The 134,171-nt window shown below is 49.8% G+C and overlaps 2 protein-coding genes across 4 annotated transcripts; both read right to left on the bottom strand.

Moving 5' to 3' along the window:
• Nucleotides 1–1,850: 1,850 nt before the first annotated feature.
• Nucleotides 1,851–8,811, bottom strand: PSMD6 (proteasome 26S subunit, non-ATPase 6). The gene is made up of 8 exons (XM_082768511.1): nucleotides 8,579–8,811; nucleotides 7,162–7,367; nucleotides 6,544–6,689; nucleotides 5,262–5,481; nucleotides 5,059–5,167; nucleotides 3,765–3,933; nucleotides 2,298–2,375; nucleotides 1,851–2,153 (listed from the first exon to the last, which is right to left on the bottom strand). Exons 1-8 carry the CDS (start codon nucleotides 8,721–8,723, stop codon nucleotides 2,057–2,059), a joined length of 1,170 nt encoding a protein of 389 aa, XP_082624637.1. The 5' UTR covers nucleotides 8,724–8,811; the 3' UTR covers nucleotides 1,851–2,056.
• A 19,133-nt stretch (nucleotides 8,812–27,944) lies between these two features.
• PRICKLE2 (prickle planar cell polarity protein 2) lies at nucleotides 27,945–126,030 on the bottom strand. Of its 3 annotated transcripts, XM_082768602.1 has the most exons (9): nucleotides 125,926–126,030; nucleotides 125,572–125,657; nucleotides 57,325–57,508; nucleotides 46,665–46,778; nucleotides 44,954–45,091; nucleotides 44,428–44,631; nucleotides 42,664–42,850; nucleotides 39,564–40,418; nucleotides 27,945–30,412 (listed from the first exon to the last, which is right to left on the bottom strand). In XM_082768602.1, exons 1-9 carry the CDS (start codon nucleotides 125,959–125,961, stop codon nucleotides 29,544–29,546), a joined length of 2,673 nt encoding a protein of 890 aa, XP_082624728.1. In that variant the 5' UTR covers nucleotides 125,962–126,030; the 3' UTR covers nucleotides 27,945–29,543. The 3 variants fall into 3 exon arrangements, with proteins under 3 accessions (XP_082624728.1, XP_082624729.1, XP_082624730.1); XM_082768603.1 differs by lacking the exons at nucleotides 125,572–125,657; nucleotides 125,926–126,030 and adding an exon at nucleotides 80,901–81,033; XM_082768604.1 differs by lacking the exons at nucleotides 125,572–125,657; nucleotides 125,926–126,030 and adding an exon at nucleotides 66,060–66,350.
• Nucleotides 126,031–134,171: the final 8,141 nt, after the last annotated feature.

The following is a 134,171-nucleotide window of genomic DNA, read 5'->3' as shown; positions in this document are numbered from 1 at the left end:
GCTGTGTCCGAGCCAGAGAGAAATGGCTGTGGTTGACATCTGTCACCAAATCCATGCAGAGTCTTTCCTGAGCATCAGCAAGGCCAGCAGCACACCGATGCTTTGGTTTAGCTGCTCTCCAACTGCTGGAAGCGTCCATCCATCTGCAGCCCTTCCTGAGCACAACAGGTAATTTATTTATTTTTCAAAAGCAACTGACTTGTCTGAGAGCCCAAACTTTGGAGCCCAAACTCCAGCAAAAGAACAAGTGGAGTCTTTGATAGTCCAGCAGACCGGTGAGCCAAAGGATGTTTGCACACAAACTAGATTTCAGCTGTTTTGTAGAAGAGCTTTACCCACACAACCTGTAACACCCCCACCTCCTTTCCCTCCCTCCCGTGTTCCTGTGGTTTAACAGCGAGTGTCTTGCAGAGCGAGGCAGAAAGCATCGCTGGGGGGGGCTGCAGCTTGGCATCAATCTCTGGGTCTGGCTACTGCAGTGCTAGCGTCAAGTCAGCCTTCCAGAGGGAAATTGGAGAATGGCGTTAGTTCAGGGAGCTGCGCGGGATGAAATTACAAGACAGAATGTACAACTTTTGCATGTGGACTATAAATCCCCAGCAAAGCGTCAGGGCTGAGGCATGACTGGGTGTGTCAGAGATACAATCTGAATTAAATAAATTGAAATAAATCAAGAGATTAAATAAGTCAGAGGAAAAAGTAGCATGATCATTGGACAATGAAAAAAAAAGAAGTCACTTCAGGTTTTAAAGCAAGCAGAAATTCTCTCACTTCTGAGTGATATGGAAATTGAAGTAAGCAGTTAAAAATGATAGAGAACGTTATGCCCTTGATCATGGCTCTCACTTGATAATTTCAGGACCAGACCACCCTGGACCTCCCAGAACTCCTCCTATTTGAAAAAAGGCTGACTATGTAGCAGATGATCACTTTTTCGTCTTTCAGGAGAGCAATGTAAGTAGCTGCTCTTGCTGTGTATCCAGCTGTGGACTCTAGCAGGTGTTGCCTTTCTCTATGACCGTCCATTATTTGACATGGCTGAGAGGCCAAACTGCTGCCAAGAGCCTTAAAATTCTTCAGGTAAAATTGCTGTGACTATTTCTTGCCAGCTCTTGCCTAAAAAAATTTGTTAAGAAGCCCTGCAGGTTCCTCCTAGTTCCTCCTTCACAGGACTAGGCTCAGATCATAAAATGACTGAGACAAGTCAAAATCTTTCTGAAAGGGGGTCTTTAAAAATTCTCTAGTGCAATTAGCATTTTCCTAGATAACACTAAGATCCTTGCTAGAATTAATTTATTGGAGGCAGACAAAAAAGACAAAACTATATTTATTCCTTAGCACCTGTCAAGAATGAAACCGTAACCCTCTACAGTATTTGATCAATTGCCTTAACCTGCAGTAGTATCTTGTGACAGCTGCAGATCTCTGAGGAAGTAATTTCAAATGTAATGCTTTGCTAATGGGCTAGCTTTCTTTTCAACAGCTAAAATGCCACGGTAAGGGAGAGGCTGTTTTAGTTCAAGGTGTTCCCAAAATTATAGCCTTTATGGTTTTCATGGTTGTATTAGTGCTCTACCAGTCATTTGCATCCTTATTCCTTTTCCCTTACACTGTAATCTTCTCATAGCAAGAATTCACACTGTCTGGATAGCATTCAAGCTCAACTACAATTTTTGGCTATTATTATGCAACTGTTTTTCATTTTTGATTCGAATACAGAAGTCTTAAAAACACAACCGTAGGATTGCCATTAGTTCTTTCTGTTCACATCTTGACCTTGCTTTGCTATTAAATATTGAACACTGACTCTATAGGCAGGAAAGTAAAGGAACAAAATATATTCCAAGAGATCAATTGTATCATACATTTAATAAATGAACTGGGCCCGTACACCCAAACAGAACATCGCTTACATAATGAAGTGGAAAGTAAAAACACTACCTCTCCTGCTAGTTTTTTTTTTAACCTACAGTATAGCAAGTTATACAATATATTTATAGGATACCACCAAAATGTTTTAAACATCTACATTTTGCATTCCCTCGCATTACAAAAATTACATATTAATTACTCTGGAAAGTTTCTGAACTCTGTTTAGCAGCAAATCTCCTTTCTTGATGGTTTCTTGGTACTGCCAATTCTTGCTATCAGGCCTAAAAATTGTGAGAAAAAAAAAGTGTTTAGATTCGAGATCATGTTTTACACGAAGAAACTTCCATTTATGTAGTTAAGTGTGATCAAAACATACAGAATTCAAATGGGGTGTGAAATATGATTTCTAGGAATTGATAACATACCTGTTAGTTTCTACAATCTCATTTACTTTGTCTATTTTGCAGTGTAATCGCCCAGCTGCAATAAATCTTGAAAGCTCCCTAAGAAAAGAGAAAAATAGTTGGTTAAATGATACTTCACCAAGGAACTGCAGCCTAGCAGCACAGAACCTGCTCACATTGATAGCCTGCTGACAAAACAACACTGGCATCACACTATTTCTGAAGCAACAACCTATGTATTTTCATAAGGTAGCTTACACACCCTAATCTTATTAGTGCTTGGACATGAAACAAGAACGGTCACTACAGCAAGCTGAATACAAAACGTCTTAATATTTTATTCTCAGGCCAAAATCTCACTCGAGTTAAAGTGAGACTCATTTAGCTTAGCATCAATTACTGCTCAAATTCAAAGGCAACAGTCACATAACACACATATTCAGAATTTATCCTGTAAATATCTTCACACCAGTCAATTCATTTTAAAGGTCCCTTAGTAGTTTCTTATTTTCTAGTAGTTCTAAATAGACTTGTATAAATATGCTATACTTTTTAATACTTTTAAATACCTTTAAAATATACTATAATCAACTGGTGGCTCACAGCACATTGATGTAAACAGACAAAATTTCTGGGATATATAGTAAGACAAGTTACAACTAATACTAAATTAACAAGAAGCTAGTGTGACTTAAACATTTACCTCTGAATTGAATGGTATTTGGTTTCTCTTGAAAAACCTATTAATTCATTTCTGAATATTTCAAGTAGTACTCATATTTCTGTAACGCTTTTCTATGTTAGAAAATCTGAAATGTCTTTATGAAAGAAGAATGATTCCTGTGAAAGCACTTGAAACAAAGCGTTTCACATACATAATCAAGGTAAAAGACAATCTCTCACTTCACAATAGTTCTCATCTAAACTAACTCACTTCACATTAGTTCTCATCTGATCTAAATCTGACTTTCCCTTTTTTACCCTAGAAAAGGAATTGGAAACTGAGACTGCAATGTATGTCTGATTTAAGTGAAAAACATCACATCCTGCTCACGTACCAGAAAGCAAGCAAAGCTAAATGAAAGAGACGTGTACGGTAGATAAAATACATCATTCCCTAAAGTTGAAATATTTACTTTGGCATATCTGTGAACCAAGCTGTCTTCTAAAATATTAAGTTTCATGGCTTATGAAGGTCCACAGAAATATCAGTATAAAGAACAAAGCTACTAGTTAAAGACTAGTTTCTCAAATGGTCCTCAGAATGAAAGAAGTACTGGAAGAGTTGTCAGGAGAGACTGCTCTCAAACTATTTTCTTTACTGAAACAAGATTCACTTATGTTTCTATGGAAGGAAGAGCTTGGCAAAACTTAACTTGGCAGGTTTACAGTCAAAGTAAAACAAAGATTTTTATTCATGAGATCATTATAAATAATTAAAATGTGTAAAGTGAGATCTTTATAAACGTACAAAACTAAACAACTTACTGATCTATGAATTCTACGCTGACTCCAAATGCTTCTGCCATGTATCCTAATGTCAACGACCGGTAAGACTCAAGGAGCTGGCTGTATGCATGGATTCTCATTTCCCGTACATAGTATCGATAATGAGGTGCAAACAGCCAATCTTTTTTCATCTCTTGCTCTACAATAGCTGGAAGGAGGAAAAAGAAGAAAAAAATCAATTTCTAATCTGTAAGAAATGTAAAATATCGTTTAGGTAAATTAAATATATATAACACCAGTTAATAAATAATCCATGTGATCAAAACAACATTGCATTCTTGCATACTTCTGAGTATGAAAAGTATTCTACACTATGCATAAATAACTGTGTAAAACTGTATTAGTTCTAGAACCAGAAGCAGCAGTAAGATGCAAACAATATTGTGGCACAGCTAATTTGTCAGCACAGAATACTTCTAGGATGTCAGCAGCTCTCTCATGTGTACTGCAGGGGAATCACCTCGCTAGAAGTGAGGGCTGAAGCCTGCAGCCACGTTGGTGTAACGTGGTGCTGAGATGCAAGCAGTCGTTGGTGTGTATCTACCTGAAGAAACGTTCTTACCCAAAGCTAGGTAATCAAGTAAGATTAACTGTCTGGTTACAGGTAAATTACTTACAGGGATTTCTAGGAACTATGACTTTTTCTCCTGCTGACACTTAGTTCTCAGCTTGGGGCAAGACCAGCAATAGAAAAACACTGGCCTTCATTTTAATCTCATCAGGCCTCGTCTTCCACAAAATGAAGGGTTGTTTTTTGCTCTTTCTAAATACCTGATTTTCTTCTATTCTAAATAAAAGAATTGCCAAGAACGGAGAAAGTTTTCTGAAAAGACTTTCTTAAGTGTCACCCTTTTACACACAAGCCAGACCAGAAAGCCTGGTAGTAGCACTGGTAACAATAGCAATGAAAACTTCACATGTAATTTCTTTTACAGTCTGAGATTTTGGTGTCTTTATAAGGCCTGTAATTTATTTCAAAGATCAAACTTTCAAAACTTTCCCACTTGGCCTGGTTTTTCACATAAGATGGTGCTCCATAGCTAGGTGGAAAAGAATTTGAAAATAATCAGATGTGACCTTTCGTACGGCTCACTGTATGTGAAGATTTATTTTTAAATTAGCAACAAATTTCAGGTCACTTTTTAAAAGAAAGATTTTTTGTTTTCTGCATAAAGTAGCTCTAGATCTAGACTGTAGCTACTCCACAGAAGTTGTGAATGATCTGAAACGAGCAAGTGTAGCACCTGAAATACTGTTGTAAGAAACAACTTACCTAGTGACTGGAAAAAGGCTGCATAACTGCATTCGTAAAGGGAGAAGAGATACTGTCGTACAGCAGGCAAACTATGTAACACTTCCAGAATCTCTGCTCCTTTAATAACCTGAAAGCAGAAAAAAGAAAAACCACATTTAAATACTATTACTTTCAGCATGGAGATAGGAAGAAAGGCTGGGTTTGCTTGAACCCATGCTTACCTTTTCCCTAAGGTCAGGCCTGTCTAATGCAATCATGCTGACGTAGACAGTGTATGTTACAAACGTTTTGTAATCCATAAGTTCATAGGACGTAAACGTTGAAACTGTGTCGAGGAAGAGCTCCGCTGCCTGTTTGAAATCTCGAATAGCTACACAGTACAGACCCTGGTACACTTTTAGACGATTTCTCCTATCCCAGTCCCCGCCTTCTTCTATTAGACTTAAAAGAGAGAGAAAAAAAAGAAAAATTACTTATGTAAATATATTATGGAATAAGTTATATGAAACAAGGACAGTGAGTCAACTGACACTGTGATTTGAGCAAGAATAATCTACTTTATGGCACAACTTGCTGAAACAGACGAGGCCTCATACATCTGTCAGGGGCAGCAACGACACTTCCTGGGGGCAGGAGAAGCCAGCTGCTTTTGCACAGTGCACGTCTCAACTTTAAAAAGTTTACAGCTTCTAAAGTTCAGACAACAGCCTTCTGAGATGCACGCACAAATATTACTGCCAACCTCAACCATGGCAACATACTTCCACTGCTAAAATCAAAGCTGCCCAACTTGCAGCACAGAAAGAAATTGTAACAGCCAAACTTTCAGGCATCTCATTAACATGAAATCAATGTGGCCAGAAGCAAGAGCACAGGCCAAGACAAAATCTGTTCAGAAGGCAGTGCATGAGAAAATCAATGCCCAAGGAGCAGTGTAACGGGGAAGAACCTCTAACATCACCTCCCGAGGCACCAGCACACAATGGAAGCTGCAGCTTGCTACAAGAACCAGTGAAACGTGAAACGTTGAGAACAGAGAGGGAGCAGCTAGCAGTGGAAATGGGGGAAGGACAGCTGCACCAAGGCACGCCGTGCTGACGCTGGGCTCTCGCTCCTAGAGGAGACCCTGGCATTTTATCAGCCCAGCTGGATGGCGCTGGCATCAGCTGAGTTCAGCTGGAGTTCCTGCACTGCGCTCTGTTTTGCGGGGGAATCACACCCCAAGCTGTTTTCTAACAGCTACAGAACAGAGCAGTGGGGGGTACAGCTTCAAACCAAGGCAGCTGCTAGAAAATAACTGAAATAGAAATATTAACTTTTTTTTTTCCTCTTCCCCTTCATAAAAATCTATGGTCTAGGAAGCTCTGTAGTACAAGGTAACACTGCCCGTTACTCTGTGACTCTGTCTGTCAACCAGCTGTTGTCACTGTGTGATGGGGAGGTGTTCACCTTCCATTTCTTCTGCCACAGTTCCTCTGAGCAGTCCCCCAGCCCAAACCATACCTTTTGGCCTTTTCGATGTTCCGCGTGATGAGGTCGTTGTCCATGTAGAACAAGCCAATTCTGAGGAGATAGAACACGATATCCAGGCGATGTCCCAGCGCCACGGTTTTGTCGTAAGTCTTGCGGAACGCAGTCAGAGCTCCCTCCTAGCAAAGCATTTCACAGGATAAGAACTTGAAACGCAGCTGGATTCATTGCAAAACATCTGTCAAATGTACATGCATTGTCTTCCAGGGACAGGCCTGGCAGTTTCACACAGAACTTTAAGGCTGCGTATTCTAAATAATCTTAAAGAATCAAAGTTCAAATAGGAAGTTAAAAAATGTATGAGGAACGGCTTTTTTTAACTCTGAGGACTACGGCAATCAAGACTGTAACTTGAAATTAAGTTGCATTGTGTAACTAACTTAGGAAAGCCTAAAGACACAAGGTAAATGAAAACTAAAATCTACAAATGGAAAATAAATGTATCCCTTTTCAAGAAAAAATGTTTTAATAGCCTGCTTGTTTGTTACTTAGTAATTTACATTTCAATACCCCCTCTTCCATCTCCCACTCACAGAGAAACCACACTGCCAAACCAAATGTGAAGCCATAAAGCCTATGCCAGGAACCAACCTTGTCCCCGATCCTGCACAGGTACTCAGCTTTGGCCATCATGGCATCTCGGATTTCACTCTCCCCCAGGATCTTTTCAGCATCCTCTAATTCGTTATCGAGACGTTTCAACTCCTCCTCGTTAGCTTTCTTCATCTTGTTCAGCAGCTCCGTGTCTACCTGCCACTCAAGAGACTTGCAGAGCGCTTCGTAATACGGAGCCATGTCTGAAAGAAAAGCCAGGAGGTTTGTTACTGCCTGCTGCGACGGGTGCGTTTGTGCAGCAGGGCACTGACGGACACCACAGCAGCTCACCAGTGCCAGCTGGGCTCTTTCTGCAGCCAGGTACCTGTTAACTCCACACAGCCAGCTGCACGTTACCGAGACGCTTCAGCGGGCCTTGCCTCTACTGGTTGTTTGTTCTGATCCTTCCTACCAGGGCTGCTTTTACACCTCTCCCACTCAGCACTTCCCTTACCATTTATTGAACCCTCAGCACACTCCAGGCACAGCTCCTGCCTCTTACACCACCAGCACCCCACTGAGAGCACTGAAAACCAGGGATGGGCGCCCCACTGATGCCTCCAAACCCCCTGGACCCTTCTCCTGACAGCACCCCAATCCTCCCTGCTGCTGTTGGGCTGCCCATGTTGGGGGCTGGTGGTGCCCTCCAGGCAGGCTGTGGGCACACAGACAGACACACAGAGCACCCAGGCCACCCCAAGGATCTCCCCACCCACCTCCTGCTACTACATACCCACCCCCTGGCTGGCTGGCAAATGGGCAGACAGACTGACAGACCCACAGACTGTCAGACAGACAGACAGGCTGTCAGCCCATCAAACAGACTGACAGACCCACAGACAGAGTGACAGGGTGTCAGTGCGTCAGACAGACCAAAAGGCTATTGGACAGGCTGGGAGGCCGTCAGATAGACCGGGAGGTCATTGGACAGACCGACACATTGTCAGATGGACCATCAGACAGAGGGACAGGCTGTCAGGCTGATCCTCAGGCCATCACACAGACCAGGAGGCCGTTGGACAGACCAACACGCTGTCAGATAGACAATCAAGTAGACCGGCAGGCCATCAGACAGACCCTCAGGTCATCAGATAGACCAGGAGGCCATCAGACAGGCTGACAGACCATCAGATAGACCATCAGACCGTCCATTAGGCCATCAGACAGACATACAGACCAACAGACAGACCGTCAGACAGACCCACGGGCCGTCAGAGACACCGACAGGCTGCCAGACGGACAGAGAGGCCATCAGACAGACCGACAGACCGTCAGACTGCCCCTCAGACTGTCCGTTAGGCTGTCAGACAGACGTACAGACCAGAAGACCGACGTCAGCCCGCCCCTCAGGCCATCACACAGCCCCTCAGCCCGCCCCGCAGGCCGCTCCCCGCCGGCCCAGGCCCTTACGCACCGTGCAGCCTCACGGCCGCCATCAGCTCGTCCCTCGCGGCGGGGTCGGGCGCCCGGGGCCGGAGGCTGAGCAGGAAGCGGAGCTGCGCGATGCGCAGGTCGGGGTTTTTGGGCAGCCCCTCCTCCTCCAGGTTCTCCAGCGGCATGGCGGCGGCGGCGGGGCCCTGCTGAGGCGGCGGCGGCGGCGGCGGCGCGGCCCCAGTGACTCAGCCGCGACTGCCGGAAGCGGCGCCCCGCTTCCGCTTCTACTTCCGCTTCCGGCCCCTCCGCGCGGGCCCGCAGCGCCCCCTGCCGGCGCGGAGGGAAAGGAGGGGGGAACGGGGTGCGCTTTGCGCATGCGCAGTGTGGAGGGAGGGGGGGAGAAAGGGGAGGGGGGAGCGGTGCGCGCGCACGGAGCGGGCTGCAGGGGGCGCGCGCGCACGCGGCCTGAGGGGGCTGCACTGTGGTGGGGGGGGGAGGGGACATGGGGACGGTGCCCACAGCCCCTGCAGCCGCCTCAGCGGCCTCCTGCACCCCATCCCTCAGCCCCTGCGCTGCCCCTTCCTCATGGGGCAAGTGGAGTGTGGAAATAATAAAAATAAATCGAAAAACAAAGTCTGTTTTGGCGAGGTGGTGTTCTTGTGGCGCGCCATAAGGGGAGCCTGGGTGCCGCTCTTTGGGGTTCTGATCCCCAAAGTGTGCCCCCATCGCCTCGCCTTGGGACGGGGTTGGGAATTTGGGGATGTTTTTTGTCGGAAATAGCGGGTGGGTGTTGGGATGGGTCGCCTAGGGAGGTGGTGGGGTCACGGGGCCTGTGGGGCTGAAGGAAAAGGTTGGACGTGGTGGGAAAAAATAAAATTCCTTGACTGGTGGTGGGAAAAAATACAAAATAAATCAGCTTGTAGCCTTCGTGGTGGCGGAAATAAACTTGACTATGTTACCCAAGAGCATATTTGTGGCTCAAAAAGCCAGAAGGCAGACAAAAAGGGCTTTAAAAGCCCCGTGTTTTGATGCCATCACATGCTGTGCGGGACTGTGACTCCTGGCTTCTCCACCACACTCCCACGTACTTCTCATTTAGCTTTTTTTAGCATTTCTCCATCTCTGTGTTAAACATTTTGGTTTTTATCTTTCCTGGCCTCGTGCTCCTTCCCCACACCACGGTCCTGCAGGGCTGCTGCCCACCGCTCCTGCTGGATTTCCCCATCAATCCCTCTTTGTGGGGATGGTGCGGTTCAGCACCGCTTGCCGCCCTAAATCAAGGCCCTTTCTCATCCTATAAAGCAAGGCGAGCGTCAGCCCTCATTTTCCCTTGCCAGTTTGTCTCTGTCATCCCTAACAGGATAACGATGTGGCTGGAGCCGGGCTGCTGCTCCTGCTTAACCAAGGATGCTCCTCCCGACACACTTGGCTCTTAAATGATGCCTTTTGCTGGATCTGAGCTTTAAAAACAGTGCCTCGAATATTTTGGAGTTGGGTTTCCCTTCTAGGTCATGGAGAAATTGGTTCCTCCACTGTTTTAGCACCGCTTATTCCCAAGATTGGTTCCTTTGCATTGGTCATGAATTATTTAGAGGTTTGCCAGCAGACACTGTTGTCTGCCGCATTTTTGATAAGTGCTAATATTTGTTATGTTGATTCAGATCTTTTTGTTTGTTTGTTTGTTTCTCATTTAAATTGCTGGCTTGCACTTCTACAGCATTTTACAATGAAAAAAGGAGAACAAGTGTTTGGAGTTGGGCAGTTCCTTTGTTCTTGAGGAGCAGCTTTTTTTTTTTTTTTTTTCCTGTTTCTTTTTTGACTTGCAATCTCTTTTGTATTGATTGTGGCATCAGGAATTGCTTTGATGCTTTGCAAAGAGCTGTACACTGCAGTAATGCTGATGATATTTGCCTGGTGGCCTTTGTGTTTGCTCAGAAACCTATTAATTACTTGGTTGGGTTTTGTTTGTTTGATTAGGACAGACACCTTTAGACCCCCTGCAAATTATTCTGTTGGAATCTTGTCCCCAGATATGTCTCAGGATGACGTGCTCTGGAGCTGTGGCCTGCTGCATATTGCTAGTGTGCCACGGTTAGGAAGAAAAGTCTGGCTGGATCTCTGATGAGTCCTGTGCTCCAGGCACTCTGCTCACCCCGTGGGTATTGCTCATGAGAGACATCAAGCTGGGGTTTGGTCACAAAGATTTAGTTCCTAATAAAGATCAGTCTTTTTTTAAAGACCATGCAGAACTACTGTGGCTCTGGTCACTCGTACTGTCTGCCCAAATCCCTTGCCCTTCTAATTCTGCTGCATTTTGGCATCCACAATGCGTTGTGGAGGGAAGAGCCAAGGTTTCATTACTGTGCCGCATGAAGAAGCTTTTCATTTTCCCATTTCTGGATTTGCCACCTTTTACTTGGCCCCAGTGTCAGTTGTTAGGAGCGAGAAGAAAGTAAGGGAGTCGATTTTTAATTTTCTTGGGCTTAGTTACTGCTGAAATGTCATGTTTTGTTTTGTAACTGTATGAAACACTAGTTAATTAAAAAAGCCAACACTTCTCGTCTGTAAATATTTGCCTATACTTTGCATATTTATGTATATTTAAGCAATAACTGGGAGTAAGGGAGCCAGCTGCACGCATGTGACATTCACTGCTAAACACGGAAGGAAATTCAGAGAGAATATTTGGGTCTCAAATACCTATATGAGGAAATAAGGCCCTGTGGTGACTGTAATTCTCGTGTGGCCTTACAGCATTTAAAAGGATCTAAATGAATAAATACAGGAGTTGTTTTTTTTTTTTACCAAATGGACCTCAGCTGACTGCTTCCCTCCCAGCAAGGCGTGGTGGTGCTGTGGGCAGCCTCGTGACGGCCAGCAGACAGCAGGGCTTGGCTGCGGGCTGGGAAGTGCACGTTTCCACATCTGTGCCATGCATTGGGCATGAGCATCAGGCAGCACTTCTGTGCTGTCAGGTCAGACACCGCTGCCTGCAGGTCAGGATCACGGCCCCGAGCTCCCTGGGAGCAGTACGAATCCCACTGTACTATGCATAAGACTGCTTTTTGGATACCCAGCCCCTTTGGTGGGATGCACGAGTGATCTCTCTGTGGTATCCAAAACGTGGGCGCAGTCCACCCAAGGTTTCTACATGCCGAGGGAGCTTTGGGAGCAGAGAGCACTTCCACAAACACCAAGCTGCCCACCCCAGCTCACTTGCCCCCTAGTCAGCTCCCCTACCACTCTCTCCTCTTTCAGCAGCCATGGCTGAGCCCAAATATCACCAAATGTCCTTGCTTTCCAACTACAAAAGGAGTGAAGGGTCCTGTGAGCGGGCTGCAGTGTTTGTGCTGCAGCGAGGAGCTCTGCACACACCATCCCACCGTAAGCTGCAGGCTCACCTCCGTAGTGCCAATTACACCTTCTTACCTCACTTGAAGCCGTGCTGTGATCCTCAGGCTTTTTCATCTCGTCAGCTGGGTACCCGTTTCACTTTAATTGCTGCCCTTTATTTATTTATCTGGGTATTCTCAAATCAGTAGATCCTTCCCTGTTAGCGCACCAGGGGTGCTTTGAAGGGCAACATTTCTCTTAATCCACTCATGAAGTCTTTTTGCAGAATTAAATCAGGGAGTTCCAGCAAACAGCCAGCTTAGAGGGAAGTTAGTACCCCGGGAGGACAAAACTAAACCACATCATTAGTCAGAGATGTGGGAAGCTGTTAGCATCTAATGGCTGTGAGGCATCGCAGGGCAGGTGGGTGGCTGGGGCTCTTCCTTCGCTCCACCACCTGCAGCAGCCCTGGGCACAGGGGCTGGCAGGGCGCTGAAGCTGTTGGATGCAGGTACTCAAGAAATCTCCTGGGCAACTCCTGTTTAATAGGTGAGAAAGCACTTTTATTTGTTGCTGGGAAAGCATTCAGGAGGAGAAAGTTCCTGGGTGAAAAGGGTGGCGGGAGGCAGGGCATCCTCCTGCCCAGAGCCTGGCCCTGATTTGCCGTGCAGAATTTTGGACTCTTGTCATGCTCCAGGCTCCTGCCCTGAATTTATGCCGTCATCAAACACAGCACCACTGCACTGACATTTGTAACAACTGCACACACAAGTAGTTTACACTTGAACCCTAAAGGCTGCCTTTTATTTCAGGTATTGTGGCTTTTAATGCAGTCAGGTGGAGGCTGGTGTTGTGTGGCTGCTTGCTAACTGTACGAAACGGCAGACCGTGCGCCTGAATTCCAAAATGAGGTCCACTGACTGCATCTTTTCTCCTAAATGCAGATTTACTTTCAGAAAATTGGTGTTTTGGAGCGACCTACCGGTGCACTTGTTTCATATACAGCAGCAGCACCTGGGGTGTAACCAGCGCTGCTAAGGAGAAACGATGGGAATATTCACAGCCTGCTGGTGGACCTGGCCCTCGCCTGCCCACGTGAAGCACCGAGATCGATACCTCCCACAGCCTGATGTCAGAGTTTTGTGGGGTGCGGGATAAGGTCTGCTGCCTTTTAAGACATCCCATTGTTTGCAGAAATCCACAAATCTTCATTAAGGTTTGTGGTCTCCAGCTGTGTGCCTGTGTCTGCCTTTGTTTTTTAGGTAATTTGTGCTGTACACTTTCACCAAGTGATTGCTTTTATTGTATGCAGTTCCTTCTGCTGGGCACTTCTCTGTTGACTATGATTACTACCACGTCAACTGCAAATGCTCCTTTACTGTATAATTAACTTTATCTGCTTGGCTACAATGCCTCTCCCTGGTAATTACACACACTTCAGCTCTTTCATTGCATTTCTACAACTTTACGAAGTGCTGTGATTACTCTTGCCCAGTCTCTATCCAAACTGGAGGGTTTTCACGTCTACAATTACATCTTTTTCCTTGCAGCAGCCCTGCTGTAGTCTGGATATTGATGACGATACGTACCCGATCTTTAAATAAACCATCTGTTTGGACATTGGGGTTTGCATGTGCTGGTAGCAAAAAGCTCCCTCAAGTCCTTGGGTTGTTGAATGGTTGGCGTTGTAGTTAGACCTGGGGAAATTTGAAGTGGAGAGAAAGAATTTCAAAATCTTTCAGTGTTTCTGCTCCTTGGGATTTACTCTGTTTTCCTCCTTAGCTCAGTCTTGTCAGCCTTATTTTTTTGTATGGTGCATTAGTGACTTTTGTCCTCCGTAGATTTTTTTAACCTCCTTTTTCTCAAGGTAATAGTCGGGTGCAATCATACTGTCTGCCCGTCAGCCTGCGCTTCTGCTCTCTAATGGATTTTAAACCTGGGTCAACTTGAACCAGATTTGTCAGCTGCCAGGAGGCCTCAGCAATGCATGATTGCTTGGATTTAGGTGCCAGCCAGGTGGGACTGACCCAGGCCAGGAAAGGCGCAGGGGTTCTGGCTAACCCGTGCCACCCTGCCCTGCAGCACCCGCATCTCCGCCCCAGCACCAATGATTTCTGTGCAGCCCAGGCTAATTTTGTGGCCGTGGCAGGGAAGGGAAACGTGGGCAGCCATCAGGCACGTAGAAGGGAAATTAGGGAGCGTTGCAGTGGTGGGGATGGGGCAAACTGGGCAGAGGGGGGTCTGCGGGAAACCAGCCGTCGTGGGCGAGTGCGCACAGAGCGGCAGCTGACACCGTAATTACAAATATTGACGTGCTTTGCCAGGTCTTTTGCACAGCTTCTTTTCAAACACGCAGCCTCGTTTTCTTTTTCACTCTTTATAATGACAGGTCATTTTCACATCATGCGAAGAAAAGCGCTCGGCTGAGGAGTGTCATGTAACTTCTATTTAGATCTCGTAGCAAGTCAGTCAAACACACATTAATCAAGGGAAGCAGCCTTTGATGCAGACATGACTGCAGCGTTTTATCACGGTGCTGTCTTTTAAAATAAACACCGCGGTGGAGTGGATGCAGCCTGAGCATCCTGCTGGATTCACAGGGCACGATACCTCTCTGACCCACGTGGGAATTTGGCTCTGACCATCGCTGAGGACGGCTGCTGTACGTGGCAGCACCTGCTGGATGCCCACTGATGTGAAAGTCAAATCAGCTGAGGAAGCTGCTCCTGCCCCTTGCCCTGAGTGCTCTGAGAGCCTGGGTGTAGCGAGCTACACCTGCACAGTAGTGCTATGAGGGAAAATTTGGGTTTAATGAAAATAGACGGGTTATTGCTGCGGTGCTGCAGCCACATCAGTACCTTTTGGTTTCGGGTTTAATCTTCTTCAGCAGCAAGTTGACATTTTAGTCCCTTGTGCCATCTCTTTGTACTGTAACCACCCTGAAGCAAAGAAACAGTGGTGGTACATCATGAACGAGCTCTTAGTGCCCTGCAAGCCCCTGGCTGGCTGGGTTCAGCCCGTCCCCCTGCTTAACTCACACTTTGCAGCTGACCTACAGCATTGCCTGCTAGGTGTTGTTATTTTTCTCTCTGTTTCCATTTCCCTTTCATCCCTGACTTTCCCCTCCCCATCCCTTGCTCTCTGTACCTTTCCTTTTCCCACATGCTTTTTGTGCTTGGGGATGGCAATTCACCTCGCCTGGTAAAGGAGATGGTTCTCCTGCTGTCGCCTCCTTTCAGCGTGCAGTTTGGGTTTATCATCTAGTGTATCAGATGCTATATTTTACACGGTGTGATTTACAACTCCTAAATCCTCCCGGTAACTCACATGAGCGGGGTGTGATGCCCAAGCCCTTCTCAGTTGCTCACCCTCTGAACCAACCTCTTTTCACCTTACCCTCCGAAACGTGTGGTGTGGCAGCTACCAGTGCATGGACACCCATCTCTGTCTCAGCATTATTCTCATTTATTCGCTGTTTATTGCAATTTGGCACAAAAAATGGAACGGGATTGTCCTGGCCCGCAGCCAGCAGTGCGTGCTGAGGGGTGGTGCAGCACAGCCTGCTGCTTCTAACATTTTCCAGGTTAACGTTTTTCCCTGGTACAATTTAATCCCTTCCTCTCTAAAAGCATAAATCTCCTTTAATGTTTTCCTACTGTGACCTGCATGACAGCACCTCCCCATCTTGCCCATTTTCTTCCAAATTCACACCAAATCCTGCACTGCCGCTGCTTCCAGCACCATCCCCACTGCGCTGGGGCTCCCTCCGGGGCTGTACCTGCTGCTCTGCTTTTGGGGCTGGCACCCAGAGGTGTCCCCTTATTACGTTCCCCGATTCATGCCTTCCCCTGGATATTTCAGAGCTCTGGCACCAAGCCGCTCTGAATTTGGTGGCTTGGCTGCAATCTGTGCATGCTTCTGGTGACGGCCATCCCTGCTCAGATGCCATTTAGCCAGGGGTCTGACCATCAAACAGCTGGCCCGCTTGTCCAGGGCTTGGGCTGCAGTCGGGCTGAGCTCCCAGAAACTCTACCTGCCTCAGCCTGGGGCAGCAAGCACTTGTTCTCTGCTGGCATCCTTCTAACCACATGTATAGTAGCACTTATATACATACACACACAGCACACAGAGCTATACATACAACTATATACACTGTGCTGTATAAACGTAAACACAAGTATGAATATATCTATCTACATGTGTATATATATGTATAGATATATCTGTGTACGTAATAAGCCTGGCAGGAGTCTTACTTGCATTTTTTCTTACTCACATTTTTCTTTTCCCTTTCAGAGCATTTCCCTCCTGGAATTTTCTTTATGGCTGAGCCATGATTTTCTGTTTTGCTTCCCTTTTTCCCTCTAGACTCTACTTTTGAAGAACATCTAAAATTACTAAACTATTTATTCAGTTGACTTTTAATGTCTAGAACCTTTGCAAGGAGACTTTCCTGTCTTTCTTTTTTTTAATTTTTTATTTTTTTCCCCAGCTATTTTCAGCTATCTTTTTCCCACCTACCTTCTCTGGTGTTTTGTGCCACTTTACTTGTAGTTTCCATGACAATTCTCCTTAGAGTTGGAGGCAGCCTTGTCCTTCGTTGCTGTTTTGCGAAGCTGCCCTTGCTTGTGCCCATCCAGAGCCCTGCCTGCAGCAGTGCCCGCCTGAATTCCTTACTTCCACATCCCCTGTGTGTCCCACAGTGCTGTACGGGTGCAGCAGGCTGGTGTAACATGTATTGCATTCAGCACATTGCCTTGGAAGTGATTTGGAAGGCAGGGGCATCTCTTAGTTGAAGGAATCTGCATGTTCTGGCCTTTGGAAAGGACGCTTGACTCACAGAAGGGCTGTTAGGATGGGTTCTCTTCTCCTGGCACAAGGAAACTCGCTGCCCCTACTCAAATTCCCAGCAGCATGATATTACAGGTGTGCTCAGCCTGGTACAAACAGCTCCTGCCTTATTGCACAGCCTACTCAACCTTCCCATATGCAATCCCCCCAGCCGTTTCTGCTCTTGAGGCTGTTTTTTCTTCAGCTGGCCGTTTCCTTCAATTTTTCTGTGCACTGCCTCCCCTCGTGCTTACCTCCTCCGGCCTCTCCCGCTGCCCCCAGCTTCCTCCCGTGAATCCACTTCAGCGTAACCTAAAACACACCACGTGGAAGTGGGAGCCCAGAGAAATATTTGCTCTGGCTCTCGGTCGCACCCAGAGATGCCAGAGAGCTCGGAAATGGGTTCTCAGCCCGGCAGTAAACCGAGCCTTTCCCGTAAGCTGAAAATTTGAGTCTTTCGCACACGCTGCAGTCAAAATGATTGTCAGCTCAAACAGCGCCTTTTAACCAGATTCAAAGGAACGCATTCAGAGCAGATTTGGAATTTGCCCCACGATCAAACTAATTACAATTACCAGCCCGTTAGTGAAACAGAAAACACCCAGACTGCCACAATATTTGAAGCAGTGTTTTAAGGCATCACTTCAGAAAAAAATGCTTTAAAGGCCAAAGCGATCATCTTTTAAACAGTCTTAATTGCCTGGAAGATAAATGGAAATGATGTGCTGGGGGAAGGGGAGAGTTCAGATAATCCACGTGGCTATGATGAAGGAGGAGGAAGGGGAGGTGGCTGCGATAGATGTGTGAGCCACCCGGGGGAGATGTCTGTCCCCAGCCAGCTAGAAAAGTCTGTGTCTCCCCCTGCAAAGCTGTGTCCTCCTCCAGCTTCTTTTTGGGAAATTAGTTTTCAATATCGGGTTGACTGGGGCCTTGGCTTGCTCCTCCATCCCCAGCAGGTGAGCTCTGCTGGCACTGCGCAGAAGCAGCAGTGCTGGGCTCAGGGGAAACTGCCCACACTGAGCCGTGTCCCTTGTGTCCCTCATGGCCCACTTGGGGCTCAGTTTTGTATTCATTTCTAGTAGAGAGGATGCCCTTTCTGCCCCTGAGTTCACGGCTGGATGCGCTCTATCAGGGATGCATGGTGCATTTTCCCAGGGAGCTGCTGCTTGCTGCATGCCCCCTGCCTCCGTGCTCCCGCTGCCTGTGGCAGGACCCCCAAAAACAGAGCAGCGGGGAATGAGACATGGGATGAGCCTGGAAATCGCGGCTGCAGCTCCCAGTCTGCATTTTTCCTCTGTATTTGGACTCTGCCCCATGCCCTGTGGATGCGGATCCAGGCGGCGTGGTCGCGGCTCGCTTCTCCTGCTGAGCAGTGGTGTTTATGGCTGGTTTTGGCACACGGGGCTCGTCTTGGCTTCACCCCATGAGGTTTGGGGATGACAGTAACCTGCAGCACGGGGCTTTGTCCAAAGGTCTGGGAGCTGAGAAGGCTTTATCAGCAGTGGGTTCACCTCCCTGGTGGTGGGGTCCAGGTGTGGCTGCTCTGCAGTCCCCTCCTGGCATCTCATTTTATCCCAATCTAGGCTAACAATGGGAATGTTCTGGACACTGCAAAGAGATGTCTTGGGTACACAAAGCCACTCACAAGCCTGAGAAGAGAAGAGGGAATTTTTCATTTGGCAGAGAGATAGGCATGGTGAGCGCTCTTGTTTTTAATAAGCTTACAAAGCTCTCTTTAAAGCCAGGGTTTTTTTTTCCATCCTGAACACATGAGGTATTTTCATTTCATAATGAACGCGTGTTATGTCCAACTTCCAGAAAGCCTTTCACATGGAAAAAAAAAAAAAAAAAAAAGCAAAGGCTTTTTTAGATGCCGAAGCGAACGGAGTGGAAGTAATCATGAAACCAAATGCTGGGATATTTGCTGTGTGCTCAGAGATTGTGTGGCATCTCACATTGTCTGAACCAGAGCACCGGGTAATAATCATACGTGCAGATCTCTCAGGCTGGGGCAACAGGGAGAGAAGCCAATCTCTGTGTCTCCACAGAGCTGGAAGAAATCTCGGATATTTCTGTTTGTCTGCAGAACAGCTGGGGACTTCTCAGACATGAATCTAATTAAGCATATTCCTCGCCACAAACACTTCATGTCCTATTTCTGAGATCCGAATGTCTGTCCAAAATGAATCCTTAGGAATATTGCTTTCATGCAGTGTGTGTTTGTTGTTTGTTTTTTTTTTTTTTTTTTTTTTTTCTTTGGTCTGGGTGAAATTAAATTATATTTATAAGCTTGGCACAAAATTTACTGAAGTCAATAATATTGATTGATATCTGGCCATCAGCAGAATGCCCTGCATTAATAACAGCGGAGTTTAACACTGAGGGCTGGGGAGGCTGCTCTGAAGCCAGCCAGGCGGGGATGACATATCCATGTACATACATTTTACACACCCAAAATGCTCAACCCTCTCCCCACAAGCACATTGACTGCCCCTGCTTGCAGGCAGTCAGGGGAGGACCAACCCAAAGGCAGCATTTTCTGTGCTCACCACAAAAAGATCTTTAAAATACAGCATTTACTTCCTGAGATGCAGGCGCTGCTGGGGTCTCCCTTGCATTTCTGCCTCCCTGGTCCCTCACAGCTCACCTGTGAGCCGAAGAGGAGGCAATTAGCGTAATTAGGGCTCGTTCGAAGTTTCGCCTTGCCTGCATTTTGCTTGTGGCTCATTTTCTTGTGCAGTGTTTAGCAACTGGAAAAAAAAAAAAAAAGAGATAGAGCCCTGCATGGGTTGAGGCTCTAAAATGGGGATCCCTCCCTTAATAATAATAAAAAAACACCCATTTTTAGATAGAATTAATTCCTCTTCCTCCCTCTCTTCCTTATGGCACCTCCAAACTGCCCAGGAGCAGCAGCCAGGCCTGGGGTGGCCATGGGCTGTGAAGCTGCTGCCTGAGTTTGCCCAAATCCTCCCTCAGAGGAGGCGAGGCTCGGGCAGAGCGGGGAGCCCAGGACATCCTCCTCACCTGTGATTTCACCACTCTCACCCTCAGGTGGGCTTTCCAGGGCTGGTTCCTTCACAGATCATTCCCCTCTGTATTTTTGAGGATTTGGAGGAATTGTTTCCTCCTAATATTCCAGGGAATAAATTTGCCTGAGGAAAAACTCCGGTATTGATTCATTGAGGTTTTTATCCGTCCGCCTATTTCCTGCTACCTCTAATTTCATTCTTAATCCATCTGTCACCAGGCACAAGGCTTGCAGGAATCCAGCCCTGGGCTCCAAGTCCTGCTTCATGATGCAGCTAAACTGCAGCTGTGGCGAGGCTGGTTGGTGCAGCCACGTATCCTAAGACCATCAAGGGGAAAAAAAAAACAATAAGCTTTCATCTCATAAGCTCCTCCTTGGGTTTCTTACATCCGAAGTTATTTGTCTGTGCTCCTCAGTGTGGTTTATGTTCATTTGCATACACGATGTATAGCTGCAGCCGGTGAATTCTCCTGGTACGCTTCCACTCTCGTAAGAAATGTGATGGGAAGTGGAAGATGTGATCATCTCTCTCCCTAGTGGCACCAGTAAATATCACACATATCAGATTAAACCCTTGACATTTTTCCAACAGTGTGAAATTTGCTTGAAGACGTTGGAAAATGAGTTATAGATGTGAAAGCAAGGCTCGGGATATGAATGCAAACACGTTAACCCTAAAAACAAGGTGAGTTGCTCTCCCCAGTGTCCTGGAGCATGGGGAGAGGAGCTGGGGGTGCGTGGGGTGAGCCGTGAAACAGAAATGCCCCCGGCTCTGGAGCAGCAGTGGGTGGTGAAGTCCTGCCCTGGGATGCTGAGGGATGGACGCCAGCAGCGGCAGGGCCAGCGCCTGCCCCAGCAGCACAGCATTGAGTGAGCAGCGTTAACAGAGCAAAACCTGGGAGAGCAGAGAAATATTGAGCATTTCAAGGAAGAGGCTGATCTTACTGCAGAGGAATCGTGGCAGCAATTACAGCACTCAAAGTAGCTTGATGCCTCTCCTTAATTTCCTAAGCACTACCCTGTTGCCCCTTTGGAGACGACCGAGAAGGACCTGATCCCAGCTGCTACTTGTGAGTGTGCTCACGAAAACTGCGGCTACTTACAGTGCCTGTGAGCATCGCTGGAGTTTCCATGGCGATGCCCAGGCTGGCTGCAAGATGCCTTCCTCAACCACCTCACCGTGCATCCCTCCCCAGGGACACAACAGGAGGAAGCAGGGGTCTCAGGGGAGGCAGTGCTGCTGCTGGAGGGCTGACAGTGAAATCAGAGCGTGTACCGGGTGCTGGGTGGGTTGGGAGGGCACCCGAGTGCTTCAGGTTTGGGAGGGAGGTGAGCCCAGACCTATGCCTGCAGATGGGGATGGGGGAGGAATTCACCACGCCAAAATTCAGGCCCAAATAGCCCTGCGGGGTGCTCTCATGTTGGCCCTGCTGACCTGGCCCAGAGCTGCTCCTGGGTTTTTGTGTCCTCCTCCAAGGGGCTGGCTGCGTGGCAGGAGTGGAGTTGACAGAAATCAGCTGAGAGCACACTGATGGGTGGCACCGTAAAGGTCACCTGGCAGCAGGTAGCCGGCTTCCACGCAGCAGATACTCCAATTTTCTCAACAAACAGCCCCCAGACAAGAAGGTGAGGGGGTTACACACGGCTAAGCTACTTGTAGATCTGGCGTTTGGGGACACCGGCCCACTGCTGGTACCTGACGGGAAGCCTGTGCCATCTCAGGGGCTGGGAGGTTTCACTGGTAATAAATCCTGGCCCTCACCTGAACGCAGAATGACTGTGTCTGCCTGCACACCCAACCCCTTCGGCTTTGTGTGTTCACAGCCTGTGTTTGGCAGGTTTAGGTGTGCCAAAGAGAGCCGATAAAGATAACACCTGGGGCACTGCACAGCTCCTGCTCTGCCAGGTCCTGCTCCAAGGCCATGACCATCCCCTGACACACAAAGTTAGTGCAGCTCCTACCGATTCCAGTCTCGGAGTGAAGGTCAACAGTACCTTTTTTTTTTTTTTCTTTTGAGAGCAGTAATGGAAAAAAATCTTACCAGATATGGAAACAGGGTCAGAAAGCCATGGATAAGTGGAGCAGAGCATCAAAAGAAATGACAGGAGACCTAATTATGGGACTGAAGGTATGGCGTGAAGGAGGTAAAAATCTCACAGGAACTTGTGTCTCCTTGTAATTTTTCGAGAACATGAAAAGCTCTTTCCTCTTCTTGCCTCAGCCTTTTAGAGATCAGTACATTTTTAGCTGAAAGTTGGAGACGGGGACCAAATGGCCCAGGAATTAAACAGCAGATTTCAGTTGTCTAGGAACAGCTGGAGAAGTGTTAGCATTTTCTTCTCCATACACAGGACGCGATGACTGACCTTGAAAATGTAGACGAAGTCAAGGGAAACAGTTGGGCTTTTTTTCCCACTTTTCCAAACTGGAGTTTGCAGGCACCACCACCACATGTCCAACAGAGCTTTCTACCAGCTACCCACTCCGTGTGCTTAATTTAGGACAAAGTTATGTAGCACCGAGCTATTATATCTTTAATGCCTCAGTAAATTCATCCTCGTGCTTGCCCTGCTGGGCTGGCGTGGACCACGTTTGCACGTTTGTATTTGCACAGTGACAAGCAAGCATTCATGTTCCTGCCTAAGAGCTTGCCCGTCCCAGGGTTCAAATTTGCTCGTGCAAATGGGGCAGCACAGCGGGGGCAGTCAGCCATAAACCTGCCAGAAATTCAGCCTTCTGAAAACCTCAAATTCAGGGACCCAGCGTCTGAGGGAGTGAATGGAGAGTGAGGTTGTGTTGAGAAAACATCCCGCTGACCATGCTCTGGGGGAAAGCATGAGGAGTGTGAGCAGCATGGGTGGTGCAGAAGGGTCCAGGCACCTTTCCCTGCTGCATGATTTAACCTCCCTTCCCTCTATGCTCCGTGCAGCCACCTCTCCTCTGTTCTGCATGCAGGCAGGGGCCTGGGATGCTGCTGCTGGCTGCAAATCAGCTCTCTCAGGCCCTTGCTGAAGAAGTAACCGTGGAGCACCAGCGAGAGGAAGGCATTACGCTGCGGTATGTGGTCCGCTCCCACTGCTCGTGAGGCTCTTCCTTCCCCGAGGCACCGTGAATTAATAACGCAGGATGAAAATGAAGCCAATGTGGTTATCAGGGCTATTAGATGAAAGCACGTCGGGAGCTGATGTGGCTTTAGATATCCCAGCTGCAGTCTGATGCAGTGGGTAATGGGGAAATCACTTCTCTGGAAGAGCACACGCGTGCCGGTGGGAAGAGGGTGCCCCGCCGTCCCCAGGCCTGCCTTATCTTCGGGAACGAGTGCTGTGGAATCCGGCTCCGTGTTGGTGAAACTTGATTACTGCCTTATCAGCCAGTCCTCGAGGGATACAGGCATGCTGTTATTAAAATATGTTATTTCCTCGCAGCTCCTCATGTAAATGATAGGGGCCGCGATGCAGAACCGCCTGTGTGGCTGCGAGCGCATTGTGCTCACCTCTGCCAATGCAACCCCATCTGTTTCGGAGCTGGAGGTGGGTGCTCACTGCAGGGCACTGCCTGCCTTCTTTGTCTTTTGCAGCAAGACGTGGTCTGTGATGAGGTAAAACAACCAGCCTGGTGCTGGGGTGTCCCCACGCCCTGCCTGCCCCATCCCAGCAGCCTGTGAGCCTCAGGCTGGTCCCCAAAACCATCCTGCAAACCCCAGGCACTGCCTGAACATCCCCAGACATTAATTTCCTCAAAAAGGAAAATGGTTTAAAACATTTTCATTTTGCCCGTCATGTCTGTAAACCGCCTGCAGATTCCATCAGGAATTTGGGGTTGTTTTGACCTGGAAGAATCAAAGCATCTCGGTTCTGACAAGCCGCTGTACTTTGACTGACACCAGCTAAAATCAGCTCTTTCAGACTAAGAGATTTTACAGCGTCATTTGCATACAAACGGGGACCCAGACAAGCACCTGAAAATTTCTTGCACATCCTGACACTTGAGATGAATACAAGGCGTTTTACACCGAGAGCCCAGCGGATGCTCAGCAGCATTGATGTCCTCATCAACATTAGTTTGAAACTCGGAATTATGAAAGCGATTCTGGGAGACTTTCACCTTTCTTTCCTCCCCCCAAGCCAGGGGCTGTTACGAAGCGAGCAGCATTAAAGCTGGAGGTCTCGGGGGCTGCCATAAAGCCTCCACGGGGAGCGGCGCTTGTTTGCTCCAGGTCTCCGTGCATCCCAAATCAACTTCCTCGCTTTGCATCTTTCACCACCAGCGATCACCTTCATAAATATGCAAAGAGCTGCTTCCTCTGAGCACAGCCCTCAGCCAGCACCACCGGGCCAGGTGGTGGAGGCAGGCGGGGAAGCTCACTCCCTCCGTTACAGAACCTGAAGCAAACTGTTGGAAACGTCCCTTCCCTTCCCTTCCCTTCCCTTCCCTTCCCTTCCCTTCCCTTCCCTTCCCTTCCCTTCCCTTCCCTTCCCATTTGGCCCCAAATAAAGGCAATTTTATACCAGCACTCACTTGGCTCCCCTGTCCTGCCCCTGTAGCTGCGCAGCTGGTGCGAAACGCGACATGCAAATATTTCGCTCGACATTTTTAAACCGTTTTTACAAGGTTCTATGAATTTAGTAAAACTCCTTAAATATTCATAGACCGCTCACCAGCCACACCATCTGATGAAGGATGGAGCAGGCTCGAGGGGAGGGGAGAGGGGGAGGGAGGATTTACTATTTTGAAGAGTCATCCCATAAATTATTCAAGAGCTCTAATGTGACCAGCTGTATTTACTATCAGGGGCCAAGAGCTCCCAAGGCTGCTGCCTCCCCGCTCCGACCAGAAACCTCCCTGCATCGCCTCTTGGCTCAGCATCAAGGGGTGATCGAACTCATCCGGCTGGGGCTGGAGGAGGCTGGGGGCTTCTTCTGATTCCTCCCAGCCTGGTGGCGAAGCCTTTCGCTCAGCATCTCCCCCCACGTGCCTCTCAGATGCCAAAAACAAATGTACGAAAAATAAATAAATGATTAATTAAACTCCACTTATCCATTAGAAATGATGTCATTATATTTAATTATTTTTTTCCAAATGATGAGGATCATTTATGAGCAAGAGAGGGGCACTTCCAGCCCCATGGGGTACCATGGATGGGGTCCTCACCCTGGCAAACCCCCTCCGTTTGGCTCAGCAGGCACACGGGCCCAGTCCATCGCCGTGCCCTCATGCCTTGCGAGCGATCAGGAGCAACGGCAGCACCTCCAGATGTTTTGTGTACGCTTCAGCTTTTGTTTATTTGTTTTCTGGGCCGAGTTACTTGGGATACGGGCAATGTAAATAATGAATATGTGATGAGCAGCAAGAATGGATGCTGCCCCTGCCCTGCTGTTCCAAAAAACCTCATTAAACCGAGTACCAAAATAAAAGCTGCTTCAGCCTGCTCCAGCACCAGCCATAAGAGTGCTCGTGAGCAAATAATTGACAATTAGAGGCCAACTTACAGAAAAGAATTGCGGATTTAAATAATCTAGGATTTTTAATCTCCTTGTGGTTAAAAACATAATTGTATTGGAGCTTTGGAGTTGGGGAAACTGAGGCACCGAGCCCTGGCAGAGCCAGCAGCTGGGCAGGGGTGGCCAGGGCCGGCTGGCTGTAGGGCTGGAGCTGTTATCAGTCCCTGCACGTGCTAATTTATATAAATATAAATTTATTTATATGTAGCCTAATGTACACACAGCATGGCCGTGGGGGTGAAGCTGATGTGGGATCATGGCCCAGGGGACGGGGCGCCGGGCTGTGTGAGCATCTGGGTGTGTATGGGCACGTGTGTGTGTGTGTGTGATGGGCGCTCTTCAGAGCTTAATGCTTTATTTAGGCTGAATTAGCTCGCTTCACAGGGCTTTGTTTATTCATTTTAATAAATCAGGTCTTTCAGCTAAATCTCACTTTAAGAACTGATCGTAGCCAGAGCCTCCAAGAGCGCAGCAGATATAAATATTTGCTTTTACAATGGGAAAACTCTCCTGGGAGTGCTTTAGCAAACGGCTGCGGTTTTTGCCTAAAACAGGGATGTCGGTGACTCGCTGTGCTATTAATAAGGAGGGGAGCAGCAGCAAGGTGGAGCAGCAGGCAGGAGCTCTCGGGTCACCGCTCGCCCCAGGTGGAGCAGCACAGGGGGTGCACCCAGCCTAGTGGGTCCGTGCCAAGAGGCAGAGGTGTGAATGATTGAAACTTCATCCTTTATTCCTTTTTTTTTTTCCTGCTGGGAGTTGCAGATGGGCATTCTTGGCACCAGCTGTGGCTCTAGTGGCGTCTGGATGTTTAGCAAGTGAGTGTCAGCATCCAGCAGTACCTGCCTGGGAATAAAAGGCTTTTATTTATTTTTAATTTTTATTTTTAGTATTGTAGAATAGAAATAGCTGTGGAAAATAGCTGGTATTTCAGCGTGATGGCTCGCAGATACTTTTGGAAACAGGTGCCAGCTCTCTTGTGGCTTTTTCATGGCCCTTAGCATCCCTGGCCACCAATTCCCCCTTTCCCCTTGTACTCAAACAGGACCTGAATTCCTAAATAGATTTAAGGATCTAGGCTGAAAGTAGGCTGCATAAAGTCTACTCTTTAACATCACGTCAGGTGGTGTGAGCAAATGGGATATCCCCACCCCCAAAAAAAGAAAAAGTCAGGGCATTTAGACTTTAAAATAGCGCCCTGGAATTGCTCTTAGCTAATGAGCTTCTCCTGGCTGTGGAGGATGGTAACCTAGTAGGAGGCAGCAATCTGCAGAATGAGGACAGCCCAGTCCTCAAAAAAAAAAAAAAAAAAAAAAAAAAAAGAAAACTGTGGCAGCAATAGGCCTAAACAGATTTTTTATTTATTATTTTCTTGTAGCAGGGCTGATTTTGTGCCAGCCCGACCACAGCTGGAGAGGGCTTCCTTGGCAAAACCCCTACACCAGCAGCATCCCCGCCTCCCCCACCACCTGGCACTCATCTGCATCAGCTGGGGCCACGTTAACCCAATTTTGGGAGCTGGGGAAGACAGAAATGACCATGAAGGTGCCCCAAGGTGCCCCCTGCTCCCCAGGCTGCCGGCAACCTGCAGGCAGCAGGTGCACGAGGGTAACCCAGCGGGGCCAGATGGCGAGGGAGCAGAATTTCACGGGCTTGTAGCTCCAGCCCTCAGGCTCAGTGGGTTTGTCAGAAATGGTTAATCATAGCCTGAACAAGGGGAAAGAAAAAAAAAAAAAAAAGACGAAATTTTCTTTTTCCCCATGTGCAGAATTGTATGGGACTTCTGGAGCCCATATGAAGAGTAAAAATGATTCTGAAGTTGGGTTTAGCTGGTTTACGCTTTTATTGCTGAAATTCAAACCGACTTGGGGCTTTCTGCCTTCCAAAATGCGGTGTGAGGTCTTTACGTTGGGCTGGCAAAAGGCACGACAGAGGGGAGCATCGCCAGAGCTACCCTTATAGGAACAGTATGGGAAAAGGTGAAGCCCTGCCGACGGTCAGTAACGCTTTAACCCTGCTGGACAGCAGGCAGGAGCAGTTACTGCTCAAGCTCATTTTTTGGAGAGGCAACAAGCAGTTAAACAAGCCAGCGAGGGATTAGTTCTCTGTCATTTACTGAGCAATTCAGGGTTTGCTGTACAAACAGTGGTTAGTCCTCAGGCAGCTCAGCTGCACGAGGTACTTAGGGCTGATAGACAACATTCATTGTGCTTTTAATCAGTGACAAAGAATTAAATTGTACATATTAAAAGCCAATTATATAATAACCTGTAGTTAGTGTCATACTTGTCACTGAAAGCTATACCCCTACCCTCCTTACCAGGCCTGTTTGGGAAAACATGCAAAGATCTGTGATCTTTCGGAGGAGAAGGCTGTTATTTATAAATTACAGGTTGAAGTCTCGCTCGGCACAAACCAGAGCTGTGCTGGGGATTTCAGCTGAGCTGCGCTGACTTGCCCCAGGTGAAGATCTGGGATTTTTAAACACCAAGCCAGCAGTGGGGGCAGCAGCCCTGGGGGCAAGAGCCTCCTGCCTTGGGTTTCCCTGCCCACCAGAGGAGTCAGGGATGGGATGGAGCTGATCCTCATGCTATAATTGTTGATCCTCATGCTTTAATTGTAGCATTGGCCTAGTGGAAATCCAGTCCCGTACTCCCCAATTAACCATCACACCTTCAGAGTAAAATCATACTCATGAGACTCTTCCCTTTGGATGAATACTTCCATTTATTCCAACTGGAAAAAAAAAAAACATTATTTTTTTTTAAATATACTTAAGTGTCATTTCTTTTTTTTTTTTTTCATTTTCTTTTTGAAGGAATAATAATTATCACATTGTCCTTTACAAACGACAAAAAAATTCCTAGCAATAGTTTGTGGTGTGGAGACATCCAGTTTCACGTTCTTCCTGCAGCTGCTGCTGTGGGCAGGCAACGCCGGGTCCCCGCGCTCTGCTGGGATGCTCCTGCAGCGGGGAGGAGACGGGGCCCCTCCGTCCTCCCGAATTTCCACTGGGAGGTGGTGAGGATGCCAGAGACCACTTCCACAAGCGGCATCACCTGTGACCCTGCTGCTACCCCGATGGCTGAAAGCACACGGAGGAAAAACTCGGGTCCACCAGAACACAGCTGAGCCCCGCTGATGTGACTCTCGACCAGGGCGATGCTGTCGGTGGTCGGCCAGGGCAGGAGCAGTTTGCAGTCGGTCTCTGAAGTGTTAGGCAGTAGGCAATACTGAGACTTCCACTTGGTAATGAACAGCAGTTAACATAACCCGGAAAACTAGAGCACCATAAGACAAGTCTATATTCAAAACAACGTCATGCTGACATCACACAATTGCACCATTTACACTTTTATTTACTCCAAATAATAGTTCAACGTTTAGTAACTTCAGCATTCTCTACAGAGATGTAAAATTCCTTCTCCAGCTTTGGTCATTTACAACTTTGCAGACATTTGGTAGTTCTGTTCTTTCCTATTTAACAAAAAAGTCACTTTTGCAGCTGTCAGGACTCCTGTATTTGACTGAGAGTGTACCTAAAAACCACAGGTGTGAGCAGACTTCAAAGTGCCACCTAGGCCTCTTCAAGACTTAATGAATCAGCAAATGTTCTCTTTATTTACCAGGAACAAAACAAACAGGAAATGAAAAATGGAGTTTAAAAAATAAAACAACTACTCGAACTCTCACTAATATGCTTAAGAAATTTGATGATGAAATGAAAAGTTGAGGGGGGCTAAAGTACTGTTTGTTCAGCTCTGGCGGGATACAGCTATGGATGTGCATGCATTTTCCCAGTGACTCCTAAGATATAGAAATTCCTCTGATATTACAAAATACAAAAATATTTTCTCCAAACTCTCATTTACATTGCATTTACAACAACCATGGAAATAACTTAGGCTCCCACGCTGTCTGAGAGAGACAAACACGTAACAAAATTGGGTAATGGGAAATGATGGCGTGGTGGAAAGCAAGAGTTACCAGCGGATGGATGGTGATAGCCAACAGTGGCAACAAAAACGTACGGGCAAAGAGAACTCAAGGGGTGGCAGTACTCAGGAGAGAGAAGAGAAACTACTAGGTAAATATTACAGGCTAAAGTGAACTTTTTTTTGTTTTCAAAGTAAGATGTGCAAAATATATTCACTGTGCCCACGATTATGACTATTTATAGAAGCCAGTCTACAACCTTCTTACAAATCCCTACTCCTCAGGCCTTTTTGTTACAATAAAAGCGCTTACATGGTCTAGAACAGTGCAAGTTTGTGAGTTAATCTACATTCTCCGAAGGTGCCTGGCAAGGATGCCATTAGGATATGATACAGTTTTTGCTCTTCTGTCTTTTCCGGCTGTGCAACTGTCCTCTGCCGCCCAAGGTGGAAGACTTGGGCATGCTGTAGGAGCCGTACTTGTGCAGGAGCTCCTCGCTGGTCACGTACCGGAGGCGGGCGGGCTGGGGAATCGGCTCCCCGAGGAAATAGCCCTCGTTGTCGGACTCCGAAGAGGAGGAGCACGTTGAGCACCAGTCGTACTCGGCGAAGTAGGGCCCCCAGCGCTCGCCCAAGTGGTTCTGCAGGGCGAGGTCCGACACCGTCCTGGGACAGTGGCCGTAGGCGTCCCTGCGGGGACCCTGCTCCAGGCTCTCTCTGCAGCTCCTCTGGTGCACGAACTGGTCGTAGTCATCCCTGGCTCGCAGCGAGGGCCTCTCCTTCAGCCGGCAGCACTGCTCGCTGGCCAGGTGCAGGGCGTTATCCGAGCGGGAGCGCCGGGAGCGCCGCGAGCGGTGCGGGCGGTAGTGCCGGTCATCGTCCCGCAGGGTAGTTCGCCGGCGCGTGCGCTCACTCATGGGGGCATGCCTCGCGCCGTCCTGCGCCCCCAGCTTGCCCCCGGGCACCCCGCTGCCGTAGTCGAAGCTCTGGTGCAGGCGGCCGTGCGCCGGCCGCTCGCGGTAGCCGATGGGGCTGGCCAGGTCGTGCAGGTTGGGCTCCAGGTCTTGGTACTGCTGCACGGAGAGCAGGCTGCGGACGGACTCGGCGCTGCGGAACTGCACGGAGGAGTTGAGGGTCCCCATGTTGCTCAGCTTCTCCGAGACGTTCATGCCCGAGTCTTTGCTCAGGTCGGGCATGGAGAACCTGGAGAGATGCTCCTGGCGCTTGGCTCCGCCGTCTGCTGAGAGGCCTTGGTGGGGAAGGGGAAAGGGAGGAAAAAAGAGAGATCAGGAGGAGAATTTCCTGTCACCGGAGATGCAGGGAGACAGCTGGTTTTGGCCTGAACCTGTGGGTTTTTGCTTTCAAATAAGCTTTGTTTTAGATGTTGTCCTGAAGAGCCCTTCAAGAGGATGCTTTCTGTTTTATTTTATTTTTTAAGAGGAGACAGATCCTCCTTTAGGGAAATCACACCAATTTAAGGTGTTTTGAGTAGGACTCCAAGGACTGTTAGATGCTTTTCGCGACTCCCTTCCCCATATGTCTATGCTGTCTGCGACTTGATAGGAATAACCAGTGATGCCAGCAACGAATTCATGCGTCAGAGGTAACCCGAGGCCTCCGGCACGCTGAGATAAATAGGGTGCCATGATCCGGCACCCACACCTTGCTCAACAGTGACATGTTTTGAAGGACTGGGCAATGTCAGGAGCAGCCAGAAACGGGGACGCCGACTAATTCAGGCTCGTCACCGAGCTGTGATGTCCCCAGGTGGGGTGGCAGGAGCAGCCTTGGCCACGCTCAAGGGGCTCCCCTCCAGCACCAAAGTCCCTAAGGCTGCCACAGAGAGGGGGGCTGTCTGCTCTGTACCATCTCATAGACAAGAAACTCAGCATGCTCCATGGTCCCCTAGGCTCTGGCCTGTTTTCTGGGTGTTTCCTGACTATTTTCTGACTGCCTCCACGTTGGCTTGACAACTGGCAGCAGTAAGCTCTTGCATTACAAGCTAAGGACAACACATTTCGCAAGCTGTTTCAAAGGAAATACATTTCATCCCAAATCAAATGCAGAGTGTTTGCTTTGGCACTTCTCTCCCCGTCACTCTCCGGCAATCTCCCCGTGCAGACCGAACGGGGAGCGCTGTGCACCATCAGCAGGATTTTCAACATGACGCACGCCCCTTATGCAATCGTCAAGAATTTACGACTTGGTAAATTAATTAAAAAAAACAACAACCCAGCCCACAATTCAAGAGTAAATTCTTTCTCCCTTAACAAAAGCTGCTTGCATTTCATCAAGAGCTCAGCTCTACCCGCTGCCTGCCAAAAAACGAGCAAGAAGAAGGGCTGCTGTCACTACCCCTGCTCACAATCCACTTCGGCGTCTTCAGGACTTGGCCTTAAAAAGACCTACAGATCCTGCAAAGTTGGGCAAGGCTTTCCTGAAGTGCCCAGCCCAGCTGAATCCTATCCTTGGGGGCACCAGCAAGAGCTTCAGCACTCCAGCACAACCGGCTGCCAGTGTTTCAGCCTGGATCTGCCACTGCCTGGCTTTGCTCCCCAAGTCCCAGCCGCCGGCACCATTTATGAAGCGAGACTCTCTGCTTGCTGGCTTCCCTGCTTTTAATTGGGAAGCTTCCAGTTTTCATCCCAGCAGAGCAAAGCGAAGCAAAGGCAATGCCTGAACGCCACAGGAAAAGGGAGAGGCTGAGCTAAGAAAAGCAAAGCTGCGTTTTGTTTCGAGGACGCACTTTGCACACCAGCTTCGTGCCTTTATTTTTTGCTGATCTCAGGTGAGTTAAACCAACCCTGCAGCTGCCCCCCGCCTCCTCTGTTTGGAAGCAGCCCCGCACGAGGCTTCCCAGCCTGCTGCTGCCTTTGCAGCACCGTCTGTCTCGTGCTGCTGGAGCAGCTGCCTTCTGCGCTTTGCTCCCGGTTATGCCGTTTGGTGCGATATTCGCTTCGCCCCAGTCCCCTCTGTGCCACCGCAGAGGAGCCAGTGAGCCCCCCGTGAGGGACGAGCACCCTCGCAGCGTGAGCAAAAGCCTCTCCAAAGGCTGGAGGAGCAGCGGGGTGGCCAGCTGAGCCGACCCAAGCGTGAATCACAGCTGCCGACAGCCGAGTTTGGCCTTAATCAGCTGTGTCAGACAATAGCTGATGCCAAAGAAAATGAGCCCTGGGTGACATTCATGCGGCCCTTCATTAAGAGAAGCAGCGCAGCCCCGTAATGAGGAAGAACGACACGGGTGCTTTGCAGAAATAACAGCCCTGAGCACCGCAGGATGCTTGGGCAGCAGTAGCAGATCTGTTTCGGCAGCAGCCTTTGCAAGGGGCCGGTCTCACCCTGCTCTGCTGGGATGGAGATTTGTCCTGGTGCACAGCCAGCCCCTGCCATGTCTGCCACAGCACCTGCACTTTTGGCTCCTCTGGGTCTGCATCCAGTGAGAATAACCTGAACGTGCATGGAGAGGCTCCTGAGACAGGAGAGAGCTGAGCAGGATTTCCAAAATAAGCACCATGGCACTGGCCAGAGCCCTGCACACAGCAAAAATATTCAGAGATGTTCAGGTTGAGGTTTCGGAAGACCCCAACCCCTTTTTGGAGGTCTCCAGACCCTTGCAGGCACCTCAGCAGGAGCAGAGCCTTTTCCTTCCCCTCTTCGAAGCGCTGGTCAGCACTCGGGGAAACTTTTGTACAAGGGGCTTGTGCTACATGCACAGCCCCGAGCTCCCAGCATAAGGTTTAATCAGCAATTATTAGGCCCAAGGGATGGTTTTGGCTGTTCATCCGGATGGCCTGAATATAATTAAGCGCACACATTATGAGGTCTTTAATCACTGGGAAAACATTGATTGTACCAAGGCTGAACGCCGAGCTGGCTCCGGGAGGGAGCGTGGCCACACCATGCAGAAGGGGAAAGCACCCAAGAGCTCCGAGTTTGAGATTACCAAGCCTAAAGGAAATTTGCTTAAAAGGCACCACAGATAGAATATATTTCCCCACTCGGCTGGAAGCAAAGCACAACGGGTGCCTGCCCGTGGTCTGTCCATGCTCTGAAACAATCCTGCCCTCCTCCACGGAGCTGTGAAGCCTCAGCGAGCCGGGAGTGCTCCCGCCTGACTGCAGGGAGTCCAGGGGACAGCAATAACAACTGCTCTAAAATGTTTGATCTAGAAAACGTGAGCTAGGAATACCGTTTGAAAGACCAGGGGTTGTTTAGTCTAGGGAAGAGGAGGCTGAAGGGGAATATAACAACAGCCTCCAAGCGCTGACAAAACGCAAAGAGGAGGGGAATGCGTTGTTCTCCAGGTCGGCTGGACTCCTGCAAGGAAAATTTCAGCAGTAAAAGTGGCCAGAAACCTGCAAAAATAGGATGCTGGAGGGCTGCTGAGCACAGGCAGCTGCTGCTGGTCCTGGCACCCCGTGCTGGTGGCTGCAGGTCCCCGGGGATGCTGCTGTGGTCCTGTGCTGCCCCGACCCTCCCCTCCTGCGGTTGTTTAGCTGCAGCACTGCATCAAGGCCCGAGCTTCTTGAGTTACCAGCACTTATTTACAGCCACTGCAGCTCCCCCTTAATGAAGTGTTTCATCTGGGAACACAGCTAATAATCCGATCGAGCCCTAACCTGGAAGAAAGGCAATGCAAGAGGGGGACCCTGCCACGCAGCGGGTATTTTTCCAATAAGGAAACCCGAGAATCTGTTTCACGGGGCTGTGCAGGAGCCTTGCTCTAGCCCGCGGTGTGAGCCGGCTGCTTCTGTACAAACCTCTGGCCCCTTTCCAAGGGTGCAAGCCCGGGGGTGACACAGTAACCCAGAGACAGCTCCCACGAGGCTTTCCTTCTGCAAAGGCACGAGTCCCCAGCGGCACATGCAGTAAATGCACAACGCGGGGCTGGGGATGATGTACAAATCCCAAATGCCATCAGGGGCTTCTCCCCACAATCCATCACACCCCAAAGCTGCTGCTCCTGCTTTGCTGATGCTGACCACGGCCAGCCCAGGGGCTGTGGCAGGAGGTGATGTGCCCGGCTGTGAGCACGGTGCCGCTGGCGTGCCCGTCCCTGCAGCTCGCGCCCGTGGGCACAGCAAGCTCTCATCCTGCTGCTGCCCGCCGCTGCGTGGGGCTGCCAGGCTCAATATTTCATGCCGAAGCCATGGAAACGCACGCGTTTGGGATGAACACAAGCGAAAGCTGTAGCTCGTCTGCGGGCATGCGATTTAAAGCTCGGGCTGGCTACGGCTCTGGGAACACAGAGCGGGTTTCTGTTTAACATTAGGGTTTGCTCGGAACATGCTGTACGATCCCCGCCCCGACTGCAAAGGCTGCCCCTGTCCTATCGGGTGCTTCCAAGGAAAATACAACAATGGAAGAAGCAAACCAGCAGCACGAAGTCCAAAGAGCTGATGTTCCTTGTACGCATCACCTCCAAAACCTCGCCACAACAAAGCACCGCAACACGCTCACGTCTCCCTTGGCTGCGTTATGTGCTTTGCTAAACCAGGGCTGCATTAATTATGGATTATTAAAACACCGAGCAAATGACAGCGGAGGGGCTACGGCGAGCACGTAGGCTTGGTGTGAGGCTGGAAACGAGGCACCCAGGAGGGGAGGCAGCTCCCGGGCCACGTTACACTGAGCTCCCCGCAAAGCTTGGCTCACGCAGGGCGGCACGGCCGCAGCCAGCAGCCCGTGCAGAGACAGCATCATCTGTCCCTGCGCGGGGAGAATGCAAAATTTGTGATATTGCAAACAAACAGGGCTCTCCTTGCCTGTACTTTTACCAGGGTGCAGGCATTTACCCGCACATCACAGTCCTCAGCGCCCCAGCCTCATTGAGGTGCCTGCACCAAAACCCTGCGCCCGGACAGGAGAGGTGCTGTGTGACAGGGACACAGCCACACAGGAGGGGACGTTGTGGCACCCCTCGTTCCCCCCTGTTACAGCCCAGTCTCTCCCCTAACAGCAGGCAAGCACGTCCTCCCTGCCCCTGCAACAGGATTTATTTTAAGTTCAACCCCCAGCACTAAAAAGGGACTTAAGGAGAAACAGCCTTCCCGGGGATTTGTTTATAACTCAGCCTCGCTGCGCTTCTGACCGGCCTTGGGGTGGTGCAGAAATAAAGCAGAGCCCTGATATAACTGGAAGTCACGCAAAGTAAACAGGGCTGTGAGGGAAAGGCCAGGAGCCCTGCAATTCGGGGGGAACCACAGCGCTTGCCAAACACATCATGGACCCGAGGAAATCTTCCCATGTTGGGCACATCCCTCCCCAGCTGAGCGGGGGGAGAAGCACCCAAGGGATGCAGCGGGGGAGCTCTGACATCCCCCTGGCACTGGGGGCACAGGGACGGGGACCAGCCCCCAGCCCCTGCTCGCCACAAGGACTACCCCCACCATCCCCAACAGCGTGGGGGACGAGGTATATGGTGCCAGAAGCAGCATGGGCAGTGCAGCGCAGCCTTGCAGGGACCAGGACTGGCGCACACGCATGCAGGCATTTTCTCTCCCCACTTTCTGACTATATCACAGTTGTTGTTAGTCCTGGAAAGGAAAAAAAAAAAACAAACAAGCTGTTTGGGGCCTTCGAGCATCTCGTAACAGAGGAGGTAACAGAAACGTGTGCCATACACGTGCAGTCACACTGCACCCTGTACCAGCACCAGTTACATTTTTTTTTTCCTGGATTTATGCCTGTGACAGATGAGGGGAGGAAACGAAGCTCGGCTGTTACCCTCACCCAAACACGTTTTCTCAAGAAATACATCAAATCCCTTTCTCCTTTTGCACAGAGCAGCATCACCGTTCAGCACAGCTCCCCGCCACAGCACTCGTGCTCTCTGCACGCAGCTCGGCTGTCAGCGCAGAAAAACATTCAAGCCCGCAGGTACTTGCTTAAGTGGGCTATTTGACCAGGTGGCATGGCGTGGAAATGACTGCTGGGGATCAGCAGAGATCAGCTCTTGATTTCTGATTCAGCTGCTAGGCACGCACAGCACTTGCAAAACCTTTTTAGAGGGCGATGCAAGCACTCTGGGCACACCATGAACACCGGGGTTGGGGCTGTAGCAGACTGTGAACCTTTTGGGAAGGAACAAACCTCTGCTGGGAGCAGATTCCTCCTCACAAGAACAGCTTCCTGGCCAGCTGCATCTTCACATAGCCCTGGTTGCTTAGGAAGGGAGCTGAGGGGTGATCACTGCTGCAGCAGCCACTGGTTTGTGTTGCTGCTAATGACATTAATAAAAAAATAAATAAAAAATAAAGCAACCAAAGGAAAACAGATATAAAGGGTAATATAAAATACAGCAAAAATGAACTTGGAGAATGTGCTGAGAAATGCTTTCAGATCTCAGCTGAATGTCCTGGAGCAGGCGCTGGCCCCAAATCTCACTGGAAAACCCCCATGTCCCTCGCTACCTCTGCTGGCACCTGGGCTGGGGCAAGACCCGGCTGCCCAGAAGGGGCCGTTCAGAGTCTGTCGTAGCCTTTGGCTGAGAGCTGAGAAGGGATTTCCAAACTACAACGTGGGAGGAAGGATGAGATGAGCCCCAGCAGCAGGAACCTCTCCCCTTTGCCAGTGTCCAAATCCTGTCAGCGTTCACGGGGATTACACAAGCACAAGCAGAGGCCAGCAGAGATGCTGCCGTCTAACTCCAACCCAGAAACAAAGCCTGGGGAGGGCTGTGCTACCTCCGACACGTGGGCACCTAACGGGAGCCTGCTGAGGCACCACAGAGTGGCCACAGAGCACAATGGAGCAATTCATGGGTGAGTGCTCGGGAGCACGGGATGACCGTGGTGCTGCACATCCCAGCTAAGCCATTTGGGATCTGCTTTAGGGCGACTAAATGATGTCTGGTTGGTAAGAGGCTTCCCAGGACTTCATTTCACTCCTGTCCAGAGGACAGGAACCACCATCAGACACCCGGTTTGTTACCCACCCCTACTGACATCTCCAGCTAATTATTAGTTAAGTCATAATAGAAACATCACAGCAAGAGCTGCTGCCAGGGAGGAACCAGTCAGCTTTTAATACACACTCTGCAGGTCAGGGACTGTTTGCTCCCCATAAAAAAGAGCGTTTCCAACCATGCCATAAAATATTAGATGGATTCAGCGCTAATTATTTCATTTTATAAGGTGGAGCAATGTGCAGAGTTAGTAACTCAAAGGGAGCTCAGAGCTGGGCAGGAGAGAAGCTGCCTGCAGAGGCTGGGGCGTGCTTCACAAGGGTCTGCAAACCCGAGGAGATACCGTCAGCCCTTGCCTGCCTTCTAAACATAATTTACAAGATGTGCATAGGGAAAAGCATAGTGTGGAACAAGCGGCACCGCAGCCTGGCTTGCATTCGTATGGTGTTTGCCATGGAGCTCGCTCTGAGGGGACAAGGAAAGGCAGTGGCTGTGCCCTCTTGCAGAATTTAGGCTTTGCACCTGTCTTCAAAACCCCACTCTCCCACAGACCTTGGCCAGGTCACCAAGGGTGTCCTCAAAATGCTGCCAACCAAGTGGGATAATTCTGGCTCTGTCCCCGATGCTCCCCGCCAGCGAGCACAGCCCTGGGGAGCTGCGGTTATTAGCACAGTGCCCCTGAGCCCAAGCTGAGCCAGGTCCCAGAGCAATGACAATTACTAGATCTTACACATTAATAAAAATGTTATCACCTCCCTCTTCAGAGGTACCGCTCGCATTTGTTACAAGCCTCATCATGCTGAGCAACTCCTCCGAAAAGCAGGAGAGAAGTGAGCACTTTGCACTGCACAGAAACCTACTACAACTACACGACGAGGATGCCTCTGGAAGATCTCTCCCCCAGGATTCCCAAACGAAATACAGAACGAGTTTTCACTTTAATATGAAAGATTTGCTACGTTTCTTACCCCTTGACTTGTACCTCAGAAAACTTGCTACACTTCGGCTCCAAAGCAGGAAGCAGTCGCTTCAGTATTCAGACATTGCTCACTGGAACTTGGTGTTGCTCAAGACTATTTGTACTGGCAGGGTTTACACAACATGAGTTTTCAGGAACAGGAGCAACTTTTGAAATACGGGGCTTTGTTTTGGAGGGCAATTCCCAGCTCCCTCTCCATTTCACGTCTTATTTTCCTTTTTTTTTTTTTTTTTTTTCTTTTTTTCTGAGGCTGTTTGAGCAAAGCCCTCTCCAGCTCGTCAGCCTCTCCTCTCCCCCCATGCTCTTAACGTTTGCTGTTTAGAGGGATCCTGGCTCATTTCACGTCTTGCCACGGGGCTGGCAACTTCCCTAAACAAACACACCAAAAGCTATGAATAGGCCAAGGGTGTACCCAAAGCAAAGCTGCACATCCAGGCTGGGTGAACACAGGCCCCAGGTTCACCAGCACGGGCTCCCCAGGGCCAGTGATGCTCCCTGGGGGGGATCCCCTCAGGACCAGGTTCCTCCAGGCTGCTCACGGATGGGGGACAGTGAGGGAAGGACTCGATTTTGTAGGGGCAGGAGCAGGATGAGCCTGGCTCCAAACAATGCTTGGCTGGAACGGAAACATGCCGGGGGAGTGGTGAAGAAGGAGCAAGCCAGCATCTCTGGCAAGGAAACCAGGCTTGGTATTTTCTTTTCTGAGAAGTTTGCTGCTTAGGGAGTCCGAAGCAAACGCCAGCCGTGTCTGGTTTGGGATTGGGATGTACTGGGGAGAAAAGAGCTCGACACTCATGCGAGATGGGAAAAGCATCTCGCCTGGCTTTTTCCTGCAGTCGCAACGGTATTGGAAGAGGAGAAAGAGAGCTCCATAGAAATGAGAAGGAATTTGTCTTAACTAGCCGCGAGCTTGATGGCTGCCTAACAAGCAAAAGGGGTTGCAAAACTGGGCCTGTTTCAAAGCATTTAAAAATATTTTTAGCCCACAGCGGCAGCTGACAGCAGTCCTCAAAGTGCTGAATGCTAGGATCTGTCTCTGCTTTAGCAGTTGGCCTTGATTTTTCCTCCCTCTGCACAAAAGGGAGGATTAAAGAGCTTGAAAACATTTGTTTTGAGCTATGCAGAAGGGCCAACCAGCTATAAAGAGCTGCATTTGCTAAACAAGCAGACCAAGTGAGACGGGGCTGCCACGCACACTGGGAGCCGGGCAGGAGGCCGGTGGCCCCCCGTGATGTCCCCAGGCTGCCACCCACACCAGTGCCAGCACGTCTGGTGGCTGAGAGCAACGGGAGAGGGACGGGAACACTTGCACCCCACATTAATTACAACAACAAGCTATAATGAGACCAGCTGATGGGCTGTGCCCACCCCCATGTGTCCCAGCAAAGGGTGAGCAAGCACTTTGCAGGTCCCCAGGTCTGGTTTAGGGGAAGGAGATACGGAAGACACCCGCCGTGGTGACCCAGCACACGGGTCCCATCACATGGAGGGGGACAGGAGCCCGGGGTGACGTACCTGTGGCATTTGAAAGCGCCAGGGACTCCATGGAGCCGCGGGGAGTCTGCTCGGTGGGCGTCAGGTCCTCCGTGAACTTGAGGGCGTTGATGGGATGCCGGGTGCGGCACTGCGGCGTCGGCATCCCACCTTCCTCCTCCTCTTCGTACTTGGGGACTTTGAGGCTTCCTCTGGTCTCGGGGAAGCTCTGGTTGGACATGTCGCTGTAGCTCTCCTGCGAGCGAAGCCGCCCCGAGTAGTAGTCCTCTCTGCAGTCCTGGATGAAGCTGCCGCCGTGCCCCTTCATCGCCAGCGAGGAGCTCCTCTTGGGGTTGCTGAAGTGCTTCCCCCATAGATCTGGCTGAGAGCCCGGGACCTGGCTGGGGTTGTAGGAAGTCCTGATATTGCATTGGCTGAGAAGCTGCAGCGGGCTTTGGGACTGCCCCTGCTCCATTTTACTCCCGTAGTGGTAGAGCTCGTCCCTGCTCCGCCACACGTGCTCCCTGTTGAGGCTCGGCGTCTGGCTGGCCAGGCTCAGCAAGTCCATCTGCAGCGAGAGCGGGTCCACGTCGGCAGAGAGGCGGCTGGAGGTGACCTGCAGCTGGCTCAGCGCGCCCTCCTCCGCCTTCCCCTTGTTCTTCCCGATCTTGGCGCTGCGGCGGGACTCCTTGGCCCGGGCGCTCTGGAAGGCCGAGTCGGAGGAGTCGGAGCCATTGGGGTCATCGCCGACGCTGCAGGCCCTGGAGCAGAAGATCTGCCCCTGCTTGGGCAGGAAGGGCCGGCCCAGGAGGGACTTCTTGCACTGCGCACAGCAGAAGCAGGTCTCGGTGGCGTGCCAGTGCTGGCCGTCGTACGTCATCTGGCCCTGGTCGATACCTTGGGGGGAACCAGACAAAAAGTCAGCCCTGTGCCCGTCCCAAGGCCGGGTGTGCTCACACGGCACTCAGGCAAACCGAGTGGCCCTCCTGTGCCAGCAGCACCTCTACCCGCGCTTGCTCTCGCAAACCCTTTGGAGGGGTTTCTCCAGCGTGTGAAGTGACGCCCGTTCCTAATTCTTTGCAGGTTGCAGGCCTCTGCTAGAGACTTACTCAGTGCTGGGAAAGGCAGCGGAGTCAAGCCTCAAGCTATTTCACATTAAACGGGGATATTTCCGATCATAAAGCATAGGAATGTGAGCTCTCCATAAAGTCCTTGAAGCCAAAGCAATAATACGCTGCCTATTTAAAAAAACAAAAAGCCTCCAACCGAACCATAAAGAGGGATCTGTGCTGCCTCGGTAAGTGCCTAACAGAACAGATCCCATCCCTGCCCCTCGCTGCTCTGCTCCTGACCGCCTTCCCAGCCTGACTTTATTCTGGCTGCTGGGGCCCCTTCCCCAGATCGGAAAGGAAAGAGCCTGTCCAGGGGATGTGAGCGCGTCCCCTTGCCTTTCCCCCAGCCAAATTTCCTGGCTTGCCCCTGCCAAGCCCCTTGGGATAAGGAACGAATGCACTGGGGGCTGACAGAGAGCCTGTCCCCAGCCAGCAACACCCCGGGGCTGGCTGCAGGCACCGGTCAGAGCCGCTGCAGCACGTTTACTGGTATAGATGCAGCGCTCAGTCAAAGTCATGAGCAGAGCTCCCAAGGCTTCAATTATAGCATTTATTTGCTTGTTTAAGCTGCCATTCTGGGTAAAAGCCCCCGTTACCTGAGAAACTGCTGCACAGGGCGCAGGCTGGCCAGGGCAGCAGCGAGCCACGCTGCACGTGGGCACAGCTCGTGCCTGCATGCACGCTGCAGCCACTGCTTGCACACACTGCACAGCAATAACAAGCAAAATGCCTTTATATAAAGCGCCCTTGTAGCCAGAAGAGAGAAAAGACAGCGGGTGGGATTTTATCGGCTCCTTTCTCAATGATCCAAAGCCACCTCTCGGAGACAGGGGCACAGCTTCCGTGCTCAGTAGCTCTACCAAACAACCCAGTCCTCCCAAGCACATGCCTAACTCTAATATATGTGGCTGCTAAGCACAACAGCTAGCAACTACTCGGAGCAAGCCGCAGCAAAATGGCTGCAGTCCCTCATTGCTAGAAACATGCAGATATGCAGCAAAATGGGAACCAGAGGGAAAACCTGGCAGCGAGCGGGCTCAGTGCCGATCCACCGCGCCAGCCCTGGCGAAGGGGAGCCCGCAGCCTGTGCCCACACCAGGTAGCAGCTGTCACGTTTACCTTTTACAGGCTCTTTTCTTTTATCGAGGCCTGGCAGAATGAAAGCACGTCTGCCACGGGGAAGGGGATGCAAACTAGCTGGGCTCGGTCCATGCAGGGCACCGCGGTGGAGCCGGCGAAGGGGATGGAGGGGAAAACAGGCAGCAGATGGGGGAAGCACGAGGGAAGGGAGCGTGAGAGGCGTAACAGCTGCTTCTTCACTGCTCTGCAGCTGAGCTTTCAGGATGGATGTGCTATAGGTCGCAGCAAACACGTCCTCCAAGTGTTTTGTTGAAGCCCTGTGTCTTCCCCCGTGCCATCTGCCCGCCACACAAGAGCAAAATGTTTTTTTCTCTCCCTGCAGCCCGTGAATGATTTGAGCGCTGCGCAGACACGTGAGCTCACCTCCACGGACAGACAAAGGGCACCCTATGCCGTGCTTCCAACTGCAAACAAATGCTCGGCCAAGTGGCAAAGTGAGCACAGAGAGCAAGGCTGTGACAGCCCAGCTTGCTGCCCCACGGCCATGTACTGGGGTGACAGCTAGCCCCAGCATAAAACGCACCCTAAATCACCCCATCTCCCTGTGCTAGGAAGGCAGGTCGACTCTGATCCATCACTTCTTTCCGTCTGAGAACATCTATCTGTGGGTTAATTAAAAACGGCAAACACAAACATTAATGATGCCTAATGAGCAACCATCTTTCCCGTCAGTAGCTCATTAACTCGTGCGAGCCTTCAGCAAGCTTGGCTGGGCATAAGCTTCAATCCAAAGAGCCAGGCTGCTGACAGGAAAATGAGTTTTAGAAGAAAAATGCACACGTTAAATTTGGCCAGAGGAAGCTCTCGCTCATTCCAACAGTTCCTGGGGCTGCCGACAGCCCTCCTGCCACAAAGAGGGATGCAAGCCTGTCCCGGGGAGGCGCACGTACCGATGTGCTGGGCGCAGGTGTCGCAGTACTCGGCGTAGAGGGACTCGAAGCAGCTGCAGCAGTAGGGCCGGCCGTCCTTCATGATGTACCTCTGCCCCCCCAGCACGGTCTCGCACTCGAAGCAGCAGAAGTGCTTCATGTGCCAGTGCCGCCCTTCGGCCTCAGTGCACTCGTCAGCAAAAATGATCTGGGAAACACAGGTGGAGAAGAGTTAAGTCAGAGAAGGGATGTGGGATGCGGGACCCAGTCTTGGTGTCTCCTGCCTGTGTGATTTGGCTGTGCCCCTTTCCCACACAACCTCTAAATTTTACAGCTAAAAATCTGGGTCTGGCTGCAGGCAGGCGCACCCATCGGCTCCTAGGGAGCAGCACCCAGGGGAGCCTCCTGTTACGATGCAAATACACCAGGAGGGTGTCAGTGCATGGACCAGAAAGCGTTAACACCCAGCTCACGGCAACGCGTCCTGGCGCTGCTCGTAAGCACATCCATCAGCAGAAGGGGTCAATCGGGGTAATAAACACACTTATATACAACCTATCGACCCGGGGGACTTTTGAAGAACAGAACAGCCACTTATTAAAATACGTCTACCCGTCTCTCAGACAGGGGCCTGAATACAAAGGATGATCAAAAGGACAATGAGAAGTGGCAAGTCTCTGGAGGGAAGGGAAGAAGTCGCAACCTGGCTCCTCACCATCGTCCCCACCACAGCTGCCACCTGCTTGTGCTGAAAGCTTTCCCCTTTCTGAGCTTCTTTCTTGCATGCTTCAATGGAAGAAGCGTGTGTGAACGAAGCAGCTGAATGAAGGACTTGTATGAGAATTTGCAAGGATGAAAAGTACATGAAAAAAAATTACCCAGCCTAAACCACGGGGAAACGGGGCCAGTTGCATGGTTAGGAGTTGTTTTTTCACTGGTAACGTTACAAATTTAATTGGATACATACGTCAATGTTCTTTATATTTGAAGCCTTGGATTTTTACTATTATACGCTTGCATAGATGGGACTTGCTATTTTATAGTACATATGGTTTTCCACACTATGGTTTTCATAACTTTAAAAGCCAGAACAATTTCCTTCACCAGCCTTTTAAACAGAGATTGACACTTGAGAAACGTTCAGAGTCAACTCTGCACGGTTTTCTATATTCGTTTTGTATTCCATTTGTTCAGCTTCCTATATCCCTTTAATCTCCTCTCTGAAAGCCAGTTTCAGCTCGGCGTGCACTCAAACACCACTACTTGTAAGAAACACAACACTCATCCTACCAGGGGCTTCTTCTGGGGGGGGAAGGAGGAGAAGGAAGGAATGGCACACACACAACCAGGCTAAAATTACGCAGCACGGGTGGGTGTGTTGTTACTGGAAACGCGCACGGAAAGCCCTCCCCGGATGTCTGTGCGTGAGGACCTGTTTCAGAACAGCCCCAGGCAGATTTCAGCTGGAAATCCCACAGGAACCCCAGGATGCCAACTGGAAACCCCAGGAAAAGCTTGGATGAGCACTTGGCAAAGCCAAACCATTGCGTTTTGTGTGTGCTCCTCACATGCACAGGGGGAAAATAAACATTTTTGCCATCCCCGTGGGCAGTGTCCATACCAGGGTGCATCTTTCAGTGGGCAGTAGTGGGATTTTGGGGTTGGGTGGAACCCTTTGGTCTATTTTATTTTCAAGAATCACTCAAGAAAAAACTTCACACCTTGGAAAAAAACATGGTACAGAGGTGGGCAGCTGGGATTTTAACAGGGCTTGCGGGCTCTCACCTCGTCGCACGCTGCGCACCGGGGCTTGAGGCACTCGGCGTGGTGCCTGCCGCAGTAGATCTTTCCGTCCTGGTAGAAGTAGATCAGGTCGACCAGCAGCTCATTGCAGACGCTGCAGATGAAGCAGGGAGGGTGCCAGCAAACACCATGCCCAGCTCGCGAGGCGAAGACGGCCATGTCCCCGCCGTTAATCTGCCCGCCGCACTGTGGGGAAAGCCAGGGTATGATATGGGGCTGGGGAGCCTGCTGCCGCCCGTCCCTAATGAGGTGCTCTTCCAAAAGTGGCAGCAGAACATGCTAATTCACTGCTCAATGAAAGATCTCCCTTTCTGGTGTTTCTCCATCCCTTTTCACCCCCAGGATCCCATCAGCTTCCCCCACATGAAGCCAGGAGCTTTGGGATTAGCCAAAGAGACTGCTCTGGCCCCCCAAAACCATGGGGTGCTCATGGCACACACCTGGCCGACCCCAGCTTTGGTTACTGGAAACCCATCCTGCTCGCATCGCTCCGTCAGCCGCTACCCACCTGCTCGCAGATGGCTCCCGTCATGGTTACAGGGAACGGCCGGACGTTGCCTCTCCCTAAGTTTTCCCTCTTCCTCTGATTGCTGAAGAGTTTGAGCTCTCTCTTCTCCTCCTCATCCAGCGAATTGCAGTAGCGGACCTAGAAAACAGGAGCAACACTCGGTGCTCCGAGCCGCAGTCCCACGGGCTCTGCAAGCCTCGCTAAGGAGTGCGAGAAAACACAGAGCTACCTCCAGAGGTGGGATTTCGGCTGGAATCCAAACCCTTCCCGCAACCACTTCAATGACAAACAAAAGAAAAACAACCAAAAATGCACAAATGGACCTGGTCCTTGCCATGCAGGAGGTTGCTCTCCAGCTGCTAGGTTTCTAGGAAGGCTTGGAAGTCTTAAGTCTTATCCTGATCCAGCAATCGGACTGATGCTTTCCTGCTTCCTCCACCAGTCACCTTAAGGCAGAGGTTTTACAGCAGCTTCAAAACATTTTGTTGGTGTTTCTTGAGCACAGCCCATGTTCCCTATGTAAATGATGGAGTGCCGGCTGTTCGGGACCTCCAAACATTATTCTGATATTGGATAAAGTTTGCATGCTTGCAAAACCTCCTTGGAAGGCACTAAGTGAAATAAAAGGATATAAACAATGAATGTTGCAATTTCCCCGAAGCTTATAAAACTGTGAGGTTTCTCTGGGTATTTTCACCCCACAGACCTAGCTTTTGGCTGAGCAGATCTCAGCGGAGAACACCAGCAGGGTCCCTCACCTGAGCACACCGCGACTTTTCAGAGGAACAAAACCAAGCACAAAGGGGAACTGGATGTAAAACCTGCCAAGGTGCAAGGAAGCAGCACAAGCTCTGTGTTTCTTCCGCGGCTGCCAGGGAAGGCAGGCGGGCAGGTTGGGGCCCGAGGGTGCAGGCGAAGCCCCTGCCCGCTGCCTGCAGCTCCCTTCCGCGCCGGCAGCGCCGCCGTGCTCCCGTGGCACCCGGCCACGCATGGGCGAACTCGTTAACGTCTGACCTAGATGCAACAAGCTCCCTGCCTGTGTTTCCCAGAGTGGATTCTTCAAAAGGAGCACGAGAAAGTTCTTGTTGTTGTTGTTCACACAGGGAAATGTTGCGGGCTAGCAGAAGCCAATGATGTCGCTGATGGAGGAGCACGTCAGAGACCAGAGCCTTCTCGCTTGCCTCTTGCGAGAGGCACTGAGGTGTGTTTGCTCTGCTGGTGTTGACTCAAACCCTGACTTCCCAGGCTCACAGGCTCCCTGCTCGCACTCAAGAGCCAAACACCTCCTCGCTGCATGCGCTCATGAGCTGGAAGCAGCGCTTGGGAAGGGCTTCTGTAACTTTGGATCTGGCCTTACTGCTCCAAACAGCTCTTGGAGCCGCTTCCAGCGTGGCTTTGGCCTCCACGGGCTGAGAAAGCTCTTTTGTGTCAAAGACGTGAAGAAAGCCCATTTCAAGAATAAAAGCTGAAGCTTTACAAACAAACAACTCCCAGCCTCCAGTGGAACCCCACCAGGTAGCAAACGTGTCTGTTTAAACAGCAATGTCACCGAACTCCAAGCAAATCCCCCAAAAAGCACCCAAAGAGCTGCAGAGAAGTCCAGCCAAGCCTCCGACCAGAGGGACCCCAGGAGGAGCACCCCGTCCCCTCCTGCCACCCCGCCACCACCACGCTGTCCCCGTGAGGACGCTCACCCCCCTGGGCCGCTCACCTCATTGTCGTGCGGCGGCAGCTGGTGCAAAAGCTGCTTGATGCGAGATTTTTCCCCCGGGCTGTTGACGTAGGGGACCTTGTCTTCTGGGAGGCAGCTGTAGTACTGGTGCACCTAGGGAACAACAGAGGGGATGGCAGTGACACTCCTGGCCGAGCCGTGTCCCCACGCACGGAGCAGCCACCCCCGAGCGCAATGATTATTTCTCATCATCTCAAGCGGGGCAGCCGCGTGCTGCTCCGTTTTCCCTGCCTTTTTTTTTCCTCAAAAGAGGGCTCGGGAAGGGCGGCAGCCCCAGCAGCTCGTTACCGTTTGCTCCGTCAGCCTCCAGAGCGTGAGCATGCTTCGCCGGCTGCGGGGATGTGTCGGCACCTGCCTCGGCAGGGGAGGTTAAAAAGGCTGCGCCCCGGCAGCCTCCGTGTTGCCGGCTATCTCAGCCTCCACCTCCATCAAAACCCTCCGGGCCTTTTCTGCTGCAATTTGTGGAAATAAACAGCAGATAAAATCTGTTGGAAGGCTTGCTTTTATTTATTATATATTTTTTAAAATTTTTTTTCCTCTTCTCTTTCGTCTTGGAGCACTTAATTAAGATCAATTACTGTAAATGCAGCACGGTGGGGCACGGCGTGCCCCGGTGCAGGAAGAGCCCGGTGGCAGCCCGGAGAGGAAGCACGCCCTGAACTCCAGCGTCTCTGCTCCGGCTGCCACACCTGGGATGTGAACTCTAGGGCCGGGATGCAGCTCCTGGGATCAGGATCAGCTCCAAAACAGCCACGGTGGTGTTCAGGGGCTTGGAGGAACCAGGAGAATGTGAAGGTAAGGGAAAGCTCTCACTGCTCAGCTGGGATCAGGGTTCTGTGCAGCCTCGGACATCTCGGGATGCTTGGGCAGGAGCAGGGGGATGGATGCCTGCCTTAAATCTGCACTCGGCTAGAGAGACGCAAACTGCTTTCCCAGCACTTGCAGCTTTCTGCCTCTGTCACGCTGCATGAGTCCCCCGATACATTTCCTCTGCTTTTGAGCACTGCAGAAATTCATTTCAGAGCATCTGCACTGCTGGCAGATTTCACAGCCCTTTTTCCCAAATGACACACGCTTTGCAGTGGCTTCACGTGAGCTTTTGTGCTACCGGCATGGTTTGGGCTTTGACCTGGGCACCCCCACCTGGGCTGGGCTGCCCCAGAGAAGGTTGTTCCTCTGCTGACACAACCACACAGCATCTGCGGGATGTACAAGCTACAGCCGGTCACCGAGAGGGACAGGGCTGGCAGGAGAGCTCACCCACGGGCTGGCAGGCTTTGTTCATTTTTATTCTCGGCTATATGTCCAAACCCAGCACTATTCTGGAATAATTACTCCGCATTCAGCTGTCTCTGTTCTCATTCAGAGCTACCTGCAGGCAGAGCTGCAGTCGTGTTTGCAATTGTTCTTCCTCTCAACAGCTCCATTTTATGATTCTTCTCTGAACCAACACTAAGATATGACTTTCCCTTCATTGGATTTTTATGAAAAAGGAGATTTTTAGCAGATTTCCACCCATAACTCTGCAGTGCTGACAAAAGGAAATGCTCGTGTCCTGAAGCTGAGGAATGCACTGAGCGTGTGCCTCTGCAAACCCCTGAATTTGCTTTGCTAAAGCAGAGCAGAAACAGACCCACCAGCTATGGAAACTCTCAAAGCAAGAAGCACGGCTGCTAAGTATTTTGTTATGTTAAAAGGGGAACAAACTACGTACATTAGAACACTTACTTTGCATTTATAGACCATCCTTCATCCAGGGACATCAAAGCACATGAAAAACACTTAAATTCTTATGGTGCACTACACGAGGGAGCAAATACATCCACTGCAGAGCACTATTTGGGGCATAACCATGTGAAATGGGCTGTCTGTGTTCATGCACCTTGTCCATAGTGGAGCTCACAGCTGAAAATCTGAAGGCAATGTCCCCCCTGCCATTCTTTCGTCTGGCTGCCAGGCTCCAGCTCTTCCCCGCTGGGCCGTCCTGGGTGCCCCAACCGCCTGCTGCCTTCTTCTGGGCCAAACTTCCCACGTGCGGGTGGATGGGCTGCTCAGGTCGCTGGGTTTGTTTGTTTTCCTTGTGACAAAGTTCTTTTCCCCCATTGAGTCCCTGAAGTTGGCGGGTACCAGAAACGACTTCTTTTTGAAGAGCTGCCAAATGACATCAGGCTGCTCTGGTCCCTACAGTAACGAGCTGTAAGACGTGCACCCTAAGCAAAAAAAAGCAGGGATGTGTGTGTGTTTTTTTTTTTTTTTCCCTTGGCAGCCCAAGAGGCCAGGAGCTGCCTCCCCGCAGCCCAGCACGGCGCTACGTGTGTGCACGGCTCCTCTCCTGCTTCCGCTGGGAAGTTTTCCATTTAATCCCATCAGGTCTGCGGGAACTGGCTCCCATCGCACCATCAACATAGCTCGGCAGGGATGGGCGATTTGGTTTGAACAGCAAAACAAAATAAATACTACAGGCTCCAACCTGCGTTACGTTGCCTGGAATAACCCGAAAAGTTTGCTTTGGATCCGCATCAGCCAGCGGGACCTGCTCACGGAGGGGCTGCAGAGGAGGTGGCTGCTGGTCCTGGGGCCATGGATGGCAAACAAGCCCTGCGGCTGCTGGCCGGGGCTGCGGGCACGTGGCTGGTGCAGATGCTGGGTGACAATCCAGGGTCCTGCCAACAAAACCTCTCATTTATTGCTTCCTGGGATGTCCCTGATCCATGGGACAGGGCCACAAGTTGCCATGGTCCTGGATCGAGCAGCCAGGGGTTGGGCTGGCACAGCCCGGTTGTGATGCTCAAGAATAGGGAAAAATAAAGGAAAAGGGGGATTTTCAGATAAATCCGGCTTTTCAGAGAGAAAGGCCTGTAGAAAATGTTAACTCACTGGAAAACTAAAACTGCTCCATCTGCACTTTGCTTTTGTACCAAAGGTCGGTGTTTTCCATGAAAGTTACTGCTGCTCCATCGGTGCCGGTTCAGAGCACACACACAGACCCTCGGAGTCCCCACAGGCAGAGGGCCCCATCCAGACCCCCCAGGAATCAGCGGATGGCTCTTCACTGACCCCGGGGGCTCTGCAACATGAGCTGCACCCAGATAAGGACAACAGCACGGGGTGATGACTCAGGATGGATAACATATCCCTTTTAAGTCGTGTGGTATCCAACTGCTTTATTATTAAATACTTGCGCTGTACAGCGCAGCAGCTCGACTTCCTGCTATTTCCCCTTGCAACAGGCCTATTTTGTCCACGATTATCCTCACAAGCAGCATTAAAACACACAAACCACGTGAGGGGCCCTGCTAGATTTCCTCCTAGGCTTCCTCGCTCACCCCTCTGCTCACATCTGGATGGGAGAAACCCTGGAGGAGTCTGGAAACCATCAGGCCAAGTCAAAATAAGACTTCAGAGTGGGTCGGGGGCCCCAGATGCCATGAGGATGCGGTGGCAGGGTGCAGGGTGAGCCCCCTCCTGCTGCAGGGAGGTCTTGGTTGTCCCATGAGCACTGGGACATGCCCCATGCCGTGAGAGTCTGGGCACATTAGTCGCTCACCTTCCCACCCACCCTCCCCATCCCAGGGTGTTATCTTCATCTTTAAAGATGAAAGAAATTACCTAAGCACCCTGTGTTTTAACGAAGGCATGGCTAACAAACGCGGATACACATTTTGGAAGTTAACAGCTCCTTCAAGCTAAAAGAAGGGGAGGGCAAGACAGAAACCAGGAGAAAGGAAAGAACATAACGTAAAACGAGGGTAGGGAAAAGTCTTTAAAGTGGAGCCAACTTTATTCAAAGGCATTGAGGAAAGTAATTACATTAGTTTACAAATGCCTTTGTGTTCTGCAGCCTTCCTAGGTTTGGGGTGTGTTTCCAGTTTAACTTTTACAGTTTAGAAACCTACCCTGGCCCTGCTAAACACAGACATGGCTGTGGCTCCTGCCGGCGGTCCCACAGGCTCCTCGCCAAAGACAGAACACGCCCAAGCACCTTATGAGCAAACCCCACTGCACCTTCTCCAGGAAGGAAAACTTTGCAAGCAACCTGTGAATCTAAGCCATCGACAAAGGATCTTTTTAATAATGAATTAAAGGGGGGGCAGGAAGGGGATCACATTTTTTTTATGCTGTGAATTGCTGGGAAGCAGCACTGGGCACAGCCCCTCGGCAGCGCACGCTTAGGATGCAACCACCACAGCCACCAACAAGAACACACCTCTCTTACAACAGCCCTACCCCGAGCACCCACCCAGCAGGGCTGTTCGGTGTGACTGTACCGCTGGATGGACCACAAAGGAGCACGAGGTGTCCTGGCATGCTCCGTAGAGGTGCTGAGTTGCTGAGCCACAACAGCTCTGGCACAGCCAGCAGGGCTGTCCCGCCTGGCGCTGACAAAACCAGCCCTGCGAGGGCAGGATGCAGCAGCCTGAGTGCAACGGAGAGCCTGGATGTTTTCTCCAAAAGGTGACCCCAATGGGGTGAGCAGGGCCGTGGGAGATTGGGGGAGATGTGATGAACTCCAGTGAAGTGGGGAGAAAGCAGCAGGCGGCTCCAACAAGCCCGTGCTGGCCTGAGCGAGCGGGGCTGTGCCGCCTGCCCGCTCTCTCCTGCGGAGTGTGGGTTTTTAACAGCACTGAGACATTAAATGATCTTTTACATTGAGAACCTGAAAGCTACAAAGGAACGAAGCTGATGTCTTCGATATTTCTACCATCCCTGCTGGCCTGCCATGGAAAAACAAGATGAAAAAAAAAACAAAAAACACAAACAAGCCACACATAAATAACTCTGAAAGCATCTGCAAAATTTTTCAAGTGCTTGCAAACAGCCCTCACAAAAGAGCTCTACAGATCACAGACGTGTACAGCTAGGAAACAGGTTCTGCTTGGCCCAAACCTGGCACATCCTCCTTTTCTGTGGCCATCAGGATACAAAGCACTTATTTATTCCTGGGAGCAAAACAATCCTCACAGTGAGGCCGGGTGCTCCAAAACAAAGTGAAAAGGGAGCACTGCAGGCGGTTGGGGCTGTTGTGGGGATGCAGCCAGGCACGTCCCGGGTCAGCCGAACACCCCATGGGATGACCGGGGCAGAAAGGCTGCTCTCCATCCTCCTGTGCCCACAAGCAACCTACTCTGCAAACAGGGAACTGCTGTTGGGATGCAAACCATTAAAAGGAATCTCTGTATGCTTATTATTTAAAACTATCCATTGCCTCTTATAACTGAGGAACCCCCAGGGAGAGTGTATAGGCCTGTGTCTCCAGGACTGGAAATTGTGCTGGCAGCTCATAAGCACCACAAATGAAGAGAGGTGTTGGGAAAAGCACACAAAAGCCTCAGGTGGGAGAAGATCTTTATCACTCCCCAAATCCATGATCGTGCCTGTGTGCTGACAGCAAAGACCATCCGCAGTGCCAGGCAGCCCAGCATCCCGCCGTGCTGTCCCTGTGCCTGCCGCCACGGGTTTGCTCTTGCAAACCCACTCCAGAGTCATAGGGACAAAGGCAGAGAACAAAGAGAAACAATTCCCATAAATTCTGTTTGTTCTGGCATACTTTGCAGCTCTCCGTGCGCTTCTCTCCCACGGCTAATGGCAGCGGATCCGTTTGAGTGTTGCTGTTCCTTGGTTTCTTGTTGAGAATGACATCAATTTCTGTCAGCCTTTTGGAGCAGTTCTTGCTCTATAAAAGATCCTGCAGAGACATTGCTTCCTGCTGGCATTAAAGAAGAACATTTGAATCAAGGACATACATCCACAAGTTTGAGACTTGTGAAAGCGCATGCCATGATTTTCCTTTTTCTAAGCAAAAATGGAAATTGGATTAAACAGTCAGAAGCAGTGCTTTCAAAAGCTTTTGATGGTGGTCTTTTGGCTGCTACACACTGACCAGCAGCCCTGCTCTCACACCAGAGTCCCTTGGAACACCAGCAGCTATTAGGATCATCTGCTGCATTGATTGTAGCTGATAATTCTTCTGGGTATGCTACTTAAAATGCTCTTTTATTTTTAAGTTGAGGGATAGCATGCTAGAATAATGCTGTAGCAAGTACAAGCTGTAATTGTATGCTGGAATAAAGCTCCAGGACAAGAAAGGGCGAGAAGGTAAAATGCACTTGATCATGATACATGGGCACAAGTGAGGCACATGTTCCCCAGAGATAATGGCCCAGATAACTGTCTGTCTTTTACCAGTGAGGTGGTAAAAGTCTTTCTTTTACCACTGAGGTGGTAAAACTTGGTATTTTTAGGTACGGTGTAAATGCGTATCCACTACAGGTTTGTCTCCGCTGCTTACTCACTAGCAACATGAACAGCAACTCATAGAGCTTGGAGGTTTTGTAACTCAGGTATGTGCTATAGACCTTGCAAAAGCTCCAGAACAGGAATCAACACGTACATTAGCCCCCGAATAAATTCCCGTGACACCTACAGCCTCACACCACACTGCGAAGCTCTCGAGATCCTATCTCCCGGTGGCTGCCTTAGAAGAAAATGGCCCCCTGAATCATAATGCTGCTAATATTAGCACAGATGAGATTTTCTTAACTTTGAAGGAATTTGATTCGACAAACCGTGCTGTCAGCAAGAGGGAATTAAGTTCTTATGGCACATATGAGGGTCTTGAACGTTGGCGTGTTGGAGCCATATGGGAAGCCACACCGCAGCTAAGGCAAGGCACATCTTTTGTTCCATTTGAAATCTGTGCCCGTAGCCAGCTGCTCCTATTACGGAGACACAATAAAGGCAGAAATCCTCAAAAATCCCTTGTATCCAGAAATTCAAGTTGGCACGTTATAACCTCTTTGGATTTCTCCAAACCACAGGCCCGAGGAATTCAGGGCTGTGCATTCACATGTAGTTGTGCATGCCTTGCCTACAAAATGTGAAAAACACATCAGAGAAGTGTTTATTTTCAAGCATCTGCCCCAGACTGGGTGTCAGCGCGAGGAAGGCCCAGCTCATGGGCCACCAGCCCCAGCAGACACGCCGGCTCCTGCAGCCGCCCTCGCAGGCCTCACAGCCAGGCCCATCTTGGGGTCACTGGGATGGGTTTCTATTGCTGGCTGCCAATTTCAAGACTTTCACGCTTTATCTGACCAGAGAACTGCAGGCAGGCAAAAAGAAGAATTTCTTCAAACCCCGAGCTTCTGTTTCTCCCTTTGTACAGCCGTATTTCTCCCATCTGCATCAGCGTCTTCCAGAAGAGAGCTCCCTCCTCTACCACGAAACAATTTTTCATCGGGGTCCTGATGCAGGTGGGATGAGAGCTCACAGCAACCTCCCGGCCACCCTGGGTAGCCAACTGCTATTGCAAGAAACCACATTTTCTGAACACATTGTAATTTATGGAGCTCACTCTTGGGTTTTTACCCTCCGCCTTCCCTGTTGGCAGGTTGCCGCTGAGCCTAACACCTCTGATGGTTTGAAACCTCTTCCAATTTCCTGCCTGAATGCATTCAGAGCCAGTTTATATCTATGTTTGTGTGCCAAAGTTTTAGCTTGAATAACTGCTCTTCCTCCTGTAATACATAGGGAGTGATAGAAGCCTTTCGACTGGGGAGGCTGAGCAAACCAAGCACTTCTGGGCTCCACAACACAATAACATTTCCAATCTCCTTCCAGTTTAAATTTCTTTCCTGAGCATAGGTTTCATAAATTTTAGCCCATTTTCCAGATTAATTTTTACCATACCTTATGCAGTTGTATTTTAACATTTTTATATCACTATCTTTGTTACAAACATTCTTAGAAATATATAATAACTGTTGTGTAAAGCACTCTGTAGAAATATATAATAACTGTTGTGTAAAGCACTCTGTAGTCCTGCAGGCTGATCAGCTATAATAAAAGGGATAACTTGCAGCTCTGCTCTTCAATGCAACAGCTGGATCTGACTTGACCAATGCTTTTTTTTCTGTTCAGTAATGGGCATTAAGTAATCAACACGATTTTCACACAGCTGGCATGTACCATGGATCAGCTGATCACTCCTAAATTACTGTCCAGGAATCCAGTGAGACCTGCATGCTTGGGTTGATTCCCCTTCTGATTATATCTAATAAATATTTTAAGCTACAGATAGAAGGGACTCTCCAAATTCTTAAATGACCCACTGAAACTGCCAAAAAACGATGTCATATTCGTTGGCCAACTTCCCCCACTGAAACCCTGTAAATTGCTGCGCTGAGTGAGACGTGAACACTGTCTCCCATGAACAGCGAGGTAGGAAGGCTGTCGTCCAAGTATAATAAGAAAACTGCATTAGTCTTTCAGGGGACTACTTACCTCCCCAGCTCATATGCTGCGTGGAGATTTTAATAAAGTAGAATATTGCAGAAAAAGTTGTTTCATTTCATCTGTTTCATGTCAGAGAGATACGAAAGAGAGGCAATGGAAGGTAGAGAAAAATTCATTGCCTGCAAATGTGCATTTTCACCCCAGCCTGACAGCAATGTCCCCATCCTGCAGCCGGGCCCACCACCAGCTGCTTGACGGCAGCTGCAGGCTTCAGACACCAGCCTTCGAGAGGCTTTGCATCACGTACGCACGCTTGACTCATCGAGCAGAAAGCCACATGTCTGTCTGCAGCCTTGTACAGCTCCAGCAAGTCACTGCAGAGGTTCCTGCTCACCGCACTGAGCTGGGCTGTGCAGGAGGCCAACCCCCCCAGCGCCCCGGGGCACCTCCAGCACCACTGTTATCTACAGGAGAAGCTCAGGGTGCTGCTCGCCATGTTAGCACCACCACCACTACCTACAGGAGAAGCTCAGGTGCTGCTCACCATGCCAGCACCATTACCATTTCCTACAGGAGAAGCTCAGGGTGCTCCTCTCCACGCAAGGACAATGCTTGACCCTTTGTGGCTCTTCCATAGCCAAACCTTTTGTTTCCTTAGAGGCAAGATCCCCAAAGGGCTGGTGGATGAGCTATGCTGGAAGGATTTCAGTGCCTGTCTTAGGCTCTGCTTATGGCTGCTCTTCATCTATCTCCATGGTGATTAGAGAGAGGCCTGAAGTGGTAAATCTGCTGAAAGACCCAGCAACACAGATAGAGAAGCGTAGTTAGAAAGCTCGTGTTTGTATTGAGGAGCACAGTGACCTCTGAAAGAAACAGGTGCTGGAAGAACCTAAAAATACATTAACCTGGGTAACGCATCAGACGTCAGTACTACTCAGTACTAGTCATCTACTGCGAGAACTAATGGACTTTTGTTTCTCCTGAGCATCCCAGACTCCCTGAGGGGAAATAATTTCTTAAATATCACCTCAGGGATCAAAGAAGCATCCACATCTACTGGCATATATCACCACTGTGCTGGAGATGGGTCTCAATTGCTGTCCATGGCACGCTGCAATCATCAGACAACATGTCTACGGGGTCAGGAGTTGCCTGTTGCTAAATAACTGTATTTCTACCCAAAGATAGAGTGACACAGGACAGCATGGGCTCCAGAAGCCACTGGGCCCAGGGCCATGCGGAGAGCAGGAGGCTCCAGCTTGGGTATGGTCCTGCAAGGAGACTTCTGAAACCCACCTGGTTCGTGTCCCTTCAGCCTGAGGGACAGGCAGAGCTCCTCCACGACCATCTGAACCTGGCTATACACCCAACCTGACAACTCCTGGGAGGCTCCCAGGGAGCCTCCACCACAGGGAAGGGGACAGAAGACAAGGCTACTGCCTGTCACGGCTGGTTGGCACCAAATGGTGCTGCGGGGCTGAAAGCAAGCACTAAGCCAGGCTTGTAAAGACAAGAGGGGGAAAAAAAAAGAAACCTAAACAACTGGATTTTCTCTAATCAGACAGATAATATTTACAGCCTATGGGTGGTGCCAAAATATTTCAGGAAATGCCTAAGCCCTTTGAATAAATCTCAGGAAAACACGGGATTTAAAGACAGTAACTGTAACAATAAGAATGAAAGCCTTCCACCCTCTCCCAGCCTCCTTACATGGTTTAAAATGATTGCCATAGCAATTATCAAGGCTAAGCTCATTTTGTAGTCCCCACTGCAAATTAAGTTCTGAGTTGAACATGTAAAAGATCAGCATAAAAACTAAACGAATCGTGTAAGCTGCACGGAGCAGAAATCAATGCACTTTCCACGCAGACAGCATGCTGAGGTCTAATCCGTCCTGTTAAATTCCTACACAGAGATACTTGAACTTCATTAGAGAGGTTATTTCCCATAAGTGAAACTTCTTGCCCATTTTTAGAGTGACCTGCTGGCTTTGTCCGTCTGTGCTGGGCTTACTGCAGGGGCACGGTGGCCCAGGAGAGCAGAAACGTGTGCCAGCTGCCCCAGGCACGCTGGCATCCCACCACTTCTTCCCCATGAAACAGCAATATGCCTGTCTGTACCTGTTCCTTTCCACAACCACAACAAAATCCATCCTGAAAGTATTTTGTTTCCCCCCTCTCAGTTGCCAGTTACGCCTACAGACACAAAAAACCCAAGTCCCCTGAGGACTGCATCCTGACGTCACTACATTTATGCGTTCAGACCAGACCTGCATCAGAAAGTTTCTACAGCACATGCAGAAGCAGAATCGTAGTCAGCAAGTGCTCACTCCCCTAAAAAATCAGGGCAATTACTTCCAAAGAGCAGATTCCCACAATATATTCTGGCATCTCAGCATTATGGTTACCTGCTCAGGTTTCAGGCCGGGGGGCACCCACGCATACTCCTCCAGGGCACAGCCCGAGTCGTCGTCCGAGGTGGAATTCCTCTGGAAGTCGAACATGAGCTTGGTGACGGTCTTCTCCATCTCCAAAGGCATAACTGTCACGATGTGCTCTTCCTGGGAGCACTTACAGTGAAGGCAAATCTTCCTGCAAGGGGAAGAGAGAGAAAAAAAGAAGAGTTCCCCTGGTGAGCTGCACTGCAAACGGGAAACAGCCGAGATCCCTGCCAGCCGCTGGCCTGCAGCTACTGAGCTCAGCCACTTTTTTTTTTATGCTCAGGCATTTTCTAACAAAGCATTTGTCCCTCTTGCACGCAGGAAATAAAAAGTCCGTATTTGCTATAACAACACTTGGCAATTCAGCTGAGTCAGGCTGTCAGACATTTGGGGCTATGTAATTGCTCGTCCCTCTGCTGCTCTGAAGAGAGCATTTCCAGGGGCCACGCGACTGCCTGGCATGGACCGGCCGGTAATTGCGGAGCACTTACCAAAATTAGGACAGCCAAGCTCTTGGCTAATGCATAAAATGGTGGATTGACTGGGAAGCTGTGAATGACAAGTCCTTTTAGCATGCTGATAGCATAAATTTGCTTATTAAAGTAGCATAAAAATTGATTATAGTCTGAACATATACAGCTAAATTAAATTAAGGGAGGCGACACAAGCTGCAGTCGCACGCCAGCGGGATGCTAACGGCCCAGCTCGATGGCACACGCCTCAGCTCAGCGGCATGTCAGCTTGCTCACTGCCCAAGACACGTGCAATGCTATAATATAATTTATTATAATAAGAAGTACAGAGAGAGCAACCAAAAGGTTGCCATTTAACACACATTAGCTTAACTCAGTGCAACTACCAGCACTTAACGTTTCTTTTAAGTGTGTATTCCTGCAGCTGGTGGTCCAGAGGAGATTTTTTCATGGGCATGGACCCAAGTATCCAGCTGCTCTGCTGCTAGAACACCCCAGCCATTCACCAGGGGTGATAGCGAAGGACAAAGCAGCCTGAAAACACTCCCCATGCCCCCAAATGGGGGTTAGAGTGCTGATAAATTGCTTTCTATTTCTGAAAATACAATGCTCTTCCACAATGTGGGTCAATGTTATCTATTTTAAAGTAACCGCGCAGGGTTCTGAATTAATTTGAGCTAATCAAACGCTTCTGAGGAATTGGGTGCCACTTCACGTGGGCAGCAGAAGGGGGAATCAGGCCCACATTTCAGAAATAAGGTAACAGACAAAAAGCAGGAGAAAAGTTACTGCGACCACTGAAGCTCTCTCTACTATAACGCTGTAATTTCTCTGCCCTCCAAATAAAATTGGAGGGCAGGAACAGTTAAACATCAGGGGCTTTCATTTTCAAACACCTTTCCTTCTCTTTAACCACCGTGCAAAGGCCAGCAAAGCATACCAGTGCTCCGATCCAGCTTTGAGTCTAAATTTCCACTTGGCCATTACAGCACAAAAAATGCACTCTAGCAAAAGTCAAGAGGCTCCGTTCAGTCAAGCCAGGGAGATTTGCCAGATTTTCCCATTTCCTGCCTTTCATCAGATCTAACGTACACACAGCCCCAAACGCACCCCGAGTGTCTGGTTTGCGTCCAGCCAGAGCGTCTCGGCATCGCCTCCGGCCGTTACCTTCAAAAATAATCAAGGCACAATTTCATGCGAATACTTTAATTAATCAGCTACTGTGGAAAGGCTCTCTGCCACAGCAAAGCTGCCGGTTCCTTAGCTGTTTCCATCTCATTTCACAACACGATTAGCAGCAGCTCGATATGCAACAAGATGTTAAAAATAATTAATAGCTCCAGAGCCTCACATTCGGGGTTTGCGACTTGGGCAGTTATCCTAACGGAGTTTAGGGCTCTTTTGCCAAATTTAATTTTCAGGACATCAATCATGGGCTTCAAAAGGAGACAGCCCAGCAGCGTGTGCTTGGAGAGCTAATGAGAGAAATTGTGGTATCAGGTGGCAGGGTGGAGAAAACGGCATGGGGAGGGAGGCTGAGCGCAGGCAGCCTCTGCCCCGCTGCCGCTGGGATGTGCTACGTGCCAGCAGCCACGGAAGGATCAGGAGAGCCAAGGATGAGAAGGACACATGGAGCCCCTTGTGATGTCCCCAGGCCGGGACAACGGGCTTCATAAAAACTTTGCACTGTTAAAAATTGAGCATCTCCAGGCATGGGGTTTCTGCAGCCTCCCTGGGCGAACCGTACAAACTTCAAGATCTTGCCCTGGAGATGTTCAGTACTCCTCCTTTCCCCTCGTTAAAAACAGAAGATTAACAGTTTTAATTACAAGTATTTTCTTTATGTTAGGATATGCTGTTTCATGGGAACAATACTCAGCATCCTAAGAGTATCTTTCTACTCCTATGATATGGTTTCCATGACTTCTTCACATAGGTCTCACTTATTCAACTTTACTTGATCATCTTCCAGCTCCCTATAATTAAAAATAATTCCCCATAGCGAAAACTTAATATAAAAATGTACATTTCAAACGTGAGATGAAACTGCAAAAGCAATATCCCCAACCACAACTCAAAGCAGGAGGGCGTTAAGCGAGATAACGCCGGTGCCCAATCATGTGAATAGTGACCAGAGCAATAAGATGCTGGTGCTGCTGATGCCCTGGTGCTGAGCTGATGGGTTTTGGGGACACATGGGGTCACCAGCCCGTCCTGCAGCTCCCTCTATCACATTAGGCATTACTGTGGCCACAGGATGAGCGTCCGAGCCCGGAGCTGCTCAGCGCTGCCCCGGCATGCTGCATGCCTTTCCTTATACAGGGTGCCGAGCTGCACGTCCTGCACAGGGACAAACCCTCGACTTGGCCAGCCACCAGCCTCAGCTGAACACCACCACCTTGTCTGGAACGGCTGCTGCTCCCCAGCTCGGCTCGTAGCATCAGCCAAGGAGCCCTATGCTGCTGGGGGTGAGAGCAGGCGGCTGCTTTCTGTTGGTTGGGTGGTGTTTTTTTTTGAAAGCAAGAATGAAATCAGGCCAGTCGCTCCCTGGAAATCCTATCTTCATTCCTGAGCCCTTCTGCCTTGCTCTCAGCCACGCTGGGGTGGCTCGTGCTAGCCCCTGAGAAAGCAGAAAGGATCTGCAAGCCCCTCTTGGGGAAGTCCTGACCCAGAGTAACAGAGATGCGGAGATTTTGGTGCTGTTACTGGAAGCTGGGAGCATCCCAGAACCTCACCTGACTCCAGAGCTGAGAACTAGCAAAGAAAAGGCCAGTGATGCTCTGTTTCCTAACAAAGCAGGGAGAGCTGACAGCACTGCCAACCTCAGGCATGGAGAGCAAATCCAGGAGCTGCCAACCGAGAGCAAAGAGGAGAGGGACTGTGCTGAGGGAGGCACAGGCTGTGGAGCATCCTGGCACGTCTGCTCCGCGTGGAGCTGTGCGTGGGACAGCCCTGCAGCCGGGCTGGGAGGGGAGAAAACTGGGAGAAAATGACATTTCCTGGTTTCAGATGTAGCTGGAGAGAGGCCCGCCTTGAATTGACTGCACATGGCACGAAGCAGCGGCGGCTTGAGAACAGATTGAAAAATTTGTTCTGCTCAGGGTCAGCAATTCAACGGGTGAGGTTACAAGGTGGACACGTTTGATTTTGCGATGGCTGCTTGGTGTGGTGCTCCTGGCACCGGGGAGGCTCCAGCCTGTCCCGTTACCTCCCCACCCACTGCTGGCACACACTGCGTCCACCAGCCCTCAGCTGAGCCCTCTTTCTACAGCCAAAAACAGACACAAAAAGGGGAATGTAAAGGAAACGGGGCCAAAGAGATCAAGTGGAGAGAATCTGGCTGTAAAGTCTCTCTTGCTTGGGATGCAGAAGCATGCTTCCAACCTAGGTGCACATCCATGAGGTTCAACACGAGTCCAACTGACCAGCAAGGTCTCTGGGACAAGGATCTCTCTCGTTACACACAGCAGTCAGCCAATAACGCAGCAAATGGCACCAAAGCAATCCGTGCTCAGTTTAGGACAGTTTAAAGCCGTGGAAGAAATGTTAACATTCTTCCTGGACAAAGAAGGAGCTCGGCAAACAGCTCCTATCATCTACCCGCACCGCTTATCTCTGTTCCTCACTCGTTTCTTCTATGATGGAAATAAATGGGTTGTACCAGGGAGCGATGTGAGGAACAGAGCCTTGTCCGCAGCCAGGCCACGAGACGCCTGTGCTCCGCTGTCATGAAGGATTTGCATGCATTTGTGAGCACATTAGCATCCAAGATTGGGAATCCCTCAAAAAGCAATCCTCTGCTCAGCTCGGATGTGAGGTCTGAAAAATAATGGGACAATTCCCTTGCATCGTGGTGCAGAGTTTTTTTGTTGTTGTTTTTTTTTTTTTTTTTCCAGGATTGAGCCATCATTCTGATTGCAATCAGCCCTTTCGGCCAGTTGTATGTCACTAAACCACAATGCTTCATAGGAAAAGGGAGAGGCTGTGGATTTGGGGCAGCTCATGTGACCCCTGAGCCTCTTAACAAGGGCTTCTTAATGTCTCTGCCTGTTATCTCCTCCCTTCATTTGAGAGCTAATGAGGCATCCTCCCACCCTGAGAGAGCTCCAGCTACACAGACCCATCTCTCCAGATCCCACAGGCAAGGCAGACATTTGTCCTGACTGAAAAACGAACGTAGCCCTTCACTCCTGCACCTCTCCTCCAGTAAGGGCAGTGCTCTCCTGTTTTACAGATGGGGAAGCTGAGGCACGGCAGCAGAGCTCTGCCCACGAATTCACCACGGCAGGCTAAAAGGAGAGTCACTGACTGGCACCCCACGTTGGAGCTGAAGCTCTGCATCCTCCTCCAACTCCTCGCACACCATATTTACATTACACATGACCCCGGGCAGCTGCCCAGAGACACCCAGTGCCCACAGAACTCAGCTACGAAGTGGCATCTCTCTGGACAAAACGTTTCTGCCACTTCACACTCTTCTAGACCCACTTCAGCCAGGAAAACCAAACACAGCTATCAGCAGGAATGAATTGCAAAGACTTTGTGAGACCTGGGTTGAAAAGGAAGCTTAAAAAAAGCTTTTATCTGCAAAACTGGGGTGCACCAGGCTAATGGGGTTGTTAATTAGCCACACGCGTTTACAGTAGCAGCAATCCAAAGTCTGAGGACAAGGTGCCCTTGGTGGCCTCTAAGTACAGCTCGGTTGACCCTGGATGCTTGGATCAAGCAGTTGGCTTAAGAGATCACCATAAGGCAGCAGCAAGAGAGCAGGTAGCACAGTAATGCCACAAAGCCAAGGAAGGGAGAAATAATCCAGGAACCAAACTACTCCTAGAGCTGCAGCTCCTCCTGATCTCAGTGCTGACAGCCAAGCATGCACAGGCTGAACACCTCCAGAAAGGCTTGCAGCACATTGCTTTATTTTATTTCCCTCCAACCTTTGTGGTGCCAACAGCAGCAATTGCTAAGGCACTCGGGCTGGTGTTGAAACTTTTATGACAAACCCCATTTCCACTCCTGGAAAAATTCTCCCCTCCTGGCTGAGCGTTGTCCATGCTCGGTTTCAGGCTGGAGACTAATTTTACTTTTAAGACTTGGTAAAAATCCTTTACCATTGCAGGATTTGCTGTTGCTTAATTAAGAAGGAAAAAGAACTACCCCCAGTATTGCCAATTTCAACAAAATCTGAGCAAAACCAGCCTAGGATGGTTTTCCACTTGGTCTGCCTTCAGGGTGAGTTGCAGAAGCAGGTGGAGCATCTGCGTGTGGGTCCCCCCTGCTGCCCCCAAATCCTGTTCCCCTGGGGCATGGCCCATAGCAGGCTCCGGTTTTGGTGTCTGTCACCTTCAGTGCCACATGGTAGACAAGAGCCAGCAACACACAAAGCTGGGCACCTCCACGATGAGACCAAGAAATTGGGGCAAAACAATACACAACGTACTGGTGGAAGAAAATAAAACCACCACCATCAAATCCCCAATCTGGGCTCTCTTTGTGCATTCCTAGACAGGCAGGGTAGCAGGACTGCATCCAAAGACGTGGCCAGAGCTCTCAGCAGCACCACCGGACGGATCAAAACACACCAACCTGCCCATGCTCAGGTGCCACCTTGTGGCTACACCCAGCCAGAGGAGCTGGGGTGCTTTGTGGGTGGGTCGTGGAGCCCAGAGGTGTTCCAGCTCTCTCCAGTAACACCAGTCCCCTCCTGAGCTGGGCGAGGGCCCCAGGGTGCTGAGCACACTCCTGATCCTGATCCAGGCTGCTCCCCTGAGCTGCAGCCCCGCCACTGACCACAACAGATCCAACACAAAGATGATTAAAATTAAGGAGTATAGATAACGTGGCAGACCTCAGATGAAGTCTGGAGTTTTCAAGATATTTTGCAGAGGATGCAGCACTTTTTTTTCCCCGTAACACAGGTTACACAGGGGTGGGCTCCCTGCTAGCTGGTGCGAGCTGCAGACCAAGCAAGGGAGAGAAGAGCAAGATGTGAGCCCCATCCCTGGCCAGGCAGGCCAGCAGGAGGGAAGGTGTCCAACAGGCTGCTCTGACACATCCTAAACGACGGAGGCAGCCTGCCAGCTCAGGCTCACATCTCAACATATCTGTTTGTTGTTTTTTTTTTTTCCCCCTTAAAGGTCCAGCTCTTAGAATACAGAAATGAAAACAACCGCCTATTTTTTCCCAGTCACGGAGATGAAATGCAAGGCGTTAGTTTCCAAGTCAGAGAGCACAATAGGCTCAGTAACGACCCCAAAGCTGGTAGGGAACCAATCCTTAAGACAATCTCATGATTTTGGGAAGGGAGCCCCAGGAAGCGGGCTGGGGACACCCGGAGGGGTTTGGTGTCCCCTGTGGCAGGACAAGCCCAGCCCCAGAGCTCAGCTCTGCCTGGCAGGGACCGAGCCCTCATGCTGGGCTTTGCTCAGCATTGCTCCCTGCCCAGCTGCCCAGCACTGCCTACACCACGGGTTATCTTGTTGGATTTTTAATTACATCGTTCAGCAGCTTTGCAGTCCAACGAGACACAGAGCTGCATCTCAACGGGTTTCTTTCCACTGCTTACCTGAAGGAAGAAAACTGCCTTCAACCTCAGGTTCTAGCAAGACACAGCCTCTACCTCTGGATCCAAAACCAGCTCTCCACAAGCCAGGGAGCAGCCCGGCTCTGCTCACCATGCAGATCCTCACAGTCCTGTCTGCGTAACACCAGTCCCTCCATGAGCAGGATTTATCTCCCCGTCCCTCTCCCTTCACCCACCAGTTCTATCTCCTCCAGTGGTCCCTGGCCAGCAGCGAGACTGGAGCAGGAGCTGCGACGTGCCCCGGGCTGTCTGTGCTGGCTAAAGGGACCTCACCCACTCCCATTTGCAGCATGACAAGCAGAAACCAGGGGAGCAGCGAACCCCTTTCAATTTCAGCACATCCTAGGCTGCGTGTCCTAGAGGAAAAAACCTGACTGATAGGCAAAATGCTCAGACGCGGGATAAGCTACGCTCGAAATTGTAATTATTTCAATAGCTGAGGCTTAGACAGCGTCCCCCAAGAGAGGCAGTGCTGACCCAGTTGTGCAAGCAATCGCTGGCAGGCTGCTGTGTGTGTGTGTGCCGGCTCACCCCAAGCCGGGCTGCCACCAGCGAGTGCAGGAGGCTGGGTTGTTTTGTTCAGCTCCATCCGCCTGGTGTGAAACAAGCGGCAGGAGAAGATTAAAATGCAAAGGAAAACACAACCTGGTTAGCTGCAGATAGTTTTACTTGACAAATCTTTATCACGGGCTCAAGCCGGCACCCTTATAAACACAAGGCATCGATGTGAGATGTTTGAGTGCTCCCGCAGCAGGTGAGAAAATAGTGGAATAAAAATAAATCAGATAAGTTACAAGATGAGGGAGCTAAAACTGAAAGGATGACACTGCATCTGGTGCGAATAATTATTTTGGCATTATTCTGCCCAGTGCTAATCCTCAACAGCTCGAACAGATTCAATCACTGTTTAACCAAGGAATCATGACTACAAAACAAAGAGTAACTGGATTAAAATCTTTCCATGGTCACAGGTCACGTCTGTGTCACATCTGCTTAAAATGTTCCTCCAAGGAATAGAAAAAAAAAAAGAAAGATTTGACTTTAGAAGATTGCATCGAAATACACAGCCTCCAGGTTTCAGTTCTAGCTTGGTTTATACTTAGGCATTCTGGCATTGAAAGGAAGGACGTATTATTACTTCAAAACTGTCTGTTCTCAGGAATCCAAACCCAGCACAATAAACATCTGACCAGTAATGTCATCATCCACAATACCAGTCTGCACACAGCCTGCTCAGAAAATGCCCAGAGAACCCAGGCTTCCTGAGGCTGCGCTTGCCAAAGCAATAAAATTAGCACTGAGAGATGAGGATTTTTTTAATACTTATTTAAAGCCAGCTGAGCCTTTCTGATTATTTTTAAAATGAAAAATCTGTTTGAGTGGCATCACCGCTGCTGACTTCCTGTGGCTGCAGTGGTGCAATTTAACCATTAACCTTTTACATCCATAAACAATGAGAACAGCAAGGGCTGAAAAAAACCCACAGCCCCTCTAAAGGTCGCCACCAACTAACAGTGCGTGGAGCAAAGTTATCAGGCAGCTACGTGCATGCACAGAACAGCGCTCATCCCTCCTCCCTTCTGCTTTCCATTCCTCCCAAAAACACACGATGACTCCGAAGCTGTTGCAAAAAGGCAGCCTCTTACCTGTCCCCGCCGACGACCGTGTTAGTTGTGACAGCTCACTTTGGGCTGGCGAGCTGCTCCCCGGCACGCCGCGAGCGCCGCAGTGCAATAAAGCATCCTGGATGCTCACAGAACAGCACAACAGCCCGGCCGGGGCGACGGCGAGGCAGGCAGCAGGGCTCTGCTTGGAGCACTCAGAGCAGGCTCGTGCTCAACGTGGTGTAGCAGGGGGGAAAATCACCCGTGGAAAACCACGCTGCTCCTGCCCCACACATCAAGCTTTCGCTTCCATCGCCTCACTCAAATCGCAGCTCCTGGGGGGTGCCTCTCTCTCTGCTCCCAACCAGCTGAATCCAGCAGCCCCCGGAGCTGCCTTCCCCTCGGTGACCCTTGGCAGTGGCGCTGGGATGTCCAACTCGCTCTGCGAGCGCCGGGCACTAAGGAGCAGAGATGCAGCCCGCCGAGAAGAACTGCGGGAGCGGCGCGGGGCTCTGCTGTTGCATTGCTCTCCTCTGCTGCATGCTAATGAGCAATGATGTCAGCCAGCCAAAGGCACCGCATCCGGACCGTGCGCCGCCACGCCACGGCCACCCTCGCATCGATTTACATGGCAATCAGCCTGCACCTATAAATCAATAAGCCCTGCGGGCTGCTTTGGGAAAGGGAGAGCAAATCCTTCCCTCTGGCTCGCATGTGCGCCTTTCAAAGAGTTGGCTCCGCACCAGCCGCCCAAATTGAATGGTGTGAAGATGCTAATTATCCTTCCCCAACCATCCTCTCATTTGATGCTGACCCAATCGCAACTTGCTGTCAAACTTAAGGCACAGCTTCATAGGTAAGCGGGCTATTACAGCAATGATCTGCTGGCTCTGAGCAACGGATCATTTTTCTCCTGGCTTTCAGTGCCCTCTTAATTATTTTCTGCAGTCACTCGCTACGATTCCCCACTGGTTTTTCAGACGCAGCCTGTTTGCGCACCAGCAGGGCTAAACATTCTGGGAAACGTGAGTTATTAGTGTGGCGCTTCGGCTGCCGCATATTTTAATGCGTTTTCTCTGCTACAGCCCCCAGAGATGCCCCGTTCACACCTTTTCTGAGCGCCTCGGGCAGGCGCTGCAGCCCCTGGGAGCAGCTGCCCCAGAGGGGATGCTGAAGCCTCGTGCCCCGTGGGGGAAAAGCAAAGGCACGGAGGGATGGAGCTCCGCTGCTGGGAGCTCTCAGCTCGTTGCTTGGGAATAAGGTCGCAAACGAACCTGTGGTGTTTGCAGAGTGAAATTTGAAAACCTCATTTCCGGGTTTTGGGATGATAAAAGAGGCAAATAAAACGTTCCCAATGTGTATTGTTTCCACAGCATGCTACTCACTTCCAGGGCCTAGCTCCAGCTCTGCGAGCCCTCGCTTTTGGCAATGCTAACCGTGTTTACAGAACACAGACGGGTGCAGAAACTACAGCTGCGAGTCTTCCTCCAGCCTAAAAATGCCTTAAATTATCATTATTAAGGTCATAAATTAGGTTTCATTACAGAGCATTATGCTCCAAGTACGCAGGGCGAGCCCTTCAGCTGGGACACCCAGCGCAGCGCCGCCCAACTCACCCGGCACAGCACAAGGCACAGGACAGACAGACAGACAGGGGAAGTGCAGAGCCCTCACCTGGCTCAGGCACCACATTAGACGAAGGGCAATATTCGTGGCCATTAATTAATTAATTAACACTTTCTTACTCCCCTCTCTTTCTGAATCAGAAGCAGCAAGTGCAGGAGCTGATCCCTGAATCTGTTCCTGTGCCCAGCCGGGTCAAAGCTTCCCCTGGTGGCAGCAGCATCACCACCACCTCTGCTGAGCAATGCCGAGGAAGATCCCCTCCAACCACACTTGCAGGAAGAAAGCCCCCACTGCCCTCCAGCCTCCTAAGCTGGCACATTTCGTCCCCTCCAGCTTTCACCGGCATTGCAAGCAGGCTGTCAGCTCACCTCTGTCTGCTGAGCATGCCAAGGCCCCAGGATGACGTATTTTCCTCTGAACTTCAGAACATGTTAATTAAAATACAAAGGAAGTGAGACAAAACCGAACGGGGCAAAAGCAAATAAAGAAGGCTGCTTGTAAAATGATAATGTAGAGCAGAAACTCTGCAGAGCAGAAATTACCCGTGTTTACTGTAACAGCCTTCCCTGGAAATACGTTGTTAAAAGCACACAGCAGTAATAGGGGCTGCGGCTAGCACAAAGAACGCGCACCACTCAACATGACAGGTCCTGTAGGTGCTAATTTTCACTGAATACATGAGTAAAACGCCTGCCTTTATCTGCATTAACTTCTGAGGAGCGAAGGCCCCGAGCTATAAACACTCGGGAGCAAGGCGTCAATTAGTGCACTGAGTGCCACTCGAGCAGAAGCCCCTCCAGCAGGGTGCGAGCTCTGAGCCCACTTCTCATACACGTGCTCCGTGCCACTTGCTCTGCAGTAGCTTGGACACCCCAGAATCAGCCTGGCACAGCCCCGAGGGCAGCGAGATGGAGGTGCGAGCCCCAGGCACCCAACTGGGTGTCCTACAGCAGAGCTGAGTCCTGCAGCACATTTTGCTTGGCTGTCTTGGCCAACTGGGTCATCCCAAAGGAAGGGATCTCAGCAGAAACTGCAAACTTTTAAGTGTAAGTTGATTCACAAAGAAGCTGCAGGCTTTTAAGTTGATGCACTGAGATGAAAGGCGGGTGAGAATCATGAGCTGATGTAAAGGATCAGCCACGCCACTGCTTACAGCATCTCAGCTGCATGGCTACGAGCGAGAGCGCGGTGTCTCCGAACAGCGAGCCTAATCAGTTCCTGGCAGACTTCCTGCTGTGATACTCACAGGCCTAAATATCCCCAAAATCCAATGAACGGGCTATTCTGGGACAAGAAATCAGATTAGAAGATGCCACTTGTGGATACACAACTGTCTTTGGAAAGTGGAAATGAGCCTTCCTGCTCTGAGAGCTGCCAGCGCGTTGGCAATTGCTCCGTATTACTGCTACCTACTCAGCGCCTGTGAAAAGGTCATGTGTTGGAATAACTCCAGAAGGCACGCAGTATTTCTTGATGGATGCCGCACATTACGCAGGTGAAATGGGTGTTTCATTAAGCAGCAAGGTGAGGACTGAGCCGGCGGAGTGTATTTCTGAAGGTCACATGAAGGACTTGCATCATTACAGGGATGGATGCTGACAACTACCCGCAGGGAAGCGAATACTCTGAACAACCCGAGGTAAAGCCTGAGCTACTGAAATAGAAAAGCAATTGCATCAGAGCAGGAAGCCATGCTCAGGTTCAGAAGTATGTGATGGCCAGCTCTGCTCATAACCACAGCCACTTCTTTCTGCCTTTTGCTCCAGGTTTTAAAGGCAAAGACCCAAGCTTTAAACTTTCTGACATTTGCACAAACTCAACCCTACAGCTGGTATGAAAAGTCGCTGTAAAAGAGCTCGCATCTTTCAAGTGCTGTCTTCTTTATCACCTTGGCGTATCGATCAGCCGCCAGGCTCCACGTGATGCTGTTTGTGATCACAGCGAGCTACAAGGCACGGCCACGTGCAGCCACAGCAGCCTGGCACCCTCAAGGTCACCGGCTGCTAAACCTGATGGATGTCAGGTCAAGTTGCCTTTCTGAATTATTTAGTGAACATCTTCTGCTTGTCAGGGACGTGCTACCATAGGATGCTGTGCAGGCTCCAGCTTCTGCCATCCCTGAAAGCTGCCTGTGGGACAAAGGCTGTCACCCCCTGCGCTTCTGGGCTGCTCAGGGACGGAGACACAGCAGGTCAGCAGTTCCCCTTCGCCAAGCCTGGCTTTGTGCACAACAACAGCTTATTTTCCCACCTCTTTCTACCCACAGAAATGCAGAACTGGATATGCACGGTGTTCTTTTTCCCCTCCGTTCCCACACTCGCCCTGTAATTTGCACAGCAATCTCTGCTCTCCCAGCCAGTGCTGGCTCCGATGCCAGGACGGGCTGTGCTCCGCGCAATCCCAGCACCTTGCCTGGGGCTGGGGACATCTGGGGCACGAGCAGGGACACTGTTGGGACCTCACACCCAAGGCCACAGGGCAGCAGAGCAAGAAGCTCTGCAAACACTGGATACCTCTCAGTGCCAGAACTGCGGATGCCTCATCTCCAAAAAAACTCTGAGCAAAAACGGGCTAGAGGCAAAGGAACTAGCACCCCATGCAGAGCGTTAATCCCAAACCCCAGCCTGCTCGGCTCTTCCCCAGGACTGCCGTTCGTACCTTCACGTGGCTGCTGCCATGCGCGAGACAGACACGTTCCTCCTGCTGTTCCTGCTGCTGCGCTTCACTTATTTTTGGCAGACACACGGGTAAGGATCCGTGCTGTCAGTCTGCAAGGAGGAATTTAGCTTTTAGAACCGTATCGAGCCCGGCAGCAGACGACACAGAAGGGGAGGTAGAGCCTGTAAGCACCACAGACGATTTCAGACAGCTATTGGTGCTCCTTGCTAATTCAGCCAGCGAGACAGACCCGACCCTCACCCTGCACATGCAGCCCACGTGCCCTGGCACCCCTGGACCACACAAACCTGCAATTTCAGGTGGTGAAAGGTGGGAGGACCTGGCACTGTGCACACACAGCCCAGCGAGCACACAGCCTGGGTGCACACACGCCGACAGCGCGCCCCGGTACCAGAGCTGCAGGCTGGGTTTCCATCCATCGCCGTATTCCACCCCCCTCTTTTTTTTTTTTAATCACCTTAATGCAAGAAGCTTTACACAGCTTAACAACAAAAAGGCTTTTCATAGCCTCTGGCTTGAACTCTGCACTACTACGTTTTTTACTTTTGTATGTTAAAATCAAATTTGTAACAGAATGTGAACAACAATCTGCATGCTCATGTTTTGTTTCTTCCCCTTTGCCAGCCTGACAGCATTCTCATCTGAAGGCTTTTTAATAGTGTCCCTTAATAATGTCTACAAAAACCTCATTAGAGCACTGCATCGAAACTTAAGCTAAATCAACTCAAAGCACTATTTTTTAATTAAATATTTTTCTTGGGGCCTTTCCACAAACAATAAAGCACTCAGTGAAAATATGCTACGAAGGAAATCCATAAATCTTCAGCTTATCTTGTGGTGCATTTTCCAAAGATCTAAACCTTTGATCGGTTCCACAAATTAATTTTCCATTTACAAAAAAGAGAAGATGTGTGTACAGGATAACCCCGCGCTACCACGTACCTCAGCAGCAGCTCAGGGCTCCCTTGCTGCAGCCCTTCTCTCTACCTGACACTGCCAGGGTCGCTGTCATTGCAGATGATTTTTTATTTATTTATTTTTGCTTCAAACCTGTCTGATAAGGTGTTTTGGGTCAGCAGTTGTGCCCTGAGGGTTTCATGTCTTTGCTCACAGCGCTCCCTCAGCATCATGCATGAGAAGGCTCTGCCTCCGCCCGCTCCCCCCAAAACCCCATTATCGCAGTGTTTTCCTTTCCTTGCACGTTCAACCATCTCCGTGCTCAGCAGTGAGTCTTGAGCCAGCCCAGGGCCCTGCCCAAGCAACACGAGCAGGGTTTGTACCCACCAGACCCCAACCGTGCCAGCCTTCCCTGGCTGGCAGCTGGATTTTGGCACTGCCCCTTGCCCCGGGCAGCATGCGTTGGCCAAACTGCCCCAAAACAACCAGTGGTTTAAGCTAGTTGTGTTTCTGCTCTGACACGGCCAGATAGGAGTGCTTGCTCTCTTGGCTAGCTAAGAGAAAAGATTTGCTTGGTCCCCAGCTGCATTAAATGCAGCAAGGTAACGCCAGCACATTTTAGATTCATCTCCTGCTCCTGTAACATATCACACGTCTGGGAGGAGAACGTGTGTTTGTCACAAACATAAATGGGCTTTCATGATGCCTGCGAGTCTTTTACATTTCCAAGTGTATCTGCAAATGCAGGGAGATTGCCTGTGGTCAGGAACGAGGTGGGTCCTCATGTCGGGTAATGAACAGCCTCTTTAATGCTCAATGGGAAAAGAGGTGCCAAAATGGCTTTTGATTTCCTACCCTGACATTAAATTAAAAAAAAAAGAATAATTAAAATACTGGCAGCTCAACTTAATTTCACTGACCCCAGCCCATTCTGGACCATAACCCTCATGCACCCTGCCTGGAGTGCACGGGGCAGGTCAATACCTTTTGGGATACTGCAAGGCTTACAGCCTGCCTGCCCTGGTAGGAAGGCTGGATGGAGCCCACGTGTCCCTGAGGCAGGCTGGCACGGGATGCAAATGACAATAGTTGTTTGCTATCCTTCCCTTTGTTTTAATTAGGAACAACAATTTGTTATCGTGGCTTGACATTTGCTCACACTCAGGAATAAATTGTTTCCTCAAATGATACGCTGAGATTACAACGGGTTTTGAGTGTTTGTATTGGTTTTAGTAGCTCATAACAAACCATGAAATTCATTACTCTTGCCACAAGCACCCATGAGATATGCCAACCAGGGTGTGATTTATACAGAGCTTGACTCACTGAAATTAAAAGGTTTTAGTGTTGCCTGCAAGAACTCAAAGATTCAAAATTTTATACAGCTCAGTTACAAAAAGTCTCGGGTTCAACCTATTCCATTGTTTTATCTGCCTAAGGAGCCTGAGCATTAAAGTCAGGGTAAAAACAATTCACTAGATATTAATTAAGTGTAAAATTTGAGCAGTCTTTTTTGCGATAAGCCTTCCAGCCTGCAAGTTACTTCATTATCTTCTTTAACTGCTTAGATGCTATGTACAGGAAGGTACTTAATGGCAAAACTTCTCCGCTACGAGATAATTCAGCAACAACGCTGAAAGAAATCACTGGAAACAGCCCGTGCCTCGGCATCCTTAGCAGAAAAGGCCTGTCAGTCATCTCCCAGCCCCGTTCCTCAATGCCACGTCAAGCCTCGTACATCAAGCACAATACACAAATCGCCAGCCCCATCAAGACCATTAGAGCTGCTCAGCCCATCACAGAAAGGTCAGGCTGGCGCTGGCGGCGCGGGATCAATCACAGCCCTCATCAAAGGCAGCCACGGCCAAGCCCGCGAGAGCGCGCAGCTGGAAACCCCAATCCCCCCCTTTTCTAAGCTGTCATCTTCTAAACCGTTTTCCCTTATTGTAAAACACGGCCCAGCTTTTATCTTATCGCAATCTACAGGGAAAGGCAACTAAACCAGCTGCCGAACAAGCTGGGGAGAGCAGGACTCCAAGGGAGGGATTACGACCGTATCAGCCTGGGTCGCGCAGGGACGTGGCCCTAACTCCAGCGCAGCTCCCTGGGAGGCTGTGGTGTCCCAGCTCTCCTCACTGCCCCTTGAGATGCACACAAATAACACACAGCCCTCGCTCCAACCACCCTTGTGCTGCTAAGCCTGGACTTCCAGATGGCGTGTCCCAAGCAGGAGGTGTCCTTGGAGCATCCCTCCACGCCTTGTCCCCACTCGCCCTATATAACAGACTAGAGAAAGGTCAAAGCCACCTTGCAAGGAGGTGCCGGCTGATGCCACGATGGCAACAACGAGGCACACAGTGCAGATGTCCCCAGCCAGGGGACAGCACGAGTGCCCTACACTCGTGCAGGAGCACTGGGAAGGCACAAACATCACCGTGCCGTGGTCCCCAGATGGGAACCTTGGGTGCAGGGCTTGAGGGCACTACCAGCACTGGCTCACCAGGGCAGTAAAACTCAACCACTCGCATTTAACGTGGAGACGAGCAATATTGACTGCTATTGCTCCCACCAGCCAGTACTTATTAAGCGGGCTAAAAACCACAGGCCATTTCTTCCCTTCTTTTTATTTTTTTTCCTACCAAACCCTGCTGCATGCAGCATTATCTTCAAAGGGTAAAGCAAACATGTTTGCTAAACATTAGCAGACTAAATACATCAGCCCTTTAGAACCAATTATTGCTGTTAGAGATTTAGTGAGCCTCATTGTTTCGTGGCTCAGAAAGCATTTTCCAGGCTGCTTTGGAGCAGGCTGTTCTTCAAAGCGAGTAACCCCCCGACTCGTCCCCCAAATAGAAACCAGGTGGGCATCCAGAGGAGCCGTGGTTTCTTTTTGTTGAGATTTAACTTGCATTGTCTCCTCTCAACAAAAGAACAGCTGCAATTTTGGGGGTCAGAGTGCTCGAGTCCAAAACCGGGGATCAAAACCCTTTGCTCTGCTGTCACACAGGAGGCAGAGCCAGCCACATCTTCTGGCAGAAGCTGTGCCACATCTCACCCTTCTGTGCCCTTATTTCAGGGTAAATCAGCAAATCCCCAACATCCCTCCCACATGCCAAACAGGATTATTCCCCCGCAGCAGCACGGGGAAGCAGAGGGGGAGGGCAGCTGGGCTCCCCGTGGAAGGAAACACTTCGACTGTACCTCCAAAAGACAGTCCCCGTCTCAAAGATGAGCAACCATGGATGGCCAAGCAGACAGATGGGGGAAGGAGAAGGGGAGCTCGCGATGCCGGTGAGACTGTTGTAATTAGTGTAATAAGCAGCAATCACAGCTCAACAGCTGCCTTCCCCTTGCTGAGCGTCTGCTCCACGCACCAGCACAAACCCACGGCCAAGGAGGATGCTGACACTCACTGTAGTCTGAATATCACCGCTTTGAGGAAGTTTTCACTTGATTGAGTTTTTTTTTTCCAGGTGAAATGCCGAGGGAAGCAGCCTTCCTGCTCTCCCAGCCCCTGCCCACCTGAGCAAGCAGCATCCCGTGTTACAGCAGGGTCACGACACCAGGCTCGGTTTTGGCATTGACTGACTTCGCATGGGGCTTACAACACGACCTCATTGCCCCTGAGCTGAGACCAACCTTTCTGAAGCCCAAGGAGTCTCAGAGAGGAACCATGCTACAGAAAACAGCAAACCATGGCAAATCATTTACTACAGTTGTGCCACCAGCCTTGCCTCCGACCAGTTTTAGGTGCTTGCTGGACTGCAAACGCAGCGAGCACAGGCACGGCCAAGACACTTGTGTGACAGCTACGGGTCCCAAAGGGCAAAATATGTCACGGCTTAGATGCAGGCTGCTTCTGAGTCCCTGGGCACACTGTGAACACATCCCCAGGGAGAACTGCTCCTTCTTGCTTCCTTCTGCCAGCCCTCTGTCTACAGGGATGGTCAATGGGAGCTGTCAGATGCTCGGGCCCTAATCGATATTTTGGCAGGAGTTAAGCGTGGAGCTCTCACTGATTTTTAGTGGGTGTTTGGCACCGATGAAGTGCCTAATGTGAAGACGTTCGGAGGTGTGAGCTCTAAACTCTTTATGTGAGGGTCTGCTTCCCACACTGTGGCTCCTACAGTGCTTCAGAAAATGAGCACGCTGAGAAAACAAATAATGACAAGCTCGGAAAGCAGAAAATGTTTACACCAAGGAAATTTAACCCCTCCTTTAAACAAGCTCCAGACCAGGCTGGGCAGGAGAGCCGAGGACTAATTGCAAACAGGCAGCAAACTGCTGGAACCAGCACGTCAACAAACACCATGCCGAAGGGTTAAAAAGCATGCAACACAAAGCCAGAACAAAGATTTCTTTAATTTCCCTGTGCAAAGAAACACGTTCGTATTTTCCCTGACAAGCGGCACGTCAAAGCAACAAAAGAAGAGCAAAAGAGCCATTTCTTGTGACTTTGATCAGCCCCAGCTCCCCAAAAGCACTGCGGGTTGCTGCGTGCGCAAGGCGCAGCCACGAGCAGCCTCCCCGTTAACGAAGGCTAACGAGCAGCTCTGGTGGCAAGGTGAGCCCTGAGTTAATCAACGGTGGCTTACGCAGCGTGCACCAACGCCTCGGCTTATGCAGAGTGACAAAACACGACACAACAGCAGCAGCGAGCAGTGCTCAGTGCTGCATGCCAGCGGCGGCCACCGCGTCATTTTCCTGGTGGCTGCAGGGAGGGAGCAGGCTTGCTCCTCGTGCTCGGGGCAGACAAGCCGTGCTGTCGGGAAGCAAAGAGCCCCACATTCTTGAACCTTTCGGTTGCAGGTCTGCTGTAAGGCACCAGTGGAAATTAATGGCGCTTTCAAGTGCATAAATGGATGGTGGAGTCAGCCACAGTGAATCTGTTAGCTAATTAGTTGAGATGGGCACTTATTTTATACAAGGGGCGTTCAGGTAAAGCAGGTATTTTCCCTCTATCTGTATACGTGCCTTTTACGCTTGGCAAATAGTCCACCAAACCCATCTCCTGATGCTCTGAAGCTCACACCAAGACACATTTTTCCTCCCATGCAGACAGTTACAGCTTCACCCATGGGTGCAGCCTGGGCTGGGCACATCTCCTGGGGCAAGTGGCCTGCAAGCCATCACCAACACAAGCCCACATGTCCGAAGCCCACATCTGGCACATCTTTGCAACCAGTACAATCCAGAACAAGGTATCCCGAGACCTGAAACAAGACTCTGTTTCAAGGGAACGTTTAACCTGCCAGGTTGCTGATGTTTCAGCCCTCCCATCGCTGTGGGAAGTCAACGCCCCGTGCCATGATCCTGAGGACACAACAGCCAGCAAACAAATGCAGCTCAAACGCTCAAGTGGCTTCACTTGCAAAACCTAAGTGACGCTTGAGATTTACAGCACCAGAGTAATTTGATGCCTTCTAGCCTGTTAATGAAGCAAGCCTTAATACCGTTTTATCATCAGATATAATCTTCCCGGCACCATTTCACGCCCACGGATAGCGCACTCCCTGTCTTGGTACCTTGGCGGCTGTCGGACACAGCCCCCGAGCAGCAGCTGACTCCCAGCCCCACTGAGAACTCAATCTCGGCTAATCCCATCCCTTTAAAGCAACTCAGAGTTGAGCAATCTAAAAAGGAGACAAATGAAGTCACTTAGGCTTATCTCCCTAATTGCCTGCCTGTGAATCGGGAGGGCTGGTGTCAGCCACCTGCACTCACGCAGCGTGGAGATGAATTAATGCCGGGCAGAGAAATCAGGCCTAAAATATTTACCGTGAGCATTTTCAAACCTGTGATTGGAAGTACTGAAACACTAGCACTGCTGCAATGCCAGATCCAGCCCTGGCTGTGAGGAACACGGCCTTACCTCCCCTCTGCTCCTGCACTGTGACGGGGCCTCCTCCTGCACTGCCCAGTGCCAGAGAGGTGGCAGTGTTAATGAACACGGCCCCGTGAATATTTAATGCACATTTTCCTGCAGTCCTGCTGTGATAAATGGCCACCTCATTACAAATTACCTTTCCTTCGTTTGTATCTTGACGCAGAGTATCTGGAGTTGGAACTACGTACGGGCAACTGAACGGCTGGAGACATCAGCAGATAAACCAACACGAAGAGGGCAGAGCCCAAACACAAACTTCAGGGGAATGTGAAGAGAAATCCAGCCTGTTCAGAACAAACATTTCATCTCTGCCACCTCCCGGGATGCACAGAGAAAGGCCAAGGGAACAAGACAGCACTGCGTTTTCTTTTTAGTGCAGTTATTTGTCAGGTTTTATCATCCCTTGGCTTTTTCAATTGCACGTGGAAGTCCTAGCCCCAACGGGGGCATGCCACCCATGCCACATGGATGTGGCCATACCTGGGTACCATGCCCACAGCTGGCTCTGCTCCAACACCTCCACCCCAAACCAGAGCTGGGCTGCTCTTCCCACATCTGAAACCTGGGAGCATGTCCATGACTGGTGCCAGGTTATGCAAGCAAACCAGGAGGGACGTGGGGAGGGAATGGGGATTGCCCCACGCTCTCCTGAAGGAATCACCATCACTATCAGGTATTAATACACTTGCCACGCTCAGCTGGGGCACCCAAGATACAGCTGACCATGAGAACACACCACCACGCTTGCACTTGCAGTCGTAGCCATAACCATTTAGGAATCCAGATGTAAAAATACCATGGAGCCCCGCAAAAGGTTTGTTAGGGGACGGGAGTCACCCAGCCCGAATTCACACCATGAGGCTACAGATACAGAATACCCAAGGGAATAAAGCTGGGGTATGTTGGAACTGTCGGTAATTCTTCCCAAATACATAGTTTTGTTGGCACGGATGCCAGAATTTAACCAGAGGGCAAGCGTTTAGCTCTGTTTTAGCTGGAGAGTCCCAGCTGATTTCTCTCCAACGTACACATGGAAGCAGCCTCGTTACTCAATCCATCTTTCAGCGAGTTCTGCATCAGGGGAGGTGTGAAGATAAGGCTAACGAGGGGAGCATAATTAACACACAGCACAAAAGCAAGAACAAATAGGCTCATCTGAAGCAGGGGCTGCTGCTGCATGGGTCACAAGGAGCCTCCAAAGTGCCAGAGCTGAATCTCTCTACCCTGAGAGCGCAACAAGTGGTGGTGGGTGGGCAGCACTGGTGAAGAACTGGTACCAACTGGTGGGGCTGCACTCCCAGTGCTGAGCAGGGATGCTGGGTGGTCAGGGCAGTGCTGGGCTTGAGCTAGCACGTGGGAAACATAAAGGAGATAAAAGATGCTTTCTGGCCTCCAGACCGAGCCCTGACCTTTGCAGGGAAGCAGAGGCTTCAGCCTCCCACCTCCTGAGCACCCTGAGCTCACCAGGATGCTCACCCTTGTGTCCCGGGATGTGAGCTTTCCCAGAGGAACGCTCACCCTCCCACACACAAAACACACCCCAAATCTCCACCGTCCTGCAAAGTGAGGAGCCTGTGACAACCCCACTATTCCAAATACTTGAAATATTTGAGCATGTTTTGAGCATGAGCCCATGCATTCGAGGAGACCACTTCTACACAGTGCTTTGTCTGCGTAGCCCTGCTGTCAGGAACAAATGCATATCCCCACTCAGGTTTTAAATTCCCTGCTGCTGGGGGAGCAATTCCCCGAGGAGCACTGATGCCTACCTCTCAGTGGCACACCACCAAAGGCTGACATCATTTCTACAGCCAGCCTGAAACAGCCGGGTGGGTTTCTAGGTCGCCAGTCCTCATCTGTGCCTTCACTCTATTGGAAAGCCCACCAAAGGACCCCAGCACAAGGGGTTTTGCAGGGGGGAGCCCAGCAAACTGCCCCCCAGCCTAGGAGAGCCTCGCTTGGGCTCGCTTGTGCACCCAAGTGAGCTGGCAGCTGCCTTTTGGAGAGGAAAAAGACCTTTTGAAAGGGGAAAAAGAGAGAAGTGTTGTGTTTTTTTTTCCCCTTCTTCTTTCTCTGGGTGCACAAACAGACTCATTTAAGGTGTAAGTAGATCAAGTAGCTAATTAAGAAAATAACCGATAACTTAATCAAGATCATTAGAGGAATCAGCATGTTGCTGCCATTATTTAAATGGTACCAGAGCAAAAATGTGCCTGCACAACCAGAGCTTTAAAAAAAAAAAAAAAAAAAAAACACCTCGGGGAGGCCGGCTCTGCCAAGAGCCAAGCATGGGGAGACTTCCACGTAACACTGCTCGCTTGTGTTACACCGAAAGCTGCACACCATCTGAGGCTGCTTCAGGAAAACGCTCAAATCTCCTGGTAATTTCCTGCAGACAGGACATTTAATCATCCCCCGGCCTCCACCGCAAAAAATCGCGAGTCAATGATTCACACTTCCAGAGGAATTCACCCCAAGAACAAGCGCAGTCTTCTGCTGCGGGACGCAGCCCCTGCCTCTCCCCGGTGGGGGGGAAGCAACTTTTTAACAGAAATACAGCCCGGCACGTCGGGCCCTGGGCATTCCTCTCCTTCGGCATCTTGTGCTGACTTTACTGCTCAGCAGGCTCCTCATGGGACAGGCTCTGCACCTCCACGGGGACGTGGTGATGCACCGACGCCCTGGACACGCTGCACCCATCCTTACTGAATTTATTCCCACCGAGAATTTTTCCACTATGGCACACAAAACTAGAAACATACATTTTTTGCCACCCCAACTCACCCAATTCCTTCTCCCAGCCAGCACCACGCTCCTGTGTTGTGCCACCCCATTATTTTAAGGCTCGCTCCCCCCCACCACGGGTGTTTGCGTTTGCTCAGCACCCTGCCTCTCCCTCTAATTACTCCACCAGTTGCACGGATAAAAACATCTGCTTCAAGAGAGAAGCACACAAATAATTTGCACGGCCTAAACAAACAGAGGATGTTGGTAAACAGCCCTGCAGCAGTCCAAATGCCGCAGCCCAGATCCAAATTCCTGCTCCTCCTTTGCAGGAATCCTTTTTTCTTCCCCAACCCAACACGTTGTTTGTCACTAACCGGCGGGGCTGTAAAACACAGCTTCCTCTCTGCTTAATTCCCAAAGTATTCGAAAGCAATTGAATCCAGCAAGTTTGATTAAGGGCTTAGAAGTCTTTGTTTCACTTAAAAGAAACCTTTGTTTTGCCTCAAAGAAATTGGACGTTTTCTCTGGAATTTACAATAACACAGGAAAAAAAAAAACATCCAAAAGTTAAAAATAACCCTTTCCCCTCTATTAAACACAGCTGCCAAAGGTTCAGGATTTGCATTTTGTCATGCCACACAAACCCTTGCAGCAGCTGAGAAGACACACACCACATTTGGAGACCGAGTGCTAAAGATAAGCCGCAGACTCCCGCAGGGTTTCGCACTTCGATATTTTAAACGGGGTTAAAAAAAAAAAAAAAAAAAAAAAGCAGGAGTGGCTCAGAAACAGTGATGCAAAGCCCCGACTGTGTCACCTAAAAGCTTTATGGTGTCCGTGGGTTCAAATATAAGCATTGGGATATTCCTGGTCCCAGCTCTGCCCCGGCACATTGAGGCCGTGCCTGGCAGTGAGCATTAAAAGTCATGGGTAACGCAGCGCTGAGCGCTCGTGAAGGCAGGCAGAAACCTGAGCTGCAAAGAAAAATCATTTCCCAACGCAAACATTTGTACAGCATTAAAAGGGCTTATCCTTTCATATGCTATAAATCGAGCGTGATTACTTACCCGGGCTAAACGGGCACGCACTTCACACGCCGAAACCCCCCTGGGTGACGGGCAGGGAAAGGGGGGATGCTGGGCAGAGGTGAGGCGAGCGCCTTCGCGCCGGGACCGGGGCGCATCCTGCCGCGGTGCCCTGCCGGAGGCTGCCTGCAAGCCAGCAACTGGCTGAGGTCATCTGGGGAGTTAAAGCTCCCCGGCTGCCTCCCCAGCTCGCAGAGCGTGACGCCCACCGGAGTTTTAGCTTATTGGTGAAAATCGCAAGCCCTAATCCAATCCTGTCCCTTTACCCAAATTTAGCTCTCCACGGAGCCAACATCCCTTACGGTTTTGACTAGCGGTCTGAAAGCGAAGTTACCTCGCCCGGGTATAAATCACGTCAAGAGAAGCAATAAAAAGCCCACGCTCAATTTGCTTCACCTCTTTCTCCCCAAAGAGCTCCTCGTCTACCTATTTGAGGGGACCACAACCCTGCACGTGCCTCTGCAGAGCGCCAGCAACCCAGCCTCTCCACACGCATCACCTGAGCGCAAGTCAACAAGCCAAACACCGCCGTGCCAGGAAAAACAACATTTATCACAACGCCTAAGCAGACGCTGACGCATCTGGGTCACGACCGTATCACGCACGGGGAAGGTTTACAGAAAGTGCACGGTTCCCGAAGTGGTACCGAATTTCACAAAGGGAACTGCTGAAACGTAAAGGGTTCGTGGCGAGTAACAGCCCGGCGGGCGCACACATATGGTTTTCCTTTCTGCCGCCTGGCGCAGACGCTAAGCACGGTGCACAAACCCAGACCTCAGCTGCGGCGACAGCCCAGGGAAGCGGGGCCGAGCTGGGGGCTGCTGGAGGAGGCTCGGGGGCCACGGAGCTGCCCCCATGCACGGGGGCTTCCTCCTACGGGCAGCGACCAGGGACCCTCGGCTCTTTTGCGAACAATGGGTGGCAGAGGATGAAAGGCACGCATGCAATCGTGGATTTCTGCGCTGTTACAGATGTGTGGAGCTGGAGGAACTCCAGGACGTGGGCCAGCGTTTGGGTAAGCTCCGAATGCGCTCACACAGCTACCTCCTAACGAGAGGAGCTGCCTGAGCTCCAGGCTGCAGGAGCCAGGTGCAGGCAAAGCTGCCCTGGCCATCACAGGGGTTAGGGCCTGAACGAGCTCTATTCATGGAAAGCAGAGCTTCCAGTAACTCAGATGCAGCACTTCCAAAGGGTATTCCCATTGTAAGCCTAATAAGTCCCTTTGCATTTAAAAAAAATCCCCTTTGCAAGCTTCAAACGTGGAAATAATCAAAGCATGCATTAAAAAAAGTTATTTTGCACTTGGCAGCGCTAAGCTTGGAGCCATCCCCATCAGGAACGGGACCAGAGGAGCCTGGCAGCCGCAGGGAGGGCTTACGCTGGTTCTCCAGGAACAAAAGCAGCTCACACAGCCCAGGTTCACCACGTGAGAGCCTAATTAGAGACTGAAGCCCACACAGCAAACAGACAGACTACAGAGGAAATTGGAGTCTAATTTACATGGAGAACGATTACTTACTGCAACCAATTAGTGTCAAGCTGACTGACAGACTACCCAAAACAGGCTTTCCCTGCCCTGCCTTGTACTGCAAGCCTCAGCTTTCCTTGCCACTTTATTTTCAGGAGGTGAGGGGCAGCACCTTGCCATGAGACACGAGCATCCCCCCAGCAAACACAGCGTTGGAGCTGCCCAGGAGCCACTAGGCATGAGCCAGCAGCAGCAGCAGAGAACAGAGCAATGTGCTCTCTTTCCTAGTCTTTAAATCCTTAAATCACATCCCAAGGGTCCCGACGAGAAATTTGTCATTCTGGGGCAGTGTTTCCCTTTTCATATCCTGCCTGCCTGCATCTGGAGCCTTCAGTCCCTGCTGTGCAATCACACAGGGGACCTGGAGGTAAGGTTTGTGTCCATGCAGCAACACAGCTTGCCAAGTGCCCAGGGTGCAGTTTCTGGGTCCTGACCCACGTTGCTGGCCTCTTCTGCTGAATACAATGGTATCACTGCAGTAGAAAGGCCTGGTGCTTTGTCATTCTCTACAAAGGAGGTAAAAAGACACCCTGTCTCCAGTAACAGGACTTCTTCCAGCTGCTTGCAGAGGAGCAGACATGGACAGAAAAGCTGCCTCCTGGCTCGCACAGCAGTGCCTGCAGCACCTGTGCTGGGGAGAGAATTGACCTTGCTCAGGGCAGTCTTCCTCAGCTGATACGCTGCCTTGGAAGATGAGGATTTCATGTTTACCAGCGTACAAACTGCTTGCTCATACTGCAGAAGAGCTGTCCTTCCTCTGCACTGAATTAGTCCAAAAACTGGTAAACAGACTTAAAAAAATAAACTGAAGTACACACATAGAATCAAACAAATGCTGTTTGCCTTCCATTCATTGTTAAAGAAAAAATGCCTCGTTCTGTCATTATCATTTTCCCCTTCCCAGAACACGCTCCTTATGAACAGGACTAATTGCTGTCCTTTGCTCCATGCCACAGACTGCACGTGCATTTTGAATGCACAGATTACAACTTGCTGCATTGTCCTAAACAAACTTCTTCTAAGGACAGGCTGTAGGAGCAGCCTCTTCACTCTTCAGAGAGGCTTTCTGTGTGCATATTCAGGCACGCAGGGGCTGTATTTTTGTTATTTAACATAAGCTAATTAACCCTTCCTTTTAGATGCACCAATATAAAGCATATTTAAGGACTCTAGGGGTCTTCTGTACAGATAAGACACATTACTCTTTTCATCTCCGCAGGCTACATGGATATATGGTACCTTACAGGAAACTTCTTTAAAAAGCCAAGTGGGAGGAATCGCTTTGTGAAGTACCTGTTAGCTGCTTGTGTACCTGGGGACAGCCAGAACCTCAGGTGGCTCAGCACCAGCAGGGACACTGATTGCAGTTCACCTCAAGTCAAAGGTGATAAACCAATTTCCACCACAGGAGCACCGTCAGGAGAGGTGATGCCCGGCCACCTCACCTGCATCTCCTGGGGACAGCCACCACGAAGGCTGTGAGTTGTGGTGGCCCTGCTCCCCCTCGTTAAATCAAATCTACGCTAATTATCAAGTAGATGCAATGAAAATGCGCATGTGCTCACACTCCCCAGAATTAGGCTCTTAATCTTCTGTTTATAACCAAATTCACCTCCTTCACACCCTTTTTTTCCCCAGGAACTGACTTGCTGCCACTTTATCTGCAGCTCTGAGAACACCAGGCTGCTTCATTTTTGCTTTCCCCTCCGGTGCTACTCCCTGGATCAGCTCTTCAGGGACGGGGCTCCGCTGGCTGTAATTCCCATTAATTCCCGCTATGATTAACAGGTCAGCTCGCAGTCCTCTGATGACGGCGGGGTCCAGAAGTGCAACTCTATCAAAATTATCTCCGCATAAAAGATGATAATTAGAGGAGCGAATTCCATGCTGAGACTTTATCGGCTGCGCGCTTGCTGCTTGCTTTTTGTGCTGCTGCTGATGGGTTTGGAGAGGGGCAGGCTGCAGCCTCCTCGCTCTATGGCAGGGGCTGCAGGCAGACAGCTTTCTGCAGCAGTGGGCGAGATGTTGATTACCAAAGGGTGGAGAAAATCACTCCAGGAGGTGGTAGGGGCAGGCAAGGAGAAATTAGAGAAATTTTCTGAGTGCATCCGCATCGCTCCCATCAGCGCTTGTGGAAATTACGCCTGCTGATCAAGTAGGTGGCCTTCAGGAGGCTGCTCTGAAATTACAGGGCAGGGAGGGGAGTAAAAGGCGAGAAAAGGGAGGAAAAAGGTGCAAAACAAATTAACCCCCAACGAAGGCTGCAGAAATCGTTGTGGCTGCCTGGGAGCAGGGCACAGAGGAGCAGCTGCTCCCCGCGGGCATCCCCTCACTGGTGGTCAGTGGGGAGATAAAAGGCGGTGAGACCAGTTGTAAAATACTTGTAAAAATGCTTATGGGCTCAGGCCCTTTGAAGCCACCTCGAGCTCTGCTAAATCACTTGTTTTATTTGTGCTCTGCCCGGGATTTGCTTGGGTTTGTGCTAACCGTGTTTACGCTGAAGCACAGCATGTCTGAAGGCGGTGCGGATCTGAGCCCAGCTCCAGCCTCACCCCGTGCTCCGAGGGGGTGCTGAAGCAGCTGAAGTGCCAGGTATGGGCAGCACGACGTCCTTCTACCTCCCAGAGAACCTCAATTCATCTTTCCAGAGTAGCCTTTCACTGGAAACCTCTGTAGACCACCCTTCCCTCTTCCTTCTGGCTTCTCCAGTAGGCGTAGGGGAAGGGAAGCTGAAAGCACCTTCACGCCACCTTCCTAGGCCTCTGAAAACGCAGCAGCAGAAGCCATCGCAGTAATAAAAAACAGAAGGAAAGGCGAGAACTTCGGTCGCAATCCTGACCCTGAAACTCCTGACAAGGTGACAGGTTATTAAGAAATATCCATATTAATCCCAACTGCAAAGCGCTCCGTTCAGCCAATTAAACCGCCTGAATGGCTGAGCGCTCCCGCAGACCTTTGTGCTCCCCCCCCCCTTTTTTTTTAAATGCCCTCTTAGGGAAAGGAATGGCTTCTGCAGAGATGAGCTGCCCGGCTCCTTCCCGCCTCGCCATGTGCGTATAAAATGTTCTTGGCTGCTTTCAAACCCTGCACATTAATCTACGCAACAGAGCCTGTCTCTTCCAGCGTCTGAATGATTTCTCTTTGGGGCGGGTAGGACAGAGCTGTTCCACTTGGCATCACATCCCCTTCCCTGCCCCCTCCTCGCCTCGCTTTTTATTTTTTGGTACTGCCAGAAGAGCTCACAAGACATCACTCCGAGAGTGTGCGAAGCTGGAGAACATCCTGCTGTAGGAACACACAGATATATATATATGTGAGATAGCTACGATGCCCAGGAACAAACCGGGAGATTAGGCTTTTAATGCATCACGTTATGGAGAATACAGCCCCTCCCTTCCTGCAGCTTAGGACTTACTCCTTATTTCTCCCTCAGCTATTTCTTTGCCTGTGGCTGAACCCAGAGTGACAGGGAATATTTCCTGAATTAAGGCTGCTGGAAATGAAATAGAGGAGAGGTTTATTTGTGGCCATCACCAGAATTCCTCCCCGCGCAACGCAAGCCCCACGGTCCCATCTCAACTAGCCTCATACAGTGATAAATCCAAACATCCCCACCACACAAAGGGCTGTCCGGTACAAAGCCATGCCTCTTTTTATTAACACCATGCTTGGGGCTGGGATTTTCACACCTGCTTGCCCCAAATTTCTGCTCGTGAGGATCCCGGCTGCTCCTGTAGCTGCCAGTGAACCCCTCACTGGCTGCTTCACGGGGCCTTCAGGAGCAAGGATGGGAAGGATAAAAGTTGTCTAAGGACATTTAAGCTTTTCTGAGCAAGCACCATACACCCTGTCACTCCTGGAAGCCCAACCCAGCTCCCACAGCACATCTTGAACCTTGGAAACTGCCATGGGAACAGCAAGCACTTTCCTGTACTTCCAAATATCCCCAAATCCCCAGCCTCTGGCACTCTCACAATAATTCAGCACACAGTTCTCAGCACTGTGACCCCATAAAACAAAATCCATATGGGGCCTGCCCCCGCCAGCCAGCTGATACCTGCCAGGAGCAGTAATCTTGGTGACACCAGATCTGTACAATAAAGAAGCCCGTTTCACCGGGGCAGGGTTTTCCTATAACTAAAATGGAAACAAAAATTGGCTCACGAAGACAAACGATGCCTGTGACAGTTTTTTTGCTGCACTTGATTAAATACAGCACACAACAAAACCATTTCTCCTCCTCGAACGATAAACTCCATAGTCTAAAATTAAGCCCAGCAGGGTAGGATCCTGTACAGATTTCAAGATATTGCAAATTTCTTGGAAACCCTGACTGCACTGTGTACACACACTGCAAAATCACTCGAGAACCTCTGGCACCAAATATAAACACAGCAAAAGCTGAAAATCATGTAGTGTTTTTATCTCGATACAGCCCGTACCACTGAGTACAGCTGTGGTTTGCCAGTTCACAATAAACCACGCTTTGCTTTTGATCATTTTGGTGTGTAACTGTGGATGTGAACGTAAGACATTATCATAAAAAGAAAATGGGAAGGAAAAAGCACAATTAAAGAAGTGTGCCAACCCGAAACACGCTTTCCGAGGAGTTTTTGTAGATATCAGAACTGCACCATTTCTCTTCAAGACAACCAATCCTTTTCATGAAAATATAATAAGCCCTAGAGAAATTCTGGTTGATAGTTATTAAATGGACAGCCCTCATGCATTTTTCCAGTAAAATAACTGAAGCTTGGCTTTACCATAATCCTGCAGATTATTTACATCTTCTGCAGTTTTTTCCATGGCTGCTGAATAATCAGAGCTTCTTAGAAAACCTTTGTCAGAGAAACATAAATCCTTTTTCCCCCTTCATTCCTTTCTCTTTTACCTGTTTTTATGCACCCCTTCTCACACAGGAGCAGAAAGGAGGCCAAAAGTCCCCTGCAAGTAGGCCCAACAGATACCCCTTGCACCAGCTGTGAGCAGTCAGCATTCCCCACGCCATGGCACTGCCCAGTTTTTGGGGCAATTCTCTTATTTCTCCTCAATACTCAGCTTCCAGAGCCGCCCCATTAAATGGGAGCTTGGGCTGCCTTTTAAATGCGTTTTCTTCAAGAAAATGGGTTAAAAGATGGCAAAACTGTGCCTCTTCTGATGGCAATAAGAGGAGCTCCATCTCCTCTTCAAAGGAAGGGCCTTAAAAACCACTGGAAATGACTTGAATATTGGGTGCTTTGTGGGGGAATCTTGCAGGGATGCTTCAAAACAAGCTCTTTGCTTTCTTCTTCAGGGTCTGTGTCATTTCCAGTCACGCTAACTCCTTCCTTCCTTGCTTTTGCCAGCTACAACCATCCGCCACAAACGGCTGTGCACAGAAAATGAAGACAATTAAATACTCTTAAACAGTAAGGGCTGCAATTGGCATGTTAATGAGATCTTTACGCTCCCTAATGTGCTTTCTAAAAATAAAATTACACCCAGGTATAATGCTCTCACGGCTTCGGCATGCCCAGGGAACTGTCTGAATGGAAATTCTCTAATAATTTGGTTGTGCAGTCTCGAAACCAGCCAGGCCCTGCCAACGCCCTGCAGATGCTCCATGCACCCTCAGAGCAGCAAGGGCTCGGCTGCTGGGCAGGGTCCCAAATTTTGCCTCATCTCAGGTCAATTTGAAGCCAGGAGACATGGCACTTGGCCTGCTCAGAGCCAGGGGTCACCTCTCAGCACCACCAGGCCCAGGGCTCAGCCCCACGTCAGGGTTGGGACCCAGGTCTGCCCCCACACGTGGGACATGCTCCTTGCCACCCTCCGGGGACCTGGGGGGTCCCCATCCGGAGCAGCAGTGGTTTGAATTACACAGCAGCCTGCTCTGCAGAAGGCTTGTTTGCAGTAATTAGAAGCATGATGTGGGCGCAGGGGGGGGACTTCAAAGCACACCGGTAGCAGAAGTCTCAAAAAGAGTGGTCAACGAGCAAAAATTTGTAAGAGCCCTCAAGCGTCTCTTAAACCAGAATTATACAGAAATCTCTTTTAGGGAAAGCTGTCAGGTCACTGCAGAACTTGCTCCAAGGAAAGCTCACGGTCTTTCTTCCTTTTTGTATCTTTTAACTCATGCAATTCGCACAGGCAGACACATGCTCTGCTTTTCCTCTGCCTGTCTCTAAAACCGAACACAAACAAGGGCTCGTGTATACTGAAGTCTGTAGGAAGCTTAACATTTACTTGGCTTTTGTGTAAACACTTACGTGAATTACACAAGTTTCAGCCAAGAGGCTCAGCACCCCATCGTGCAGAGCCATATAATTCATTACAATTAAAAGCAGAGAGCGAGGCAATCAGGCTCGCCTGACAGTGTGCTGTTATGGATTTGCTCTTCCAAATGGCTTCCAATTTGTCTCCACAGCAGCTCAGCCTCTCCAGGAAAAACCTCCCAGAGCATCCCTCCCGGCCCCATCTTGCACCACCATCCATCCCCTCTGGGAGCCGGGTGGGGTGGGGTGGTGGCACCCAGCTGCAGCTGATGGATGGGCAGGTAGGACCAAAGACGCTCAACCCAAAGATGCAAGGAAGGTGTGAGTCCTGCCCCCACGGAGGTGAAGGTGTCCCCACAAATGCGTTTAAACAACAAGAATCAACAAAAATGATGCAGAAAAACATGCATCACCCCCAGATGCCAGGCAGCGTGTATTCCCCAAGTCTCTGCCTTTCTGATTCAGTATTCATAAGATGCTAAGCTATTATTACACTACCCTACGGAAAGCACTGCGGCTTACGGTGCTGCAGACAAGTGGTGTTATCACTTGGTATTTCTTCTTTTGTTATTACAGTGAATCTTCCTACATCTCGGAAAATAATCCAATTATTGCTTACCACTGGTAAGGTCACTGCTGCTTTGAACAGAGATTTGGGTAATGCTCTGATTACTCTTAAGCAAATATTGCTAGGACTTGGGCAGAAATTTCAGAGAGATTGAAAATCCATTTTACTGGAAACCACAGATGGAAAAATATTCACACTCTAGAGGATATAAACAACAAAAAAAGGCATAATTTCTCAGCTGTATTAGAAAAATATTGGTTTATCTGAAATCAAGAGAATGGATATATTCAGCTATTAAAACAATATAATTTCTCATATCATATAACCGTCAGAATAAGGCAATCATTAAGTCTTTATTAAATGTTCCCATACAGCCTCCAAAGTGTACTGAACTACTTAAAGGCAATGTATGGAAAACAGCAGAGGGTTTGTATCACTTGTGGGAATAAAACCGCTCAAAGAGAAAGGCAGATATCAAAGATCAATCTGTAATAAGGAAAAGGCAGTTAACATCCCTCATAGCAGACTCAGAGATTATTTTTCTGCATTGAGCCAACTAGATAAAAGAAGATTCACCTGAAACGCTTATGATGCCAAAGAAAAGGTGTCTATAATATGTCTTTTGGTGCAATTAATCACGGGTTCTACACTGTCAGACCATCTTTAGGTAACGACAAAAAAAAAGGGGGAAAAAAATAGCCAACCCTTTTTTGCCTTAAGAAGGAATTAATCACGTTGTCACTGAAAGATGGTTTTTCTGCCATCACTTTTCTTGTACTGGCCAACTGATATGAGAAACAAAACCCTGCTAGCGCTCGCTGTCCTGCTGACAGAGAGGAAGGATGCTCAGAATTAACCCTCGCGTGTCCTCCCCGCTGGGAAGGGGCACATCTCAGCGACACCACCAGAAGACCCCAAAGCACAGGGGTGTCTCTGGACCGGGGGCAGAACAAGGACCGCCAAGGACTGCTGGCGTGCCTGACCCATGTGCAGCTTCTCTTTTCCTCTCTGCAATGGCATCACTTGCTGTACAGTGATGTTTTGTGGCTCTATCCCATGGTTGGGATCTGTACCACATCCTGGCTGAGCCCCTGAAACTCCACCAAGGCCGGGGATGGTGAGCGGGTGCAGCACTGCTCCAGCTCTCCTAGGAAACCTGCTCCTCCTGCCTGACACAGGGACATCCCCAGGGACAGGAAAGTGTGGGAAGCACGTCAGTGCCTTTGTCTCCCGCCTTCCTTCTGGGACCAAGAGGGGGAACCCAGCTGGGACATGCGTGCATGGCAGGGGACCACTGCTGGGGCATCCTCTGCAGGGGAGGATGCGCAGGGGACGTGGATGCACAGGAACATGCAGAGGCACAGGGACGCTCTCGCAGACACGCTTCAGCTGTTTTCTATTTTGAACAAATAGCACAAAGAGTACAAACACCATCTAGCAGCAGCTGCAGCAACACGGGGCTAAAGACTCGTATCTCGTGCGATCATTCCTACAAACAGATAAGTTGCCAACTAATCCTCCCTTCTCTGAGTAATAAATATATTTGCATTTTTTTGTGGCATAAGATCTGTTTTTTGAAAAGAAAGAATCACAGAAGCAGCAGACAAATACTGAAAACTGAATATTTAACAAGTAAATTCTGTTTATGCCTTACAAAGAGCACTGACTATTTTAAGCACCTTAGATTGTTAAGTGAAATACCAGGAAATACAGGAGGAAAAATACACAATGCTTTGTGCTCCGTTAACAGGACTAAAACCCAGCACACAGGAAAACACACGGGGATGGATCTATAAAACCTTCCAGCAGAATGACCTCCAGGTGAGAAGTGCATTAAGATAACTGTATTCAAAATTTCCGCGTCATCCTGCACAGCTCCCTCCCAAAAAACAACCTGGGTGAAAGAGGCTAAAGTGATGGAGGGCACAAGGTAAAGGAAAAGGCACACGGGTTGAAGAGAAGTCATGGCAAAATGACAAGCCACGTAGTGCCCATCATTATTTTGGCATGGCACAGCCTTGATTCTACTAGGTTTCCCAAGGAAAAAATAAAATAAAAATCAACTGGAACATCAAAAGTAAAGTTGGTTTTAGTAATTCCGGCTTACAGCCAGCACTTGGTAGCGCAGGCTGGGCACAAGGACTCACAAACCAATACCTGAACCAGAAGGACCCAGGGAGGCTCGTTACGCTCACGTTTGGGCTGCGGCTTTGAAGCAGAGCTGCTGAAACGAAAGGGGCCTGGGGAGCCTGGCGCAAAAGGAAGCGGGCCGGGCGGATCCACGCAGAAACCCAAGGCGGCTCATTAGCGTGGAGGCGAGCATTGTCAAAGAGCTCACGTCTGCACCAAGGCACGGACCTGCCGTAACTGAGCCCTGCTATTTAACCGGGGTTGAATTAGGTTTTAGCACACGGAGGTGAGGCAGAGAGCACGGCACAGAGCTGGCTCTGCAGCAGCCGCAGTGGCCAGCAGACCTGCAACAGTCCGGCACCAAACACCGCGCATGCAAAACAAAAGGATTAAGTTTCCTCTTATTACCGCTCAATCACAGCCCTGCCAGCACACACCCCATACACCCACTGCTCCCCCAGTCTCCTGCTGCAGGAGCTCTGAGCTTTCCTGACGTTTTGCTTTCCATTGTTTCGGGTTGATTCAGTCAGAACGGCACACCCCTGCAGGGCTGCGGAGGGAAGTGTGAACACCACCACCCCTATCCTATTAAACACTCAAGATTTGGGGACTTATCAAGTTGGACTGGACTAATTGCTACGGGTGACAGAGCTCTGCTGGAGCCAGCAGGACGTGGCTGCACAGAGCAGCCTTTCCAAAGCGCAGGTATTTTCTCTCCCTGCCCTTCATAAATCTAGCCAAATAATCCGTTTATTTGGCGTGGAGCGCATGCACGGTGAAGTAACGCCTCTTGCGTTATCGAGGTTCTCTTCAGGGATGAGTATGTCATTAATCACCGCTGAAGCCAACATTAAAATGATATTGATGTTAAGAATCCCAGGTGTCCCATTTGGTGCTCATATAACATATGGTACATGTGAATTTTATAGCTTTTGTATTAATCTGCCCAGAATGCCATCACTTTGCAAGATTTCATAAAATATTAAAATTACGGAGGATAATTTATTTTACAATTCCAGGCAAAGGCCCTGGGAACCATGAGAACCTCCCCATTAAATTCACACAGGTCTGCGACTCACAGCCCTAATATCTTGCATCTGTTTGCTGAGCGAGAGAAAGACGCGATGTCTTGCAACTCCATTACGTGATGGATCAGTCTGAATTTGCTTATTAAGGTTTCTACAATCCATTATCACTGCAGGGGAGAGGGAGAGAGAGGGGGAGAGAGACACAACTGACTAAGGATGTTTATCAAGCCCCATGAAGTCCAGACAGACACTCCAAACAAATACTCCGTAGTCACTGCAGAGAAGTGCTGGGCATCTTTATTGACAGCCAAACCATGAATCACGCAGCTGGCTTTTAAACACCCAGCGGAAGGCTATGATGGGTAAGGACAGCAGAGGAAAAGACTGGATTTTCATGTCTTTTGATTAATGTATCACCGCTGCAAGCATTTCAAAAGGACTCCATGCATCTGTGTGCCAAGCATTATTTGTAGCATCCAAAGGCGGCTGAGATGCTCATGCATCAGGGCACGGAACCCACCACAGGGTTAGGAGGCAGCTCCCTGTTATCTGTCCAGTTACTCGTGGCTGGGATTTGTGTTGGAACCAGACTCACAGGGGCTCTGGTATGGGCTGGTGGGCACAAAGTCAGAAGTGACATGATACAAGGGTGACTTCGTGCCACCCGATGGCAATCCCCACTGCACGTGCTATGCCTTTCGGAAACGGGCAGGATGGAGCTGGCTGGTGCCAAGATACTCCCTGCTATAATGATTACTGGAGGGAGTGATTTCTGCAATAGCTATCAGGAAGATTCAAAGCCAACAGCTGCTGTGAACTTTGAACAACCACAGAACTCAATAGCAAATCTCTGATGAATGTTTAACACCTACAAATCTATTTTCAAGATCAGGAATTGGTATAGAGCTAGTAGCCTGCTGCAAAACTACGTGCGCATGAGACACAAAGTCAATATTTCAAACAACTAATCCTCCCCCCAAAAAAGATGGCTGGAAGGGATCATGCAAGGTCCTTTGGTCCAGCCCCATGCCCCAAGGCTTCGGTGCACTGACTGCAGAGGCAATCGCCCACGCTGCAGGAAGAGGCAGGGGAAGGACTCAACTGCAACACCACATTGTCAAGCACAAGTGTGGAACTGCCCAGGTTGCACCTGAAAAAACAGTTAGTAATTCTCATACCTTAAAAGCAGCACACGCAAACTTCTGCAAAATTTATGATTCCCCTGTTTATCGTTGCAAATGTGGCTTATTGAAATCCTCCAAGTCTTGTGACCAAACAAATCATCCTATTGAACACAAACTGAAAGAAATGGATGTGGCTGCATCTGCTTAAATGAGCACACAATTGGTAGTTACTAAGCATGCAATTATGAAAATTTGAGTCTGTATTTACAGAGATGTTTCCCATTAAAAACATCTTGGTAATACCAAATATTCTTGGACCGCTTCTCTGCAACGTAAAAAAAAAATCATGTGCAAAAGTACATTTTACTTCCAAGACACCATAAACATGAACGTCAGAAAACCAATATTCTGAAAAGGGAAGTTCAAAGTTTTCATTCTTGCCCCAAATGGCAGCAGTACAAACAAATGTGCAAACAACCACAAAACAGCATGTGTGTGTCCAGCAGAAAGATCGGTGTCCCACAGCCAAGATTGCAAACGATAAGGACGTTGATGACGATAAATGAAGTTGGACCAACAATGTCTGTGCTCTGAATTACACTTGGATTCTGTGACTTGCAGCTCCCATGGCACACATGCTAAATGCATGGAGAATTTATCATGGGGACATGTGGATCTATGTATCGGTTTCAGAGGTACGTATGTGGATTCACACGAGCAGAAAGAGCGCGTGTACCCCAGCCAAGACGCTCGTGTCTCTCTCATGCGCACTGATGGGTGGAACAGGCTCTTCAGCACACCGTGTATTTGGTTGATTCACCCATAATTAACATCTGGGTGCCAGAAGAGAACGAAAGCTGACACAAGGCCCGGGACTTCCAAAACTAAGGAGCTCTCTGAACCCTTGAAAACTAAACACTGAATTAAGTAATTCATCCCTCAACCTGAAAAGAAGTTTTCATTTCCAGTTTAAACACATGTTAAGTTTTACAGATGTGTTTGCCCAGGGTTTTGACCCAGCATCTCAACTGGTGAGAGATGACCCAGCAGATTGAGGAATCCACAGCACTGCCCTGCACCACAGAAACAAGGAGATTTTGATTTAATGGTTGTTCTCTGGAAAAAGAACAAGTGGAAACATTCCCATTAAATTAAACGGGGCTAGAGAATAACAAAACAAAACAAAAAAAAACCTCGCATGCACCACCAAAACGCTACAAAGACGCAGATGGCCACTGCAGCTCAGCCTCCCTTTCTCCCGTGTGGGATGCTCGTTGGAGAAACATCCCCCAAGGGACAGATCAAGTCCCTGTTCACAGTAACCCAACCTGGGGCCCTGCTCCCTCCCCGGGGTGATCGCAGTGCTTCGCTGGCTGGGATGCAAAACTGTAACTGGAACCAAAGAATCACGAGTCGGCTTCACAATTTCATTTCTGGGAAGTTCCCAGCAGCTCTATCCTTCCCTATTTGACAGCCCCATGCTGCTCATGTGTAGTTTCATTGATTCTCCTTGTTTTTACAGGTCCATCAGACACGACTAAAAGCAGGAAATAGATAAACGCACCTGGGAAAAAGTCATTACCATACTTGTAACACCCCTTCAGACACTCCTTGCCGTGCTGTATTGGAGGACACCACATGCTCTCTGCACGCTGAGCGTTAAGCACTCCGGCAAAGGAAATAATCCTGGTGCTCTAAGCCACAGCAAATCAATCTGGATTATCCCATTATACTTGTCCTGAGAAATAAGGAGGCATTTCTCTGGGGCATTACCCATTCCCTGATGCCCTGACACCTCCCTGCGTTCAGCAGGGCTGGCTGCCCCAAGGCACAAGCAAGACCCCACTGCCCATCGCTCTGGGGGGCTCTCGTCAAGCCCCCACCAGCAGACAGGGCTCCTGCTTCATGACATTGTTCACTGCACCTCCACCACCAACATATCACACCATCACAACTACTTCCATAATGCTCCAAAATTTTATATTTTTTTCAGAATTCCTGTCTGGGGATTACTGACCTCACATCACAGCCTCAGCCACCACATGCAATGCATGAACAAGGTGGCACTGCCTGGTGGTATAACCCCACGCAAGCAGACACGACCCCTGCCAACACCTGGAGGAGACGTGAGGCTGAAGCTGGCATGGTTTGCTTTCGAGCAGCCGCTGGGGATGGAAGTGAAAACACGAAGTGATGGCACATGTGACCGGCAGCGCTGCTCTAATGTCACGGTGAGCAGGAGCACGCACACCTCCCCTGCGAGTTCACTGCCACGCTTTTACACCAGGCTATTTGGGATAGTCTCCAGCCACCATAAACACGCCTTTTGTTCGCAAACTTAATTAATGCCTCAGCAGTGATTAGCAGAATCTGCTTTCACCGATGCTTCTTAAAACCAAGGCTGGAAGAGCAGTTCAGCTTATCCCAAAGTAGATTTGCTCCTCCCGTGCTAGGCAGAACACCAACACAAGCTTTTGAGATACATTTTCAATCCCCCTCAAAGAACATATTAACCATTTTGGTGGCTTACATTTCAGTTAGGAAGAGTCCCACTCCACATTTAAACCCAATTATCACATACCAGAACCCAAAGTCGCTTACGTGGCCTTGAGAGCTTCATTGAATGAGGAAAACAAATCTCACTGCCATCAGAGGAAGGATGCTCTGAATTCATCTTTTCAGATGCTCTGAACGTTTGACATCAGGAATGCAAGTCAGTAAGTCAATAACCACAGGGCAATGCTCCGGGTCTCCCAAGAACTACAGACCATTCACCGACAGCAAAGCTTACATGCAGATTTTCCACGCAGTTCCTGTGTTGGATCTGCCTAGCATAACTGTCTCAGGTGATTTACATAGGAACTGAAAACCTTCCCAAAACACTGAAGCAGCACTGTCCAATTTGTAAATACCCCGGGCTCCATGGAAGGTTGTTAATGTTAATACAGGGAATCTGTTTGATGCAAATGAAAAAAAAAATTCTCATTACAGAGTTTCTTGTAATGACAGTGCTCAAATATAACCACAACAGTCTGCTTTTGATTAGAGCAAGCCGTTTAGTGCCGCCGTTATTATTTGTTGTTTCTATGGTTCCTTGGGTGTGCATAACTCTTCCCAGACAGACACAGGGAAAGGCTCAAATGCTTCTTCACTGAAGTAACAAATTCTGCTGCGTTTCAGCAAGGTCAGGCTTCCTTACCGTGCTCCCCACTCATTTGTGGTCCAGGGCAGGGCTTGGTGGGTCCAGTTCAGACTGGTCAATTCTGCTTTCCTCTGCTTTTCTATATTCTGCTTTCTTTGTTGTTGTTGTTTGTTTTTCTTTTGCCTTTCCAACTTCTATTCCCCCCTTTCCTTTAGGAGCAGGAGTGGGGTTCCCTTACTCATTCATCCCTATTGGGAACTTCCCGGGCTGCCCTATCAACTTCCAGAGGAAAACATTCCCAATTTTATTACGGCTGAAAAAAATCATTCCCACCTAAACGAGAATTGTTTCATGTGTTTAAATCAGCTTGGTGTTACAGACATACAAAAGCTGCTGCCCAGACGAGTGCATCAAATTCAGCACACGGTCCCCATCCAGCTACATGGGTGGCACAACGTAACACTGCTGGCTGGCAAAGCCACTTTCAGCCATCACACAGCGACATTTTCCTTCAGTTTCCTCAATGTCAGGCTTATTTTGATTTAAAAAATAAATAACAATAATAATTAAAAAAACCTCCAGCAATCTGTCAGGTCAGAGCGCTAGAAAATGGAGTTCGCGTTTAATTGCCCGACAGTGGCTAACAGCCCCACAAGCATCTTGTGTGCCCAGATCTGCGACCTCAGCTACTTGGCACGCACTTTGTTTGGCTACAAGAGACGACACCAGCCACACAAAAGCGACTGCAGAGATCCGAGGTCAGTTTGTGCAGTATTAATGAAGCAATATAGATGATAAGAAATACATCCAGCGCCTGGATATCCTGTATGCTCAGGGGAACCCGGCTCATATTAAACAGCAAAATAGTGATCTATTGTGCAGGATGCACGTCTGGAGGAATGGCTTCCAGATGGGACCACACCACTCAAACAGAGATTGCAAAAAGCCCTCTTTTTAAATGAAATAACATAAAAATATATATATACACTACACATACACATCGCTCACATTTTTTCCAAAGGAGGCTTTATAACACCTCCCCTTTAATTTGTAAGTCTTTTGTACATAGATTTTTTTTTTTTTGAGCCTAAGGTGTTTTATTATCACAGTATAGCTGTGATTTTATTATTATTATTATTATTATTTTTACCTTAGAAGAAGCTAATTTAAATGAGAATCGCCACACCTTTCTTCTGCCCTGCCAAATTCTTCTCCCAGCTCTCAGGACGGCTGGGATGGATTGCAAGGCTGGAGCTCAGACAGCAAGGAAAACAAATGTAAGTGGTTTTAATTTTTATAGTGCTTGCATGTGCAGTGCATAACCCCCTATTCAGAGTAAACAAAAGCATTGCGGAGCTGGAGGGGGTGATAATCAGAGTACACAGATCTCAATAAATACGTCAAACTATCAAACTGCCAAGCTTGGCTCTTTCCTTAGCTATTTGAAAGCAACCAAGCAAATTCTCGGAATTAATCAAAAATCCTTTACAAAGGCCACATAACAACGAGGCTGGTAATAAATCACATCAGCGAAGTATCACAGAACAAACTGGCACTTGTCTTTTGGAGAGACTGATACTGGGGAAAAAACGCTGTTCTCCACCCTCTGTAAACATTATTAAAAAGTTGTTTAGTTGCCATTGACATATTGTTCACAAAGCTGTTGAAAGACGTTCTGCTTGCCAGCAATGTAGGGAAATGTTCAGCGCAGGCTGAAGCCACACCACGAGTCCGTGTCCCTGCTGGTGGGCACCAGCACACCTCTGGGTGCCGGGGCAGAGGACACCCAACAGCCACAAGCCAATTTTACCTCTTACAACTCCAATATTTGACTCCTGCTCTTTTTTTTACATCTGTTCACCATGCCCAGTGATGTGCTTATCGGTTTCATTTAAACATTATTTACCTCTTGAACATAAACAGTTTATCGCTCAAGAGCCACTCTACGCCAAACACGGGCTGCGAGCAATATTCCACCCTCTCACTTATGTAAATACCATTTATTCACAGGAGGCACAAAGAGCAGTGCCTGCGCCGAGGCCCGCGAAGCTGTGCACCCACAATTTGACAGAAAATCTGAAAAATGGGGAAAGGCTCGATGCAAAATCAGCAGCAGGTATAAATCAGGAGGGACCCCCCCGCACCACCAGGGCACGTCGCAATCCGACGCTCGCTGCGCACCACAAGCCACCCACCCAAAGGCACTAAGCGATTTCCTGCAAGTCCCAAACAGTTCTGAAAAGGCATTTTTCTGGGGGAGAAACATCAGATTATGGCAAAACGGGTATGGATTTTTGCTTTGTGGCACTGTTTTGTCACAGTCAGGTGGAGCCTGTCAGGAGGAATCTGGAGAAATGATGGCTAAAACATTGTGACAGCCAGGTTGTGCTGCTTAGGTGGTGGAAATTGGTATTCCCTAATGACTGATAACACAACTGATACAAGTTCAGTGCCAACAACAAGAAAAAATCAGTAGGAAAAATTAATTCACATTCCATCTAATCTCCATTTACTTTGCTAATGACTCCAAACCCTTTCTTTATTCACCTGCCTTACTACTTGTTTACTAAATATGGCAATAAAGAGCTTTTTTTTCCCACTGTTTATTTGTATTTCCTATTAAGAGGAAGGCAGAGCTTTACAGAAGGGCAATATACCTGGTGGCTGCTGTCAGCAAAACAAGAGCTGCTGCAGCTGCCCGCAGCCTGAGCAAGCTCCAGGCAAAGCGCCGTGCGTTGGGGTGGAAATCAAGCGAAGTCGTGCCCGCTCGCCACATTCAACAACATCCTCTGTGCAACCAGCTTGGCAGCTGGTGGAAATAAAGCAACCTCTCACGGACCTGCCCATGGCAAAGCCCCGAGTGGGGTGGATGAACGCCCCGTGAGTCACTTCGTTACCAAGGCTAAGCGCGAGCTAATTAATTGACTGTATCTGTTCCCCTGCTCTGTATTTATGAAATGCAATCTCCCCCAGAAAGGCTGGCTGCCTTGCAGTTACAACATTCAGATGTTATAAATCCGCGAGCCAGAATCAGTAAACATGATGCAATTAGAAAAATAAGTTGATGTGGAAAATCAACTTAAAGGGTCCTCGAGAGAAAAAGCACTTCTAGATAAAACGCCTCATAAAAACGCACGCGATGGCGGCCTGGCTGCAGCACAGCAAACAACCAGGGAGTACATTTTACTTTGTCCTGAGTGAATCACACCCTGAGACAGCTCGTTCTGCCTTCCCATCACAAATGGGTAGCAGAAGTACACAGCCCTGGACCTAGTCCTGCTTCTCGAGCCATTTTACCCAGACTGGACCAAGGATTTGTGGCCGTATTTATTCTGTAGGAAGACTTCTCTGGCTGTGCTTCTTGCTGTTTGCCAACATTTTTTCTTGTTTTTACCGTCACGTTAATTCTCTTTAAATCCCATTATAATCACCCTTAATCCAGCTGCCTGGATCCCAGCATTCGTTACCTTGCCATTTACCCTACGTGAGGTGTGAAGCTGCCTCATCCCACCCGAGTCAGATGAGTTTCTAATTGCAGAGCCATTCCCAGGCTCTTTGTTTCTACTTGCAAAACAATTTCCAGTCGGGAGGCAAGTAAACCCTTGCACAAAGCCTGCGCTTTCACACGGTCAGCACATTTCTTGGCTCCCTCGGCAGCTCCCCAAACCACTGACCAGCTGCCTGCAGGACCCGACACGAGAGGACAGGTCCATCCCTCGGTGGCTTGTCCCACTTCAGAGGTCTCCAGATACCTGGGTGGGCAAACCTCTCATCTCCTCAGAGGGCTCCCGTGAATCACAGCCTCTAATGCAAAAGCTGAGGTCACTCGGAGAGAGATCAAGAAGCATTTTTGGTTGCAAGATCATCATTTCGGGACACTCTGCCCTACATCTCCACCAGCGGGTGTGGAGGCCGAGGGGCGGGCGTCTCTGCTATGGGAGAAAGCCCAGCTGCAAACCAGGCACCAAACCAACACAAGACCAAGGTGACACCCCTACCCTTAAGACCCTGTAACCCCCTCGAGGAGAGAACAGGTTTATCCTATTACTTTGTTGGGTTACGTTGTGCAACCAAAAGCAGTCAGGAGCGCTCTCTTCTAAAAGAAACCCATAAAGACCAAAGCAAACATCACCGGGCTGGGGCCACAATTACTGCCCTCTACTCGCCCTCTACTCACCCCCAACCCACGCTCACCACCCCACAGCCCTCGAGGAGCAGATTTGCACATCAGGACTGGGGATTTGGGGGATTTTTTCCTTTCTTCTGGCTCCGAGCGATGCAAGGAGCTGGCTGAGCATTTGGGCAGATTGTTAACCCAGCGCTCATGCCAACATGTGTCAGACACCATGGCAACTGGTGCGCTAAGCTAATTATGGCTGTACACAACGCTTAATAATGAAGCATTATATCGCCTCATTAGAGAGCCTTTGCCTGGCTTCGGCCCCGCTCCCCGTGCTGGCTGCAAGGTGAGGCAGGCACCCGTCCGCCAAAGCTCTGCGATGCTGGGGAGGGGCACCCGGGCACAGACTGCTCCATCCATCCCCACAAAAGGGGCTTTGTGGGTGACAGGCACCCCGTCGAGGTGACAGAGCCAGCAAACTCTCCGCTGCTCGTCTAAGAAACACCCATGCCACAAGACAAACAGACAGGGGCGAGCTCCAGGCACAAGTCCCGCTGCCCACCTCCCTCCCCAGCACCATCGCTGCTCTCCATGTGTGGTCCCCGTATAAGCACCATCTGTCTCGAGTTTAGCACAACACCACCGCAGTCCCAGCAATTAAAACAGCCTGCCAGAGTTAAATCCTAAATAAATGCAAAGTCGAGTAAATGATCGGCAGCGAAGATAAATAGGAAGGGGAAGCCCAAGCACCATCGGGGTTGGCATAGGGGCTGGGGCAGACACTGTGCTGATGCACAGGAATGGGACCCATCTTCAAATCCCACACCCACCGTGCCTGCAAGCCCCGGGTACAGCACCCCGAGGCCATCCCAAACCTTAGGATCCAGGGGTACAACTGAGACACCCAGAGACTCAGCCCCTCATCCTGCCACTGCAGCCTGTTTGCTGCCTTCATCATCCAGAGTGAAAATCAGGCGCTGTTTTGAAAAGGGAGCGAGGAATAATGGGCTGGTGGTGCTGCACTCATCTCTGAAATCCAGGTCAAATCAGCCCCAGGTAGAGTCATTTCCCTTCCTGGCCATTAGAGTGGTGACAGCCCCGTCAGGAAATCGCTGGCTCCTTAATGCCGATTGAGCTGTCTGTGGCTGCCTGTACCTCGCTGCAGCAGCAGCAGTCGGGGGGGAGGCTGCAGAACATCACATGTGGAAATGCAATTTGCTGTGAGTTAGGGGAAAAGCACGGTCAAAATGCAAATCTTGTTTGTTCAGGAGCAGAACGAGTTTAAAGGCTGGAACTCCAGACACAAGGAGCATCACCTGGATGTTCTCCTCCGCTCACCTCTTGCTGACAAGAAAGTGAGCGGCGATGCAAGGTGAGTTAAAAACACAGCCACATGTGGGCAAGACATGAAAGCGCAGCCTGGCCCTCACCACATTGACAGGAGTGACCGGAGCAACACAACATGAAACGATGCCCTCAAAATGTAAATAGGGAGCAACCATCTGCGTGGGGCCAGGAGATGAACTCGGCAGCGCTCGTCACCACGCTCGTGTTACCAACTGATGTGGTTTCCAGAAACCCTTACTGAAACCCAACGTGCAGCTGACCTCGATTTACTTTCTCCTGTTTACAAAAAAAGAAATGCAGAAACAAGAGTTTCCTCTGCGGCTCTGCAAAGACTTGAAAGGTAAAAAGGCGATGAAAAGGAACAGGGGTGGATGGGGTTTGGGGAGCCACAGACAAACGGAGCACACTGAGCAGCTGTCACAAAGCATTGGGCACTGGGCCAACCTGCCAGCTCCCCAAAAAACCTGCCAAATTCGCTGTCAGCTGAAACTGCAAGCCACTGTGTGCCGAAGAGCCTGCAAAAGACCCTGCTGCCATCCATGGCCGGGGGGGTCTCATGGCCAGCTGGCTCCCCGGCTGACTTTCCTTGCTCTCAGCTCCCCCGTGCGAGTGCCAGCAAAGCTTTGGGGCACGGTGGGGTGCTCGTGCGTGCCAGGATGCACACACACACAGGCACGCTGCTGCCAGTGCTGCACAAGCATGCTGAACAGCTGAATTCCTGCATGCTTCAAGACGCTGAGCCATTTGGAAACACGTCTGGAGCAATAGGAACAACCTCCATGAGCAGCCTTGGTTGGGAATGAGCAGTGCTGAGGAGTGGGATGGGGCTTGGGGGCTTTGGAGAGTAAGAGGAAAATGGAACAGCCCTTGTCTGTCTTTATCCCTCCATCCCATGAAGCTCCTCTGGTCTCTGCTGCTCACACCCAGATGAGAGCACTGTGCATCCTCTCAGAGCAGCAGTCCCCCACTGCAGGTGTCCCACCAACTCCAGCAGGAAGGGGACCGAGCCCTGACCCAGGGGATGCAGGTGGAGGCTGCTCGGTGGGGATGCTTCAGATAAACATCACATAAAACAGCTCGACCCCGATTCCTGTGCTTGTGTTTACCACCCACATACCATTTTATTAAGACATAATCTCAAGTAAGAATTGTTGCCATTGCTGAAGTTTATTTTAACATATGGCTAACCGAGACAAAGAAAAACATGTAAAATACATTTTAACGTGCTATTCCTGCCTAATGGTTTTTATAATTTTTTTTAATGCCCAATATATATTTATACATTCCAAACACTGGGGGGGATGTATGTTAAAAAATTATATCAGTCACATGGTGACTGCTAAATGAGAAAGGTACTGTGGTTCCTTTGTATTAGTCCAGAACCACTAGCACTCTTCTAATTTTCAATAGGCAAAAGGTAATTTGTGGTTTCATAAATTCTGTGCAAGACATCATAATTCTTACCTGGTTACGGCTGTCAGATGCTGATACACCACGGTGAGGGGTTTTTAAAACCAGAGATGCATGTCTCGTAAAAAGCCCAAGGCATTTAAAAGGCAGAAAAATTGTTTCAGGCCAGAAAAAGCCCAGTTCAAGTCCTGGTTGGGGTGAGCTGCTTTTGCTACGGTTCAGCAAGGTATTTAAACACGTGCCTAATACGAAGCCCAGGAGCAGGCTGTGCTGCCTTTGACAAACCACCCACGTGTGCGACTTCAGGCTCGTGATGTGCCATTGAATCATGGCCTCAGCACACCAACAACATGAACCCGTTTGCAGAATTGGCCTCTCTGGAGAGGTGCCCCCGAGCAGCAGGCTCTGCAATCCCACCCACGAGCAGGGGTTTCATGGGGTTTGGTTCCAGAAACCAGGACTGACCGGCCTCAGGCCAGCACAGCCAGAAAGGCAGCGACCTCGCAGGGCAGCCTGAGCTTCCCTCGACAAATCATATGGACTGCCATGACCCTCAGAGGCTCTGCAACTTATCCGTACAATGATTTATTGACTTAATCAAGGGTGGCAACAAGTCTTGTTCCTACCACGAAGCCATAAAAACATGGACACGCCAGGTGGAAGACAAGCTCCTGACGCATCAGCTACTACACCCCGGGGCTTTTTCCAGCTCCGGGTAGCAGGACTGGATGAAGTTACAGCAGAACACCCTGAACAGCCCCTGCTTTTCAGGCTTGGAGGTCCACGGCCCTAAATGCATTTATCCTCTTCTGAAAGCCCACTCTGCAGAATTTAATTGGATATATTCTAAAATGTCAGCTTTGTTTCTTCACCAATAAAGCAGAAAGCCACTCTCTCCCATGTTTATTTGAAATAGGGATTTAGCGGGTATTAAACGCGTCCCTCTCAGCTAAGGTTCCAGGCCAGGGTTTAAGTATCTGTGTTACGAGACGAATTGGAGTTTTAACTCGCAGTAAGCACATTCTAAAAATGGAATAAAGTAATCAAGTCCATGTGCAAATCTCTGCCCACCCGGTAACCCTCCTGACCCCAGCACAACCCACGCTCTGACCTGCACGGGACGTTCACCCCTGCCCACTGTATACATGAATTAAAACAAGCCAAGAAAGCAAAGACGGAAAATACTCCCCAATTTTGTAGTTTTCAGCTGATTTCCCTCAAAAGAACAGAAGGGCAGAGTGACGGGGGATGAACTCGGAGCACTCAGAAAGGCTGCTCTGCACACTCGCAGCACTCTGTACGCATTATTTACATCTCCGCTCGCATCCTGTTTTGATGCAAATCTCAACGTACTTCACCCCATCTGCAAAACCAGCAAATTCCTGCAGATCTGGCAAAAACACTTAGGCCTCTGCTTAGCTTCGAGGCCAGAAGTTGCTCAATGGGGCCATTCATGGGCCCTGCAGGGGCTTCGGTGCTTCCCACACCCAGGGGTGCTGAGCTCTGTGCCTGGATGTACCCCTGAACTACTGGCACTACCCAGCCAAGCAGATATTTTCACCTACATGCCCTTTGGCTTTCTCTCTCCCTTTGTGCTGCATGTTGACACAATGGCAAAAAGAAGAAAACCATGAAGGACACCAAGTTCTTGATTTGTTTCGAGCTGGTTGCCTGAAGGCAGCGGTGGCTCAGCACAAATAACAAGCAGCAGAGGATGGCATCACCCATCCCATAGGGAACAATGCTCCTAAAGTAGCAGTATTCCTGGAAAACACTTGAGATTAGCCCCGTGCCAGTCACGGGGTTATCATTTTATGATGTGTCTGGTTTCTTTTTTTTTTTTTTTAATAAGAGAAAAAGAACCATAACTTTTTACGTTCGGTGAATTGAACTCCTTATAATTAGGGTTGCTGGTTTCCACGGCAACGAGGATCCAGCTCCGTTTTATGGGAAATACAAAAAGAATAGCTACGCTCCAGCTGTCACTGTGGTCCGGGCACCGTGAGCCAGCAAGGGGATAGTGCCCAGGATACGGCAGAGCTCAGGGCAGCCCCGCTCTGCTTCTGGCATCACCATGCTGGAGGAGATGTGTGCACCAAAAATCCATGCTTTTGGCCAAATTCATAGTAAGAAGTGGAGATTGTGACTTCTCCATCCTCCCTGCTGGAACCCAGGGTCACCACCAGACCTTCTCATTTTGGAAGAGCCGCATCGCCCCCGCCCTTCCCCAAGGGCTCCACGAGCTCCTCTGCGATGACTTCACCTATAATAACAACTTCCAGGGCCTTGCGGACTTCAGAGGAAAATAAAATCCAGTTATTTTTTTTTCCCTTTATAGCACTCTTATTTTAAGAATTTGATGTGGGTGTAAAAGAAAAAGACACACCTATCGGAGCTGGAATAGAGCGCTGGGCATGGTGCAACTCCAGCAAGCAGGAAAGTGAATCACACGAGTACCTGCACCGACTTTCCCAAGTAGTAATTCACCTGGGCCAGGCTTCCGTAACAGATGTTGCCTTATATATGTAATTTTGTGTTGTTTTTTTTCAGATATGTGAGAAAAAAAAAACAAACAATATAATATTCCTTATCAGCAGGCCAGCACTGCTCTGCACACATCTGTAATGCTGAAGACAAACACGGGCGAAAAATAAAACAGGAGATGCAGGCACTGACCAGCGCCATGAAGCAGCACTGCAGGCCTCAGTTTGGGGAGAAAAAGGAGGATTTTACACAAAATGTGTCATAACAGACATGGACTCAGTGTTGCTTACAGTCCACCACGAAGTCTGCGCAGGCCGCGTGCAGGAGATCGATGCCAGCATCGACTTTCCCCATCGGTTTGTGGCAGATAGCACCGCCGCCCTTCGCGCCTGATTTGATTCCACAAATCAATAGTGAATGCTTAAGAACGGAGCTGGCTGGAAAAGGCTTTGTTTGCAAATTTCCATGGGGAGAAAGGGAATTTTCTGTTATAATTTCAACGCTGGCTTCTCAAACGAGCAAGCCCCCTATAAACCAAAGCTGAGCACCTGAAAGGCTGAGATAACCGAAGGTTAACAAGTCTCTTCTGAAAATTTGGAGCTGATTATTTCCTGGGGGGCTTCTCCCTCTCTCCCTGCTTCTGGCAACCCAGTGCCAAAGCCTGGCATGGGCAGGAGCCCCTGGCTGGACCTCATGCACCCAGTGTAGGCTGGAGGCAGCTCCCAGCCTCCGCCTGTCCCTGGAGCTGGGGAGGGAGATCATTTCCAGCTGAAGTGCAAGAGACTCACTCAGCTCCATCATGCCCCAGCACCAGATGTCAGGCCAGGGCTGTTTATGCAGCCAAAAAGCCCGCTTACATCCACAAACTATCAGTGCTGATAGCATCTCTCTCAAACACAACAACTATCTGCACAGCGCTGGAACATCACTTGTGCCCCTCTGCTGAAGAACGCCTGCAATTTTTAAATCCTTTCCAGGAAAAAAACTTATCTTTTCACTTTACTTCCAACCAACTTTTTCTTTTTTTTTTTTTCCTATCATTGCGTTGACTAGGAATCTCAATTACAGATACACTGATGAGGGAGTCAATTAAGTTGCAGCAAAAAAGCTACCACCACTACAGTACATTGCTACACACCAAACTAAAAGGGCACAGATAGGACCTGCCCGAAGTGCCACGAGCCGGGGGGGGTCTCCAACTCTCATTCCTCAGCTTCCCCACTTGCATGCAGAGGATGGTTGGACTTGCTGAAGGAAGCCAAGCAAGTCCAAAGCCAACAAAATGAGGTGGTGCCCACCCAGAGGCACTGATGCTGCAGATGCCAAAAGCGAGCACAGATTTAAAGGCAGAATGGGCAGCTCACGGGACAGCAAGGCACCTGGGGTTACCAAACACTTAAAATCACGCCTGGCTTTGAAAGTCCATGAGCTGCATGCAGCTCCTCTGGGTGTGGGAGAGTCACACAGCCCTTCTGGCTGCTCCCCTCTGCACGGTGCTGCCGCCAACCGCACTGCTTACCTGACTCACCTGCCCTGCTCCCAGCTTACGCACAGCTCTCTGTTCCAAGAACAAGAGCACTTCACAAGGCACAAAATTGCTGTTTGTTTCTCTGGTCTTTTAAACAAGAGCTTCAGTAGGAAGAACAGGAAGCCTACATTGGAGGAGTCATTCCCGGGGACCCGACAGACCTGTTTCTTCTCCCCCGAGCTCTAGCAGGTTGCAAGCACTGAGGAAGTTTTGCCAAGGAAGTTTTTCAGCCTAAGCCTAACATCAAATAAAGCCTAAATTCATGAGACACTCTTAAGTGAACCCAGCAGGGACATAACGTGGCGTGAGGCATTTGCAAAATTCACTTTGGAAACGCGCAGAGGTACTCACGAAGACATCCACCCCAATCCAAGTGATTTATATTTTTCACAAGTGAGCAGTTTGCTTACTAGGAAAGAGACAAGTTTAATTTTTAATTCGATTTCCATCAAAACAGTATTTTCTTGTTGCTATGATGGCTAAGGGGAAAACCTCTTGCCTCCAGGACAAGCAGTTAATGGGACTGCTGCGTGTCCCCCAGAAGCAGGGGCTTGGGGAAGGAACGCGGCCACGTGCATCACCGTTGGCTCTCCGTGTCTGCTTTGATGGGGATTTTTTAAAAGGCTACGGTGAAGCCAAGGACTAGGGAGCCTCTAGGGAGCTGGGGAAATATCTACAGACCACGGGAGCCTCATACGGATGGAGCCCTGGGGAAGCTTCCCAGGGTTTCACACCAGGCTGCGTGTCCCCATACCCGCTCGGCACACCTCTGATCCGAGATGCACAGCGCCGGGGGAGAAAAGGACATCTGCTGACCATCAGCAGATATGGCAGGAGTCCAACAGCAATAACAGAACGGGCTGAAACCCATAACCGCTTCTTCTCCTTGCGCTCCTCCTCCACGGCGACCAGCCTCACAATGCTCAAGAAGTGCCCCGATGAATAAATATCTTCTTTTCCTTAGCAACAGTTAGCAACGGAGTCAAGCTTTTTTTTTTTTTTTTTTCCTTGCTCAAAAGAAACACATCTCGAGCTAACACAGATGATTTAAACGGCAATAAATATAGGACGTGGGTGTAATCAAAATCACCGAAATGCAAATCGCACTTTTTAGCCTGGGTTATTTTAAAGCAGGAGTAGAGCTGCCAATGATCTGTAGAAACAGAGCAGAGAGGGCTAGGGGGGTAAGGAAAAACGCTGCAACATTTCTGGGAGGACAGGAAGATGCCGTCCAAGCAAAACCCAGCCCGGGAACAGCGATAAGATCGCTGATATTTGTCGTCAGCCTTTAGTACAACTTGTGTTGCTGCAACAGATTTCTCTGTCTACAAACTGCAGAGGTCTGAGATAGTCAAAAATCTGTTAAATGCATAACCCCGGCGCACAGAAAACGTATTCTTTTCACAGCTCTATTCCTTTAACAGTTCATTTAAGACGTCTGCCTTGCATTTTTCCATTTGGTGTTGGGAAAATGTTTTCTTTCACCTGGCGTAGAGCCCGATTCAACAGAAAAAGAAAGCCCTTCCCGTTTCCATGGGGCCCTGCAGTATAAGGCACTGGACTAACTTTACCCCGAGCTGGGCACCTTCCGGCTCTGTTCCCAGGTATTTTGTGCCCTGCCCTTCTGCCAGGGCTCTTCCCCCCTTGCCATTTAGAGGTTCACTTCATCCTTTGATGGATTGCTTCATCCTTTGATGGATCACATCTCCCGTTCCTGATGCTGTCAGACAGAGAAATCCCATTGCAGCTTGCTCCCGACACTTCCCACAGACACAGAATGGTTTGGAGATTTAAATGAAACCTCACTGCTCCTTCAAGACCAATAGCATTACTTGCAAAACAAAACCATGGAGTGGTCAATTAAAACACAAATTTTGGTCTTAAACGTAGGTCTTTGCACAAACTGCCCTCCCCAGCCGTGTTCCCATAACCTTGCCCCCTAAAGTACCATTTCATAGTAGACGACCCTTTTCTTTAATTCTCTGATGGTTATAAAGACCACCTCACCGCCATGCTGCCTGCAGAGATCCACAGCAGCCTGCTGTCAGCTGGTTTGGCATGGACCCATGCTGCCCATCACAGATTTGGATGGTGACTGTGGTCACCAACTTGGATCTTGGGGCAAAAACCTTTGTGTTTATAACACCACATTTCCCTTTCCTTTTTTAAAAAAAAAAAAAACAAAAAAAAAACAAAACAAACAAACAAACAAAAAAAAAAACAAAAAAAAAAACCCTCCCATCACATGCCAAGCCAGAGCACTGATAACACATTGCTGGAGGGAAATGTTTGAGGGAAACAGAAAAACCTGGCAATTCGATGGGGAGAAGACGCTCTGCAGGACACCTGGCTCCCAGGGCTGCGCGTGGGATGGTGAGGGAGATGGTAATGGAGCCGGGCAGCCCTGGTGTACTGAGCCTTTATTTCTCTAGAGACCCTGAGAGATAACAGCATTTGGTTTCTGCTCTCTGAGTTTTTCAGGATAAAAGATTGTTTCAATTTTATTTAATTTTTTTTAAATTGAAGCTTGAGATTGCAGAAGGCAGCTCCATAGCTACAGACGCCCAGATCCCCTGGCTGAGACTGGATAATGACACAACCCCTTCCCTACCCTGCTTTATTCCAATAAGGGAAATATATCCGGTGCTTCTGTCTAAATAGCTGCCAGCTTCAGAGGAGGAGAAGTCCTTGACAGATGCTGTGATTAACGGGAGGCCGATCCCCATCGCAGCCACGGTCAGGACAGCCGGCTGCAATGCCTGCTGCGGGGCCACACAGACAGATTCACAGCTGAAACGATTCGGGAGGAGGGTGTCAGGCAGCACTGACCAAGAATCAGGCTGCTTTATGTTTATCTGTAATATGTAGATATTTAAATCCCTAAGCCTGAAGTAAAATAATTTAGAAGCTCCAACTATAAAAGATCAGCTCCCAAATCCTCCTCGCTTTTCAATCCTAGTCTCTGACACATTATACTCTTTCTGCATTTAATGTGCCCTTAAGGTGGGGATTAGGTAGGCATTTGATTATGTCTTTTATGTTTATAGCGATTCATTTCCAAACCTTTACTAACTTTAATTAAATGCTACATTTTCACTGCCTCGTCCTGAGTTGAGAGAGAGCGGGAGAGAAAAATCTGTCCTCAAACAGAATTTACATTTCTAAAGCACCTTTTTCTGTGCAAGCACCTTGGGGCTACTGCATGAAATCGTTCTGAGCTGCCTTAAGATGTATCGGTGCAGACATCAAAGCAGCTCTAATACCAAGACTCGCACAGACCCACAGACATCTGAGATCACTACATTCGCAAGCAAGAAAAGACCTAAACCAGCTCCTGCCAAAACCAACCATCGATCCCCTCAAAAGGCGGCCACGGGGAGAAGAAGAAGAGTCAAGCTCCAGCAGCACTGACCTTCACCTTGGAGGAAGGGGCAAGGGATCAAAGGGCATGGCACTGCACTCAGCCCAGCCCCACACCCTATTTCCGAGCCCTGTTATCCATGAGAGGAGGCATCATCATGCCCCCTTGGGACCCGACAGGTGCTGGGTGACCCCAACAAGGAGACTCAGCACAAGGGAACTCGTCTGAATGAGGTCCAGAGCTGAGAAAGACCACGCCACCTCAAAGACAACGTTCCTCGAACACTGATGCTCCTAGTGGTTGGAAATTTTCATGCCATTTGTCTAAAACCTCTTTTTTGATTGCTCTCTTAGGTTTGCTTGCAGTCATGGTCACCCCACCCTTGGATCAATGCAAGGCCAAGCGGGGTCACGCATTATTTCACACAAGGCACACTCCGAACTCTCTTCCTTCAGCATTTAGGAGCAGGGAGATTGGATTCAAAGCCAAATTTTTAATTACAGGTGGGAAATCAGGATTTTGTCCCATTTTGAAATCTGGGTGCAGCAGAATGCAGATCAAAACCCCACAGACCTGGTAAGATTAGCTGAGCTCGGCAGCTTTGCCTTTTGGGGCCAAGACATAAGAATGACATCAAATTTTTATCAGCTAAGAAATTCAAGCCTAACTTGAACACCACGACATCTCTGCAGCCCATCGGAATACATTCACACTGCGCAAGGAGAATACTAAAAAGGTTTAGTGAAAATCTCGCAGGTCGGGTAGCTCCAAGGTTGAAGCTGCAAACAACTCTTCACAGAGATGCACGAAATGCTGAATCCGTAGCAAGATCCCTGTTTGTTCTGCTCTCGTGCAACTCCCTGTGTATCCCTTAAATGATATAAAGGGGTTCAGTCTCCAGCAATGCTGCACCTCACTCCCCGTCTCCCCATCCTGTGCGCTTCAGGGTGGCAAAAGGAGGCAAGGTCTCTGTAGCTGTGGACAGTGCATGAAATCCACCCAAGCTGACACATCACCCCAAGCCATCACAGCCTGCTGTAAGTCACCCAAACAGCTTTGGGGGTGATTTAAATCATTGATAAGCCTTGTGCTCACCCTCTGGGCTGGGCTGAAATTTCACCCTTTGGGTTACCATGGTTAGAAACACAGCAAGTGCACGTACCGTCCCCGGGTTGCAAGCTCATCCACTGCTCACATCAAAATGGCTCAGCTTTTCCTGGCTTGCACAAAGGCATTTCCCAGCGAGAACCACCATCAGGGCGAATTTTGGCCTTCTAGCTGCAGTTCTTGCCATTTGAGAGCATTAAGAAGATGTAAAGCTGTATTTTACCTTGCTGAGAGCGCCTGGAAAAGGCCAAATATTTTTTATTTGAAGGCTGTCATCACTGGTCTCACATTGGAGATCACAAGCCAGGTCCCTGGGAAACTTAGGGCACGTCTCCCAGTGACTTCCCCAGGGCCAGGACTTCACCCAAGCCTGGAAGACTCCAGGCCAAAAAGAAAGCTTAGACAGTCACTGCGTGCACTCGGAGGGAGTGGCTGGAGGAAAAGCCAGCGTTTAACAGCGCTAGCAGCCCTGCAAAATTTTACAATACACAACCCTCATGTTAGAAAATCCATTTCTTTCTTCATAAAATATATGGGGCCTTTCCACAAGCTCCTTTTATTGGTCCATTTGGCTACTTGTTCCTTTTATGAACTGCTCGAGTTCCAGCATCAGCTGGAAAAGTCCAGGAGGCAGCCGGGCTAAAGCAAAATGATGTGCTAGGCACTGGTAAAAGCATCCCTGCTACCAGGATTTGGGCACCACGTGCAAAAGCGCAGGCGAGAAAAGGCAGCAGAAAGGGCAGCTGGGTTTCATCACCTGAAAGGAAGCACACAGCGTCTCCTTAACCTATTTCTCCTTACTGTCTGCAAGGTCCTGGAGGTGCAATGTTGTTGCGAATACCCCAAGCCACAGCGCCTCTCACCTCAGTGCGAAATCCCCTCGGCAGCAAACAAGTGGTTAAGGCCGGGGATATTTTTTACCAGCCTCCCATAGCTCTTCCATGGGGGTCCTTTAATGGCTACAGTTAAACAGCAATCTCGCATGGAGGTCCACACGCTAACATAACAACATATTTTAACTGTGTATTTAAGCAGTTTCATTTCTATTGACATTGGCTAAGGTGAACCCTACGGCTCGAAGGTCTCTCGCACGACGCTGGGCTGCCCACGAGCACAGCCGTTCCGACTGCGCGCTGCCAAATCTGCTCCGACGACGAAAAGCTCCTGCAAAACACGCCAAAACCCTCATTTCTCAGCAAACTGGCTGCCTGAAGCCCTCGGGGTGCCCAGCAGGGTGCTTCACAGCATGGTCAGTCCTGGATAATGACACGTAAAACCTGCAAGGTGGGAAAAGCCAAGCGGCACGGGCAGAAATGTGCAGCAAACCGAGCTCTCGCGTGCCTGGCTCCATGCGTCTGCCCCCCACCAGGGCACACACGGGGGTCCCGCAGTGCTGGCCATGCTGTGGCACCCTGCTTCTGCTCTTTGTCCCAGTGCTAGGGCTGCGAGAGGAAATTCCCAGTGCTTCCCAGCCCCGTGCAGGGACACGCAACTGGTGGGACTGGACGTGCCAGGCTGATCACCTGGCTCCAAATCTCAAGATGTGGGAATTGCCCTAACGGGTCCAACCACCGTGTCCCAGAGCCCCACGGCAGAAAGACCTCCGGCAATGCTGCCTGTGGGCAATTATCTGGGCTCATCAACATCACCGCGCCTCCACACCGGTGAGAAAGTGATCTACAGCACGCAGGGCAGCCTGTACCCTGGAATTTGTCATGCACATCATGCCTTTGCTGCACCGAGGTCTTGCAAAATAACAACACAAGGGTGAAAACTGTGTGCAACAACCCCTCCGAGATCCTGCTGCAGTCCTCTGACAGGGTCTGCTGCCCTCCCGGATAGCAGGGTCTATTGAAAAATCCTTACTACTGTAATCTTAGATTACTCTATGACATCCAAACCTTAATTAGCACCTGTTATAAGGCCCCTGCAACATTTCCATGTGTCTCTGATCTTCACATTCCACAGACACCCAGCAGCAAAATCCACCTGGCTTTGTATTTTGCATAAAGCGGTTATCTTCAGTCGCACGCCCTTTCACTCTACTGGCTGGCAGGACCCCAAAATGCCCACACCCCTAGTGCAGTACAGAGATGCTTTGGGACATTTTGGGAAAGCCTCATGCACCAGTACCTCCCACCCCAACCACTGGGACATCCAGCTCTGCCACCTTGTGTAGCCATGGAACTGCTACCCCCTCCAACCACCGAACACACTGCTTTAACCTTCCTTAAATCACTGAAAATTGCCATGGGGAGATGAAAACCATCTCAAGGACTTTTCCACCAGCTCCATGCTGTCAGGAGCGAGACCACAGCACTGCGAGCTGCTCACCAACCCAGCACCAGGCTGAGCACTACCCAGCACAGAGTGCACTTCAACTTCAGCCACGACCACGACCACTTCAGTTTTATATTATGTGCTAGGATTATTTTTATATATATGCCACCCTATGCTTTTTTATATGCACATATATATGGGCAAACACACACAGAGTATTTAATTTCTGCAAAACATCGTGTGAGCTCCGTGGTTTTCTCCTTCAGGCAGCCAGCCTCCCAGCTCGATGATGCCGAGTGCCCTCTGCTGTACACGAAGACAAATGCCTCTTTGTTTAAAGAGATTAGTAGTGTTTAAAATAGGTATAACTTTACTTTGGACAAAATATTTATGAAAATTACGCGTGAGCACTTCCAGCGTGACACACGGGGCTAATGCCACAAGACTTCTGCTGGCAGGCACTGAAAGACTCGTGTCTCCTACAGATTGCATCGGCAGAAAGTAAATAGTCTGCACTCAACTGCGTGGTCTACGGTTTGAAAATGTTTTATTTATACATTTAAAAATAGCGCAGGGAAATCAGAACAAACAATATAGCTTTATTATTCAGGCATTTATCAGATAGCCTTCACACCCCAGTGAGTCCCACACCTATTAGAGGTACAAGCTGGAACTATCAAATGGAAACGTGAGATCATTTTTCTTTTGTAAAACACCATTGTTCCTGCTACTGGAAGGAAAGATAATATTAAAACATATTCAAATATATGTATTCAAAACCTCTACATCTTGTAATAAATTATGCACTCGATATTAAAAATCTGAGCTACACCGCACATACCTGGCTTAGGAATATTAACTTTTATCGCCTTCTCACTTCCCAGCCCTCCTCAAACCTGACATTTAAAGGGTCTGCACAACCAGCACATGGCCTTATTAAATCTGTTTTCAGATTTAATAAGGCACGAACGCGGATTCGTGATGAATGTTACCATTTGTTTGGCACGGGAGAAGGGAAAGCCGCTCAGCCTCGCCGCCCTCCACCTGCCTCTTCTTCACACGCCGGGTAGCCTTGAGCAAAAACTGACTCCTGCCGGGTTGTGGGGTTTGTAAAATCAGGAATTAAAGCCGCACAGCACCCAGAAATCCTGGTTACCTGCCTGTGCTGGCGATGCCTTCTGCTGGGAACAGCCCGAGACCGAGGACAGCCCCGCGCACGGCCCTGCTGGGCCACCCGTGGGCGCAGCTCCCACCCTCGGGGCCCGCGGGCACTCCCACGCAGCCGCCCCGTCCCGGCCGGCCCTACACGGCCGCACCGGCACAACGGGTTCCCGTGACTCACCCCAAACCCTCTCCATTCCCAACACTCGTGTTCGCTTCCCAGCTCACGTTTCCTAGAAGCAGCAGTGCCCTGAGACCAAGACTCCTCGTATAAGCGTGCCCGGATGAAGCCGATCACGAATATATATATATTTTTCAATGAACTCATTTATCAATATTTTTCCCCAACCAAAAGTTGGTATTTTTTTTTTACAACTTTTCATCTTGCTAGCCTAAGTGATTCTTGTCCTAGTTTCCCTATCTTGGTTGGAGGCCAAGCATCGCTGGCTGAGCCAGAGGGAGTATAAAAGCATCTTTCTAAGACACTATAAAAAGGAAGAATCGGATCCTGGCAGCCCATTCACTATCCTGCCTTGGGTATTTAAGGATCAAACATGCATTTGTAAGCTGACAGAAGGTAAGAGGTGGCTTTGAGACTTCATGGCGTCTAAAGAACCCTCTGAAAACAGCTTTTTACTAGCCAGGCAGCACAAGAGAAAACAAGGAGCAGCAGCACATCCCCAGGGACAGCAGGGCTGCCGGCCACTGCTGCTGGCACATGGGCATGCCGTGCTCACGCTGCTGCTCCGCTTGCAAAGCAAACAGCTGAAGGCAAGGAAATGGGAACCACCCAGGACACTCTGGGGAGGTTTCCTATGGTTACTGCTGCCATGGAAATATTTTTTTGTTGTTGGCTCGACCTAAATAATATCTGGCTCCTCGGCTGCAGCGCGCTTCTCGCGAGGTCAGCTTGACGCTTGGACGGCGCGTAGGAGGGGAGCGCCTTACACACACAAGTCCCTCGTGTGCCACGAGGGATGGACACAGTGCAACGAGAGCCGCTGGCACCAGTGCCCCAACACCAAGGGGTGACTGCAGGGAGCAGGATCCGTCCCTGAGCTGGCACAGCTGCCTGAAGCTTCACCCTGCTGGCGAGGCGGAGGGCGCTCAGCCCCACCATTGGTCTCACACCCAAGTTGCTCCGGGTTTTCCTGCCCGGCTCCCCAAGGCCGATGGCTTGGTTTCAAGGAGAAGAGGAGGAGGAACCAAAATGGGGAGGGAGGGAGAAAGACATCTTTTACTAATTGCTCCCAGCTGCGGCCAAGCAGCTCCCATTTCGGCTGCCAGGAGCTGCAGCCGGCAGGGAGCAGGCGCGCCCGCTCTGCCTGCGCAGCGAAGGGCTCGGGAGCAGGAGGAACCCCTCATGGGGACTCTCCTCCATCCGCAGGCTCTGCATAGGGATTTCAGTAATTATATTTATACACTCTCCTTATCAGCAAGAGCAGCCATTATGCCTTTTATCATCGCGGCAGCAGCATCTGCACAAGGGCAACTGATAGGGGATGAAATATTTGCTGCAATGGCTGAGTACAAAGTGCCTCCCTCCGCGCTAAGAATAATAATTGCAATACTTAGTGCTTGAAGTGTTAAGCCCTGCCATCAAGGCCCTTTGGAGAGCCACACACGGGGGAAGGAACAGCCTCTCCAGTGGCAGAAAGCAGCCTGAATTTTGTATGATCCTCTTGGACCAGCGCTGGCCTCAGCCCTATTTTGGTGAAGCTGAGCAAAGCTCTGGCTGTCGGCTGCCTCGGGGCTGTGCACACCCAGAGCCCACGAGATAAAGGCTCTCTGCAACACCAGCCTTGCTGACGAGGTTTACCCCCAAATTAGTTTTCCTCACATCGGTCGATTCTGCTTAATGTTCCAAATTCCTCCAACATTAGATAGTGACCACAGAGCAGAAAGATGTGGCACATGCGGGGAAAGAGTCCCCAGCCTGGCCTTCCAGCCTAGGAGATTATTCATCGGAGAAAAAGTAAATATCCAAACGAGCATCGTGAACGGCAAAACCATCTGCCAAAGAGCTGAGCTGATGCTATCTGCCGTCCTTAAGCTCGGTGATATACTTACAAGCCAGACAATGAAAACGCAATTGATTATTTGAAGAGTGACTCACTGGTGTAATAAGGATGGATTACTGAGGCGGAGGTGGGGGGGAGTGGAGAAAGTCTTTGAAAAAAAATAAAGGCCAGCAGATTGACTTTTTAAAGGCAAACAGAAAGGGAACAAAACCCAAGGGCAACTCTCGAAAGGGCTGAACAGCCCTCCACGGGGGAGAGCAACAAAGAGGAGGACAGTGCTCTGCGGGCGCCAGCCCCATAGCTGCAGCCTGAGCTGAGCATCTCGGTCACCAGCCCCCGTGCTCCCCGCCCAGGTCTTTCCCAGTTGGTGGCCAGAGGTTTTTTTCTCTCTCACGACATGCGGCAGTTCTGTTAAAAGGCCTGTTGCAACCCCTCTATTAAAGGAATAGGAGGCTTCCCTCCCTGCAAAACAGCCTACTGGGCACGTGCCGCACGCCCTGTGTGGGTGATCGCAGCCGCACGTGGGGTCCCTCTGGTGCTCCCCACACTGTGACCCTCCACATGGGAAGCCAGGGACACATCCTGGGGGGAGAGCAGACAGGGCAGAGGCTGCAGCAGGGCAGAAAAGCACAGTAAGGGGATGGGGACCACTGGACCGAGTGACCATTTATCCCTCACCCCCCTCCTCCTTGCACCAGCTTGGCAGAGGCTTCAGTGAGCGATGTAAGGCATTAGCTCAGTATGGGGGGCTGCACGGGGACTGTGGGACCCTCCCCACCCAGCCGTGACAAGCTGTTAAATCAGCTCACCGCCTCCCACTAAATCACACCCGACACGGCACCCGAATTCACAACCGCAGCCTCCAGCACTGACAGCTGTCTGCTTGGAGGAAATCCCTCGTGCAAGCCAATCTACCCTGCCCCTGCATTTTGCAAGGTCCGTCTCAGGCAATTTCATCCAGAAAGGCTCCGTGAGGGAAACGTGCTTGCTGGTGAAAATCAGCTCAGCTCCACGGCTGAGGGTTGGACCCAGGCACTGAGAAAGCGCTGGCTGCTGTGCTGCTGCCTTCAGGATGGCAAACACATTCACACTCGCACCAGGCAGGTAACATTGTACTCTTTGCATGCTGAGATGCAGCTCTAGTCAGTTTTTCCAAAAACTCAATAAACAAAAAAATAAATTAAAAAAAAAAATCTTTTACATGTATGGGTTTAGTCTAGGAATAAAATATCAGGTAAAATCAGAGTTCACTGTTTTTCCTCTCTGCCCCCTCACTCATCTGGTACATTCAACAGTCACCAAGAAAACAGAACAAACCCCAAAACCTAAACCCACATCAGATTATTGGTGGTTTTTCAGCTCCTTTACAAAACTAGAATTGCAAAAGGATGCTTCAAAACACACAGAAAACACGGGTCTTTTTCTAGGAGAAACTTGGCTTTTTGGGCTTCATGGAGCCACCCGCAGCAACTCCAGTTACACCAGCTGCAGACTGGGGCTCTGTGTTGGGATGAAATTTAATCAAGTGTCTCCAGCTCCTTTGAGCTGCTGCAATACAATCCTGAATGACTTGTAAAAGACTTCAAACATGCTCCTCAGGCTTGCCCGGAAACAAGTACGTACCTCACCTGCTCTTTTGTATGTCATGTACAAAAAAATTAAAGAATTTATTTTGGGCTTTTTGCCAGCCGCAAAACTGCCTCCAATATTGTAGTGCTCTTAAAATGGATATCGTGCCTCGCAGCCAACACAAACAGGATACCTTATCAGTCCCGGCTGTTTTAGGCGCTGTTTCAGCAGCGGGGCATGAAGATGTGAAAGGAACAGGCCAAAAAATCTCCTGGGAATCCCTCAACTTGACTGTTTGCTCAACATTTATGCAAAGAAAGGTTGTCCCAGGGTGGGTGAAAGTGGAAAACTCATGGAATCCTCACTCTCAAAAGTGTCCAAACTCATACCTCGATGCCAGGCTGCCCCTTGGCATGGTCCTTTGCAGCAGGACCACGTGGGCAGGATGCGGCCACTGCCCTGCAAGGCTCCCAGCCTCCATTCGGTGACCTCGATGGGACTCAAACACCTTCAGGGAACTCGGCCTCTGTCCTGGAGCTCCCAATGCTGGAGCAGAAGCAAGGACATCTCTGAGGACATGCAGCAGCACCTCCCACACGATCCATCACCAGTTACATGGCTCTTCCCCTGCTGACACAGGGGTGGAAAGCTCAACGGAAAAAAAAATCACCCCTGATTTTTCAAATGCTTGCACACGTACTTAATCTCACAGGTGCAGGCATATGGGACAGCTGAGGTCATTTATGCCAAGGGAGGTGCAGGCTCCTGAGCCCAGCTTCAGCACAGGCAGGGGAACGGCAGCTGCGCCTCCCGAACCTGCCCTGGCCCACGGCTGAAGGACACTGGCTTTGGCACTGAGTCACCTGGCAGGGAGCGACTTCCCCGTGCCCAAAGTGCTTACAACAAAAACCATCACGAGCAAGCTAACCACGCCATCCCCTTATGTGTAAGGCCTGGAAATCAGCAGGCAGAAGCCACCTGAGACATGTTTGCACCCCCTCCATCAGCTTGATGGCCTGGTCAGGGACCAGGTGACTCCAGCCCACCACAGGGACAGCCACAGGTCCCATAGGGACAGCAACAGGCCCCATAGGGACTCACCTCCGGAGCAGCACACAGCTCCCTGCTGGCAGAGCTTGCCTAGCCCAGCAGGTTCCTGCTGCAAAACGAAAAGCTGAATAAAAACCACAGGAGCCGACGGTGCTCGCTGTGGAGGCAACACGAGCATAAAGGCTGCCCGAGATAAGGTATTGCTATCCTTGCATCTCCGAAGCCTTTCAAATAAACACGCAAGGAAGTGAGGAATATCTGAATCCGAAAGGAGGGGGAGGCACAAAGCGTGTTATTCATGAAAGGGAAAAGCTGGGGCCGTGTGTGTGAAAGATACATAACCTACTAAAAATGCTGGAAACATATGGAAGCAATAATCTGTACTTTTTTTTTTCCCTGAAAAAGAAGTAATAACAAATGCTTCAGGGTTTGACGTTACTCGTTCCTGTGCTACATGCAAACATTGCTGTTTCTCTGGACAAGGCACAAGTCACCAGGCCGACGACCTGAACCTGCTGGGGTGCATCAGGGATGTCCCGGTGCCAGGCAGCACATATACACACAACACAACATACACACACACAACACACACACTGCTTCCCATCGTGCCCACAGCCATGTTTGCTGCTCGCCACACAACAGCGGATCGGGTCCGGAGGAGTGGGAGCTGTGCAAACACGCAGGGCAAAGGAAATAAAGAGCCACTGCCACTAGCAACTCCCAAGCTACAGTCAACAAAACAGAGGCGTGAAGATGCCAAGCGACCAAGCCGCCATCATCCAGAGACTTAAAACATCTCCAGGGTTCTGGCTGACCACCTCATTTACCAGGTTCCCCATCCTACTACACGTATCTCCTCTTTCCTTGCCCATCAGCTCAGCCTTGTGCACAGGTTTTTGTTTTCCAGTCATCGCTCAGGGCCCTAAGTCCCCATTATCCAGGATTCCTAGGCGGTCTCTCCTGAGAAGCTCACAAGTTTGCCCTTGCAAACGCTCCCTGACCTGATGAGGCCAGATGTCATCAGACTTCTGTGGCACTGGCCGCAGAGGATTACAGCAACGTGCTGAGTTATGGAAGCCAAGAAAGAGCAGATCTCCTCCTCGCCCAAGTGTGTTTTCAAGGGATGAAGATTACACAACAGACACAGGGAAAAAAAAGACTCCAAGGAAAGATACAAGACACCATCTCACGTTGAAACTAAGAACTCAGCGAGCCAGTTTTTGTCCTTATGTCATGTTTATTACTGTTATTTAACCGCTTCTGCAAGCGAGAAGAATAACTATGGCAACAAAGACTTTTCCAAATGTTCCAAGACAATTTTTAAAATCATCTTATCTGCCACAGCCTCTGAAAGCCTTCCCTCTGAAACCAGCAGCACCTGGCTCTCTGAAGGCTTTGCAGACCAGGTGGGTTGTGTCCATCTTCACATCACAACACAGCTCCAGCGTGGTTTTGAGACTGAGCTTTGCTGCATCCATGCAGCATCTGGCATTTTCGGAGCAGGCAGGGATGGGGGAAGAGCCAGGTTTGTTGAAGTGGCAAGAGGAGCTCTTTGGGAAGGGCTTCCTCAAAGAGACCGTATGCACAAACAAATCACACCTGTGTGTGCTGAACACATGCCAGTCGTCCAACACGCAGAGCCCAGTGCCCTCAATACAGCACCAAGTTCCTAATGCGACTTCGCCCAGGATAAATCCCAAATTAAGTTCCTCACAGCAATCTCAGTGACTGCTCCAGCCGCTCAGCTGAGAGCCATTTGTCACCTTTAAGGCCTGGATGCCCCCACTAATTGCGCTAGGAACTGGCTGTAAATTCCCTTCCCTCCTCCCAGACCACCTCTGGGCAGGCTTTTCTCTGCACATTATGTGAAAGCCACTCTTAATGGCCATTCAGCCACCCAACTCCAGTGACAGCTTTATTTAAAGCCAAAGCTTGTTAACAAGCTGAATGGCACACAGCTTAATGCGATGCAGATCTGATTAGAAAACAGCAACCGGACTCCTAAGGAGCTGAAGATTTTGATTGAATTTGATTTCACTTTTTCCACACAAAGCCACCTTTCAAATATCAACCTGCGTTAATGGAGGTCTCGTTATGTGTTCCCAATTTCCATCCTCAGGACCACAGCCCACACAGAACTCCTCAGTCCTTGCATACCTTACTGACAGGCTACCCTAAAATAAAGCAGGGGGATCAGAGGAAGGAGTCATTTCGCCATTCAGGCCACGAAAAATTGCAGGTTATTCTGGTTATAGTTTGACAGCTGCATCCTCGCAGACTTTATGCTCAGGAACGATGGGATTCAATCCTCAGCCTTTCAAAGGAATCACTTGCCTTCTCCTCTTCGAGGCTAAATGATTTCAAACTGAAAATTGAATTGCTGCCTTAGAAGAGGCAGAGGTCTGCAGGATGCAGGACGTTTGGGAGCTTCAGAGGGGTAAGAAACACAGTGGGCTCCAGTCTAACCATGCCTGTAAGCACTTGGGGTCTTCAACTCCTTGCTTGCACTGAATTAATGTAAAACTTGCAGCACACGAACAAGAAAATTCATATGATACCCCGAGACATAATTTAGGAGCAAGATTTAAGAAGATTCAGAAACATATTCCAAAGCCAGGGATATTTTTGCACTACTTGGGCATCCCCTTTCACCTTTTTCCTCACATCACCTACAGCACAGAGACTGGTTTTGTTCTGAAAAGAAAATAGTTCTGCAGAATACAATTTATTTTCAAGTGGTTTCCTTGGCTCAGGAAGCATGCCTGTGCTCCCAGGAATGATAAATTCAACCAATGCTCCAAGCCATCTCTCCATCTGAGAAAAGTGGCTTTTAAGAGAAGGCACAGGCACTGAAATCTTTGGCGTCTAATAAAGCAATTTGCCTGCCTGATGGATTGGCTGCGCAGATCATACCTAAAATCACAGGTGACTAGAAAGCTCAGCCCTGCATAATTAGATATATGACAATGCGTGCATCAGCAGCTCTGGTCTCAGTGCCTAAAAGCTCAGACATTCTTTTCTTCCTGCCTAAAGCATGTCACCAATTCCCATCTTGGAAGCAGAAAGCCTGATTCCCATTTCTCAGCAAAACTCTACCATTAAAGGGATTATGAAAAGGCTTATGAATCTCTAGTGGTTAATTGATCTGCGTTTATATCCCTAATCTGCAGATCTCCTCGCAAACCATTGTTTTCTTGCAATCCCTTTCTGCTAAAGTGTTAAAGCATTTGTGAGCACCCCCAGCAGGAGCTGGAGGCACCATCCTGTGTGCACGGGCTCCCGAGCAGGTCTGTGACCTACAGAGCTACCTGCTATCAGCAGTCTGCCTGCTTACCTGTCCTGAGCACTACTAGACCGCTGGCTAATGAACAATGGATCTCCTCCCTCTTCATTGTGTTTGGGCAAATAGGTTGCCTTTTTGTTTTAATTGCACAATTACTCTTACATCGAGGCAATTAAATGTGAATGCATGTGCAGGGCTCTCAGCTTGTCCCTCCAGAGCGAGGCTGAGGCGTGCATCTGTAGGATGCTCAGTGGGACGCAGAGCTGGCAGCACCCATCCTTCTGCTGCCCTGGTGAGATAACCCCCTCCTTCCTGAGAAGGATCCATCTGTTTTAACCAAAATCTGTGCAGTAAGTGGGGAGCCTCAGGAAAGTGCAGCCAGGAGGCGGCTGCACATAGCTCTGATGGGCTGAAGCCTCCTGCTCCTTCCTCCTGCATGAGCAGTTTTGCAGGATCTGGCATGAGAGGCACAGTGTGCTGCTGCAGAGGTCACAACCTGCGCAGAGCCACACCACCACCTTGCATTTGACACCCCCAAGAACCTCAGTGGTGCCTCTCCTGCTTGTTTGGCCTTTGATCAGATGGTATCGTGATAACATGGTATCAAAACCTTGCTTGATTTTTCAAAATTAGGTGTAACTTAATCAGCAAGTCACAGCACCTTATAATTCCTCAGGCCAGAGGAGAAATACCTCTGGTGACCATCCCTTTTCTTCTTATCCTACATTTTAAAGTTCTCCGTGACACTTTCAAGGCACCTCTGTGACAACACCTGCTACCCCAGACTTCAGCTGCAAGGAAACCTGTGACAGCTCCTGAAAGCATTTTATAAGCCCTTAAAATTGGAAGAAGACACTCAGGGGTGACCTTATAAATCCATTAGCGCACACGTGGCAGACCCCGATTAGCAGGAGGCTGTCAGGAGACCGCAGCTCCCACGGCTGTGACACCTTCACCTTCTGAAGGTCTGGGGTGGGACGTGGGACATCGGAGGAGCTGCTGGAGGCAGCCACCTGCGGAGGGCCCGGCTGGGGACTGTGGTGAGGCTCATCCATCACCTCGCTGCTGCGCCAGCCACGTGTCCCCAGGGTGGACCTCAGCCCAAGGACCCTGTCCTGCACTGGCAGCAGTGCTGATTTGCAAGGCTGAAGCTTTAGATGGGATTCAACACTGATAAATCAATCCAGCATCCCTCTCCTCGCTCTGGACCACTGTTTTAATCTGCAGAGACGCAGTTCTGAGAAGTAGGGCACATGTTGGGAGAAGTGTGGCAGATGCTGGAGAAAAGGGGATATCCTATGAAATAAGGCTAAAAGATCACCAAGGGCTCTCTGTTAAATCTGTTCCAGCTCCTGGAGCCCCCAGTCCAGAAAATTTAATATCACCAAATCCCAAACCACCCATGAGCAGGAATTCATCTCCAGACAGCACGATGGGGGGAGATGAGGCTGCTCCAGCATGAGGCCAGGGACCTCTGTGCCTCACAGGTACCAGCACTGCCAGCTTTATGAAGACACACAACACAGATAGAAATACCTGTTCGTTCTCATGCACACGCCCACACCCTGCTGGGGCTGCGGGGTCCCATCCATTCCAAGAGCTTGAGGGGGGTAAAAACCCACCGTGGGGGCGTGGGGAGAGGCAGGAGGTTCACGAAGCCTTTTGGGGCAACCCCTGAGGGTCCCCCACCCATCTCAGCCCTGCAGTTCCCTGCCCAGGGCCCAGAACCGCCCTGGCACAGCAGCAGGAGCCCCTGACCGCAGCAGGGACGGGTGGGCTGCGAGGGTGCTAACGGGGGCACTGGTGACCCCATCACAGGGCACTGCACCCATGACAGACACCAGCACACCCGTGGGCTGCTCCAGGGGGATGGAAGCACCCACCTGTGATGGAGACCCACCTACCAGGGCAGGGCGCATTCACACCAAGACAAGCACACCCCAAAAATCCCTATTTGCACCCCAACCAATCCTCCATGGAGCCATGAAACCCTCATGCTAGCTGCAAGCCCTCGGTGGGTCAAGCTCCCACTGAACTCCCATGGGTGATGGGGGTCAAAGGGGGGGGGGTCCCACCCACCCCTGGGTGCTGGGGGTCGAAAGGGGGGACTCCCACCCCTCCAAGGGGAGCTGGGCAGTGGGGTGTCACCGAGCCTTACCTCCACTTGTGCAGGGCGAAGCCGGGACACTGATCCCCGCAGGTGTTGCAGGGCTGGCCCCGCTCCGGCTCCCCCGATGCCATCACCTGCAAGAAACGCAGAGGTCAGCCCGGTCCCCGAGCCGGGGGGGGGGGACAGGACAGGGACAGGGACACCGCGAGGTGGGGGCACGCTTAGGGAAAAGAGGGAAAAACCATTTAAAAAAAAAAAAAAAAAGAGAGAGAGGACATTTAGGGTGGCGGGGGCAGGACGCGCACCGGGATGGAGCCACAGGTTGGAGGGAGAGGGGGGGCTGAAGGAGGACACCCCCCCCAGCCCACCAGCAGCACCTCCACCCCCCCCCCGGGCACTCACCGGGCGGCCCGAGAGCCGCTTGCTGATGCCGAACATGGCAACGCCGCCGAGCCGAGCCCCAGCGCCCGGCAGCGGCCGCCCCGAGCAGCCCCCGCTCGGTCCCCGGCTCCGTCCCCGTCCCTTCGCCGCCTCCGCCGCTCCCGCCCCTTCCTCTCCGCCCCCGGCCCCGCAGGCACCGCCCCGGGCCGGCCCGGCCGCCCCCCGCCCCGCCCGGGCTGCCCGCCCCGCCCGCTGCCATCATTCCGCTCCAGAGTGAACGACCCCTCGCCGGCACGGGGATGGGGGAAAAAAATAGTTGGAGAGCCGCGGGAGATGGGATCCTGCAGAGCCCGGGGGGCAAACGCTGAAGTTTCAGGCTGCGGGGGGGGTTCCTGGTTTAGGTTAAGCAGGGAGCGAACAGCCCGGGTTCCTGCTGGGCTCCTGTTCCCTGCCTTGCTAAGTCTAAAAGCACCAGGAGGAATGCAGTCGTGTAAAATGCTTTTGCTGCTTGAGATCCCAGGTGGGATACGAGGCACCTGTTGCACCCCCCGAGCTCCTGGGGCTGGGGGCTATGGGGCCGGGGGCAGCCCGTGCACCAGCTCTTGTCATCCGTACAACCCCCTCCAAAGGGATCCCCCCGGCCAGCCCCCAGCCCGTACCCCTGGGGGCTGCAATCTGGTGCAGGGCAGAGCGAAGCAACGTGGGGAGAAGCATGAGCAGCAGACGGGCTTCGTGCAGCAGAGTTGCCTCGGGAACACTCAGAGGGAGAGGGGAAAAAAAAGGCACTCATTCTCGCTGGGGAAGGACCAGCTTCACCATTAACATCTCACAGCCTCACCCCAGTGGCTGTGGCTTTTTGCAGATCCTGTCATCTCCTTCCCCTCCTTCCCCGCTGCTTTGTTCCTTTGCCTTGCTGCTGCACAGCTGGGTAAAGCCGTGAGGCTTTGATAACTCTTCATTTAAGCAGTTTTCATTTTTTGTCATTTTTTTCACTCGTATCTTCCTCGCTAGGAAACTGAAATGAGGCCAAGAGCTGCATGATTGGCTTTTGAATGTCTCCAGCAAAAAAAAAAAAAAAAAAGTTTCAGGGTGATTTTCACTCTTTCCTGCCATAAATGTTGGGCTTCCTTTTAAAAATGAAAAAACCAGGGAATTTTATCGTGGAAAACATTTCCTTTTGCATAAGATTTCTTCATGTCAGTGGGAAAAACTGACATTCCCTCCTCGTTCTGTTCTGTGGTTGCTATTTTTACCCCTCCAAAGCCTTCCAGCTTCCCCTCGTTGCTCCCTTCTGCCAAATTTTCTCATCATGTTCCTTCTCAGTTTCCCTCTCAGTTTCCTGCTCATATGGTGGTGCAAGAATACGTCCTAAACTCTCAGGGATGGAAGCAAGCTCTTCAAATACACACACGTTTTGTCACACAGTGGGCAACTGCTTGCAGGCTGGGCTTTGAGCTCGGATTAAAACATCCCCAGCTGCATGGCATATAGGGTACGGTAATATCAGGGGTGCAGAGTTGCTGTCATCTCCACTGAAGGACAACAGGATTTTAGGGAATGCGCATCATGCAAGAGAGGACCTGAAATTCGCCAGCACTTGGGGTGTCTTGCATAAGATTCAGAATATTTAAAACTCCAATTAAAACTGCTGAAATAAAAGCATTAATGGATACAGGACTTATAACAAGACTCAACGTGCTGTGGGAAATGCTTTAAAGGTGACCTGCAAATCCTTTTAATTGCTTCGCTGTTGCAAGAGGTGCTGTGTGCCCTCAATAACAGGGCTGGCGAGGACATCTGCTCTAAGTTAAAAACAGCAAAAGTAAGTCAAAGTTGGAGGGTGAAGTCCTTGGAGGTGTGGCTGTGCTGAATCACGGCTCCCGTCCTCTGATGAAGAGGCAGGTCCTGAACTTAAAGCAAGCAGAGCTGGCTTCCTGCCCTCCGTGGTGCCGAGGTGGCCACGGGGCCACCAAAACTGCCTGGTGACCTGCAGGGCCTCTATCCTCCAGCATCAGTTCAGCAGCTGCTGCAGGTGCTGGCGGGCAACTCCTCAACGCCCAGGGAAGGTGCTGAGCATTAAGACTTGCACTGAGGTGCTCAGAGGGAGAGGGGAGATGAAGGCTCAGCCCTCGAGTGCAGAAAATATAGATAAGAGCTCAGTTCTTCTGCTCTGATGGTCCTGGAGGGGAACGTGGGGAACTCATATACACCCAGAGCCATAAAAAGGTTCAAGTGGCGCAGCCCCCAGCAGGGGCTTAGCAGCTTCCAGGCTTCTAAATACCTCCTGGGGCCAGCACTTAATCTCTCTGACCCAAGGCATCTGGGACAAAGGAGGGTTAATTGTCCGTGCGAGGTCCAGGGCTGTCAGCAAGACTTAACTCGCATTTTTGGGATGCTCAAATGCTGCATGAGAAGAGAGTTAGGGCCAGAACAGCATCTCTGGGATGTGTTCGGGAAAGGGAGGGGAGACATTATCTCACTGGCCTGAATGCTCCTCTTCTCTTTCCTCCCCCAGAAAAGCTGCCGAGAGCGAACACAGCTCAGGAAATAAACTCCCACTCCCTTGTGCTCAGCATGTTCGGGGGGATGATGCGCACAGGCTGGGAGGGCAGGGGACGGGCACACAGCTCCAGGCCTACCTGTGCTCTCACACTACCACAGGAGGTACTTTTAAAAGTTCCTTTTTTTCTTTCTTTCTTTCTTTATTATTACTATATATTTTTTTTAATATGTACACCTAGATCTTCCTCTTGAGAGAAGCCTCAGCTCGGAGGTGGGGGCTGTCAGATCCTGCTGTCAAATAGACTCAGAAGCAGAGACATGCAGATAATATATGCCAGACAGTTTGTCTGACAAATTATTGTTTCTGCTGCCACTTAAATTGTTCTGCTCGTCATCTTCCCCTCCCATTCCTGTTTCAACCAAACCTGCCTAGGGATGACACTTCGTACAGCCCTTCTCAGGACTAAATCAGCCTGAATCTCATCTTCCCCTTTCATGCTCAGCAAGAAGGACCATTTTTCTTTTTGAAGTTATGGATGGCAGCAGAAGTTGGAAAGAAGAAACCGGTGATGCTGCAGAGCTGTTCTGCTTGCCTGACCCTGCGGCATGTGCCTGACCCAGCAGCTCTGCAGGAGACCTTGGGACAGCAGCTTGAGCAGCAGGAGTGAAGTCACCTGTGGCCAAACCCAGGGGACACACAAGAAGAGGAGCTGCAGTAGCTGCAGCCAGTGGCTGAGAAATATGGGGACAACGTGCACAATCTTATGGAGCTAAGAAAGTTTGCTAGCCTCTCCAGAAAAGTGCCCCCAGCCCTTCTCATATCTTGCAAACCATGTCTCCTGTTAGGAAATCACCTCTGAAATAGCTGTAGAAAACTCTGAGCATCCCTTTGCCAGCTCTGCCACCCCCACGCCTGCTGCCCTGGCCATCAGCACCAGCACCACCAGCACAGCCCCCTGCAATCAGGCAGAAAGCAGAGCTTATTTTGCCCACTGGACCCGTTTGCTTCTCCCCACTGCTATGTCGAGGTGGATTTGGCTGTTAGGGACTGCTCCATCAGTCCCCTTCTGGTTCCTCCTGCCAGCAGCCTGCGCAGGTGAATTACAGCTCAGCGTGGATCCTGTCACCATCCAGTACCCTGAAGGTGATAAATGGCCGGCTGTTATTAGGCAGTTATTGTCTGAAGCCTTTTGACAACAAAAGGGGGGCTTGGAAACTGGCTCTAAATGCCACAGCTGCTGAAGACACATGCTAGGACCAGGCATTTATTTTCCTGCGCAGTTCTTCCCCTAGACCTCCTTCCTGGGTAAACGTGCCCCCATGAGGGCCTTTTAGGAGGGAAACCATTCAGTGTTTCCGCTCATTCCAGCTTCAAGATTTGCAATTACTGCAGACAGAAAAGATTGCAGAGAAACCCCAGTTTGAGGTGGGGATATGGAATTTCAATCTGTGCTGTGCATAACAGGAACCCGGGCCGGGATGAATCATGCTATGTTACTTCACTTTGATTTTTTTTTTAATTTTTTTTTGCACTGCGTAGGTTTTTCTAGGGCATATTCCATCAGGCTCATACTGGTCAAATTTACTTTGAACGTTTATTACACTGTTAATCTGTGGTACACATATTTCAGATGTCAGAAGCAGTAACAAAGTGGGTTTAGCATCTTAACAAAACCCTTCCATCATTTCCACAGATCGCCGCACGTTTGCGGAGTGCTCTTTAATCACAGCCATTCGACCACTGCAAGGATTTTTTTTTGTTGTTGTATTTGTCAGTTCTGAGGTATTTTGATTAAAACCGCACCGAGTAATTTCACCTTTTCTCCTTCATCAATACAGTAATTTGTAAATATCACATGAATATTTTTTTTTTGTCCTCCCACCCAGGAATGCAAATGGCCATTATGTGCTCCCAGAGGTATTGCCAAATAACCCTTCTCCTTTTAACCTTAGGATTTTATTGTGTTAGTTGCTAGGTAACTGAGTAAGATTTATAGTCATCTATTGTTAATTTTGAAGGAGTCTTCAATTTCCCTGTAAATAGCATTTAGGAGTTGGACTCCAAACCAATAAAACTTGCAGCCTGGTCCCGCTATGCGGAGGCGAGCACCTGCTAGGAAACGTGGAGCCAAGTGGAAACACAAAGCTCCCCACCAAAAAAAAGAAAAAAAAAAAAAGAAAAAACAAAACAAAACAAAACAAAACACAAAATCTCTAAAATCTGTGCTGTGGGGTTCAGAAGGTTCCGCACGGGTGCTGTGCTCGGGGGAAGTTAACTCAAGCTTCAATGCCCTCTGGTGCCAGCACGGCGAAGTGTTTGCTCGGTGTGGAGCGCAGCCCCCAGCCCACTCGCTGCCCCTGCTCCCACTAACATCAGCCTTGCAGTTTCTCCCAGAACTGCATTTCTTTGCTGTCAAGCTCAAGAACCCCTGGGTGCAGCTCTACCTCGAGCCTCTCACCCTGAGGGACGGGGGTAGGTTAAGCTGCTTCATGCCTTCCCCGAATGCTGCTCAATTTGAGGCTAAGCAAAGCAATGAAGTGGGTCGCTGCCAATTTGTGCAGAATCTCCTCGTGCTATAGCAACAAGTAATTTTCTACTATCCCCCCTCGCTCCCTTGAGCTCTCTTATGATCCGTCAAGATTATTTGCTTTGTGCTGTAAAGCCACACTCCTTCAATGCTACTTTAACTTCTCAGGACCATTCGTGAAGGTGAGAAAAAAGCAAACCTGTTTGGGATAACATGAGGAGAAGCAAGTAAGAGCAACCAAGGGGGGAGAAGGGCTCTCGGGGGATGAAGCCATCCTGTTGTTTGCTTGCCATGGTACTGGAAGCACCGCACATTGTTCTGTGCTCAAATTAACCAGGCATTTGCCATCCCGCAGGTGGAATATCTTTTTATTATATATATATATATATATTTTTTTTTTTTTTAAATGTTTTCCCGCTTCTTCTCATTGGAGGAAAAGAAAATAGCCTTTTTCTTCCCTTTGTGCAAGATTGAAGCTGTTGATAAATGGGGGTATGAGATACCTGTGCAAAACAGACCGCCAGTGGTTTGGAGGGTGGCAGCTCAGAGCAGGCAGAAGTCAGGTAGCTGCTCCAAGGGAAAGCTCAGAGAACCAAGGGTCTTTTCCCTATTTGCCCTCTTCTGGGCATATTTATTTTGCAAGGTTTTTCGTTTGTGTCATTTTTCCCAGCTGGAGATGCTGATTTTTGCCCAAGGACCTACTCACTGTCTAAGGCTTACGGTACTCCCAAGGTAAATGCTTCTGCATTTAGGCTCCTGAAAGGCCCAAGTGTGATGAAATGGGAAAAAGCCATCAGTGAAATCCAAACAGAAATCATATTTAGAAGGCTTTACGTACCACTTGCATAACACAGAGGAAAGATGACGAAGAGGAGGAAATTATCAGATTATCTCAGGCACCTGACGGAGGCAGCCCCTCCCAGGAGAGCGGTGCAGCAGTGCCAGGAGCACCCGTGGCTTTTCCACAGGGAGCAGCATGACGCTGCAGACATTGACGAGAGCACTGGAAGGACTTTAAGACACCCCAAAGCACTTAATGCAGTGTAGTCAGCAGAATTTAGAAACATCTGTTAAAAAAAATAAAATAAAATACCACTGCATCTGAAGGGAAGCTTTGTGCTGGCGCAGCCACCTCTCCATCCAGGCAGGGGGAACAGAAGCAAGGCACAGCAGCCTGGTCCTGCTCTGGTGGCCTTGCTGAGGTTTTTCTCAGCTCAGCTGTGCCATTGTCTCCGGTGCTCTTGCCCCTGAGGTGCCAGGGCTCAGATGGACTTGGGTAGGGGGCAGCCAACCTGGGGTGAAGTTAAAACACAGCGATAACTTTCAGCAGCTGAGGTCCACTGCAGGTGGGAAGAAAGGACACTTGATGCTGCCCCATGGGGCAGGACTTGGACCTCCTGGGCCAGCAGGCAGCCTGCTGTGGTGGCTACCAAAATAGCAGCTTGTCCCACACCATCTGTGGGTAATTATTTCAGAGATTTTATGCCAGCTGAGCTAGCACAGGTGTGTTTTACCTGCAGCTGAATCTCCCCAGGCAGAACCAGGCTGCCCCCAGCAGGGACTGGTCTGTTCCAGCTGAGCTGCAGCAAGGCACAGGCCTCAAGGGCAAGTGCCCAACTGCATGGTCCCAGCACCACAGATCTGTCCCCTGGACTCAGCAGAACTGAGGTTTTCCCAGGGAAAATGGGTTGGTGTACATGGCCAGGCCTCAACCGCGGCACCTTGCCTCCAGTCGCTGCCTTGGCTTCGCCACTAAAAATGTATTTCTACCTCTCCCTGCTTAAACCAGCACCTACAGCAGATCTTCGTGCACTTCCAGCCAACAGATCATGTCTCCAAACACTTCAGAAGTAGCATTTGTAACCAGAGAGAGACAGAAATCATTTCATGGAAATTTCACAGTTTTGAATTTTTTTCCCCTTTTATTGAAACAAACAAACCAAACTTCCCCCTAGGAAATAAAGTATAAAGAGCATATGTGTTAGGTCAAAACAGTATTCTGTTCCCATTTTGATTTTTTAAAAACTGTGCCTTATGTTTGGTAATATAAAATAGCTTAAAAATTAAGCCAACTTTGAAGTGGAAGCGCAGACTCTTCTGCGAAGTCCAAAAATAACTTCTCGGCATTCTTCATCTCACTGTTGCAAAGAGAGGTCAGAAACTTGTCAACTAAATCTGCTTCTGGAAGGCTGCGATCCCCATTGCCTGGATTACTCCAGAACAGGCAAAAAATACTTGGAAAATGCTGGTGTGAGCCTGGCAGGCACTGCCAGGGCCTTCTGCTCCTTCCCCTGCACAAAGCGAGCTGCGGAGCTGCGGCCAGGAAGAAGCTTACCGGGGTTAGCAACTTCAGGATGAACTCAGAAGTCCTTTCAGAGCCGTTTCTCTTGATGCCAAGAGTTCAAGTGATGGGAGAGCTGAGCTGGTCAGCTGCTAATGACAGTCATTGGAAATCATTGCTGGTTTGTCTGAATGCCTGTCCCTGGGAGAGGGGAGCACCGCCTCACCTCTGCGTGCTTCCACATGCAGAAGTGCTTCCCCTGAGCCAATGCTCAGACCGCTCTCGGGAGGAGGACTTGTGTCAGAGAAACCAACAGACCCGCTCTGTAAGTGCCTTGGTAGAAAATGTCCTTTCTAAGCCAGACTGCCCTCCTTGGTCATTTCTGCCGCTCCCCATTTCTCAATACACTTTTCAAAGCACGCCTGTGCAGGACAAGACAGTTTTCTAGTGAACATCCCAATTGAAGTCTAGCTCTCTGAGATGGACATTTCCAACAGCCTTCAACAAAATTAATTTAATTTCTCCGTGGAAGAAAAACGCTCATTATTAGGACAGAAGAGAAGGTTGGAGAGATGAAGCGATCGACTCCATCTCTGAAGCAATTAGTCCTGGTAGGCTGTACAACAGGGCTGCAAAAGAGCACTGTAATTTTCACAGAATTACCGGACCTAAGAGTCAAAAGTGTTTAAATAACCCCCTCATTATTTAGGGCTGGAAAGTTAAATGCTATTCAGGAGCCATGCACAGTAGTGTGGCTCCATGCAGCCCACATTGGGAGCCTTTTTAGTCATTTATTAAAGATAAATGATAGCAAAGAATGACACCTTTGAGGTATTGGTGAGGTACTGAAAGTCAGAGCCAAGGTTTTGAAGTACTTCATGGTCTGTTTTCTGCATTTGATCATGGTTGGGAGAGTACAAGAAATGTATCCTCTCTCTCTGGAATAAAAATACAGA

The sequence above is a fragment of the Aythya marila genome, assembly GCF_965140915.1.
Source record: "Aythya marila genome assembly, chromosome: 10".
Taxonomy (NCBI): Eukaryota; Metazoa; Chordata; class Aves; order Anseriformes; family Anatidae; genus Aythya; species Aythya marila.
Note: the sequence above shows the minus strand (reverse complement) of the source record. Positions and strands in the feature narration are given on the sequence as shown.

What these genes read in the sequence shown, in the direction of transcription:
- PSMD6 (XM_082768511.1), bottom strand. Translation starts at nt 8,723, where the DNA reads ATGCCGCTGGAGAACCTGGAGGAGGAGGGGCTGCCCAAAAACCCCGAC. An exon ending in TGTGCAGGATCGGGGACAAG is followed by an intron (nt 6,690 to 7,161) that starts GTTGGTTCCTGG and finishes ATGCTTTGCTAG; the next exon opens with GAGGGAGCTCTGACTGCGTT. An exon ending in AGCGTAGAATTCATAGATCA is followed by an intron (nt 2,376 to 3,764) that starts GTAAGTTGTTTA and finishes CTCTTTTCTTAG; the next exon opens with GGAGCTTTCAAGATTTATTG.
- PRICKLE2 (XM_082768602.1), bottom strand. Translation starts at nt 125,961, where the DNA reads ATGTTCGGCATCAGCAAGCGGCTCTCGGGCCGCCCG. An exon ending in AGCGGCTCTCGGGCCGCCCG is followed by an intron (nt 125,658 to 125,925) that starts GTGAGTGCCCGG and finishes CGTTTCTTGCAG; the next exon opens with GTGATGGCATCGGGGGAGCC. An exon ending in GGTGCGCAGCGTGCGACGAG is followed by an intron (nt 42,851 to 44,427) that starts GTGAGAGCCCGC and finishes TGTGTTTCCCAG; the next exon opens with ATCATTTTTGCTGACGAGTG.